Genomic DNA, 121,896 nt, shown 5'->3' on the forward strand with positions numbered 1-121,896 from the left:
ACAAAGGAGCTTGGTGAGCTACAGTACATAGGGTCACAAAGAGTCAGACATGACTGAAGCGACTTCATCTTAACTTGATCCTAGCAAAGATTCTATTTTCAGATACGGTCACATTCACGAGTACTGGGGGTTAGACCTTCAATATAATGATGTGTGTTTATTGAGGGAGGGGATTCAAGATATAAGAAGCATGACTTAGATGAGGCCATAGCTAATATTTTCACTAAATCTGCATGCAACCCAGATGTCAGCTGGTGCCTCGTAGCCTTTGAGCAGTGCATGGAGTTGGTAAGTCCTAAGCTCAGAATGACACCTGTGGATTCCTACTCACTTTTGTTCTTTTAGCTTTGCTAATCTCAGACCACTGTGTCCTTGTGGGCTGTACTGTGCCTCATTGACACAGATGTGAAACTCATCAGGTCCTCAAAAATGATCCACCAACATAAAAACTAGCAGTGAAGAATGATGGCTCCACTGAAAAATTTTTCAAGAGCAGGGAGAATTTTTAATACACAACATACAGTTCCCAGGACACAACTTGTGAAGATTTTACTAAAAGTTCTCTCCAAAGACTTCTTCAGACCCTGTTCAGTCAGTTCAGTTCAGTTGTTCAGTCATATCTGACTCTTTGCAACCCCATGAAGTGCAGCACGCCAGGTTTCCCAGTCCATCACCAACTCCCGGAGCCTACTCAGACTCATGTCCATGGAGTCAGTAATGCCATCAAGCTTCCTCATCCTCTGTCATCCTCTTCTCCTCCTGCCTTCAATCTTCCCCAGCATCAGATCTTGTACCTGAGGGAATTTTTTTCTTAGTCTATCCTCACTCCTAGATTTTCACCAATTCTATCCCCAAGTATCCAGCTCTTTTCTCCTCTTTTAGGCAGAAAATTTTACTTCTCTCTGATTCCTTGGTCCAAAATTTATGTACAACTACATCATATAAGATGTAGTTGGCAATGGCAACCCACTCCAGTACTCTTGCCTGGAAAATCCCATGGATGGAGGAGCCTGGTAGGCTGCGGTCCATGGGGTCGCTAAGATTTGGACACAACTGAGAGACTTCACTTTCACTTTTCCTTTCATGCATTGGAGAAGGAAATGGCAACCCACTCCAGTGTTCTTGCCTGGAGAATCCCAGGGATGGGGGAGCCTGGTGGGCTGCCATCTATGGGGTTGCACAGAGTTGGACACGACTGAAGCGACTTAGCAGTACATCATATAAACACCCCCTAGAAACTATGATATTTTCATTAATGAAAAGTTGGTGTAACATGTCATTTTATTCCACAGAGGGAGGTGAAAAATATGAAATAGATGGAAAAATCAGAAAAGAAAAAATATTCCATAAGAGAATGGAGTGGAAGAAGAGGAATGCTGGATTTGGAATTATAAGATTTACAGAGATATATAAAATAATAAGTAAATATATTTTATAGTTATTTTTATGTTTTAGTTACTCAGTGATTTTTCTTAAGTATGAGAAAAGTTTAGCCCCATCAGTTCTCACAAGAATCTTAACTTGCTCACAGTCGTACAGCTAGTAAGCAAGCTGGGATTTGCACCCAGTTACTAAGAATCCATAGACTGTTTAGCACCATAGGGTCCTAAAAAATACGAAGTGAAGGATCCTCAGCTCCTGAAAATAATATTAATTTTTATTGATGATTAGGTTTCTTTTGAATGAAAAATGTGATTTTGTTCTCAGAAAATGGGATCTTTTATTTTTTCAAGTAAATATAAACTAATTATCCCCTATAATGAAAAGACATCTTTTTTGGGTGTTAGTTCTGGAAGGTCTTGTAGGTCTTCATAGAACCATTCAACTTCAGCTTCTTCATCATTACTGCTTGGGGCATAGACTTGGATTACTGTGAAATTAAATGGTTTGCATTGGAAATGAACAGAGATCATTCTGGCGTTTTTGAGATTGCATCCAAGTACTGCACTTCGAACTCTTGTTGACTGTGAGGGCTACTCCATTTCTTCTAAGGGAATCTTGCCCACAGTAGTAGATATAATGGTCACCTGAATTAAATTCACCCATTCCAGTCCATTTTAGTTCACTGATTCCTAAAATGTCAATGTTCACTCTTGCCATCTCCTGTTTGACCATTTCCAATTTACCTTGATTCATGGACCTAGCATTCCAGGTTCCTATGCAATATTGTTGTTTACAGCATCGGACTTTATTTCCATCTCCAGTCACAACCACAACTGAGTGTTGTTTTCACTTTGGCTCCATCTCTTCTTTCTTTCTGGAGTTATTTCTCCACTCTTCTCCAACATATTGGGCACCTACTGACCTGGGGAGTTCATCTTTCAGTGTCCTATCTTTTTGCCTTTTCATACTGTTCATGGGGTTCTCAAGGCAAGAATACTGAAGTGGTTTGTCATTCCCTTCTCCAGTGGACCATGTTTTGTCAGAACTCTCCACAATGACCCATCTGTCTTGGGAGGCCCTACATGGCATGGCTCATAGTTTCACTGAGTTAGACAAGGCTGTAGTCCATGTGATCAGTTTGATTAGTTTTCTGTGATTGTGGTTTTCTTTCTGTCTGTCTTCTGACAGATAAGGATAAGAGGCTTATGGAAGCTTCCTGATGGGAGAGACTGACTGTGGGGGAAACTGGGTCTTGTTCAGATGAGCACCATATTCAGTAAATCTTCAATTCAATTTTCTGTTGGTGGGTGGGGCTGTGTTCCCTCCCTTTTGTTTGACCTGAGACCAAACTATGGTGGAAGTAATGAAGATACCTCCAAAAACAAGACCAAGAGCTGACTGTGTAGCAAAAACAAGACAGGGAACTGACTGTGGCTCAGATCATGAACTCCTTATTGCAAAATTCAGATTAAATTGAAGAAAGTAGGGAAAACCACTAGACCGTTCGGGTATGACCTAAATCAAAGCCCTCATGATTAAACAATGGAAATGATAAATAGATCCAAAGGTCTAGGTCTGATAGACAGAGTGCCTGAAAAACTATGAACAGAGGTTGTGACATTGTACAGGAGGTAGTGATCAAGACCATCCTCAAGAAAAAGAAATGCAAAAAGGCAAAATGGCTGTCTGAAGAGGCCTTACAAATAGCTGAGAAAAGAAGAGAAGCTAAATGCAAAGGAGAAAAGGCAAGATATACCCATTTGAATGAAGAGTTCCAAAGTATAGCAAGAAGAGATAAGAAAGCCTTTCTCAGTGATCAGTACAAAGAAATAGAGGAAAATAATAGACTGGAAAAGTCTAGAGATCTCTTCAAGAAAATTAGAGATACCAAGGCAACATTTCATGCAAAGATGGGCACAATAAAGGATAGAAATGGTATGGACCTAACAGAAGCAGAAGATATTAAGAAGAGGTGGCAAGAATACACAGAAGAACTTGACAAAAAAGATCTTCATGACCCAGATAACCTCGATGGTGTGATCACTCACTTAGAGCCAGACATTCTGCAATGCGAGGTCCAGTGGGCCTTAGGAAGCATCACTACAAACAAAGCTAGTGGAGGTGATGGAATTCCAGTTGAGTTATTTCATAAAAGATGATGCTGTGAAAGTGCTGTACTCAATATGCCAGCAAATTTGGCAAACTCAACAGTGGCAACAGGAAAGGAAAAGTCAGTTTTCATTCCAATCCCAAAGAAAGGCAATGCCAAAGAATGTTCAAACTACCACACAATTGCACTCGTCTCACACGCTAGTAAAGTAATGCTCAAAGTTCTCAAGCCAGGCTTCAACAGTATGTGGACCATGAACTTCCAGATGTTCAAGCTGGATGTAGAAAAGGCAGAGGAACCCGAGATAAAATTGGCAACATCTGTTGGATCATGGAAAAAGCAAGAGAAAACCAGGAAAACATCTACTTCAGCTTTATTGACTATGCCAAAGCCTTTGGCTGTGTAGATATCAACAAACTGTGGAAAAATTTTAAAGAGATGGGAATATAAGACCACCCTACCTGCCTCCTGAGAAATCTTGATCTCCTGCAGGTCAAAAGGCAACAGTTAGAATTGGACATGGAAAAACATATAGGTTCCAAATTGGGAAAGGAGTACATCAAGGCTGTATATTGTCACCCTGCTTATTAAACTTATATGCAGAGTACATCATGCAAAATGCCAGGCTGGATGAAGCACAAGCTGAAATCAAGATTGCTGGGAGAAATATCAATAACCTCAGATACTCAGATGACACCACCCTTATGGCAGAAAGTAAAGAAGAACTAAAGAGCCTCTTGATGAAGGTGAAAGAAGAGAGTGAAAAATCTGGCTTAAAATTCAACATTCATAAAACTGATATCATGGCATCTGGTCCTATCCCTTCATGGCAAATAGATGGGGAAACAATGGAAACAATGACAGATTTCGTATTTGGGGGCACCAAAATCACTGCAGGTGGTGACTGCAGCCACCATGAAATTAAAAGATGCTTGCTTGTTCGAAGAAAAGTTACGACCAACCTAGACAGCATATTAAAAAGCAGAGACTTTACTTTGCCAACAAAGGTCCCTCTAGTCAAAGCTATGGTGTTTACAGTAGTCATCTGTGGATATGAGAGTTGGACTGTAAAGAAAGTTGAGTGCTGAAGAATTGATGCTTTGAACTGTGGTGTTGGAGAAGACTCTTGAGAGTCCCTTGAACTGCAAGGAGATCCAACCAGTCCATCCTAAAGAAAATCAGTCCTGAATATTCACTGGAAGGACTGATGCTGAAGCTGAAACTCCAATACTGTGACCACCTGATGTGAAGATCTGACTCCTTGGAAAAGACCCTGATGCTGGGAAAGATTGAAGGCAAGAGGAGAGGAGACAACAGAGAATGAGGTGGTTGGATGGCATTACCGACTCGATGGACATGAATTTAAGAAAACTCTGGGAGTTGGTGATGGACTGGGAAGCCTGGCATGCTGCAGTCCATGGGGTCACAAAGAATTGAACATGACTGAATGACTGAACTGAACTGAGCTGAAACTAATTATCATTAAATACTTTTCAAAACATGCCTTGTTTTTACCTAAATAGTGATATGATCTATAATTTCTGAAATAGAATCAAATTGTTCTTTTTCTTTGAACATTATTTCTTTTTACTACTAGAAATGTGATATATTTGATTTTATTTTTAATTTTCAACAATTTATTTTATATTGGAGTATAGCTGATTAACAATGTTGTGAAGTTTCAGGTGTCCAGGAGTCTAATGGAATCTTAAATTAAAATATACTGGACTACAAAAATTTAGTCCTGCCCTAGTTCTATTCAGTCAGGTCAAGCCATGGTGATTCTATTCATTTCTTGGCACTTACTCTGGAAGGTTAGAATCTGGGGACTTAGGCCAGACTGGACCTAAATCCCAGATCCATCACTTATTGCCTGAATGGCTCTGGATAAGTTATGAACTCTGTCTGTCCTTGCTTTCCTCATTTGTGAAATGAGAAAAAAAAATATTACCTGCTTCATGAGAATGAGAAGATTAAAATGGCACATACTTCAGTGTCAGGCCTCCCAGATGGCTCTAGTGGTAAAGAACCCGCTGGCCAATGCAGGAGATGCAAGAGACGCTCGTTCGATCGCTGGGTGTGGAAGATTCTCTGGAGGAGGAAATGGCAACCCACTCCAGTATTCTTGCCTGGAGATCCCATGGACAGAGGAGCCTGACGGGCTACAGTCTATAGGATCGCAGAGTTGAACACGACTGAAGCTACTCACCATGCATTACTAAGTAGTGCCAGGCACTCTGTTATTCCACAGTAAGAGATATCTATAGATAGTAATCACTCTATTTGAATGAATTAGTTGATTAGAATTAGTCAATTTTATTGATATTAATCCAACATTGATATTTAGCTCTTCCATTCAGCTGAACTCAATTTTGAAGAAAGAATTCTTAACAATTTTTTTAATGCCTGAGGTTTTTATCCATTTAGCCTGATATTTATAACATCTAGTTAATGACACATCTGATGCCATTGGCCAGCAATATTTTGAGGGAAACCAGTGCAGTGGACAGCATTTCTCTTCAGGAGAGTTGTGCAGTAGAGTGGCCAGGAGTATGGACCTTCAAGTATGATTGCCTGTATTCAAACCATGACTCTGGCACCTGCTAGGGGAGAGAGTTGGACGAGTTAATTTATCCCCTCTGTGCCTCAGTGTTCACATCTACAAAATCAGAATGGCTGTGCTTGATGCAACATGAGACCCATATTTCCTACCATATCATTTATTTGATGTTTATTTATGTTTAAATATTTCTCTCCTGTGGATTTAGGGAATAAACTTTACATTTGCTTTTGAAGGACTGCTAAATTTTTTTATAATCACTGACATATTTGATATTTAAAATCTTAATTCATATATTAACAAAAAAGAAGTATTTTCATAGAGTATAATTAATTGCAATTTCAGATACATAATAATTATAACATGATAATGAAAGGTATAATACTGACTTTCAGGAGTAAATGCAGAGTAAACTGTTTACATTTTGTTTAATCCTTATAACAACCCTATGGTACAGGTTCTAGGGACTTGCCTGAGGCTATTAAGGACTGAGATTCAGGTCCATGTGGCTCCAGGCCAGGAAACCTCCCAGAGCAGGTGTTGGAAGGGGAGCAGAAGGATGAGATGAGAGAAGTCGCTTCCCCTCAGAGCCTTTCCCAAGGCCATCAAACTCAAGGTCTCACCACTACTTGGAGAAAGCTCAGCTCTCAACCCCTGTTTTGTGCTTCTTCCAGCCTTCCTTTCAGATCTGATTTGTTCTTATTTGAAATAACATTTGGAAAAGAAACATAAACATCTTTTACTTTCTCTGGGTAGGAAAAATATTTTTCACTCATAGGATTGTTGGGTTAGGATGAAGACCTACCAATATATGTTCACTTGTAAATAACAGGTTCATTCTGTTTTATAATTCCAACTTGAACGTAATTCTTCCCTGTTACCATAAAATATCACAATCTTGTGTACTCCTCACTCTTTCTTCACTGCTAGTCTCCAGAAGAGTTAAGGGACCAATGGGAGGCAGTATGCCAGCACTCTCCGGCTTCCTGAGCATCACGGTGGGGAGTGGCTATGTGCTGTTAATAGTGATGACTACTTTCCTGGGGAATTGTACTGCCCCAGCTGGGTTAAGTGTAGTGGCACCACTCACCGATGATGGAGGAGATCATTAGTCGTAAACTGCTCCCTTGTGCATTAATAGGAGGCTTAAGCACTTGGCATTCTACAAAGTTCATGAAAGATGCCCAGCTATGAATTATCTGGTTCTTTTTTTGTTGTTTTACAGTAGGAAGGGAAAGGAGATAAGGTGGATGGTAAAAATATCAGAGAGAATAGAGTTTGAATTCTGTCCCAGCTATGTATTATTTGCAAGTGATGTTAAAGTTACCTGCTCGGACCCCCTCTTATATTTAAATGAGGATAACAACTATGACCACTCACAGGATTGTTGGGAGGATTGTGTGAATTCCTGTGTTTCATTTGCACCTGGCCTATACTAAGATCATTGATATATGGGACAACTTTCCTAAGTCTAAATATGAATACTTGTAGGATTTGAGTGCTCATTCATTCTATTCTACTTGGCTGAATTCTGTGAGTTCAGATTTCCTGTTTTATACATGTGTTTATCACTGTGATCTAATGTGGCCAACTGAGGTTTATTAAGGTCTCAAAAAAGTGTATGTTGAATATGCATGCCCAGGAGTATGACCATTTAGGATGCAGTATCTCATAAAATAAAGAGCACAAGACTGGGTGTCAAAAGACTTGGATTGTGGTCATGACTCTACCATAAGCCAACTGTGAGAATCTGGGGACAGAGCAGGAGGCAAATCTGGGGAAACATTTTTCTTATTAGGATCTCAAATGTTCTCATATATAAATTAGAAATTTGTAGACACAAATGCTGATCCATGAGCCTGCAATCTGTGTCCATTAAGCGTACAAAATCCTGGGCTTCATCCTAGACCAACAGACTCTGAATATTAATGGTAGGGGCCAGGCTAACTTTATTTTAGTAAATGCTCTAGGATTGAGTGCAATGGGAATTGATGATCAGTTTCTTTCAAATTTTGGCATTCAATGGATCTAGACTGTCACACTTATTTTTTCAGAAGTTCCTAAAAAAATGATTTGTTGAAAGAAGGAAAAAAGAAAATTAACAATCTTCAGAATGACTGTGAAGCAAAATCTTCTCCCTATTTTCTAGAAATTAAACAGAATGAGACATCTAAGGACAGAAACCACATTTGAATGAACTTTCTGAGATAACAAATGTAAAACTCATGATGTGATGTTTGAGTATTTAAACTTGGGGCTCCTGAGTTCTGCAGATATTGGAAAATTGTGTTTAGAGAGACTATACGTATTTACTAAATCATTCACAGTATTTGAGGAAATATAATGATTTTCATTAGTAATTGAAGACGTTATAGTTCTGTGCTATTTTAAGTAAAGCCCATTAGGAGTCTCTAGTAATTGAATTTTTCCATTGTAGTAACCTTTAGATATATCCTTCCACATTGAAGTTGGAAGTGATTAGAACAAGTGTTTTCAATTTCCTCTTAGCTCTGTTGGTTTTAAAGTATTCTAAATTAATTTGTTAAATGTCATATCCCAAAGGGAGAAACAAAGATTCTTCTTGTGATTAGATTCCTAAACTTTCCCTCAGATTCTTGATTGTTAACTGAGACATGGTTTCCCTGAAGTACACATCTTGGGTAGTTTTCAAGGGTATAGCTTTTCCTTCTTTTTTCCTCCTTAATTAGATCTTCAATACATTATTAATCTCTCACACATTAGCATGGTGCTTCCTAGCATATAGAAAAATTTTACAAGTAGTTTTATTTTCATAAGACCATCTGTTTTACAGGGCATGCATTATTATAAATGTTCACTTTTTAATGAAAGAGTAAATTTAAGCAGAGAGAAGTTAGGTGATTTCTCCAAGGTTACCCATCATCTATTTACTCCACAAGAATTTATTCAGCACCTTCTATCCTACCACATACCAGGAACTTTGCTATACACTTGCAATTCAGATATAAATAAGACCTTGCCTGTGGAGAGCTCCAGTCTAACAGAAACACATATACACACATATGCACACATACTTCATGCATGCATACATACACACATACATTCAGACAGTGTGGGAAATGCTACAGTAGGAGTACATACAAGGCACAGCTGTAGAATACAGAAATGGTAATCCACTCTCCACGGGGGTTTGGATTTAGTAAGAGAAAAAGTTATAACATCTGTAGCAGCCTTAGCTTTTCAGTAAAGGTGGAGCTTAGTTGCTCTGCAATTTGTATAGATATGGATGCTGCATTTGTTCTTTGTCTTAAATCTGTTAGAAAAGAATTCCATGTAGGATTGAGGAAATATCAATTATCCAAATCACAGAATATGGAGAGTATGCTGATGCCACTAGACATCCTTTCTCACTGTCACTGTCAGAAGATGACTGTAAGATCCTGGCTTGAGTGACTGGTTGGATGGAAATGGCTTTCACCAATATAGAGTAATATAGCAAGGAAGTAATACCTTGTAGGTAATACAGGCAATACAGATAGGGTAATACAGAAAGCAAGGAATAAAAGGAGGAAGGGAGGAAGGAAAGACAGAATACTGCTGCATTCCTTCCCATAGAGGATACATAATCTCTCCATTGCATCATGTTGCTTCCAGCCAACATACTTTCCATTAGTATCATCCACAGTACAAATAAATTTCTCTAGAAGTAGCTCTATAAATGGGGTTATTAAGCAGACACTTAGGGTGTAGTAAGGCAGACACTTGCATGAAATGAAGTCAAAGGGATCATGTGCTTTTTAGAAGAGGTCAGATCAATAAGGAGAGTGCTTATTCAATTATTCTTTTCAACATTTGTTGTACTACCATTAATAATTAAGAGTAAAAATAGTGGCAACTGTATTGTCAACAAAGCAGCACCATAAGAATCTTCCCGTGTTGTCCTTGACAATGACACAATGCGATGAGACACTGTTATCTATCCAGGTTACTCATAAGGCTATTGCCACTAAAATGCTTCATCTAAAAAGGGTGATACTGTTAAGAAAATATGGAAGGGAGACTTGCTTAATCTTACAATAACTGTGCTGTGGATAATTGATAATTGGCCCTAGAGGAAAAACCAGAGGACCTTGGAATTCCATTAGTGTATATATGCTTCATCATCCTAATGGCGTAAAAGAAGAATCTGTATAAAATATTTATACATACAAGTTGCCTAGTAAAATAGTGACATTAAAGTGAAATACAATGAGGGCAGTGTCATGGTATGGCAATATGAATTGTTGAACTGAACTAAATAAGAAGAGCCTGCCTTAATTCTTCTTTCCTTGGTGTAGCCCTTTACAATATATTCATTTACTTAATTGTTCTTCAAGATGAAGAAAATATTTGAAATTATTAGAAAAGAGTATACAAAATTCATGTTTGTGATGAAGAGCTTCCAGCTTGAGTTTTGTTGCTGAATTTCTTAATTTGGAAAATGGGGTTAACAATCATTCTATCTAGGGAATTCCCCGGTGGTCCAGTGGTTTGGACTCAGAGCCTTCACTGCCAGAGCTGAAGTTCTATCCATGGCCAGGGAACTAAGATCCTGAAAGCTGCAGGTCATGGCCAAAAAATAATAATAATGATCATAATTCTATCTAACAGGTTGCCATGAGGTATATTGCATACTGAATGCTCAGCAAGGTATCTGACTCACAGAGAGCACTCAGAAATATTAGTTATTATCATAGTTTAGTGTTCTTTTTACATATGAATAAATAATAAAAGCCAAATTTAATACAGTATTTATAATATACCAGATACTGTTCTCAGTATTTTTCATATAATAACTCAATTACTCTTCCAGCAACCTATGCAGTGAGTATTACTGTTATCCTGAATTATACATGATGAAACAAAGGCACAGAAAGCTTAAGAAAAATGTCAGAAAGTATCTAGTTGGCAATGGAACTTAGCAGTCTGCTTTTGAGACTATGTGCCTGACCACTATATGATAACTGCCTCAAGATAAATTGCTACTAATTAAGTAATGCTATTTGACTAAGAAGAGGCATTTTTCATATTCTACAGTTAGCTAATGATGGTTCTTTAAAAAAGAGTAAAATAAGGCAAATGTATGGAGTGCTGGTGGAGAAAGAGCATGAACACTAAATATGCTCTGTGAGTGCTTCTAAGAGTTTTACCTCTCTGTCTCACCCTATCTTAAGAGCATTTTTAATTGCTAAATAATTTGCTTTCCCATTCTCAATAAATTACCGCCAAACTACGTGATAATTCTTTTCCGTTCCTGTTTTTATCAATAGTTTCTGTCCTGTTTTCTTTAATTGTGAGTCTTTTAGCAACCTGCTTCTTTATTTACAGAAAGATTTTATTTCTCCTATTGATCCTAGGCTTCCATAGATATTGCTTAAAAGCATCATACAGTGATCATGAAGCCAAGACCATTTACACGTTTATACCTCCTGCTTCTACCCCTTCTACCCCTATCAAAGACAAAAAGCCTCCTTCAAGTCTCTCCTTTTGGCTCCAAAAGTCCTTTAGACGATGTTAGTATAGCTGCTTCCAAGAACTATTTATAAGCACTGGCACCCTGAAAATCATAAATAACATGTGTTCAGAGTGTATCCTCTGAGATTCCGTGTCTCAAAGTATGAATCAGTGTTTTTGACTTACTACCGACAGCTTTTGCTTTGTCTAGATGGCAAGCTCAATATTTAGAAATAAAAAGCAATTCTTTCTTATCTGATGGTTTCCATTTTACCTGGAAAGACAAAAGTAGAATGGGAGCTCATCAAATGTCTCAGATTCATCTGATTTTTCAAAGCAAGAATGAAATGCTCTGCCATGAATCTCATAGACTAATGACTCTGAGCCATTAGTGTCTGGCTATGACTTCCTGACACTGTTGCTGAAAAAATAAATAAGCATAGTTTATGACCTCATGGGCTTCCTTGGTGGCTCAGTGGTAAAGAATTCACCTGCCAGTTCAGGAAATTCCTGAGTCAGGAAGATCCTCTGGAAGGAACTGACAACCCACTCCAGTTTTCTTGCCTGGGAAATCCCATTGACAGAGGAGCCTGGACCGGCAACAGTCCATGGGGTCACAAAAGAGTCAGATGTGACTTAGCAACTAAACAACAATAGGCAGAACTAAGGTGCATTTAATTTTTAGTTTCTCTTGCCAAACTCTTTCTTTTTAGGTCCCTTGCAAAACCAAGGATAATTCTGAAAGTTATGCAGCTGCTGCAGGTGGTACCTGATTTGAGCTTTGACTTCCAGGGTCCTAGTTCTTTCCAGGTGTCTTCTGTCTTTTTCTTTCCTCCAACTTTTGAGCCATCTATTTTCTCTTCCCTTCTTGAAAATTTCTAATTTAGTTTATTGTGATTCATGGCAACGTTCACCCAAGCCACCCTAAAAAAAAGAATGGGACTGAAGAAGTCACTGAAAAAGTTATAGATGGATACACTGGATTTGTCCAGAGGCAGTCCCCTAATTTTGTGAAATTTGTGATACCTAGTCAATCACCAAACCCTTTCTATCAGCTATACGAATTATCTTTGGATCAATATATCTTCCATCACTAGAAAACCATGTTTCACTTAGATCATTAAGTCTACCTTCTAAGATGTTTCTCCATCTTCTTCTTAGCAGCTTTCTAGTCCTCCTTCCTTACAATAGCCAATTTATGACTATACCACCTTTCTCTGTAAAACCACAGCCAGGCCCTTTAACAGAACATGCAAGTCCCCTGCTCATTATTAGCGACCCCATGGATTGTAGCCTACCAGGCTCCTCCGTCCATGGGATTTTCCAGGCGAGAGTTACTGAAGTGGGTTGCTATTGCCTTCTCCACTGAAATACTAGTAGGTTACTAATCAAGATAAAGTGCACCAGAACTGGGGCATTTGTAGACATTGTTTCTTTTGTTTGCCAGAACAGCATTTCTAGATACTGTTTCTCTTGCTTGGTAGACAGGATTCATCACCTTCTCCTCCCATTCCCTAAGACTATCTTTCTCATTTTTCACATCTTAGCTCTAGCCATGACTTTTTCCAGGAAGCTCTCCCTGACTACCAATCTCAAGACTTGACAAAGTGATTCTTGGTTGTCCTCCCATGGAACCCTAACCAGACTTTAACCATCTGTTTCCTATTCAGACTCCTCAACCACACTGTAAATCCCTTCAAGGCAAGTGTTACCATATCATACGCATTCTCTTCATTTGATGCTTTCCCATCCCCACTGCATGCCTAAAACACTGACAGGCATAAAACTGGTGTTAAGAAATTATTGATGAGTGAGTTGCTCCTTAGTTTAAATAGCCCACAAGCTCAACGACATTGTAAGAAACAGTCTTCTTGATGGAAGCAGAAGTCAACACATGTCTATAACTTTCTGTTCTCCCCTGCCTCCCTCAAGATAAAGTCAAGCTCATTAATTTAGAACTCTGTCAAGTGATCTATGTCTTCCAAATTAATTTTGTGGAACATTAATGGCTAATTAGTGAAAGGAAAGATAGTGGTATTTGTATTAAAGGAAGAAAAGGTTAGAAGGGAAAATGGCATCTCTATACAAGCATTCATAAACATTGAGAGCATTGTTTGATGTTAAAGGCCTCTGTTTCAGTTGGTCCCATTAAGAGATCAGTAAAACCTGTTTATGTGCAGCCAGAGACTCTGTTTTCATCTAAAAACATTACTATGCAAATAGTTATTTCAAAATACACAATAAGACTTGAATATTTATTCAGTTAGTTTAAGAAAACTCTGCAGTTGAAGTTTCAGAAAATGTAAATATAGAAAATTGATACATGAAAAGCCCAATTCATTAAAAGTGACCTTTTAAAATGTGTTGTGAAATTTAGTTGCAGGACTGTTGTGTTGTACACAGGCTACATGGTATTAAAATAACTCTAGTAGAGATCTTAAACATTCACCTTTTCCATTCAGGGCCTGAGATTAGCCAAAGATAGGGCATGACATTATCCTCATGAGAGAATTAAAAAGCAGCTTAATGCACTCTTCAATGAAAAACAAATTCAATTAAAAGTACACACACACACACAAATGAGAACTGCCACTCTGAATATTATTCTACCTAGGCAAATCCAATAATACAAAATTTTTGAGTTTGTTATATTTGGGAAGAAAATAACCAAACTTCAGCCAGTATTCATTATTTTCATCATCACTGTGTTATCTGATCTGTAATATCTAGCTGAACTAGACACTTTGCATATATTACCTCTTTTAATCTCATAACCTGTGTTACAGTAGCCATCATCCCCATTTTACAGATAAGGAAACTGAGGCTTAGAGAGACATGTGACTTTCTTAATATCTCACCAGTAGTAAGTGATAGAACTCGGATTTGAATTCCATCCTGGCTGATTCCACATCATCCAACTTGTCATAACTGTATTATGTCTCTTTCTCTTAACAAGCAACTGTTATCAGATGGTCAGTCTGGGTTACTCTTAATTTTTTTTTTTCAGTTGTTTGCTAGTTTGGCATAACTCATTTGTTAGTGTAAGTCAGATGCTGAGCCTTAACTGAAAAAAAATATTATTTGAAAACCAAGGAATAATGTATATAAAAAGAGACTGAAATAGGAAAAGCATTTTTTTTTGTTCACAGCATGCATTATTAAGTTTTATGCTTATTTCCCTAAAAAGGATGCCTAAGTTCAATACATATATGACAGAAGCTAACTCCACAAATGTAATCAATATGAACTCCCTAACCTTCAAAAATGTGAGTTCTCTGCCCTGCCACTTGATATTCCTATGACTTTCAACAAATATTTAAGTCTCTTTAAACCTCTATTTCTCATCTGTGAAATGGTACTCATAATACCTATCTTATTGAATTATTGAGAGGACTGAGATAATTTATGTAATTTGCTAGCATAGTGGAAATGACCAAGTGGTCATGAAATTCCTATTACAATGTTAGTGAAGTTATTCATCAATACTTACTTATAGACACTTTATACAGTTCCTCAGCCCTATAAAATATATAATGGTTTCTTCCATGTTCCAGGCAGCATAAAACATGATGGCTTATTCCAAGTGTTCAAAAGTCAGAAACAAATGGCATGTACTTAACTGCCCTTCCACCTATCAAATGGGTGAAGACTATTAGCTTTTAATATGGAGCATTGATTTCTCACTGCGAAGGTTATTTTACATTGAACTTCTGTCTCTTTGCCTCAGAGGTCAATATTTTCACTCAAAAAAAACTACTACAAGCTTGACCATCACAAGCAAAATTAGTTTGTCTTTTGCTATCATTTCCCAGAAATCAGTTCAATTCAGTTCAGTTGCTCAGTCGTGTCCGACTCTCTGCGACCCCATGAATCACAGCACACCAGGCCTCCCTGTCCATCACCAACTCCCGGAATTTACCCAAACTCAAGTCCATCGAGTCAGTGATGCTATCCAGCCATCTCACCTTCTGTTGTCCCCTTCTCCTCCTTCCCCCAACTCTTCCCAGCATCAGGGTCTTTTCCAATGAGTCAGCTCTTTGCATCCCAGAAATCACCTTTCCCATAATAATTTTTTTCAGCTCTTACCACTCTTGCCTGGCTCACTCTTGCAGGACAGTAAGTGGTTTCCATGTTCCCGGTTCCACTCAATAAAATCCATCCTCCACACTGTGGTCAGAGTGATCTTTGTAGACTACAAATCTGATCATGAAATTCTTGCTTAATGTTCTCTAAAAATACTTCATGAATGACATAAGTCAGAACTCCCTTTTTATCCTTTAAGGCTTTGATGGCTTGATTCCTCTTAATATTATTATATCTCACCACTCCTCTTTTCTTATTACCTGTTCAAACACACTCAGGTATATATCAGGTATATAACAAACAGCTTCTCATCTCCCAGACTTGGCCTGGGCTGTTCCTCTGCCTGTCTGCCCCCTTTTTCTTTCTTTCATTTCTTTCATTGGTGAATTCCAAATCATCGCTTAAGACTTACCTCACATTTTACATCTCTGTGATCCTTTTCTGGTCCTTGCAGCTTCACTCCAAGATGAGTTAAGAATTCCCTTCTGTATGCTTGTAATAGCTTGTATCTGTTTTATTCTAGCTCTTGTCTCTTTATTGAACAAACTTCAGTGGTGCTCACTGTGCGTCAGGCATTGTTCAAAGAAATTTAGAAATGCTAACTCATTGAATCTTCAAGAAAACGCTGAAGTAGATATAGCATTTTAATCCTCACTTTATACATGAAGAAACTCAGGCACAGAAAGATTAAAAAACATAGCTAATAAGTGCGACATAAAGCCATCATTTAAGTTCAGCAGTAAACCTAAGTATAAGCATTAACTTCTACATTACATTCGCAATCATCTCTATTGCTAACCATCTCTATTCCCATACTGGTGTTGGAAGGACTCTTTTTGGTTCCTATTTTGGTGTGTCTTTCTCATATTAAGTGCATACTAGCTATATGTACATGTTGGATACATAGAAGTAGTTGAATACATTAAATAATTCAATGCTACTCCTACATCATTCTCTAGGCTTTTCAATTCTTCCAGATTATCTCCTTGGACAAGATCAAACTTTATTTTGCGAAATGGTTCAACTTTACAACAGCTCTTCCAAAACTCCCCTCCACTCATACTCTTCCTCTCTAGGCTCTGGGTCTTTACCATTTTACTGAGGGCATAGAAAGCAAAGAAGTTCCCTATCTTTAATACCCCTTATCTTTGGCAGGAAATGGGCTATAATTTTGGGTTCAGACAATCCTATGCTAGAGTACTGGCTCTGCCGAGAGCAGAAAGTAGCAGTGGCATTTTAGGCATCAAGGCCATCTAGAGCTGAATAGTTGTTGGAATAAGTCATGACATTCTGGGATTTGGTGTCTACTCTGAAGGCCCAGAACCTCAGTCTTTTCACTTGATTAATACCCAACAAGATGGCTGAAGCTAAGCAAACCCCACAGAGACAGCATGATGAGAGTTAAGGGAATGTAATTTGCAGTCAACTTGGGTTCTAATGGGCTTCCCTTGTTACTCAGATGGTAAAGAATCTGCCTGCAATGCAGGAAGACACAGATTTGATCCCTGGGTCGGGAAGATCCCCTGGAGAATGGAATGGCTATCCACTCCAGTATTCTTGCCTGAAGAATTTCAAGGACAGAGGTGCCTGGTGGGTTACAGTCCATGGGGCTGCAGAATCGAACATGACTGAGTGACTGACACATCACGCTGGGTTCTAAAGCACCTTCACCACTGATGAGCTGGGTGACCTTGGGCACATTCTTTAGTTATGAACTTTAGTTTTCCCTTCTGAAACACATAGATAATGCATCTTCCTTACAAAGGTGTTTGCTAACATTTAATAAAATATGTCTCTACCTTAGTTCGACCTGGCACATCATAAATTCTTAAAAGATAATGGTATGTTATAACAACTAGAATTACCACAAAGAGTACTTATGTTAACAGGACTAAGACACGCTACCCTTTAGTCAAGCTCCATGAAAACGTGGAGCCTAATAAGAAGCTACTTGATGGAAGCTATGGAAACCAGAGATGAGACAGGTGTAATTCAGCCTGAATAAAGAGGAGCATTGGTAAAGGTTTGTTACTTATTCTTCATTAAAAATATTAATTAGGCAGCTAGAATGGGCCAAACTCCAGTATTCTTGCCTGGGAAATCCCATGGACAGAGGAGCTTGGTGAACTAAAGTTCACGGGGTCACAGTTGGATATGACTTAGTGACTAAACCACCACCACCATGAGCCAAACACTGTTCTAGGTGCTGGGGATATACTAGCTAAAGAGAGAGATACAGTCCTGCTTTCAATTTGTTCACAGTCCATCAGAGATAAAGATAATAAACAACTGAACAAGTGACTCAATCTATAATAATAGCTTTGACACATGCTACAAAGAAAATGAGTGAGGCACATTGTTGGAGAACAACTGGGTAAAAGTTGAGGTAGTCTCTTGGCTTTCTTTTCCTGAAGCAGATCTTCAGATTCAATTTTGTGTCAATGTGAAATATCAGAAGAAGCTTCCAGGGAAATGTGGTTGAGAAATGGAAATAGGTCCAGGAAAGGAAGGCAGCTATATGAAGCAAAGACTCTCAGAGGACAACTTTGGCTCAGTCCTGCAAGAGAGCTGTAATGGAATGGAAGTTCAGCTTCAAAGTTGGACCAGTCATGAATTGAGGGAGCTGGAGCATTTATACTCCTCATCCATCAGGCATTGGCTAAGGCTGTACTCCAGGGTGAAGAAGAATATAAATCAATAGGCATTTTCAGCTCTCCAAGTATAGCCAAAGCTATTTTGGCAGCCTGAAACTCATCCTCTGACAAAGAGACACAGGTGCCGGCATTTGGAAGTGAAAGCACACTGCGGCTCATGTCCATGAAGATAAAAGGGAGACCCAAGGTAATGTGGGAAGAGTACTAACAGACTCTGCTTCGGGGGGTGTTTTGTGCTAAGCAAATGCTTAAACCAAGACCAGAAAGATAAGACGAATTCAGCCTTGTGAAGAACAGAGGAAATGCATTTTCCAGAAAAAGGACTTGTTTGTGGAAAGACAATGAGATGGGGAAGAGAAAAGCATTTTTAATGAATTGAAAGGACTTGTATTCCAGCAGCACAATGAGTGAAAGGAAGATTACAAGATAAGACTGAGGAAAAATGCAAGGTCCAGAAATTTGCGGGCCACGTAAAGGGGTTAGGATTTATTGTGTTGATTTCCACTTGAAGGTTTCAAGGCTTGGAGTAGCATTATGTGGTTCTGGTGATAGGAAAATCTCCCTGACCACTTAGGGGATATAGACTGGAGCGGGGGAAGTGGAGCAGACGCAGGCTGCCATTCTGCAGTTTACTATTGTAGTTGACGTGAGAGGGGAGAGCAGCATGAACTAGGCTGGGAGGAGTGAAGACAAGGAGAGGTGGATGGAGGCAGCGTATGTTATGAACTTGAAGTCAGCAGGCCTTGCTCAGGCATGGGATGTGCAAGTGAGAACATGAAAGGGGTTAGCGTAATTCTTGGGTTTCTGGGTATAGTAACTGGGAGGATGAGGTGGTTGCTTACTGAGACTGCGAAGAATAAAAACCAATACAAGTCAGATGGAGATAATGCTAAGGTCGCTGAATGACCTTCAAGCTTTGTGACAATGCTGCATTAAATCTTAGTGATTTCATGACAAAGGAGTGTAATTGGTTCAGTGGAAGGTGGTAACTTGAACACAAGGGATTTCTTCTTTCTGTCTTCTCTAATCTGCCTCTGAAACGACACTGATGGAGCTCTTCTAAATCTCTATGTGATATGTAAGCAGATCCACATTAAACAGCATCTTGAACAAATCCTTTTTGAAAAATTCTTCTCTTTTCTCTCAGCAATGGGTCATATTTCAGTTTCTTTTAATGCAATATCATTTAATTCCCCCACTTAAATATAAGCATTGATTTAAAGCCAGAGTCCCTCAGGGTATTCATTGAAGCATTTTAACACTTTCTTTTCCTTTGTTTGATATTATAATCAAGTCTTATGTGGAAACAGAAGGAAAGAACAGTTTGCAAGGAAAGAAATAGGAGCAGACAATTTTAAACACAGGGAACTGCACAGTTGGCAGTTAAATTCTAGAATCACTGTGGGGGTGGGAAGGAGCTCTGTCAGTAGAAACCTGTTGATTTTAATGTTGATGAGAAGGCAACTGGGAACTCAATCAAAAATCATCCCCTTGCCTAACACAATCTCTATGCCAAGTAGTTGGGCTAATGAGTAGAGGTAGCGTGTAATCTTAGAAACAGAAGCAACTTGGCCACTGACCTGCTTGGCCTTGGATAAATCACAGCACTATTCTGAAAATCAGTCTTGCGTGTGTATGCATCCTAAGTCACTTCAGTAGGATCCGGCTCTCTGCAACCCTATGGACTGTAGTCCTCTGTAAATGAAAGAGCTTGATTTACAGTGGTATAGGCAAGTAGGTCCAATATCATGAGCCCACTCACACCCATTATCAGTGAATGCTTGAAGCACTGTGTAGAGAAGGATTCTTAGACCATTTCTGGATTCTGAAAAATAACATATCCTTGTAAATAAGCTCTATTTACCATGGGCATTCAGAAGAGCATGCGACAGCTAGAAGATTCTGAAGTTCATTTCAGTCCTTACGTCTAACGGTTTGCCTTTTCTCAGAAACTGAATATTGTACATGCTGTTCAAAAGTACTAAATGTTAAACTGGTGATAACTAAAATGTCTGGCCTAAATCAATGTATTATAGCATAAAGTAATCTGCACCATCTACTTTATCGATAGCTATATGTGGTCCTTTAGAGAAGACCTTGCCTCTCCAAACTGTCCTAAAAAAGTAAAAATGTAATCTTGATTTCATAGTTTTAAGATAGAGGCTTTTTGTTATAATTAAGCAATACTTTGAAACCCCAGAATATTTCAAATAGACCTTCTAAGAAAGCACAGTTAGGCACAGCTTCTTAAAACAAGAGAATCCTTGAACGGGAATGGGATCCACATAGGCTAACCCGTATTGAAGGCAAGGTCAAAATCTTAGCACTAAATTCATGGCCACCCTATCTTCTTGATTTAAATTATACATAATCACCATAGGCCTTTTTTCTGCTTCCTAAGCTTTAAATTGGCTGCTTATACTGAGGTCTAGTAGTTCAGTTCAGTTCAATTCAGTCGCTTAGTCATGTCCGACTCTTTGCGACCCCATGAATCGCAGCACGCCAGGCCTCCCTGTCCATCACTAACTCCTGGAGTTCACCCAAACCCATGTCCATCGAGTCGGTGATGCCATCTAACCATCTCATCCTCTGTTATCCCCTTCTCCTCCTGCCCCTAATCCTTCCCAGCATTAGGGTCTTTTCCAGTGAGTCAACTCTTCACATGAGGTGGCCAAAGTATTGGAGTTTCAGCTTCAACATCAGTCCTTCTAATGAACACCCAGGACTGATCTCCTTTAGGATGGACTGGTTGCAGTCCAAGGGACTCTCAAGAGTCTTCTCCAACAACAACAACAAAAAAAGCATCAATTCTTCGGTGCTTAGCTTTCTTCACCGTCCAACTCTCACATCCATACATGACCACTGGAAAAACCATAGCCTTGACTAGATGGACCTTTGTTGGCAAAGTAATGTCTCTGCTTTTAAATATGCTATCTAGGTTGGTCATAATGGGAAATAGATGGGGAAACAGTGGAAACAGTGTCAGACTTTATTTTTTTGAGCTCCAAAATCACTGCTGATGGTGATTGCAGCCATAAAATTAAAAGATGCTTACTCTTTGGAAGGAAGGTTATGACCAACCTAGATGTTTAAAAGCAGAGGTCTAGTAGGAAAGAAGCAATTCTACATAATTTACACACATGTGCATGCACACACACACACACACACACACACACACACGCACGTTTGTCTGTCTTCAAGCACTCTGCCAAATGTCTGATCATCAGGATGGTGTTCCCTTAACTAGAAGTAGAAGTAAGAGACTATTTTTTTTTTTTGGCCAGAAAGAACCACAGCAACTGACACCCTGGATGATAGCTAAGACAAGCTGCAAAGAACTGAGACCAAAATATAAAAAGAACAAATGTTTTATTTATTTACACGCTCCCTTCCCCACCTGACTGTAAGAAACTTTAGGGAAAGGACTGCTTTTGTTTGTCTCTGTATTTCTCATGCTTAAAATGGGCTTGCTGTGTAATAGGAGCCGAACACATGTGTTCTGAAATAACAAGAGTTCCAACATCAAAACCAGTAGCCAAAGACAGAAAATGGCATGGGGGGAAGAGAGCAGTGGTGAAAATTAGAGATGTGATTAAATGGTGTGAAAATTTGAGATTGTCAACACACTTTATGAAGAAGTGTGGCATGATTGTGACTATCTTTGGAACCAGGAAACTGAAGGAATTTTTTACTTTTCAACCAGGTGTATTTATGCCCTCGTGGCTCAACAAAGCATCAGTTTAATTCAGACAGACCCGTTGCATTTGACTATGTGAACTAAATGGGTTTTGTCATTACCCGAACGGTTAACTTTGAATACAGGCTTCAGGGTGTGGTGAAAATTGTGTTAAGGGGATGGGAGTGGAAAAGGGATTAATACCACAGGCTTTAGAGTCTGAAATTTCTGGGCTCAAATCTCAAACTACTAATTATGAGTGTGATTTGAGAGGTCATTTGTACTCTGAGCTATAGTTTGACTACCTGTAAAGTATGGACAGCAGTACCATTCATGCAGTGGATAAATGTTACCAGCCATGTTAATACATAGTCACGTGGTTGGAACACAGTAGACACTCAAAAAATGCTTGCTGTTACTAGTGGTATCATTAACAGCATCATTAATTTTCAGTAAATTACTCAATGGATGTACTGAATGAATATAACTATGAATGCAATAATGTTCCTTCTTAGGTTTAAAATATCTGTTAGGATAAAAACCAAACAATTGTGTCTAGAGTGTTCTAAACTAGGCTAAGTCAGACAATGTATTTTGAAAGCACATTCAAAATTCTACATCTTTATGCAAATATAAGAATTTTCATTATCATCATCTGTCTGGTAGACTGAAAGCATTCTAGTGAGAGAAGGGATGTGTTTTAGATTTAAAATAAAGAGAGAAGGGTGGTGTTGGCAAGAAGCAATCTCAGTGAGATGGAGATGTTGCCAGTTTTTTGCATTTCTCAAAATACAGGAATAATGAAACACTTCCAAATGCACAATTAACTGACAGTATGAGAAGAAAAAAGCATCAAAAATTATAAAATGTTAATATCAACTCTAGTCTTAAAGAGAAAAGGAAGAAAATGATAGTCAATGTCAAATTACAATTTATATCTCCTCCAAAATTCCCATGTTGTTGGATAGTGGGTCTGGATAGTGTTGCCAGATGTGAGTGAGTTGCCAGATGCTTAGTGAGTTTCCAATTAAAGGAAACAGGATTATATATTATTCTTGTGTGTGTTTGTGTACGTGTGTGTGTGTGTGTGTGTGTCTGGCTCGGTCTCTCTGTTTCTCTTATTCTCTCCTACTTAATTTTTTCTTGCTAAAGTTCGTCTACATTTTCTTGCAATGTACAGAATATTTCAAGAATTATTCATTTAGTCAATGAATATTTATTGAGCTTCTATGACATACTAGATAGTACCAGAATATTATGAGGAAAACTTGAAATTGAGGTTTATTCTCATATTTACCAAATAATACAGTCTCAGATCTGCCTAATTTCATCATGTGATCACCAATAAATCATGTAACATAACTTTGGCTAAATATGTCCATATGTGATATGAACTCTCATCTCTGCTGTTCCATAGCTCCTCTGAAGCTAAAATTAAATGCTTGATGAGAAAGTGATTTGAAACACTAGAATTATTTCTGGGAAGCTTTATTGTTGCTATTGCTATGTAATTTTTTTAAATAGGAAAACACTGGATTCTGTGGACAAATTAATTAAAGCAGCTAAGGAAGGCTGACTGATAAAAGGAGATTTGACAAGAGGCAAGAAAAAAAAAATCTGAAGTGTGCTAATTTGAACAGTCACCCCAAACTATCCATTTGCTGTTTAACTCTTCCTGGTGACTATATATCTAGTAGTGTTTTAGACCAGTGTTTCTCAAACCTGAGTGCATCGGAATCTGGGGGAAGGGTTGTTAAAATACAAATCACTGGACTCCCCCTAGAGCTTCTGATTCAGTTGGTCTGGGACCCAAGAATTGGCATTTCTAACAAGTCCAGGTTAAGTTGATACTGCTGGTCCCAGAGAGCACCCTTGGAGAACTGAAGGGAATACCTGCTCTTGCTGAGTTGTAAACCAAATGGGGAGATAAAACTTGAATGAATTAAAAAAAAAAAAAAATCCTATCCCTGAGCTCATAAAATGGAACTCTTACTTTCTACCCACAAACCTCTCTTTCTCCCAGTCCTTGGTTGAGAACACACTCTCAGCCCAAGTGCTCAAAGTGAAAACTTTGATGGGTTTATCTCAGCACCCACACCCAAGCTATTTACTCATTTATTCAAAAAATGATTACTTTTTTTTAGCACCTTCTGTATGTCAAGAAATGTTCTAGAGGCTGGAGGGTAGAACAATGCCTGAAACAACATCTGTGTGTTCAAAGAACTAAAATTCCGGTAGGTAAAATGTAAAACACCAAGTAAATAAATATTAGTATAAAGCATGTACTATACCCAAAATATGAGCATGTCACATCATCTTCATTGCCACTATGTATACCATCTCAACTAATCTCTTGCCTGATCTACTGAGATGAACTCATAACTACTTCTCCAGCTTCCACTGTTTCCCAAGCCCAATCAATTATTCTCACAGTTTTCACATGACTCTTTAAAATATTTATTAGATTATGGCATTGTCCTACCCAAAACCTCTTGGTGACTCTCTTTGGCATGTAGTGTTAAAATTAGATGCTTTAATTAACATGGCATATAAGACCTCTCCAAACTCTCTTCACCTTCATAAAGTCTCCTGACCTTCTTTATGCCCCTCTGGCATACTAAGTTCATTCAAATTTCAGCCCCTTTGTACTTACAGTACAATCTCCATATGCTGTTTCTAAATATCTGATTCTCCTTTCATCATTTAGGCTTTAGACCAAATGTTACTTCCACAAAGAAGTAGTTTCTGACCATGGTTTTAGCACACTTCACTGCCACAGTTATTTATTACTCATTTTTTCCTTCATATCTGTTACTTCTCACTGATACTATCTAGCTAGCTAGCTGTATGGCTGATTCCACCAAGCTTCATGAGGGCAGTGCTTAATCAGACTTGTTCATTGTTATGTCTCTAGTGCCTAGATAACTGCTTGACATATCATAGATACTCAGTTAAAATTAATTGAATAAACAAGTGAATGAATAAATGAAGCACTGTGATTAATTGTCAAGGTCATCACTTTGGTATTCCTTAACATTAGTGGCCATGTCAATTTCATCTTTACACTCCAGTGTTTAGTCATATACATGTAGTAGATGCTTAATAAATGTTTGTTGAATAAGTCAATAAATAAAATAGACATTTCACTTTCTTGTGCCTCTGTATGACATATTGAGTTCAATATATATATATATTTTTTCTGTTTTAGAGATAAAGATTCTGAAGTTAAAAAAATGTTTAAGAGACTTGTTTAAGTAGAGGCAAAGAACAAGAGAAATCAAAACAAAACAACAAAGACTGATCATCCCAGAGGCTGAGGGTGGGGAGAGTTAAAGAAGATTAAATGTCAGGTGAGCAGATGCTGAGTAGGAAACTGAACATTGACAAATGGATTTGGCCTGAAGGTGGATTTCAATAACTTCGAAGAGAGCCATATCAAGGGGAGAGTGAAGTTAAGGAGGAAAGTAGTAATGAGAAAACAGAGGAGAGGTGTAGGAGTGATTCTTCAGGAAAACAGAAAGAAAACTCTTTTCAAACTCACATACCTTTATTACTCAGAAATGGTGGAATTTAAACATATTTAAACAAAGATTAAATGTTTAAATTTAAACATATTTAAACAGAGATTAGAGCCAGTGGAGAGGGGGAGTCCAGGGTGGGGCTGAGTTTGGGCAGAAGAGATCTCAGGAAGTGGTAAGAGGTGGGGGTCCCAGCAAAGGCTGTCTCTCCCTCTACAGTTGTGGGAAAGATGGAGAGAGGCAGGCAGGAGAAGGTAATGTAGCCAATAGGGCAGAATTAGAGGAGCTCATCCAACAAGACTGACCTGATTTCAGTGAGATGTGATGAGCAAAGTTGAAGGGTCGTCAGAAGGCCTAGAACCTTCAGAAAAGAATCATTGAAAATAGTGTCTCATTTGTTGATGAGTCCAGAAACAAGTAAAGATGATCCTCTGATGAGTGTGATATGAGTGTTTGGCATATCAGAGACTATATTAAAAGGTAGAGCAATAGGGTAAGGAGAGGCCAGGACCTGATGACTGGATGGAATAACGTAAGTGTCAAGGATGAAGGTGTTACTGGGCTTTTGAGAAAAAATAAACATCAGTTTGGTTACTGCTTTTACCTGTTTCTAAGCATGAAATTTTGAGCAAGTCATTTCTCTCCTCTTGGCCTTAATTCCCTCTTCTCTGAGTAAGAATTGCTATCATTTGTGAAGATAAAAAGAGGTAATGTGCCTTAAACACTCAGCAGAGGATCTGGGTCCTGAGAAAGCTCAAAAAATGATAGATAGGTAAGGAAAGATCCAGAGAGAGTTTTAGTCCTTGTTTTAAAACTTAATATGTAAGGATCAATCACTTGAGAAAATGATTTTAAATGCCTAAACCTGCCCTATCTACCCCCTATAAGGTTCTGAGTCTGCAGTTCAGCGGTTGGGCCTCAGAATATGAATTTTTAACAAGCCATCACTCTAGTTGATACTGTTATAAGCCATCCATGAGTCAAGCTGAGAAGAGCCTTGAGAAATGCAGTGGTCATTGATGGAGTTGCACAGAACAGAGCCAGTACTTCACAGTTTTAGTGGCACTGCTATCCTAGCCATGTTTGACCCTCTAGATCAGGGTTCTTCCTCAGGAAATACCTGGAAAGCAATGTATTCATCCATTCATTCATTTACATTCATTTACACTTACAATGTATACTCACCAGTCTTAAAACATCTCTCTGCAGAGGCTTCAGCAGCAGCCTCGGAGATTCTAATTTAACTCATCTTGTTAAAATCATCCAGGTAATTTGAATGTGGGATCAGTACAGTACGGTGAACTACACTAGGTGTTGATTTGAAGAAAGATTTAAATTGCTGTGCAATTTCAGCACTATTTAGCAGGCAAATTCCTTTTCTAGGACTGATGTAACGTTTTTCTATTGGGCTCAGTTTACAAATGGTACTCAAGAATGCTGGAGAAAGAGCTGTGATTCTAGAACAGGTCAGTGTGAACAATCAGTATGAGTGAATTAACTCTGTCCTGCCTCAAATGTGGCTACAGCAGGTGGAGGCATAAATAACCTCCTGGAATGTATTCTACTTTTTTCCCCCCAGAAGACTACTTTCTAGCAATGCTTAAAGAGAGAGATAGAGGGTAGCATGTTTTATACCTGTCGGCTGAAAAATGCAGCTGAATGAGCCAAAAAAGAGCCTCAGAGACCCCTCACAGTGATCTGAGAAGGGATGTTGGGTTTTGTCAAGGCTGCACGTGAACAATGTCCATGTAAGAAAGAAAAGAAATTGCCATGGCAATTATTTTAATGAAAAGGAACATTCAGTGTCAGGCCTATACATTATCCTTTCCAGGAACTGCTCCCTATTGCCTCAGAAAGTAAGAACGAGTCCTTTGATGTGAGGCTTTGTACTTCTGTAAAAGCTTACTTCTGAGAAGTTCAAAGTGCTTTCCATGGACTCCCTCACAGTCCTTTCAACCCCTTTATGGGGTAGATGGCAAGTGTTATTCTCATCTCACAGAGGATAGGAAAGTTGAAATGCAGAGGTTAAATAGTGTGGTCAAGCTTGTCCTTCCATCTTCTAGGATGAAACTCAAGGCTCCTAGCTTCCAGAGTCCTCACAATTGTCCCTGTCACCTCCTTGCCTTTACATCACAAGGTTAACATGTAATAGTACTAAAGGAAAAAAAAATCTGCCAATGTAGAAGATGGATATTTTCAATTTAGTACCGTCAACTGCCTGAATTGAGTCTTCTATCAGGGTTGTGATATCATTATTGATTCACCATGTGGGCAAATTTTTCACATTCATTTATTACTATTACTATTTGTTGAAAATAATACAGTTGCATTATCATCATCAGTATGTCATCAGATCTCCGTCAGGTGTTATCTTTAAGTGGTGGTGTGAAATAGTACACTTTTTTTTTTCTTTTAATACTCTGGACACCTCTTTCCCCTGGCTTTATTTTTCCTTTTTTTTAAATTGAAGTATAGTTGGTTTACAATGATGTGCTGCTTTCAGGTGTACAGCAAAGTGATTATATATATATACATATATATATATATTTTCTTTTTCAAAATCTTTTCTGTTAGAAATTATTACAAGATATTGAATATAGTTCCCTGTGCTGTAGAGTAGGTCCCTCTTCATTATCTATTTTTATTTAATAGTGTATATATGTTAATCCTAAACTCCTAATTTATTCCTTCCCCTTTCCCCTTTCACAACCATAAGTTTGTTTTCTGTTTGTGAGTCTATTTCTGTTTTGTGAATAAGTACATTTATGTCATTTTGTTAGATTCTACATATAAGTGATATCATACGGCATTTGTCTTTCTCTGACTTACTTCATTTAATCTAATAATCTCTATATCCATTCATGTTGCTGAAAATGACATCATTTCATTCTTATTTTGGCTGAGTAATATTGCATACACACACACTCACACACACACATATGTTGTTTCCATGTCTTGGCAATTGTAAAGAGTGTTGCTATGAACATTGGGGTGAATGAGTCTTTTCTAATTAGTTTTCTCTGGATATATTGTTGCAACCACTATGGAGAACAGTAGAGATGTTCTTTAAAAACTAAAAATAACATTACCATGTGACCCATTGATTCCACTCCTGAGCATATATATCTGGTATATTTTATCATATTTCATTTCACTGTCACAGAAAGAGCATTATAAACCAACATCGCACATGTAGTCTATTTAAAGGATAACTGAGGTGTGATTATTTTTGAGTACAAAATAAATACTTTTCCCATAGGGCAAATTTTTAAATAATAATATTGATTTGATTGTTCATCACTCTAGTCATTAAAACTTATCCTAGGACATCAATATCATATGAGGACCAGAGTATTCTTAATACAGGACAAATATCAGAACATCAGAATTGTTGTGTGTATTCTTAATTTGTTTTATCATTTAAATTATAGAAGTAATACATGCAAATACGAAATGAAAAGAATTTTGCCTGTAGAGGTTTTTAGCTTAGAGAGAAGAACTTAAGATGAAAAGTCAACACCCTCTTCTCTTTAAAATTTTGCTAAATTTTCAGGATTATACTACAAATACACAATATTCTAACAGTATATCTTGGATAATTTATCATTAGTCAATTTCAACTGTGTAAATCTAACATTTGTTTCTATTTCATGGTATTCCATTGTATGGCTATGTAATAGTAATAATTTATTCAATCAAATCCCCTAGTGTTGTTAGGGTTTCCCTGGTGGCTCAGATGATGGCTCAGAGTCTGTCTGCAATGCAGGAGACCCAGGTTTGATCCCTGGGTTGGAAAGATCCCCTGGAGGAGGGCATCACAACTCACTCCAGTATTCTTGCCTGGAGAATCCCATGGACAGAGGAGCCTGGTGGGCTACAGTCCATGGGGTTGCAGAGTTGAACACAACTGGGTGACTAACACTTTTACCTTCACTTTCCTAGTGTGGACATTTAAGTTATCTCTGCTGCTGCTGCTGCTAAGTCGCTTCAGTCGTGTCCGACTCTGTGCGACCCCATAGACGGCAGCCCACCAGGCTCCGCCGTCCCTGGCATTCTCCAGGCAAGAACACTGGAGTGGGTTGCCATTTCCTTCTCCAATGCATGAAAGTGAAAAGTGAAAGTGAAGTCGCTCAGTCGTGTCCGACTCTTCTCGACCCCATGGACTGCTAGAGTTTATATTTGTATCTTTTAAAATGTGTACATATTCATAACATATAGATATAATATGACTATATCTTTAAGATGCACATTAGATATTCAATATAGTCATATACTTTAACATATGCTAGCTATATATTGCTTTTTTTTTTTTTTGCTGAGGACATTAAAAACACAAACACAGTCTTTTAAGCCACAGTATAAAGTAGCTACTAGATTAGAATCTCCCAGGGTGTTCCCTAAATATAATTTTTTTTTCTTTTTAAAACCAAATAATTAATTCTGAATTACAGATTAAAGTCTCCATCCTATAGGATTATCAGCCAAAATCATAAAGATCTCTTTCCAGTCTCTAATCAATGTAAAAGTCTAACTTTTAAAAATCATAAGAAACAGATCTATTTGTATATATTTGATACACTAAAGAGGTCAGTATGAAATTGTTTTGTCCTGCACACTGCTCCTGATAACCAGCAGTAAAATTCAGCAAAATAGTCAGTTTCTGCTTCATGGGACAGGCACGTTTTAGTGACTGTAACTTATTGGAAGGATTAGGTATTCACTCAAGCAGAACACTCAGCATTACTGCAGATGGAAGTTTCAAAGCTGAATATGCAAAGACAGTACTAAAACTATACAGAGGAATTTTCATGGGACTTTCCAAGTCTGTAGAATTTATTTTCATTATTTTTATTATCATCAGCAATTTTGTGTAGGTATGAATATTTCTTAACAGGTTTGGGATTTTGAGCAGGAGGTTGTCTGGATGCTTTTATGACTACCTGTGGTCTTGCAGAGAACTACCCCTAGAAAACAGAAATGTAAGAAAGAAATGAGATGCTTCAGCCTTTCTGAACAGTTTACTGCTCCCTTTATATCTTTAGAAAATGTATTGCTTGGAAAAGATCGCTCCTAAAAAGTCTTAAGGGATATCAAGAAATCACCACTCTGAACCCTTCCTTATTAAAAAAATATGTGGAAACCAGGTTTGTCACAAGATAGTGTTCTTGGTTCTCACAAAGCTATTATGCTTGCAAAGAATAATTAAACTGCTGACTATGAGCTTACTAAATACTTTGAAGAAAAAAATCATTTCATAGAAAAATATTGCACAAACCTTAACATAATTCATGCTACTGGCATATTTAGTTTTTCATTCCCCAAATGTTGCTACATTTTGGAGCACCATGAAGTTAAAGAGCATTCATATTTAAATAAAAACATGTGTGCATTTCCTAAATGAACATTTTCATATAATCTATTATATTAATATATTAACATATATTAAATTAAATATTATTTCATGAATATTATATTAAAGAAAAAATATTTAGGGGTGCAATATTGGAGCAAAGGGGAAAATAACTATCATCTGAGAAAGAATCCTGTATTATTTCATGTTTTACTGTCAAAAATAAGGACACAAAATCAGGAATTTATGGTAGAATTCTGTCTACTACAGGGTCCTACCATAAATCCTATGTAATCTCCTTTCCCCCAGATATGGATGAATTCTGTAATCATTATGGATGTCTTTCTCATGATCAGGTTATGTCCTATGCCACAAGTGAAGGGATTTTGCACATTGATCAAGATTTAGTCAGTTTGACATTGAGTTCTTTAAAACGGAAATTATTCAAGGTGAGCCTGACCTAATTAGTTGAGACTTTTTAAAAAGAACGTAGACCTTCCCTGAGTTCAGAGACCTTTTCCTAATGGTGTTGGAGAAGCAAGCTGCCATGAGCTGTATAGTTGCAAGAACCTGAATCCCATCAACAACCAGTGAGCTTGGAAGAGAACTCAAAGCCACAGATGAGACCACAACCCCAGTCAGTACTTTGATTGCTATTTTGTGAGACCCTGAGAAAAGAACCTAGCTATATCTGAACTTCTGACCCATGGAAATGGTGAGATAATAAATAAATGTGTATTCTTTTTTTTAAAAAGAATTTATGGTGCTTCTAGTTATTTTGACTGAGGTTAAGTGGCCAGCTACTGTTGTTTTTCATGACTGTGCCCAGCTTGGGGCTTCTTAGTACAGAAACAAGTTCATATTCAAATTCTACAATTTATTAGACAAGTTAATGTAAGTCCATTATGAGACTTGGCACAACGTCTAATACTAGGAAACAATCATCATTATTCTCATCAATTGGATTCATCCTTGGGCGCGATGTGGTTAGTTAACTCTAAGAGAATTGTCCCCAGCCCCTGTCTCTGAAACAAGGAAGAGAAACAATATGAGAAAACAAATAATAAAGGGAAAAGGTGGTGTTTATGGTTATCTGCTATGTTTCAAACACTCCACTAGGAACCTGATAAACATTTCATTTAATATTTTCACCTGACATTACAAGGCCAATAAAATAAGGCTTATAATAGGTTATTATTTGCCAAAGTTCACAAAGTTAACAGGGTATGGAGCAAGTATTTGAAACTTAGGCTGGCTGAAAGGTTGGAAGGAAAGTCAGTACTCACATACCATTGACTTTGCTCCAACCCAATGCATCTCCAACACCATCACTAATTGGTAGTGAAAGGAATTGTACTTCCATTTCAAACTATGGGATTTTTTTCCCTGTTAGTTTTTTCACTGTGCAGATCTGCTTTATATATATATATAAAGTAAGACCTTTATACATATATATGTGTGTGCATATATATATATATATATATATATATATAGAGAGAGAGAGAGAGAGAGAGAGAGAGAGAGTCTTAGTTTATACACTGGTCTTACTGGTGGCTCAGATGGTAAAGAATCCATCTGCAATGCAAGACACTTGAGTTCTATCCCTGGGTTGGGAAGATCTCCTGGAAAAGAGAATGGCAACCCACTCCAGTATTCTTGCCTGGAGAATCCCATGGACAGAGGAGCCTGGTGAGCTGCAGCTCCTGGGGTTGCAAAGAGTCGGACACTACTGAGTAAATAACACACTAACTCACACACACACACACACACACACACACACATATATATAAAACCATAATGGTGGGATACCCATTATAATAGTAATTACCCCAAGGAATTTATGGTGCCTATAAAGAAGCTGAAAACCCAGCCTCTTTCCTCTGTTGTGTTAACCTCTGCATACAGAGTATCATAAAATTAAACATTTCTACTCTAGACTCAAAAGAAAATATGATTTTGCAGTCTAAACTCAAAAGAAAATGTGTGCTCTAGATTGTTCACTGTTGTATAGAGGAAGAATTGGGTACTTACTAAGTTTTTCACTAGTTGACCACTTGTGTTGGCATCATAGGAAGATAAAATAGCAAAAGCATTGACTTTAAGATTATTATTATCCAGGTTCTAATCACACTGAACTACGGAACAGATGTGTGACTTTGAAAGTTATTTAACCTGTTTGAGCCTCAGTTTTGCAGATGAATTTCTACAGTAATAGTACCCATACCATAGAGTGCTTATTTGGATAAATCAGATACTCTATACAAAGCCCTTGCAACTGTATCTGACCTGCATTAAACCTGTTAAAATGGTACATGGCATCAAGAACTACTGAACATCCACCTGTAGAAATGAGCTCTTTTTTAACACCTGTAATAGGGATAGATTAATCCCAGAAGGTGTATTAGATACTCAAGCACTGCTATAAAAGGGAACGTAAGTTCACATTTACCATATCCATGGCATTTGACTGGATTAAAAAACATGCAGCAGTTGGAAATTCCTCAGTTTTCAAGGCTTTGAGCAGTGTAGACCATCACTAGTGAACAACCAGATATTCTGAAAAAAACTAAGTTAACAAGACTATACAAAGATCTCGAGGGGAAAGGAGTGAATTAAAGCACAAATCATTTTAAAGATGTTCTTCAAATCTTATATGTTTGCTAATTGGCTGGACAATTTATTTTAGCTCTGCTCCAATGAGGCCAGCAGCCAAGTTAGGAGCTTTAGGAAATTTCACAAAATCTATGCTGTGATGTCTTTGAGGAAAAAACAACAAAAAAAGAGTGAATCTAGCATCACTGGGCTCACATAAACACAAGGAATATTGAAGCAGGTCTGAGTATGGCTTCCCCTTTTAAGTGGGACCCAACCTCCAGAGATCACAGCCCTCACCACTCACAATGTTGCATGTGTACCCACACCATGCTGCTCTCACCCTTTTGTTGGAAATTCTCAGCCCTTGCAGGCATTTGTGTGTTGAACCCCCTTAGAGTTTATGTGCACATGGTGTCAGTTCAGTCTCTCAGTTGTGTCTGACTCTGCTAGCCCATGGACTGTAACCCACCATGCTCCTCTGTCCATGGAATTGTCCAGGCAAGAATACTAGAGTGGGTTGATATTGCCTTCTCCAGGAGATCTGCCTAACCCAGGGATCGGACCTGTGTCTCCTGCATTAGCAGGCTGATTCTTTACCACTGAGCCCTGCTGTAAATGTCTTTTGGCCCATATCTTTGCTCTCCATGCATGTTGGGAATGATTTCTAGAGAACACCAAAATTATACCAAACCTCCTTTAGCACCTGTAGGTCCCCTCACTTCTGTTTCAGCATCTTTAACCCTTTAGTGCACCCCCTAATAGACCAAAGAGTCCTAATGAGCAAGAACCACAGCTCTGGCTCACAGAATCACAGCATTTTGCCTGGTACTTAGTTAGGGCATAATTGGTATGGAATGGCTAAGTGAAGGAATGGGAAATAGAGTGCAGGTGGTTTAGAAATTGGACCTGTTGGGTGATAGCTGTGAGATCTTACAGCAAGTCATTCATCCCCCCCGGTCTCACTTTATATATAGTATAAAGTTGGATTAGGCATCTTCCAATTCTTCAATTCTTGGATCCAATGAAATACCTAATCTCCCTTGTTCATTTTGTCTCTATTTTAAGCTTAATTTTACTGATTTGGGGTAAGCTACTGAAGTCTGTACTACTGGGATGTTAGTAATATTACCCTTGTCTCTTGGGATTACTGCAAGAACTAATTAATAAATAATGTGGAGAAGATTAGATAAAAGATAAAAAAGAAACGGGAACTTATTATATTTTCATAATTGCATTTTAAATGGTGATAATTGTGGACCTGTGTTTCACTTAATAACAGAATTAAGCAATTAGTGCTTATAAAAAATTAGTTCTAGTTTTACATTCCCTTTTCCCTGAAGAAGTAACTTTCCTTTCTTTTAATTTGTTCAACTTTTACAATAATTTTTTTATAACCAATGGATCTGTTGCAGTCAATCTCTGAACTCTGCATTCTTATTACATGAAAATAAAGGGTATGTAATATTCTTATCCCTCATAGTTTCCCAAAGGCTAACCATACCTGACGAGGAGTTGGGCTTCCTAGGTGGTGCATTGGTAAAGAACCTGCCTGCCAGTGCAGGAGAGATAAGAGATGCGGGTTTGTTCCCTGGTTTGGGAAGATCCCCTGGAGTAGGAAATGGCAGCCCACTCCAGTATTCTCGCCTGGAGAACCCCAGGGCCAGAGGAGCCTGGCGGCCTACAGTCCATGGGGTCACAAAGAGTTGGACACGACTGAAGTGACTTAGCATGCACAGGTGCATCAAAGTTACCTGCCATTTGAGCGAAAGAAGAAAGGCAAAGATAGTATCAACAGAAGAAAACTCATGGCAACTATGTGGCCTAAATTGATGACAGACCTCTTATAATTTTAGGTATTATGTCTTCACACATTTTGATTTAGCTCTTGTAAGAATTTTACAGGATGTCTCAAATGACAAATGCTCCAAAACTAAACTCTAGTTAATAGAATTCGCTTCAGCTTGGAAGTATTTGGAGGAAGGGGTATTCATTTCTTCCACTTTGGACCAAGATGGTGGAAGCTAAGATCAAAGCTGCCAGGCAGCCTGCCTTCTGGACCTTTTGGGAGAGAAGACACTAGGATGTTTGAAAACTGAGAACTTCTAGAAAGTCAGGGCTACAAATTCATGCCACCTGTGTATAGGGTAGGGTCTCCCTGAGCCGTTGCTCTAATTCTGCAGCTCTGGTTGAAAGATGACTACAAGGGTGACTGTGACCTGCATATAGACTGGAAGAATCAAAATCCCTGGTCTGTCTCACATGTAGTAGAATTAGGCATTGTGTCCTACAGAGCTGCAACTCCCTAAGCTAGAATCAATCCTTCTACTTTAAATGATACCTTCATGTAGGTATGAGATTTCTGCCATATGTAAACACCCTTCCTCTTCATTAAGAAAACTCCTCAAGATATTTGAGAAACCTCTATCCTTGTATCCCTTTTATGGATTTTATGTAATAATTCACAACATGAGTAGAGAAAATACTCTCACTTGCTTATGACATCCAAGCTATGTATTATTTTTAGATCTCAAAGTGATGTTATACGTGTTATAACGTTTGTCATTAGTGATGAAGGATTTGCACTAATTTTTGCTCACCTCTTGTGATCAAATATGTATTTTAATACATTTGTTTGGAGCAATGAGTACAATGCTGTGATTCTGAAACTGAATCATGTTATGTGGTTCACAATAAGATTGCAGTTGCTCTTGTGCTAATGTTACATATGGCCCCTAGGTCTGGCCTCTTTGAGACAAGTGGGAGCTGATCTTATGAAGACATCACTTCATGAATATTTTATGGCTTAAGAAAAATCTGACATGAATGTTGTTTTCTGTACCTACACATCTTTGAAACTTTAGTTTTGTTTCTTCTTTCCTTCTATATCTTAACCTTATTAGTTTTCTATGTGAACTGTGAACTTCCAGATGTTCAAGCTGGTTTTAGAAAAGGCAGAGGAACCAGAGATCAAATTGCCAATATCCGCTGGATCATCGAAAAAGCAAGAGAGTACCAGAAAAACATCTATTTCTGCTTTATTGACGATGCCAAAGCCTTTGACTGTGTGGATCACAATAAACTGTGGAAAATTATGAAAGAGATGAGAATATCAGACCGTTTGACAAGTCTGTTGAGAAACCTGTATGCAGGTCAGGAAGCAACAGTTAGAACTGGACATGGAACAACAGACTGGTTCCAAATAGGAAAAGGAGTACATCAAGGCTGTATATTGTCACCCTGCTTATTTAACTTCTATGCAGAGTACATAATGAGAAACGCTGGGCTGGAAGAAACACAAGCTGGAATCAAGATTGCCAGGAGAAATATCAATAACCTCAGATATGCAGATGACACCACCCTTATGCCAGAAAGTGAAGAGGAACTAAAGAGCCTCTTGATGAAAGTGAAAGAGGAGAGTGAAAAAGTTGGCTTAAAGCTCAACGTTCAGAAAACTAAGATCATGGCATCTGGTCCCATCACTTCATGGGAAATAGATGGGGAAACAGTGGAAACAGTGTCAGACTTTATTTTTGGGGGCTCCAAAATCACTGCTGATGGTGATTGCAGCCATGAAATTAAAAGACGCTTACTCCTTGGAAGGAAGGTTATGGCCAACCTAGATAGCATATTTAAAAGCAGAGACATTACTTTGCCAACAAAAATCCATCTAGTCAAGGCTATGGTTTTTCCAGTAGTCATGTATGGATGTGAGAGATGGAGGTGAAGAAAGATGAACGCCGCAGAATTGATGCTTTTGAACTGTGGTGTTGGAGAAGACTCTTGAGTGTCCCTTGGACTGCAAGAAGAGCCAATCAATCCATCCTGGAGAAGATCAATCCTGGGTGTTCATTGGAAGGACTGATGTTGAAGCTGAAACTCCAATACTTTGGCCACCTCATGCGAAGAGTTGACTCACTGGAAAAGACCCTAAGGCTGGGTAGGATTGGGGGCAGGAGGAGAAGGGGATGACAGAGGATGAGATGGTTGGATGGCATCACTGACTCGATGGACATAGGTTTGGGTAGACTCCGGGAGTTGGTGATGGACAGAGAGGCCTGGCGTGCTGCAGTTCATGGGGTTGCAAAGAGTCGGACACGACTGAGCGACTGAACTGAACTGAACTGAACTGGACTGAATGCTGTATAATGAAGTAACACAAACTTGCTGACTTAAACCAATGCACATTTATTATGACACAGTTTTTGTGGGTGAGGAATCTGGGCACAGTTTGAAGGGTCCTATGCTTGGGTTCTCACAAGGTAGGAACCAAAATGTTGGCTAGGAAGGATTCTCATTTGGAGATTTGATGAGGAAGAATCTGTTTCACTGCTTATATGGTTGTTGGCAGCATTCAGTTCCTATTAACTATAGAATTCATGGCAGCTGGCTTCTTCAAAACTAGTGAGAGAAAGAGAGACATACTCTAGCAACACAGATATTGCAGTCTTATATAATGGAATCATGTGCATTGCATCACCTTTGTCATATTCTTTGGTAGAATCAAAAAAGGCGTCCTGCCTAAGCTCAGGGGAGAGGATTACATGAAGACATGAACTTTAGCAGGTGGGAGTCGTGGATAGCCGCCACCTGATGCAAGTGTCTGCCACATCGTTACTTCATGTGCTGTCATTCTTTGTGTGGCCTTAGTTATTCTCCTTGGGCTTCCCAGGTGGCACTAGTGGTAAAGAACCCACCTGCCAATGCAGGAGACATAAGAAATGCAGGTTTGATCCCTGGGTCAGAAAGATCCCCTGGAAGAGGGCATGGCAACCTACTCCAGTATTCTTGCCTGGAGAATCCTATGGACAGAGGAGTCTGGTGAGCTACGATTCAGAGGGTCACAAAGAGTTGGACACAACTGAAGCCACTTAGCACGCAGAACTTACTCTTCTTGAATTTCCGGTTCCAAGTCTGACATATTCTACTTTTTCTCATCTGACCCTGGTTATTAGTTTTAAATAGTATTCCTCACTCAAAACCTTATCATACATGTTATATAGGAATTTTATGTTTGTTTACTCAACATGTGTTTATTAAGCACCTACTATGTGAAAGTTATAGCAAAAACATGGAATATACAGAAATGAGCAAAAATAATACAACAAAGCAAAGACAAAAGCTATGAAAAGACTACATTCATAGAGCTCACATTCGGAGCTTCTTTAATTTGGGATACCTATCTGCTTATCCCAGAGAAGGCAATGGCACCCCACTTCAGTACTCTTGCCAGGAAAATCCCATAGATGGAGGATTTTCCGTCCATGGGGTCGCTAAGAGTCGGACATGACTGAGTGACTTCACTTTCACTTTTCACCTTCATGCATTGGAGAAGGAAATGGCAACCCACTCCAGTGTTCTTGCCTGGAGAATCCCAGGGGCGGGGGAGCCTGGTAGGCTGCTGTCTATGGGGTCGCACAGAGTTGGACACGACTGAAGTGACTTAGCAGCAGCAGCAGCAGCAGAATCTGCTTATCCAACTAATAAATGAATAGAATCAAAAGAGCAAATATAATTCTTTCTGGTTCTATAACATGTGTACAATAAAGAGATGTGTGATGTAGTCAGGGCAGTTAGTTGAGACCTGGGAGCAGGATGAATCTCCGGAAAACCAGTCCACCCCTCATTCCCTAGAAAAGGCAAGGGAAAGACATTTGTCTTCTCATTGTAACTGCCAGAAAACTAATAAGGTAGTATTCATGGCCACATTTAATAAAGAAAGGAAACTGAGTTAAATAAAGCAGTCATAGGTCAAATAGCTTGTAAGCCATAAATGTAAGATTTGTGACCAGATCTTTACCCCACACATAGCAGTGCTATAGAATGTTATTCATACAGGATAGAAAGGAATTTGTTACTTTGTCTATTTTCTTTTTATTTTGGAAATAAATGTAATAGATGAAATAGATTTAAGTAAAGTGTCAATCTGTGTTGACTTTTGATTCAGTAACATTCAAGATTTTTTCAAAAATAAATCTTAATTTTAGTAGTGCATAAACAATATTCAATTTGTCATTTTATTAGAAATGAGATGGAAGCTTTAATTATTGTTATTGAGGACTTAGCAACTTAAGGAATCAGGTCTCAGATTAATTGTGTCTCATTTAAATGTGCATTTTAATAAAGCATTTATTCTAAAATTTGAAAAATATTCTAATAGTTTCAACTAACCTCAAACTTAAGTATTTGGCAATGCATTAAAAGGAATATTTTTAGAATTAGAACTCATCAACACTGGTGCAGAATTAGCATTCTATGTCTCAGTTTGATAGAGAATTCAACTGGAAAGACATTTTCCTCTCTGTGGGATTTGTGTGTTTATATTCAATATTATAAATAGAATAGATCCATAGCCAATTGCAAATGGCTTTTTCCAAAATTATATTTTTCTACTGGTATAAACTTAGGATATCTGTCATTGTGGTATAGCATTATGGCTAGTAAACATTTGTCTATTCAAAAAGCAAAAATTAAGTATTGAAATCACTGAACAATTTATGAGGAAGCTATTTCAGGAATGACTTTGATCTGTAGCTATCCACAGCCTGGTTTTGGTAGAAAGTGGTATAGAGGGAAACTATTCACCAGCATTTGTTGATCTTCCATACTTAAAGAAAATGAATTAAAATTAAAATGAACTGTTTATTAAAATAATTAAGCTAACTAAATGGGCCAGTATTGTTTTTCCCTTGTCTGGAAAGCCATTTCAGCAAATGGTTGCCTCAGTAACAATTTGTCCGTGTTTGCTACAATTCGCTAAAGCTCTCCCTAACTCAATGAATTTAGTGATCCTGCAGGAAAAGTTACACTTCTTGCCTGTGGGGCTTGGCACATGTTATTTTCTCCAATAAACTGACCACTGATATTCTCCAACCAATAAGGCCTCTAGCAATTCACACAATAAGCACACTAAAGAACAGTGTTTTGATTTTGATTTTGTAATCATCAGTGATTCCATGTTCAGACAGTAACAAAATAATGGACAGGTTTATTAAACCAGTTACTGAAGGACCAGAATAAGTAAGGGGTTTCATTGTTTTTGCTTGTGTGTTATTTCTCATATTGCAGAAAATATTTAAGGCTAATAATTACAGGTGGAGAGTTCCTAGTTCTTGCAATAATTCCATACACAGCTCTTATAAGCTTGCAGATGACTTCCATGGCCCACTCTCACCCTGAGACTTGCAGGTTCTGACCATTCCGTGATGTGTTGGGACAGACCCCATTACAGGATGCCAACCTACATTCTTCACTGGTTTGTTTGCAGCTTTAATGTATAATGTCTTTTGCTTAGTAATCGTAATTAAAGACATTTCCACATAAATATAAATTTCTTTCATTGTTTCTGTCTCTGTTTTTACACATTTTGTTCTGTAAAAATATCCGTTTGGTCCATATGCAAAGCTATTCTATAGGTCCTGAAATGAAAGGTCCTGACATGACTAAGGGCTCTCTATTTTTAAATCATCATTGTACTTTGGATTGTCATCATAAATTAGTAAAACTATCGTATAAAGAGTGGTCTCTATTATGAAGTAGTTTTTTTTTGTTCAGAGAATAAATACACTGAGGGAGTAAATATAGTTCTATGAATCACCCTGAGAAAAGTGAAAAAGGCATAGAGTAACATCTATAATATTGATGTTGATAACAGTGATGTGTGCTGTGCTTAGTCGCTCAGTCATGTCTGCCTCTTGGCCACCCTTTCAACTGTTGCCTACCAGGCTCCTCTGTCTGTGAGATTTTCCAGGCAAGAATACTGGAGTGGATTGCCATTTCCTCCTCCAGGAGATCTTCCCAACCCAGGGATTGAATCCGCATCGCTGTGTCTTCTGCACTGCCAGTGGAATTCTTATCGCTGAGCCATCAAGGAAGCCTGATAACAGTAATACTGCTACTACTAATAATGACTAACCATAAGTGCTAACATATACTAGACACTCTGCTTAGTGTTTTATATACATAGACACATTCAATCATTGTACCAATCTGTGAAGCGGTGACTATTATCCTCATTTTACAGATAATACCACAGAGTCTCCAAAACAGTATAATATTGGCTCAAGTTCTCACCCAAGTGAAATATTTACAAGTTGCAAAGATTTTTCCTTACCCAGGGTTGTGATATTAGTTGTTTGTTTGTGTTTGTGATGTATGATATAGATTGAGAAGAGCGCTTCACGTTTCTCTGTCCCTTCCAACAACCATAATAGACTGGAGGGGAGCCACCCCTACACCCTGCCCATGATACCAACTGACACACTGCAGTTTTAGTGGCTAGATGCACAGCACCACATCTTGTATTGTATCCATGGTAGGAAACCTAGAGCTCAGTACATGCCGCTCTAGTTGGTACCTCGAGGCCTACTGTGGAGCTTAAACCAAACCAATGCAAAACATACATAAAGCCTCAGTCCATCTCAGAGACGGACACATGCTGCACAGTGAATTTCCTCACAATATAATAAAAGCCCCATTGGCTGGTTTCCAAGGTCGCTGTGATTCATCCCTGTTATTTCTTAACAGAGACCCTCACACAACATCTGGATCAAAGTTTGCTATAAGCTCCATTCTTTGCTCTGCCTTTAGTCTGTACCCTTTTCACCTATAGACCCAGCCGTAACCTCTGACTTGACTCCAACATCCTGGAAGCGTCAGAGGATGTACCTGTGGCCTCTTCAAGAGATATTCACCACTCAGAAGGAGAGGCTTTGACAAAAGAACATGTTTTCCTGATTATAAAACTAACTCATGTTGGTTTTAGAAAATTTTGAAAAATCTTTGGGAAAGCATAATTCGATTTTTGAAAATTATCCGATTTATTAAGAGCTTCCCTGATGGCTCAGACAGTAAAGAATCCTCCTGCAATGTAGACCTGGGTTCCAACCCAGGGTCGGGAAAATCCCCTGGAGGAGGAAATTGCAACCGACTCCAGTATTCTTGCCTGGAAATCCAATGGACAAAGGAGCCTGGGGGTTTCAATATTTGTATCCTGCAAATACTGAGTTCAAAATAATACTATCTGCTGGGCTTGGTGCTAAACATATAAAGGGAACAAGTTAGACAAGTTTATCTTCTTGGCAGTAGACAATGAATAAGGAGATAATGACAAGCTCACAAAATCAGTGAGTTCAGATACTTACAAGTGTTATGAAGACAATAAGATAGATAACAGGATTTCTATAGATAGATTTTCAAAGTCCCTTAGAGTAAAGGTAATCTAATCTAATTCTTGGCCCTACCAAGCCTTCATACTTCTAAAGTAGCTTCCCAGGGAAGCAAGGAGAATTCCTACATTTCTTTACATATTCAGGCCATCTGTAGCAGACAACAGATCCCATGGAGCAAACATTACTTTCTGAAACCCAATCTCTACCAGGAAGTTACTCATGCCAATAACATTCTGTGGGGTCTCAGAGAATCAGACACACTGAGCAACTAAGATCCATGCATGCACTACTATTAACTTTTGGTGATACATATGCTAAGTAATTTTTCTGTGAACACATATACGATGTGGATAGCACTATATATGCTGTATGTAAATTGCTCTTATGTGCACCTACTCTCATTAAATATTCTGCAATATCATTTGTAATAGCTCTGGAGGATTTCACCCACACAAATATGTAAGTATATGCAGTAATTTGTCTAACCAGTTCCTTATTTTGACCTATTTAGATCTTTACTTTCAATTTTGAATACTATAAATAACAATGAATTGAACATCCCCTGAATAAATATTTGATTGCATCTCTTGTTCTATCCTTAGGGTAGACTTTGACAAGAAAAATTGCTACATTAAAACAAATGTGTATTTTTAAGGGAAAAGGGTCTCAGTAATGTTCCAAGGGATGGCTATCTATAAAGTGGCATTCTTGCACTGTGAGGAATAATGGGGAAGGTAGTTTGGAAGCGGCAACCACTTGGAAGTGATTTTTCATTCACTCACTTCCCTTTCATTCCCTCCGTTCTTCCCTTTCAGTTATACTATTCTCCAGTGTCATTAACCAGTACCTTCTTGACTTACATGGAAGCCAGGAAGCTTTTTCTAACAGATCATATCACACCTGGTATCTCTAAGTAAATAGACAGGGCTTGAGACTAGGTATTGGGGAGCAATAGCAACAGACAAAAGGGGATGAATGACTTTGGGAAATCCTGCTTGTGAGGAATGTTATTGGCATGAGTAACTTCCTGGTAGAGATTGGGTTTCAGAAAGTAATGTTTGCTCCATGGGATCTGTTGTCTGCTACAGATGGCCTGAATATGTAAAGAAATGTAGGAATTCTCCTTGCTTCCCTGGGAAGCTACTTTAGAAGTATGAAGGCTTGGTAGGGCCAAGAATTAGATTAGATTACCTTTACTCTAAGGGACTTTGAAAATCTATGTATACGAAATCCTGTTATCTATCTTATTGTCTTCATAACACTTGTAAGTATCTGAACTCACTGATTTTGTGAGCTTGTCATTATCTCCTTATTCATTGTCTACTGCCAAGAAGATAAACTTGTCTAACTTGTTCCCTTTATATGTTTAGCACCAAGCCCAGCAGATAGTATTATTTTGAACTCAATATTTGCAGGATAAATGAGTGAAAGAATTTTTCTGACCCTTTGAGTGTTCTTATTTTTAGTATGTAATACATTAATTACTAATTATTTTTTGTTTCGCATATGGCATCAGGTAATTTCACCACCTATGTATATTTTCTCTATAGCTTTATAGGATGCTCTTGAAGGACAAAGAGACATAATGTAGAGGGGAATTTGCACCAACTGAAGGCTTATCTTAAAGGGCAAACTAAATGACATTTATCAAATATTTGTTCACTAAACTGGAGGCTAATTAAAAGTATGTTGGACTTCCATGGTGGTCCAGTGTTTAGGACTCTGTTTCCTTTTATATTTTATTTTATTTATTTAATTTTTTGACCAGGCTGTGCAGCAGACTGGAAGGTGGAAGGTGGGATCTTAGCTCCCCAACCAGGGATGCCCTTGTTCCCTCTGTAGCCGAAGCACAGAATCTTAACTGCTGGACCACCAGGAATAGATTCCACAAGCTGGGTGATGCAGCCAAAAACAAAACAAACAAAAATACCTCTGCACTTCCACAGCAGGGGACACAGGTTTGATCCCTAGTCAGGGAACTAAGATCCAGGATGCTGCACAGCAGGGCCAAAAAAAAGGTCAATTTCTGATTTCAGTATCAGATACTATAACTTACTGGATCTGGCATTTTCAGATAAGACTTGCTGACATTTTATCTTGAAATGCTGTTTCAATCATCATAAAATCATGCCTATCTCACGCCTGGTTAATATAAAAATTTGAATGAGGAGAAAAAACATTTGAATAAGGAAAAAGTCAGTAAAATCAATGAGTGGCAGGCTAAGACAAATGTCACATTTCCCTCTTGATGGATTTAAATCATTGTACTATATTTAATAAAAAATTAATCTTCCTTATGGAAAGTAACGTGGTTATATCAATACAAATGCTATGCCGATCCTACCTGCCCCATTCTTTGTTAATGGAACTCATCTTTCCAAACCCTTGCATGATATTTACCTTGCCATCTGTGTTATTTCTATAAGCCTACTTTGAGTTGCTTCTTACTCAAATCCTTAATTAATGCAGAGCTTTGAGAGTAAAGGGAAAATGCAAAAAAGAGTCTTGAAAGTCAAGGCCACTAATATATGACTGAAAAGCTAATTTATTTTCAGTAAACCTGATTTCAGACTATCTAGATAGAAACCTAAACATTTCTCCAACTTAAGTGCTTGATTTTCTCCTTTCCTCCAGTCTTTGATGACATCGACTATAACCAGACAACACCTCTCCCTGGGAGACTTCTCTCCTCTTGGAGCCCCCCGCACATTGGATATGCCTGATATTGAAGCACCTATCAGCCTATTGGGATGATTTTTTTCAACAAGTATTAACTGAGCCCTTGCCACATGGCAGACACTGTGATGTGGTTAAACCAAAGAAATTCCTGCTGATGGTGAAAGTTGCACAGCAGTGTGTATGTATTTGGTGCCAGTGAACTGTACAGTTAAATATGGTCAAAATAGTATGCTTCATAGTATGTGAATTTTACCACCACACAAAAAAATTAAAAAAAAAAAAATAGAGAGAAATCCTTGCATCAGAGAACTTACAGAGAGGAGTCACTAACCAAAGAGTTCTATGATACACTGCTAAATGAATGAATACTGTAAAGAAAAATAAAACAGGGTAAAGGAATATAGAATTGATGGGGTGAGGGCACTATTCTAGGGCCTTCAGTCAGGGTGAGATCTCTGAGGAGGTCAGAGATCAGAGACCTGAGATGAAGAACACAAGGCAGAACATTATAGATAAAGGCATGTATGTGTGCATGCGCAGTTATGTGTGCATGCGCAGTTGTGTCCGACTCTTTGCGACCCCATGGGCTGTAGCCCACCAGGCTCTTCTGTCAGTGTAATTTTCCAGGCAAGAATACTGGAGTAGATAGTCATTTCTTACTCCAGGACATCTTCCCTACCCAGAAATCAAACCTGCGTCTCTTGTGTCTCCTGAATTGGCAGGTGGGTTTTTTACCACTGCGCCACCTGGGAAGCCCAGAGGAGGCCACAGCAAATGCAAAGGCCCTGAGGCCAAAGCATGCCCTATGAGCCTAACGAAAGGTGAGGAGACTGATATGACTAAGAGCAGAGTATGTGAGCGTAAGAGTGTAGGAAGTGATGCAGAGAACCAGGAGCCAGGGCTCAAACCACTATTAGCACAAAGATCTTAACCCGGGGTAGGTGGGCCAGAACATTCGGGGGGTCTCTGAAACTGGATACAAAGAACATTTCATCTGTATTTTCATTAATCCTAAGAGAAATTAGCATTTTGTTTAGTTCTAAGTGGAAACAACAAAGTCATTATTAGTAGCTTTTATGATTCATAACCAATAGACTTTAAAATATTTCCATATCACATAATTGTAGATATCTTAAGTACTCTCTGTGTTCTTCATTACTTTGAAATTATAGTAAATAGACCCATTGTTAATGTCATTTTAATGATTTGATAACTGCATTGAGATAGAATTGATTTTCTTTGTAACCACACGTGTTTTATTTTATATAACAAAAAAAATTCTTCTGAGTTGTCCGCAGGCTCAACCAGACTATCAAAGATGTCCAGAGTACAAAAAAAGTTAAGAATTCTTACAGCAGTGAAATAGGTATTGTAGTCATAACCAGAAATTTTTTAAATAAAATGGAATAAAATGCAATCTATCTCAGGGCATGACACATAATATAAACACGTTAGGAAGAAGTTTTGTGAAACTTTCGTATAAGATATCTATGTTTGTGTGTATGAGTGTTTTGGGAGTCATAGCATAAGATCTGTTTCTTTCTGTGGATCATAATAAAAAATGTTGAAGGTTAACAGATTAGATGGAAGAATGTTGACAAAAGGTAAGATGATTCTGGATACATTTGTGAAACTCTAGTCCCCACAACATAGCAGTGCCCCATACAGGTTTCTTGATGAACTGACTGACCTAAGAGGAAATGTGTTCTTTCTACTTCAAGGCTTACCCTCTCCAGTGGGTCTGATTCCTTCTGTCTCCCCTTCTTCCACTGGGCTTTTTTCTCTGGTATTCATCTCTCTCTCTTCTGAATCTTGAGTCTCTGCTTCTTCCCTGTCAATGAGTCTATAAATACACTTATGATTCTCCCTCGAATCATGACGCTCTTTCCCGAAGCCTTGTTCTCTTTCCTTTCTTGTATTCACATTAAAATATTATGAATGTATCCATTCAATAGTCAGGAAATATTTACTAGGCACCACCTGTGTTCAGGCATCATGAGCTAACCCCTGGCCTCCTGGGACAGTCTTACAACTAATTATAATCCAGCATCATTGTCCTCATTTCACAGAAATAGCTTTTATCATGTCACCAGTGACTTTCTAAATCCCAAACTCAAGGACCATTTTTAGTCTTCAATTTACTTGACTCTTCTCTCTCTTTCTCTCTCTCTGTTTTCCACCCCTGTTAGGCTCATACCTTCCTATCAGGGGTAACACACTACAATTTCTGTTTCCTTTTCCTCTTTCACTTCACACATCCCCTCACCCCTCACCGGAATGCCTTTTCTCTCAGATGTTCTAGCAAAAATCTAATCAACTTTCAAAGTCTGGATGAAGTGCTTCCTCCTCAGTGAGCTCTCTGCCTCACCTGCCCCTTTCACTTATCCCTACATCGTTCCTCCTAAGCTAAGTAACCACCTCATTATCTCTATCACCAAACCTCATGTATTCATATATATACATATATGCAACATATATATATGCAACATGTATTATATATCTATATATAAGTATATACAATATATAATACATATATATATATAAGTATATATATATTACATGTTGCATTTCAAGCAATTATTTTTTTATCCACCTTCTGTACTAGAATGGGGAGTTTTCATGAAGACAAGTAATAACTCTTAACACAGTGCTTTGCAGAGGATGTGTACTCTTGAGAATATTCATGAGTGAATGTATGGATGAGTGAATACATAAATGAATGAATGAATTAAATTCTACTATTCCTATGCCTAAGACATAGTAAGCTCTCAATAATAACTTAATGAATAAAATATCTTTAATTCAAATACTATGCATACATACTAAGTCGCTTCAGTCATGTACGACTCTGCAACCCTATGGACTGCGGCTTACCAGGCTCCCCTGTCCAAGGAATTCTCCAGGCAAGAATACTGGAGTGGGCTGCCATTTCCTTCTCCAATTATTAATTCAAATTATTAATTCAAATAAATAGACATAAAAACTATTGAATGATATATAGGAAATAATTTTTAAGTTTATATATACATTGCCTGTTAGACATATGCCCAGTAGCAAGTTGTTATAACCAATTCTTGTTATCCAATTCTTTTTTATTAAATTCTTCCTTATTTATCTATAATATAGTCACTGATAAAGAACTGTTTTATAAACAGGTTAAAATGAGTCTTAATCAAAGCATTATATGCATAAGCCCAAATTTGTAATTCAACAAGTATATCTCATTGCTCTTCTGTGCACACAGTACTGTCCTCAGAGTGACACTGATGCTTTACACCACTGAAGTTGCTGGAGAATTTGTACCTTAGCTTACCAGGAGAAAGAACAAAAACTGTATCTCCAACAGACAACAGGGTCTGAGCACAGAGGTATTCATGCTACCAAGCAATTTATCAGCAGCTGTGAATCAAGGTCCCCTTGTCAAATGCAAGCATTGGGGTAAAGAACAGGTAATTTCCTCTCATTGAGGGAAGCATTATTAACCTGCTCATATTCTTTATGTGTGCCCTTGTCTATCAGCAGCTTCCTTCCTTCCTTTGATTGAGTGCACACGCTTATCTGTGTCTTGACATTGACCACAATTGGGAAAGTCAGGCATCTGTGCACAAGGTTTGGACATTAGAGATAAATAGACCTGAGATTCCACAAATTATTGATGTTATTGCAGCTTCAAGTGCCATGCCATGCTTTCTCTCACCTCCCAACAAATGACTTCCCATCTTTGTCAAACAAAATGAATGCTCAAGTGGCACTCTCAAGTCTGGGCAGAGACATCCAAGGAGAAGTATAATCATTGCAAATCTTCCTGTAAATACACATGGTTAGCCCTTTAAGTAGAACTCAGTGGCTGCCTGTCATTATCAGAAAGAGGAGTAATGACAGTCTGTTTTTTACCAAAGAGCCAACTCAATATTGAGATACCCTTCCAAGACATGTCGGAACCCTAGAGCCTTCATCTTTATCAAAGCTTACACACTAGTAAAATGCATATCATACCTATTCACAGACTTGGATGTTTTTCCTACATAAGTAGCATTCCTTGATTAGGTAAATGATACACCTTGGGAAATAGTACTTTAGGAACCATTTAACAAATACGCTTTGAACCTGGAGTGACTTTATATGAGAAAGATACAACTATACAAGGAAATTAAAAGTTTTGTACATGGAAAAATATGAGGAAGTTAAAGTTTATTTAAAATTAAATGAGATTCATTTAGCAAATTTTAGTGCATTAAGAGAGCAAGAATAAATTCATAGACCTTTAAGAGAATCTGGTCATGCATCAGTTTGTGAAATTCAGCATAACACTGTGTGGAAATGAAATTTTCTAGGACAGTAAGGGAGAAGACATTTCTGAGATGATTAGGCCAAACTAAGAAAGAGTGTGTATGTCTCATCTATTTAGATTGCTATATCAGTTTCCTAGGGCTATTGCAATAAATGACCACAAACTGGGTGGCCTAAAACAATAAAAATATGCTATTTCAGAGTTCTGTAAGCTAGAAGTCTGAAATCAAGGTGTCAGCAGCGTGTTCTCTGAACACGCCCAGGTAGAGTTCTCCCATTGCTTCCTATCTTCTGGTAGTTGTTGGAAATCCTTGGCATTTCTTTGCTTGTGGCTGCATCACCCCAGTTTCTGCTTCCATTTTCACATGGCCATCTTCTCTCTCTCTCTGTGTTCATCTCTGCCTTCAAATTTTCTCCTTGTAAGGACACCAGATGGATTTGGGGTCAATTCCAATCCAGCATGAGCTCGTGTGTAAATGCATGCATGCTCAGTCACTAAGTCATGTCTGATTCTTTTGTGACCCCATGGACAGGTAACCTGCCAGACTCCTCTGTCTGGAATTTCCCAGGGAAGAATACTAGAGTAGTTTGCCATTTCCCTCTCCAGGGGATCTTCCCGACCCAGGGATCAAACTTTCATCTCCTGCATTGGCAGGCCAATTCTTTACCACTGGAGCTACCATGGAAGCTCCAGTATGAGCTCATCTTAGCTGATTTCATCTGAAAAGACCCTGTTTCCAAATAGAATCACATTCTGAGGTCCAGGTGGGCGTGAATTTTGGTAGGTTAAGTAATTCATTCTGGTACAGTTGCTAGACTGTTTTATTTGAAATAATGGTTGGTTAAATGATTCTTAACCATGCACAACAAGTAGCCCTCAGCTGCCCAAGAGAAGAAGCCACAGTTCCACTCTTGGAGCTGTGTCAAGTAGCAGAATCAAAAGGGAAAAACAATCAGATAGGTGTAAAGTGCATGTGTGCATGCTAAGTTGCTTCAGTCATGTCTGACTCTTTGTGACCCCAAGGACTATAGACTACCAGACTCCTCTGTCCATGGGATTCTCCAGGCAAAAATAATGGAGTGGATTGCCATGCCCTCCTTCAGGGGATCTTCCCGACCCAGAGAGGTGTAAAGTATCAGTACATTAAATTGATCTTTTAAATATTAGCATTATAGATCATTCATCATTTACTTTTTAATATTGTTAGTGTTTATGTTGGCTTATCAAACAATTTTGTTTGCAGGAAGTCTTTTGCTTCTTTACACTTGTAAATTTATGTGCCCCCTTCCTGAGGAGCCCCACCTCTTAAACTTCATTCTCTATAGATTTGCTTCTTTTTACCTCCTATGTACAACATATAGCTGTTTCCTGCCTTAGAACCTTTGTCCAGGCTGTCCCTTCAGACTGGATACTTCCCTCTGGGCCCATTCCTGCATGCCTCATTTGGGCTTTTTATTCTCATCTCACATGGCACTTCCTAAAGAACGATTCCCCAGACACTGTTCTTATCTTTATCCTGAGCTGGATATCCACTCTCCGTCTACTATATTGCTCAGTGCAAAACATTCTCTTTGCACTTAGCAAATAATATGGTAATTACCTGTTAATGTATCTGCTATCTCCCGATACACTGTACATTCATGGAAGGCTGGGATGGTTCAGAAAATGTAGACAAGTGAATAAGTAAATAATTGACACAGGGACAAGCAAAGTCACAGTTGTAGGTCCCTATTTGAGAGTGAGCAAGGTATCAATTCTGCCCTCAGCAAGCTTGCATGGATGATGGGTGATGTGCCTGCATATCACCATATTTTGAGAAGGTAGTCTCTAGTACCAGAAAGGAAGCAAAATGGAATACATAAGAAAATGAGCAAATTGGGCCTTTATTCTAACTAACTGTAGTACAGTCTCTGGAAATTTCAGGATAGGTGTGGGAATCAACTTGAGCCTTGAGGAATAGCTCTTTCTTGTGGAGATGGTCTGGTGGGGTAGGTGGGGTTACTGGGAATCATGAAGGATGAGAGAACTTAGAGGCTGAAGGGAAAAGAAAACATGATTGAGGGCATGAAGATGTATGCATCTAGGATCCATTGAAAACCAGTAAATAATTCAGCTGTGACGCAGGATTGCAAACATAATTAGATAGTTGTGATGAAAACAACTGGAAATTAGATGAGAGCTAGATCACAGAGGCCTTACGTGATAGTACAGAGAGATGTTACAGGAGCATAAGAGAAGAAGGGTGTGTTCAGAGCTCTGTCTGCTTTTGTGCGGGGAACGCTGACTGCCCCAATCTGTAGGCATGTACAGAAGAAGCACGTGAGGGAGTCAATGTAGAGTGTAAAGATGGCTCACTGCTGAGGAATAGGATGCTTCTGGATAAGGGGCAGGGGAAAAATTTTTATAAATGAAAGAGCAGAAAAGTGATTTGAAAGGTAGAGGTTACCAGATCTAGAAAAAAGTAAAGGGAAACTGGACTTGTAAGATGGATGTACTCATTGGCCTTTAAAAAGCAAAGATGGAGGAAGAAGAGAACTAAAATGTGGATCCCAGTGATTCTGCGAGACTGTTCCCCTGCCATAGCCAGGATGAACTGCACACTCATCTGCATTCCAACTGCATTTTCTTTTAGCTTTTCTAACTAAATGCTACACAAACTGTAGTCTGTAGGAGAAGGCTATTTTGCAAACTATTAGCTGCCCATTTGCAAGGATAAAATACAGAAATTGAGCACAAAATTTTAGAAACTGGTGGCAATCTGGTATTGTCACAACATCCATAACTACTGTTTTGTATTTTAATATTGTATCTGTATACTATGGACTGGGGAAAACAAAACAAACACTGATCCTTTGCCATAGGCTGTTTGAGAATCTCTTGTTTTGTAAAACCAGTCTATTTCCCTGAAATAAAGCATAATTTATCTGTCCATTTTCCAGTAGCTTGCCAGTTCAATGGAGGAGAAACAATATGTGTGCATCCTTTGTAAACCTCAGTTTTCAAGCATGAGTCAAAGCAAACACATGTGATCAATAAATAGAATGGAATTGATCTTGATATCTAGTTGATCATTTTTTCCTGTTGAGAGAGCAGGTCCAGGTTGATTATGTGGGATAGAAGTTATAGAAATGAAACTTAGGAGACACAAATAGACACAAACAGTTGTTGTTGTTCAGCTGCTAAGTTGTGTCTGACTCTTTGTGACCCCATGAACTGCAGCATGCCACGTTTCCCTGTCCTTCACTATCTCACAGAGTTTGTTCAAACTCATGTCCACTGCGTTAGTGATGCTCTCCAACCATCTCATCCTCTATGGCCCCCTTCTCCTCCCGCCCTCAACCTTTCCCAGACTCAGGGTCTTTTCCAATGAGTCAGCTCTTCAGATCAGGTGTTTGAAGCATTGGACCTTCAGCTTCAGTATCAGTCCTTCCAATGAATATTTAGGGTTGATTTCCTTTAGGACTATGACTGCTTTGATCTCCCTGCAGTCCATGAGACTCTCAAGTGTATTTGCCACAGCTTGAAAGCATCAGTTATTCAACAATCGACATTCTTTATGATCCAGTTCACACATCCATACAAGACTACTGGAAAAACCATAGCTTCGACTATATGGACCTTTGCCAGCAAAGTGATGTCTCTGCTTTTTAATACACTGTCTAGGTTTGTCATAGCTTTCCTTCCAAGGAGCAAGTGTCTTTTAATTTTATCAAAACATAAGTAGTGATAAATTCAAATACATAAACATAAGTAAGCAAGAGACAGTTCTCATAAGATGCCACAAAAGGAAAAAGAGCAGTGAAAAGGAGATAGAAAAGTTTGACCAGTTGTGTATGCTTCAAACTTTGGGGAAGAAACCCTTGGAAAAGAATGGGCCAAAGATGGGAACAGAGAGGAGAGGCTAAAACTGAAACTGTCCTCAGAATTGCAGGGCACAGTGGGATCTGACTGATGAACACAGTTTCCTTCTGAGACTGTTGCTTCTGCTCTGGATCAAGTTAAACACCTATTAGTGCAGAATGGGAAAAGTGCTTTCAGTTTCCAAGGTTCTGAACATGATCCATCCCAAAATAAGCAGCCTAGTGTCCTTGACCCAACAAAACTCTGCTTTTGGTGATGACTTTCCCGAAGAAAGACAGCTGATTACTCATCGCACAGCAGCATGTGTGGTGCTCTGGACAGACTGAAGTCATTCTGGTCTCAGGGTCTGCTACAGGTGTCTATGCACGCTTTTGTTGTTATGCTTCATCTACCTACATAATTTCAATTAGTTTCCAAATGTGAAATACAAAATCGAATCCTTCTGAATGCCATGACCTCTTTCTAAGCACCAGGCTGTGTTGCCAAAGTGACAGTTTGCATGGAATCTAAGACATATTTCAGAGAATCTGGCCTGACCAGAGAACCTGATCAGACTTGAAAGGATGTTAGTGACAGTCTAGCCAAGCTTCCATTTTGTAGAAAGGTAATTAAGTCACAAAGTAATAAAATAACTAGTTCAAGCTCACATAATGAGTTATTTCAGATCAAGCAGAATGAAGTTTTCCTATCTGCAAGACCCTGAACCATTTCTAGTATGCTTCAGTGCTTCTCTGTCAACTATTCAATTATCACATTATGACTTTACCATTGGTTAAAACAACAACAAAACTCCCAAACGTTGAAATCAGTTGATTATTGGGAAAAAAATTCTGTGTGATTTTTGCTACTCCCCAGGAACTGTGGAGTCCCTCACTGTGTTTCAAGATACTATAGCACTCCATGATGGTTAAGGACAGAACTACTAACAAATAGGAATTAACATTTGCAGAATAAAGTTCATAAGATAAAGCTACCTTTACAATGAAGAAACACCTGTAAATTACTTAGAAATTTTTGACATTTTGAACTCTCTGCTTCCCAGATGCAAATTTTAGGTTTTTAATCGTTTCACCAAAAGTCTACATGGCCACCAAAAGTACATTAGGAGGCAAGAGACTGGATTTTGACTACATGAATATGCAAATCTCATCTTTACAGGGAGTTGTTCATAGTATCTACCTCCTAGGGTTCTTTTTTTTTTTTTTTCTCCTAGGATTCTTATAAAGATCATTCAAGGTAACAATTGTAAGGTGGCTGGCATGATGTTCTAGACGTGGTATGAAATCTACAAATGTTAACCACTGACATTAATAATTAACAGATAGCCCTGCAAGGAGGTTTCAGTATATAAGAGGGGAGATTAGACTTGATGATGAATAAGATCTTTTCTGTTTCTGAATTTTTATTTTATTTTGGTGGTCCTTCATTGCATTAGGTCATGGGCAAGTTGACTAAGCCTGTGTCTCCATCTCCAGCAAAATGCTACTTTTAAATACCTTCTTCCAAACCTAATTAATCAGTGGACCCCGATCTGATTGCATTTCTTGCCTTGGTTTTAAAAGGTGCTCAGTCATTATTGAAAAGGAAAGAAACTAACCCACTGGGAGTATGTATTGTATGCCATGATCATCAGTCATGTTACATGATCTATCCGGCAGGCTATGAGAGGGAATAGTGGGGATAGTGTCATTGTGTTTTATAGATGAGGAATAAATCATCAGAGATATTGACTCATCAAAAGACCCAGTCAGAGTGAGCATGAAATTTATTGTACAAACCAGGACAATCTCAAGAGTAAAAAGGGGGCATTGTTATGAATTATTCTGGCAGGGGAAACTTCATGGCAGTTCAGTGGTTAAGACTTCACCTTCCAGTGCAGAGGTTATGGGTTTGATTCCAGGTCAGGGAGCTAAGATTCCACATGCCTCACAGCCATTAAACTGAAACTTAAAAAAAAAAAAAAAATATTATTCTGGATCAATAGTTATAAATTAGAACTGTCCCAGATAAAGGGGGGGGGGCATATGGCCACTCTCCTTGTGGACAAAAAGAAGGTATGGGGCCAGATCCCAAACACAAGACAACCCCTAAATCCTGTTTAACCACAATGATGGGGAAAAAGATCTTCCCTGTTATGATTGTATTATGCTGGACTGGCAGTTAGAACCCAAATACAAGTGAGAACTGGGATGCTACTATGAGAACCTAGTAACCTGAAGAGGATACAGAGGTCAGGACATCGATATTCTCTGGAGCTGCTACAGAAGCAAGAAAGCTGCTGTATGCTGAATGTTGCTTGTGTCCCCCAAATGCATATGTTGAAGCCCTGGCGCCCTCTGTAATGGCAGTTGGAGGTGATGCTTTGGGGAGGTAATTAGGTTCATACTAGATTGTGAGGGTAGGATCCTCATGGTGGGGTAAATGTCCTTACAAAAGAGGAGGAGATATGACACCTCTCCCTCTATCTTCCTGCAAGCACCACAAGCAGGTCATGTGAGCCACAGGGAGAAGGTGAGTCTCCACAAGAAGCAGTCTTTCCAAAAGACACTCAAACTTTCTGCACCTTGATCTTGGATTTCCTCACCTCCAGAACTGTCAGAAATAAATTTCTATTGATTCATCCATCTAGTCTATGGCATTTTGTTATGGCAGCACAAACTAAGACAAGACCAATTACTAAGGCATGACTGTAAAGGCCTAGGTAGATCTTTAAAACTGAGGACAAGGCAACTGAAAGGCAAGTCTGAGAGAGAGAGAGAGAGAGAGAGAGAAAGAGAGAAGTGAGGGGAGATATAAATAACCTAACGGGCACCTAAATATAAACCAGAGAATAAAGATGACTAGGGACTGTCCCTTCTCCCAGCAAGTAAGCTAACCCAACAGCAAAATTGAAAACTATTATAAAAAGAAAGGACATATTCATATCTGATTTTGGCCAACTAAGTAATTCTGGGAAATGTATCACCAATAGATTGTATTTGCAAATGGAAAAATAAGAAAGGGATCAGTAATATTCATTGCATTTGCTTGGTCATTTGTACTTTCAATTCAGTTCAGTCGCTCAGTCGTGTCCAACTCTTTGCCACCCCATGAATTGCAGCATGCCAGGCCTCCCTATCCATCACCAACTCCCGGAGTTTACCCAAACTCATGCCCATCGAGTGGATTTTGCCATCCAGCCATCTCATCCTCTGTTGTTCCCTTCTCCTCCTGCCCCCAATCCTTCGCAGCATCAGGGTCTTTTCCAATGAGTCAACTCTCCGGATGAGGTGGCCAAAGTATTGGAGTTTCAGCTTCAACATCAGTCCTTCCAATGAACACCCAGGACTGATCTCCTTTAGGATGAACTGGTTGGATCTCCTTGAAGTCCAAGGGACTCTCAAGAGTCTTCTCCAACACCACAGTTCAAAAGTATCAATTCTTTGGCGCTCAGCTTTCTTCACAGTCCATCTCTCACATCCATACATGACTACTGGAAAAACCATAGCCTTGACTAGACAGACATTTGTTGGCAAAGTAATGTCTCTGCTTTTTAATATGCTATCTAGGTTGGTCATAACTTTCCTTCCAAGGAGTAAGCATCTTTTAATTTCATGGCTGCAATCACCATCTGCAGTGATTTTGGAGCCCCCCAAAATAAAGTCTGACACTGTTTCTACTGTTTCCCCATCTATTTCCCATGAAGTGATGGGACCAAACGGCATGATATTAGTTTCCTGAATGTTGAGCTTTAAGCCAACTTTTTCACTCTCCTCTTTCACTTTCATCAAGAAGCTTTTTAGTTCCTCTTCACTTTCTGGCATAAGGGTGGTGTCATCTGCATATCTGAGGTTACTGATATTTCTCCTGGCAATCTTGATTCCAGCTTGTGCTTTTTCCAGCCCAGCGTTTCTCATGATGCACTCTGCATATAAGTTAAATAAGCAGGGTGACAATATACAGCCTTGATATACTCCTTTTCCTATTTGGAACCCGTCTGTTGTTCCATGTCCAGTTTTAACTGTTGCTTCCTGACCTGCATAGAGGTCAAGTGGCAGGTCAGGTGGTCTTGTATTCCTATCTCTTTCAGCATTTTCCACAGTTTATTGTGATCCACACAGTCAAAGGCTTTGGCATAGTCAATAAAGCTGAAATAGGTGTTTTTGTGCAACTCTCTTACCAGCAGTTAATATTTGCTGAAGCCATAGGACATGCCAAGTACTGCTCTCCGTGTTCTGTATGTATCTACAGAATTAAACTATTCTGTGAAGCAGGTACTGCTTTGTTTTCCATTTTACAGACTAGGAAAGTGAGGTCTAGAGACGATGATTAACTTGCCTGAGACTTTTTCTTTTCCCTGCAGAGTGGGGAGATTGGTTTCCCACAGCTGGTGGATCAAATGACCATAAAAAAGAGTGACTTAAGGCGGCACTGGTGGTAAAGAACCCCTCTGCCAATGCAGGAGACATAAAAGATGCAAGTTTGATCCCTGGGTCAGGAAGTTCCCCTGGAGGAGGGCATGGCAACTCACTCCACTATTCTTGCCTGGAGAATCCCCATGGACAGAGGAGCCCGGCAGGGTACAGTCCATAGGATCACAAAGAATCAGACACAACTGAAGCAACTTAGCAGGCACATGCAAAGCAAATTTATTCTCTTATATATAGTTGTGGAGATCAGACATCTAAGATGTCTTATTATTATTATTATTTTTTCATCTAAGATGTCTTAGATGTCTCGCAGGGCTGTTTCCTTATGGAGGCTCCAGGATGAATATGTTTCCTTGTCCTTTCTAGATTTTAGAGGCCACCTACGATCCTTGGCTCATGGTTTTATTCTCCAACTTCAAAGCCAGTAGTAGCATAGCACGCTCCAATCTCTCTCTCTTTGGGTTTCTGTCATCACGTCACCTCCTGCTGCTGTTGCTTCCATTGGGCCTACTGAATAATCCAGGATAATTATCCCATCTCATGATAAGTAATTTAGTCATACCTGTAAACTTCCTTTCACTGTGTAAAGTGACATATAGTATTCTACCTTCCACAGCAGTGTCCATGCCTAAGTGTGGCTGCAGAACATACTGCTGTAAACTACTGAACCCTAGTGCCTGAAAACATTTCAACATATATTTATCTGAGTGTGTGCTATATGTCAAGACTTTGCCTCATGTTGGGCATATGATACTGAACAAAACATCTATGATCCTAACCTCATGGGCAATACTGGTACTGACATATACATAATCACAAAGCAAAGAACAGTGCATTATGGAAAAGAATAGAAGAGACAGAGAAGAAGAAAATTACAAATTAGAGGTCAAGGAGGACTTCTCTAAGGAAGTAGCATTTAAACAAAAACCCAAATGATGAAAAAAAGTATATAGTGTGTTCATCCAATACTTGACATGATTTTAAAAGGGTATTGGTAGTGGTTCTGTTAAGAGATTAAATCATGGAGTAGTTCCATCATTCTTTCTGTTTCTTCTCTTAATTTTCCAAATGATGAAATATTACCTTTAAATTACAAAAATGAAAGAAACAAGTGTTTTATGAAAGGGGTGGTGTGTGTGTTGCCCTTTAAGATTGAATCTGTAGAAAATTTCCTCAATCGGCTGTGAAATGGATGCCAGATCTGTTTCTGAAGTTTGTTCTAGAAGACAGTGTCTCTCATTCAAATGCATTAAAGTTTTCTCTACAACCAATACTTCCTTAGATTACAAATTCCTCTTATTACTCAGCATCATGCTACCATGTCAGAAAGTGGAAAGTCAACACACTAAAATACAAAAATTGGAAAATACTTGGAATGTTCTAAATACTCCTTTTCAGATTATACTGGTTAATTTCAAGCTTGCTTATATTTCGTGTATGGGAAGGACACTGCCTTATTGGAATCGAGTTATAGCCACTGCTATTGCTCTGAGAAACATGTCTAGTCTATATTTAGAACAATTGACTGGATAGAAAAAGGAAACAGCCTCTTTCATCAATGTTTGATCTGATAGATGCCTCCAAATGCCAGTCAGTTCTCCACTGAATGTTACCATGGGCAACGGTTTTAAGAACTTTATATGAATAAAAGAGAACAGGATAAAAAATACTGAACATTTGTCTGTGTGGCTTTGTCCATTTTATTCATGTGGCTGTCTAGACTTAGATCTTAACATTTTGATGATTTATTGCCTGGAGCCCTTATGCATTCTCCCCTGGCATACTGAAATGCATACCTAATTGGGCTCCCTCTCTGTTCCTCCTTAACCCATCCCAGTCTTTTCAACCCACTGCTGCCAAAGTAATCTGCCAAATAATGCTCTCACCACACCCCTCCCTGCTCAAGAAGTCAACATAATGCTATCTATAAGTATTTACTGTGTGATAGGCATTCAGCAAGGGCTGGAAAGTTTCCTTTTACAAATCTAGTCGAAAAAAAGAAACATTTGAATAATGAGCTCTAATACAGGGTTGGATGACATCAGTGTCAACTGGAGTCAAAGAAACCAGCTTCTAGAGCACAGAGGAATAAAGAATTAATTATTTAAGAGCCCAAGCTCTAGCTAAATAAAGTACCTCTAAAGAGCCTTTGTTTCCTGTTTCAGTCTTTCTAGATTTAGCCCATTCTTTGCATTCATGAACTTTCATCTCTGCCTTTTTTTTACAAGCTACTAGAAACTTCTCCATTAGGACTTCTTTGAAAGGCAAGTTTATAAAATTCACATGATTCTAGTAAAAATAGTAATGGGAATATATTAATTCATTTAGAAATACTTCTAAACTTTTAGAAACTATCTAAAAGTAAAGCTTCAGGTGAGGCTTAGTCTACCAATTAAGATGTTATCACACCTGAGTCCTGATTTCCTTCTTTTCTATGCCTTCCAGTCTGATTTATTCTATAACCAGTCTGCCTTCCTGGTTATTCTAGGTTTAGTCTCAAGTAGTAGCAAGAGGGCTTAGTTAGGACCTCACCTATTACTGTCATCTGCAAAAAAGAAAATAATTCCCTAGGAGTCTAACACAATTCCTGAACATTATTTTCATTGACTTGAGTTGAGCCATACCCTGCTTCATGAATCAGTTATTGTCACTGGAACATTATATCAATTGTCCTAATTTAATTTGGACCCATACCTAGAGCTGATGGTGGTGTCATCTATTAGCTGATAGTGAAAATAGGGGAAGAGTACTTACTTAAAGGGAGAACTTCTTACTGTTTTACCAAAAGAAGAGTGAATATACTGGACAATAAGAAATGAATGAATTAATTAAAAACCAGATAAATAATTAATAACTTGTTTTAGCCTCATCATTCTTGGACAGTATTTTTTCATAATATCTTCTTAGGCAGTTGAAAGAATCTCCAACTCAAACATTGTTTAAACTCAAAAAGTCTGTCAAATATTGTGTTTTTTCCAACAAAACCTTTTGAGTTTATTGCATAACATTTTGCATAAAACAAACATTCAGTAAGTTTTTATCATTACTTATTCCAAAAATTTCCACTTTACCATTCTGTTTTTGTTTTTTTTTCTTGAAAGTCACCAGTGTTCTAATTTTAAAACCAAAGTTTTTCCCTTGTCTTTTCATGGCTTTACTTCTTTTCAGCATAGCTCACTTCTTTTCAGCACTGAATAACACTCCATTGTATGGATATACCATGTATGTTTATCCATTCATGTGCTGAAGGACATCTTAGTTGCTTCCAAGTTCTGACAATTATGAATAAAGCAGCTATAAACATCTGGGTGCAGGTTTTCATATATACATAAAACTTTCAGTTCCTTTAGGTAAATACCAAGGAACATGATTGCTGACATATGGAAAGAGTAAGTTTAATTTTGCAAGAAACTACTGGACACTTTTGCAAAATGTCTGTGCCCTTTTGCATTCCTACCAGCAGTGAATGAAAATTCCCAGTTGCTCCACATTTTACCAGCATTTGCTGGTGTCAATCCAACTACAATTTTTGAAACCAATTTATCATGTCAGTGAAAAAAGTGTTTCCAGGATAGGACTCCTAAAAACACTGTCAAGATATGCAATGGCTATCTCTGGAATTTGAACTCTTGATTTGGGTACTTCAAACATTAACCTCTCTAGGGTGTAAATCAGAGTTAGCTGTCACACATATATATGAGATATTTTATTGAGATATTTAAAAGTCAATTATAAAAAATATAGCAGAAACCCTAAATTTGCAGTGAGAAAAACACTGACAGAGTACACAGAATTTTATCCCAGATTTCATGGAGTCTAATCCATGGCCCTCAGGGCATCTGTGAATTCTTCATAGCTGTATGAAACATTGCAGTGTGTGTGCCTCTTTCTAAGCAGATAATTCACAAATTTCCTCATTTTCCTAGAAGTGTCAGTGCCCTATTAAAGAACAAGTTTTTCAATATGGATATAAAAACTGAGACACTTTTCTTCATTAATGCATTCATTCATATGAGCAATATGCATTGAGTGCCTTCTACATGCTGTGCATTACTCTGAAACCTAGGAAGACAGCAATGAACCAGTTGAACAAATTCCCCATAGTCATGGAGTGAAGGGTATAGGTAATCAAGATAAAGATGACTGTACATGGCATACATAATTTCACTTACTGAAAATTCCACCATCACACAATCAATCTATACAAAGTTGTAGTAGCCAGAAGCTACTTTAGATACAGTGAGTAAACATTAAGTGATTTTGTATTATGCAATTCTGGATCATTCCACAATCTTTATTATTTATTAATCCCACCTTTTCCTCTGAAGGGCTAGGCTCAGGGACACAAATTTCCAAGTCAATTACTTTCCAAGTCTAGCTCAATGATCTCTCATTACAAAACATGAATTTTAAATGTGCATTTTAAAAGTTGAGTTGTGATTAGGTTATTGGTCTGCTACAAAAGTTTTATTGTTTCATGATCACTTCTTAAATCAAGGTCAGACTCCTTCTGACCTTGATATGTGCACACTTAGTGCTCACAACTTTCCTGTGCATATATACCTCCAACCACAGCAACACTAAGCACCATGAAGACTTCCCTAAAGTCGTTCTTGGTAGTCTCACTTTGTGTCTTTGGGAGTAAGCTGACTGATAAGTGATAGCAGCCTGTATAATTATTATTGAGCATTTATTGTGGTTCTGGGACTGGGTTAAGCACTTTCCAATTATGAATGGCAGATCATGCAACACAGCACTAGGAGTGTGTGTTTTGAATGTCAGCTCTGCAACCTATTTAGCTGTGAGACTTGGGCAAGTTATTTAAATTCTACACCTTAGTTTTCTGGGATATTGAATGAGATACAATAAACTCACTTCATAGGTTGTAGTGAGGAGTATATAAGGTAATGTATCTTCTTGCACTGCCTGATGTGTAGAAATTACTCAGTGAATGTTGATTGTTAATATTATCATTAAAATTCATAACAGGTATTCAAAATAGTTATTATTATCTGTATTTCTGTCTGAGACTTACCAGAACGATAGATACTATCCTTCTGTTAGATAGTCTGCATCTCACGTCATCATGTCAGAAATTATGACGATTCCTTGGAACCTTCTCCAGGAAGTCTTTAATTGATTCCCCCCTTTAAATATCATTTTTCTTGTTTATTCTTGATCCTAGGATATTTTTCACATAATAGGGATATTAAAAATGGACTTTATCTTCTTGAATTGGATAGTTTTGGAAATAATGTATTATAGACAGGAAAAAAAGCAAGACATAGGGTAAAAAGACTTGGTTTTGAACACTGATTATCAGCTGTGTGACATGGAGCAAATTGTTCAACCTCTCTGGTCCTCAGTTTCCTAATCTCTAAAATGGGAACAATAATACTTTTCTTCTGGATTGTTGATGAAAATTTGATACTCTGGCATAGAAAGAGCACCTAATAACAGTACCTGGCATGTAGGCAGGGTCTAGAGGCAGAATAAATTTCTCCTCTTCACTCTCTCCAGTAAGACAGATATACTCTACTATGTATTCTTCACAGGAGTTAGCACACTCTGTTACAAATATGCAGTGCTTAGAAAGTATTGAGTCAAATTAAATTGCTGCTACATCCAGTGGTAGCAAATGGCCATATAAACAGCAAGGACACATTGCAATATAAATTTATTAGCTGCATTTGTGGTTGTTATAGTATTATTTTTATCATGAATTAATAACTGCATATCAGAATTATACCTGGGGTTATCTCTTACAATATCACTTAAAAACAGCTAGTGTGGATAATTGATCTTTGTGAATCCTTCACCACTGTGAAGTGATTTCTCACTAGTCTGTATCCCTCATACTTTGGAGATACCCTGGTCATAGACTTTAACCCTTGAGTTATAATTATTAGTTTACTTTTCCACATTTCCAACTAAATGCAATCCCCTCAAGGAGAGACTCCTCTCTTGTTCATCTTCTACCCCTAGTCTCTGACACAGCAACTTGCCTGCAGAAATGTGCCAAGCAATAGGCCTTGGTCCTCCAAGAACTGAGGAGATGGAAGATCATGGTGACTTGTAATGACCAGAGTGTGTGTGGAGTTCAGGTGAGCAGAGGAGGAGCCCCCCTCCCCCCAACAGATGTAAGGAGCCCCCTACAGATGTAAGGAGCCCAGAGAGGCTTTCTGATGAATTGATGCATGCACCGAATTTCAAAAGATAAAGGAGAAGAAAGTGTTACTAAGAAAAGAACACTCATTAGGTTGCATCAATGAATGTGTCTTTTAGTTAAGTCTCAAAGAAATGTAGATGATAGCATCCGCTATTGAACTTAACCATAAAAAAGCTCGTATTTTTCATGACAACAAAGACGCCCCACTTGCTAATTGAAGTACATACCTTAATTGAAAAAAAATACACCAAGGGAATGAAGATGCTTTATAAGCCAGGCTTTATCAATCAGATCCTTTTAAACAACTCCAAGAAGCTCCTTTGTTTCAAGCTCATCCTTGAAATGATCAAAGAGGTCTCCCTGAAGATCTCCAAAAACATGTCAAAGTAAAGATAATACATTCTGTTATCACTTCAGTTAATTTGTGAATGTGAGTAATTAGATGAATTGGCTGTCAATATGTGCTTATAAGATTAAGGACTATTACACTTCTGTAGATAAGGGCCACCAGGCACACTGCATGGCTATCAGTGCATATTATTCTCACTGATATTTGGATGCTGGTGCTCTTGGGACTCTTAATACAAGGTTACAAGATAAACACTATCAATCTTTTCAAAAAGCCTGCCCAGGACATTTGCTAAAAATTAGCCCTGGAGCACTGGAAAGACTATGTAAATGCATCACCTCCTGCTTGACTGTCCCAAGAGCTCAGTCTCAGTGTGTGAGAAAGGCTGATAACAAATGAGAAAATAGCATGAAAAAAAGCAACAATGTAGACTGTGGAAAACGGAGTCAAGCATAGGTTTTTAATTTTTAAGGTAGATTTCATATCAAAATGTTTGCAGGGCATTCAAGTTTAAATGAATAAAGATGAATTTGTCTACAATAGTAAGGATTTATGTCTTAGCTTCCAGATATGTGGATACAATGCTGTATTTCTTTTCATATAAAGATGGGAAAATGGGCTATATTCATACAACACAAGTAATTGAACTTGTAGATATTATGTATACTCATTGTTTAACAGAAATTTATCAAAAATCTTTGTATAAATAGCACAACAAAAGAAGCATGAACCAGGGACAGAGTTAGATGAGAAAAGGAAGGGTACAGCTGGTGCTTTTGCAGGAGATGACATCTGAGCTGTGATTCATGATTTTTATTGGGCACATACTATGTAATATCACAAATCTAAGGAAAGATTGAGTTAGTTGTTGAAAGTATTAACTATTCTCATCAAGTAAATATTTCTGCCAGCCTGGCACAGTGCTAAATATCTTAAATATTTTCTCCTCCTGGCTGTAAGGTGGGTACACAACTGTATTCTCATTTTACAGATGGAAAAACTGAGGCACACAAAGAGGGTAAGTCAGTTGTACCCAGTCATAAGTTGCAGGGTCTGGATTCCAATCTGAATCTTTGTAAATGCAGCATCTGGGTTGTAAGGCACCCTACACAGGAACGTTAGACCATCCCTGAGGAGAAAGAAGATGTAACCTGGATAAGGCAAAGATTTCTTGGAAGAGTGGTGCTGGGACTGACTTCTGGAAGATGGATAGAGGGCAGGACTCCAGAGGATGATGGTAGGAAACTTTTCGTGGAGAGGTGAGCACATCAAAGACATGATTTGCTCTCATGTCTCCCTCTGATTCTCTGATTGTCTAGAATCATGGTGGTTTGATCTTGCTGATTCTTCTGGACTTTTATTGTGCTGGATGTCATTTCAGCACTCCAGTCCAGAGGTTGAAAAGTACACCTACTCTATTCCATGTATTCTAGAATAATATATAATGATACATTCAGATCCATGGTTGAAGCAACTGAGAAATGATTTTGACCTGGTTCTGACTGTGACAAGAACCAAAGCCAGTGTAAATATAATATTGTCCTCCTAAGTAGCCTTTTTTATTTCCTAATCACCATTGATGAAATTTTAATACTCCAGATATGTTGTATATTTGTTTATATACTATACATGTATCTTTGCTTTACACATAAAAAGAATAAATCTTTTCACCATGAACCAGTGTACAGTCCCAATGACAGTGAAGAGCTTAAGTTACACCACACTCTCTATTTTTTTCTATTGTAAAAGGAAAATGGGGAACTGTGGAAACAGACACTTTGGAACCAAACTAGCTTCTAAGACAAGTTACCTAACCTTACTGCATGCAAATTCATTCTGTTAAAGAAATGGTGATAATAATATATACCTAAGGAAGTCTTAGCAGCAGCAGCAGCAAGGAAGTCTTATTAACAGATAACCTAGAAGCAAAGACATAATAGGAACTTGAAGAATATGACTTGATCCTGTTTCTGTGGTGTAGTTTCTTTCAAACTCAGCCTTTATAGTTTGTTTTTCATCTCCTCATTTGCTCCCTTGTCTGAGAAGATGGAAGGAAGGAGGCAGAGTAACCACAGAAAAGATTGAATACATGGTAAAATAGCAATACATTGTGTTGGGAAAACTTATGGAATGGGTATACTGCCTGGGTTGTCTAACGAGTCAGCATCCTCTATCCTTTGTCTACACTGATAGGCAGGAAACATCCAAATCTTTATCATGGGGGTAGATGCCAACCAGAAGTGGACTCTCACTTTTATCAGTCCTCAGTGGAAGAGATCTTCAATGCCCAGTGGAGGAGAAGAGGATAGTATTTGGAGAGAATCTAGGGTCAGGCTAACTCTACTACTTATGCTCTGACCTAGACAAGTATTTAACCCATCTGAGCTATGTTTCCTCATCTGTAAACTGGATTTAAAACAAACATACATTAGAGGCTTATTTTGAAGATTAAATCAGTGTCTGTATAAATGTCTAGCACATTGTATCCAATTTAAGTTACTATAGTTTCTCTTTAAACAGCTTTTTTCTCTGATAAGTCACAGAGTACAATTATTCCATACACATGAAGGATTAAAACATGCATACTTTGCATAGCAGAAAATATGAGGGTATAATAACTTATATTTCAGGAGTATTTCATAATCATGAAGTATTTTCACATTCCTATTCTGAAAGACCACTGGTGAAATAAGTAGGAATGACATTATTATCTGTGTGTGTGTATGTGTGTGTGTTAGTTGCTCAGTTGGATCTAACTCTGTGACCCCATAAACTGTAACCCACCAGGCTCCTCTGTTCATGTTATTATCCATACAAGAATACTGGAATGGGTAGCCATTCCCTCCTCCAGGGAATCTTCCCCACCCAGGGATCGAACCTGGGTCTAGCTGCATAGCAGGCAGATTGTTTATTGCTGAGCCACTAGGGAAGCCCATTATTATCCCTATTTTATATAAAAGTCAGAAAACTCAGGTATCACATGACCAACCCAAGGTCACATAGCAATAGATTGGGTAGCTGGAATTCAAATCCAATTTCTCTGATTCTAAATCTAGAGCTAAACTCCACAATTGCTTAATATTGCTTATAAATCCTCACTTTTCAAGCATAACATCTACTGAATTTTTAAGGTTCTTAAAAATATGTAAGTAGGATTCATTTTGTTTCAATTTTGTTAATTTTCCATCGGTAAAGTTTAAATCTTGTGCATTTTATTTTGCTGTACCTAACTTTCATTGAGATCTCTTTAAGTCTTTGAATAATGCTTGAAATTCAGTTTAATTCTACATTGAATAAAGGATCGAAGAAAATGGTATTTTTTTTCTATTAGCTTAAGATGGAAAGATTGAAAATTGTAGCTTTTATGGCAGATACTTGGAAGGAATACTGCAAGAAACTTTTTATAGTAATACAAAGTTTTGCACATAAGATGCAATATTGGGCAATAATGATAAAATTGATTTTTTTTTGTTTTTATAACCTAAGTTATTAGATAAAGCCTACCTCTAGCCATTTTCTGCAAATGCCATTTTAAAATAATTTTACTTTAAAGGATAATGCTAATGGGAATATAACTAGTCATTATATAGAGTGTCTTCATTTTTATGCCTGGATTTCTGCAAATAATAGACTTTTAGCTTTTGATAGCATTCAGAGCTTATTTTTAATCTGCATGTTAATTCTCGAGATTATATTGATGGTAAAAAACCTCAGAAAGAGAGGATGCAGATCAGAATACTAAATTACAAAAGCACGACCCCGCCTTCCATATTGGATTCAGCAGCTTAATAAGAATAGCAGCTAAGTACAAAACTTCCCAGAAATAGTTAGAGCACTAAAAGAAAAAAAGGGCAATGATTCTTTATGAGTCCACAATCTCTAGCAGGCAGTTAGTCTACTTAAGATAACTCTCCCATTATTCACTGAGTCTTGGAGGGCACCACAATATAGGTTCCTTTATTAATAGCTCCCTTGTCATCCATTATTTAGGCTTCACTCCATATTAAATCACCAATGTGTCAGTCTCCTAAAGCAACACACCTCAGAGTTTTAAATAACCACTTGACAGGAAGTTGTCAGAGGAAGAGCTCCTTTCAACTAGTTAAGCACTTGAGCATGAGCAGTGCTCCATTTAGAGATAAAAACATAAAATAGATGAAACATTAATTATTAAAGTTTGTTTAATTAGAAAAGTCTTGTGCTTAAAATTTGATTTACAAATGATGAGATTGCATTTATTTGGTGGAAGTTTCAATTCAATTAGTTATCATGAACCTAAATATAATTTAGAGAAATTTTGTCAAGTATCTGCTATATTCTCAACACTGTACAAAATACTGATAGTGATATAAAGGAAATACAGAGATTTCTTCCTTTCAAAATCTTATACTCCTATTGAGGAACTATATATATATATATATCCTACAGAATAATTTTAAAAGTCTTCTAAGTGACAAAATAGGTGCTAAGGATTTGCATTATTAAAAGATAATTAAAAATAGTGAGTTCAATATGCATGGTAATTGGAGAAGGTATTAGAAAGAGATCCCACTAGAAAGAAGATAAGCAGAAGAGTAGAAGGAGACTGTCAAGGACCAGAAAAAGATAAGAATCAAAGCACAAGACCAGAGACTGAGCAAGGCATGAACATGGGGCCGAAAGTCTGGGGAAGGCTCCAAGGAAATGTGGTTTGATGTGAAAGTAAAAGAACCAGATAGGAGAAGAGATTATTTTGTAACTATCTTGGAAAGACCCTATAGGTAACAGGGAAATTGCTGTATGTTATCAAAACTGAGGGACTAGTCTGGTAGCATTAAGTCTATGACTAAAAATCATAAGAAGAAAGAAGGAAAACTGAGAAGCTGTAATAAATCAGAAATGTGGAAAGTCTAGGCATCCAGAATGGAGGACAAAATAGGAATAATAAAGGAGGATGCATTTATGAATTGCATGTTTTTAAATGATCTATTTTAATTGATAGGAAGTAAATACAGTTTTTAAAAATGGAAATAATTAACATTGAAATAGTCTCTTCCTCTGAACACTTCCTGTCATATAGTTACTTAGGAGTTACATTACTTTAGGAAACGTCACAGTGATGATTTAATGTGAAATGAGGCCAAAAATAATGAACAATATCAGAGATATTAACAAAGGGACATATATTTTTTTGATGCCATCACTGCCTGGGAAGTTAGCCTAGTTTAGAAATTTGCCCCAAAGTAAATTGTTATCTACCGGCTTCCCAGGTGGTGCTAGTGGTAAAGAACCTGCCTGCCAATGCAGGAGACATAAGATATGCAGGTTTCATCCCTGAGTCCGGAAGATGCCCTGCAGGAGGGAATGGCAACCCACTCCAGTATTCTTGTCTGGAGAATCCCATAGACAGTGTAGCCTGGTGGGCTATAGTCCATAGGGTTGCAAAGAGTCGGACGCAACTGAAGTGACTCAGCACACTCGCACACAAATTACTATCTAGGATGTTAGCTAGCCTAAGATTACTTGATGATTTGTGATTTGCTTGCTATAGGTCTATATGTATCTTCCCTGATAGCTCAGTTGGTAAAGAATCTGCCTGCAATGCAGGAGATCCTGGTTCAATTCCTGGGTCAGGAAGATCCCCTGGAAAAGGGATAGGCTACCCACTTTAGTGTTCTTGGGCTTCCCTGGTGGCTCAGCTGGTAAAGAATCCACCTGCAATGCAGGAGACCTGGTTTCGATTCTTGGGTTGGGAAGATCCCCTGGAGAAGGGAAAGGCTACCCACTCCAGTATTCTGGTCTGGAGAATTCCATGGACTGTATAGTCCATGGGGTCACAAAGAGTTGGAACAGAACTGAGTGACTCACTTTCACTTCCCTTTCAGCTCTATATATTGTTGCTGTTGTTCAGTCGCTAAGTCATGTCTGACTCTTTGGGACACCATGGACTGGAGCATGCTAGGCTTCCCTGACCTTCACAATTTCCCAGAGTTTGCTCTGTGTATGTATTAATTTTTTAGTATACTGATAATGAATATTTATTTGGAAAAAACTAACAAAGTTTCAAAAGAAATGAGAAATTCTGCAATCCCACCATCCATGAATAGTGTTAGCATTTTGAAGTATTTTGTTCTTCTAGATCCTCAAGCTATATAATTACTTGTTATAAGAAGCATTTCTAACGGTTATCTTCTTTCTACCATCTCTCCCTCCCCTGGCTTATTTTTAACTCTTGTTTTCTCTTTGCATCTCTTTTATTTTTAAATACACTTATTCCAATACATCATAACCCCTAAAAATAAAATCATGACATTTCACTGAGTTCCACAGTATGAAAACATAGAGAATTCCCTACTTTCTACAAAAATTCAAGAGATGCTTATAGACACAGCCACACAATGTGGCTAACCAGGAATATGTCTAATTTCCAGAGTTTGGGAAAGCAAGTGTTGTCTGAGAAAGAGTCACTCAGGTTGCAATGGGCTGCCAAAAACCATGCCCGCTTGACATGTTTAGGAGATAAATGGGAAATGTAGCAGCACAAAATGAACGAGGTGGAAAGGAACAATGAGTACAGTATTAAAGTGCAGAGCTGAACAGCGGTGGAAGGAATCCAGAATGGTTAAGGATACAGCTTTCCCAAATGGATTGCCCCCAGTCTGACTTACTGTGTCATGAGTTTCAGCATGTTACTTAGCCTCTCTAAGGATCAGGTTTCTCTTCTCTAAAATGTAAATAAAAACATAGACTTCAGAAATTTGTTTTCAAGAGTAAATCAGATAATTTATATAAAGTACCTGTCACAACATCATCCTTCATTCCTATCAGAACAGTAATGCCATGTTAATGCATGGCAACCCTTAAAACAATAAAGCAACCGAGCTTCTGAGAGCATAAGAGACTTGCTCAAGGTCACGTAATGCATCAGTGCAAAAATGAGACTTGAATCAAGGCCTGGTTCTCAGTCCAGTATCCTCCCAGTTTGGCAAGAAACCATTCCATTCCCAGTAGATGAATTTTTCAGGAAAACAGTCATACAATCTCCTTATGCCATTCCCCCAAATCAATGAACTGTGAGTATCTAAATCCCAGCCAGGACCCCTCTCTATAATGTACTCAAAAATATTTTAAGAAGAAACAAACACACTCGGTTTGACTCTTAGGAAGGGTCACAGCTACTTAGTCTCACTAATTTGAACTCAAATCTTTTCATTATCACAGTATTCAGAAATAATTTATTATTTTAACATTATGTAAAAGAAGTAAGTGCAAAACAAACATTCAAACTGCTGTTTTAAAATATGTCAGTGGAGCGGATCAGAGCTCCCATTCTTTACTTTTTATCACAATGACCTCTTTGGTTCCTGTTCCTGAGTGAAGCTTATCTAGATGCCACAGGAAGCAAAGGTTATCTTTAATACAATGGAAAAGGGCAAATGAATGTTAACATTTAATTAAAGACACAGGAAAAGAATGGCAAAGTGTATGTGGACAGTGGAAAGAAGGGTGTATTGGTGCTTTAAGAAATTTGGGTGAGCACAAAAGGGCAAAGTATATATATAAACAGTTGAATTATCAGCTCTTGGTGTCAGGGAAATTGTATTACAGCTATTGGTCCTCAGAAGAGAGCAAAATGAGGAAGAGGCCATTCAGTGCAGTGGTAACTGTAAGGACTCTGATGTCAGATCTAGCTGGACTTGAGAAGCAGCTCATGGACTGGTCATCATCTGGGAAGCAGACTGCCTGGCTTGAAACACAGCTATGTACAGTTTACTAAAAGTATGCCTTCAGACAAGGCACTGGGCCTCTGTATCTTTCCTTCGGTAAAGGGGGAGTGATACTAGTATCTATTCATATAGTAGTTAGGAAGATGGAACAAAGGAGTTACTATTTGTGAAACACATGTTAAGTGTTGTTTAAGTATTTGTTAACTGTAGTCCTGCCTCCCAGAGGTACCACTTACTTGCTACACTCCTAATAGGAGTTACTTAGCCTCTTAAGCCTTGGGCTCCTTATCTGAGAAATGGGTCTAAACATGGGACTGCTTTACAAAATTGTGAAAGTTAAATGGGATGATGCAAGCAAAGCATCTGGCAGTTGGATAAGTCATATCTTGGTATTTACTTCATCAACCAGACCAGAAACTCCCTGAAGTAAACACTCTATGTTGTTCTCTGGGTCCACCTCAGGACTTTCTGTATTAATGTGTGTAAAAGAGCAAAAAGATAGAAAGACATTGATAAAATACTCTATATACATGTAGCACAGAGTCATTCATGCTCAAACTTAGAACATGTCCTCAGAAAAGAATCACATGGACATCTGCTAAGACATACAAGATATGTCAAATTAGACTCAGAAAATTGTGAAAAAATGAAGTCCAATTTAGTAGTTCCCCAACACAGTAATATCTCTTTTGCATCCTTGACAGATGGTCATTAGCTTCTCATTGAAACTTCCAACAATCCACAATGAAGTCTTTCTTGAATTAAATATATTCCTTTTTCTCTTACATTCCAGTGGAACTTTTAAGAATAGATGTCACATTAAATAGATCACTTTTAAAATAGGTAATACTACTAAAAATCCCACTACTGTGGTTGTTCTTGAGCCTGTCTCCATTACTGAATGGTAAGTCAGTAATAGGTAAAGAATCACTAACTTACTCATATTTGTATCTCCCAAATCCATGTGGAGTATATCTATGCTCCTAGCAGATGCTTGGTAAGGATTTATTGAGCAAATGAATTAAATGATTAGCGATCTCCTAAATGATAAGCTACATTTCCTTCCTGAGAATGTAGCTTATTTTAAATAAAACATCCCCTCCCTTCAATTTTTCCTTCTATTTACATATAAATTATTATGTCTTAAATTTTAAAATCTAAAGAGATCAGTTTTCATTTCCTGGCTCGGAGTTGAACTTAGATTGTTTTTAAATACTTGACATTTTAATTTAATGGACCTCTAAAGAAAGTAAAAATTGTCTAGTCATTTTACATATTGGGAATCCAAAACCAATCATCAGCACAGCCTGTCTTAAGGCTGGGTCTGCTTGACTTAATTAATCTCACATTACTTCCACTGCCCCATTCTGCAAGCCCTTTACAATTTACAAAGCTCTCTTTTGGGCTGTGCTGCATGGCTTGTAGGATTTTAGTTCCCTGACCAGAGATCCAGAAATTGAACCCAGGCCACAACAATGAAAGCACCAAGTCCTAACCACCAGACAGACAAGAGAATTACCTACAAAGCTCCTGTAAGTTACAAAAGACAGAGTTTTTTGATCATTAAATATTTATTGTAAGAATAAGCATCATGTTGTCATGAGAGAGAAACAAAGGCTCAAAGAAGCCCAGGGACATCCTGCATCAGGAGAATGATAAAGTTGAAAGAGAATCCAGGGCTTCAGATTCAATCCACTTCTTTTTTTCCTTCCAGTGGGCCGACTAAGAAAAGGTACATGAAAATGGAGACACCTTAAAAAATGGGAAGAATGAAATGTATCCCAACCAAGTGAGTGGTGATAGTCAGAGTCAAAAGGATTTCCTATGGTCTCCCCTTATCAAACAGCAACTGGACCATTCTGAGAATTAGAATAACTGAGCTCTGCAAAGGGAACTAACTCAAGGATGAGCACAAAGCAAGTTTCCCCTGCACTTAATTCATGAGAAAAATAACATCTCCCTCTATCTAGGGGGCATTTGGGGTGAAGAATAGGACAAAGAGAACCAGATATTGCAGGAAATTGAACTTTGGATAAATTTTCCTACCAAAAAGAGAAAACTGAGATCTATCTTAGAAAATTTACATCAGTACACCATTTTTCATCTCCTACTATCTTCATCTCACTTGCATTATTAAAACACAGAAAAATTCTTTAGGAAATTCAGAAGGAAGACATACGAGGTTGATTCATGGATAGAATATCTGACATAAGGTTCTTAGAAGGAGGCATGATTACTTACCTTTCTTCCCTGTAGAAGTAGGGCCTGCTCCCCACAGAGTGAGAGCCAGCAGGGGTGTGAACAGGGCAGTAGTCTGCCTTTCACAGTCAGGAGCTCTCGGGCTGGTACTCAGGTTCAGCAAGCTGGAGAAGTGTGTCTACCCAGGCAGAAAGAAATCACAATATTCTTAATGAGGCATTGCAACTTGGCTGTTCTCAGTTGGAATCACAGTAGAGTAAGCTAAAGTTGTCTTGTAGATGGTGAATAATTAGCAACTCCAAAGAGAAAAATAAAAATGATGATTATAGCTCTTTCTTCAATTCCTGAAATGATCCCACTTATTGCAATGCTCCTCTTTCCTGCCAGCAATCCAGTCAAAACCCACTTTCTGAAGACTCATGGGTAATAGGATTTTGAGAGGTTTATTATGAATCTATTCCAGCCACACCCCTACCCATAGGGCTAAGGGGACCTGACCACTTGTCCTCCATGCTCTACCCTTTTATTCCACATTCTAAGTACCCAGGGTCCCAGAATCTCTTACCCCAGTGGCCCAAGTCAGCTTTCAGGGCCTGCAGTAACCACTTTCCCAAGTCTAACTTCTGAATAGTCGACTGCACACAAGTATGTGTAATTCTAGTCTGGAAGAATAGCCAAGTGTTGTTTGTGGAAGATATGGAGTGAGCTTGCCCATTACTACCTGGAGTGTCCCTACCTATGCACACAAAGCCCCTTATTGTGCAGAACTGAGAACAGTGAGAACAGAGTATAGGTCATCCTCCGAGAGCTTCAGTGTACCTTCTTGTCATGGTTCACAAACGTAAAGAGAGGGCCCAGCAGCTTCTTGAGTTGTTGCCCTTTTGTTTTCTATTTAGTGAAGTAGCAAGCAGGGCGCTTACCTGGCTCACTATATTTATCAGCAAATGCATAGAAATCTATTAAAATCCTGGAGTATGAATAAATATGATAGAAGAAGCAATGTAAACAGGTGGGAAGAGCAGCGGTTGAATGAGACATATCTAGCACCAGACCTCGACCTGACACTTCTTAGATTTGCGAACTTGTACAAATAACTGAACCTCTCTAAAATCATGCCTCTAAAATAAGACTTAAATTCTTACCTGCCTTGCAGAATTATAGTGCAAAGGTATAGATGTGAGTAGCATGCACAAAAGGCAAGGGAGAAAGGGAGTGATACACCCAATTGAATGCAGAGTTTCAGAAAATAGCAAGGAGAGATAAGAAAGCGTTCTTAGGTGAACCATGCAAAGAAACAGAGGAAAACAATAGAGTGGGAAAGACTAGAGACTCTTCAGGAAAATTGGAGATATCAAGGAACATTTCATGCAAGGCTGGGCACAATAAAGAACAGAAATGGTAAGGGCCTAACAGAAGCAGGGAAGATTAAGAAGAGGTGTCAAGAATACACAGAATAACTATAAAAGAAAGGTCTTAATGAATTGGATAACCATCATGGTGTGGTCATTCACCTAGAGCCAGACATTCCGGAGTATGAAGTCATGTGGGCTTTAGAAGCATTACTACAAACAAAGCTGCTGCTGCTGCTGCTGCTAAGTTGCTTCCATTGCATCTGTGCGACCCCATAGACGGCAGCCCACCAGGCTCCCCCGTCCCTGGGATTCTCCAGGCAAGAACACTGGAATGGGTTGCCATTTCCTTCTTCAATTCATGAAAGTGAAAAGTGAAAGTGAAGTCGCTCAGTCGTGTCCGACTCTTAGCCACCCCATGGACTGTAGCCTACCAGGTTCCTCTATCCATGGGATTTTCCAGGCAAGAGTACTGGGGTGGGTTGCCATTGCCTTCTCCACAAACAAAGCTAGTGGAGGTGATGGAATTCCAGCTGAGCTATTTAAAACCTTAAAAGATGATGCTGTTAAAGTGCTACATTCGATATGTCAGCAAATTTGGAAAACTCAGCAGTGGCCACAGGACTGGAAAAGGTTAGCTTTCATTTCAATCACAAAAAAGGGCAATGCCAAACAATGTTCAAAGTACCCTACAGTTGTGTTCATTTCACATGCTAGCAAGGTAATGCTCAAAATCCTTCAAACTAGGTTTCAACAATATGTGAACCAAGAACTTCCAGATGTACAAGCTGAATTCCTAAGAGTCAGAGAAACCAGAGATCAAATGCCAATGATTGTTGGATCATAGAGAAGGCAAGGGAAATTCCAGAAAAACATCTATTTCTGCTTCCTTGATTATGGTAAAGCTTTTGAATGTGTGGATCACAACAAACTGGAAAATTCTTAAAGAGATGGGAGGACCAGACCTCCTTACCTGTCTCCTGAGAGACCTATATGCAGGTCAAGAAGCAATAGTTAGAACCAGACATAGAACATCTGAGTGGTTCAAAAATTGGGAAAGAAGTACAAGGCTGTGTATTGTCAGCCTGCTTATTTAACTTCTATGCAGAGAATATCATGCAAAATACCAGACTGGATGAATCACAAGCTGGAATCAGGATTGACTGGGAAAATATCAACAACCTCAGATACACAGATATCACTCTAATGGCAGAAAGCGAAAAGGAACCAAAGAGCCTCTTGATGAGAGTGAAAGAGGAGAATGAAAAAGCTAGCTTGAAACTCAACATTGAAAAAAAACTCAGATCATGGCATTTGGTCCTACCACTTCATGGCAAATAGAAGGGGTAAAGTGCAAGCAGTTTGATTTTCTTTTCTTGGGCTCCAAATTTACTGTGCACAAGTGACAACAGCCATGAAATAAAAAGATGCCTTCTCCTTAGAAGGAAAGCTATGACAAATCTAGATGACATATTAAAAAGCAGAGACATCACATTGCTGACAAAGATCTGTATAGTTAAAGCTATGGTTTTTACAATAGTTGTGTATGGATGACTGAGTACCAAAGAATTGATGCTATCAAATTGTGGTGCTGGAGAAGACTCTCGAGAGTCCCTTGGACAGCAAGGAGGTCAAACTGGTCAATCCTAAAGGAAACTAACTATATCTATTCATTGGAAGGACTGATGCTGAAACTGAAGCTCCAATACTTTGGCCATCTGATGCGAAGAGCCAACTCATTGGAAAATATCCTGATGCTGGGAAAGATTGAAGGCAAAATAAGAGGGCGGTGGAGGATGAGATGGTTAGATGGCATCAATGACTCAATGGATGTGAATCTGTGAAAACTTCAGGAGATAGTGGAGGACCGAGGAGCCTGGTGTGCCACAGTCCTTGGGGTTGCAAAGAGTCAGACACAACTGAGCGACTTAACCACAATAGCAACAACATGCACTGAGATACTTCACCCCCACAGTAGGCATTTTATAAAGGTAGTTATTTTACCAATGTTCAGGATAATGAGGAAGTATTAATAGAAGTTACAATATAGAAATGAACCTAGGATGAAGTGGGGACTATTGACCTCGGAAAGGTCAAGATTAATTGGAAGGTGATGTCCACTGAATGTCTAACAGAGTAGATATTTCTGTTTTGAGAAACTAATTTGCTTAATTTCTTAATGCAACTAAAAAGCAGTTTTCTCTTTTTAAAAAGACTATAATAAATGAGCAGTAGATGCTCACAATTCACAACATTGGGCAGCTGTATAATTAATGAAAATTTGTGAGCACTTAGGAGTCCTATAGATGCCACTTTTGAATCTTTCCTGAATTTTAATCATGTTTTAGTTCGTATTTTCATATTTTTCTCTTTCATTATCCCTTACTTGTGCTTTTAACATGAAGGTTTTCAAAGCCTGTCAACCTCTGTTCCACAATAATTAAAAAATTTGAGTTAGCTTTATACTACATTAGTGCCTCAGTTTAAAAGCACTTGGTCAATAACAGATAATTGCTAAAAAGGAGGGTTGCACCAAGGATTGTGCAACCTCATATTGGATACTGTTGCATCAGCATCTGCAATCTCCAATAAATCCTCAAAGTGCATTCTCTAGTAAAATGATATTATGTAACAGAATTTTATAGGAGAAGAGTATGGGGAAAAACCCAGATTTGGAACGAGAAAGATCTAACATATTGTGTATGAGCCCTCTCTCACTAGTGATCTTGGACAAGTTGCTTAACCGCTTTTTGACTCAGTTTTCTCTTTTGTAAAGTGGGCACATAGATGTGTTGTGAAGATTAATTTTTTTAAATGTTTATAAAGTGCTAAACATCATATCTGGAACAGTGAGAAAGCCCTCAATATGGTTACCCTGAATAAATAAGCCTTCATATATCCCCAAATATTACTCTGCAATTCCACTTGCCTGTATTCTTTTTTTTTTTTGATGTATAGTTGATTCACAATGTCATGATAGTTACGAGTGCATAGCAAAGTGATTCAATTCATATATATATGAATATTCAATTCATATATATATATATATATAGGATTACACACATGCTAAGTTGCTTCAGTCGTGTCTGACTCTTTGTGACCCCATGGACTATAGCCCACCAGGCTCCTCTGTCCATGGGATTCTCCAGGCAAGAATACTGGAGTGGGCTCCCATTTCCTTCTCCAGGGGATCTTTCCAAGTCAGGTATCCAAGTCAACCTGCATCTCTTATGTCTCCTGCATTGGCCAGTGGGTTCTTTACAACTAGAGCCACTTGGGAAGCCCATGTATATATTCAATATATATGTATATATGTACTTTTATGTACTATATATGTATGCATATGTATATATGTACTTTTCAGATTATTTTCATTTTCCCTTATGAATTATTATAAAATATTGAATATAGTTCCCCATGCTATACAGTAGGTCCTTGGTTATTTATTTTATGTATAGTAGTGTATATATGTTAATCCCATCCTCCTAATTTATCCCTCCTCACCTCTTTCCATTTGGTAACCATAAGTTTGTTTTCTATGTCTGTGGGTCAATGTTTGTTTTGTAAATAAGATCATCTTTAGTTTTTCTTCTTCAGATACCACATATGTGTGATATCATATGATATTTGTCTTTGTCTAATTTACCTTAGTAAGATAATCCCTAGTTTCCTCCATGTTTCTACGAATGGCATTATTTCATTATTTTTATGGGTGAGTCATATTTCATTGTATATATGTATGACCTCTTCTTTATCTGTCAATGAGCATTTAGGTTGTTTCCATGTCCTGGCTATTGTAAATAGTGCTGCAATGAAGATTGGGGTGCATGCAACCTTTCAAATGATAGTTTCCTTTGGATATATGCCCAGGAGTGGGGTTGCTGGATCATATGTTAGCTATATTTTTAGTTTTTTTAAGGAACCTCCATACTGTTCTCCATAGTAGCTATATCAATTTATTTATTTTACATATTAGTTTACATTTCCAGTAACCCTCTTTCCAGTTCAAGAGTGTTCCCTTTTCCCCATACCCTCTATAACATTTATTACTTACACTTTTAGTTGGTGGCCATTCTGACGGGAGTGAATTGATACCTCACTGTCGTTTTAATTAGTATTTCTCTAATAATTAGTAATTTGGGGAATTTTTTCTGATTAAGTTTGAGCTCTATGTTCTCATCAGTTGTGGACAGAAAGGAGTGTTGATAATAGCAGTGGCTGTTCAGGTTAAAGCCTTCAGGGATTATTTCCTTCTGTTAATCACATGAGGGAGGACTCTGGGGGGTGGTGAAGAAACTTGCCAACCTGAAATTACTTTGAAAAGTAAGAACAATATTATTGGAAAATTTTACTCTTGAAATGCTAAATGTCTCCTTTACGCAGTAATTTGACCTTAATATGCTTACTTGCCTACTTTCCTGGTGGCTCAGATGGTAAAGAATCTTTCTCCAATGCAGGAGATGCGGGTTTGATCCCTCGGTCAGAAAGATCCCCCGGAGAAGGAAATGGCAACCCACTCCAGTATTCTTGCCAGAGAAATCCCATGGACAGAGGAGCCTAGGGGTCTACCATCCACGGGGTCACAAACAGTCAGACACAACACAACCGAGTGATTTTCACATGCTTACTTAGATTTTCTGGAGAAAAGAAAAAAGTATATATATATATACACACATATATATGTGTGTGTGTGTGTGTGTGTGTATGAAAAGTAAAATAAAGTACTATTTAGATGATGATATGTGTTAATCACTCAGTTCTATCTGACTCTTTGCAGCCCCATGGACTGTAGCCTGCCAGGCTCGTCTGTTCATGGAATCCTCCAGGCAAGAATACTGGAATGGGTTGCTATTTGTTTCTCCAGGGAATCTTCCCGACCCAGGGATCGAACCTGGGTTTCCTGCACTGCAGGCAGATTCTTAACCTGTGAGTGACCGGGGAAGCATGCAAGTATTCGTGCTAAATTGCTTTAGTCATGTCTGACTCTTTGCGACCTTATGGACTCTTTGTGATCCCATGGACTGTAGCCTGCCAGGCTCCTCTGTCCATGTAATTCTCCAGCAAGAGTACTAGAGTGGGTAGCCATATACATATGAGCGCACACACACACACACACACACACATACATATATTTATGTATGCATATGTATGTATACATATATAGGAGAGAGAGGTCTCTGTAGAGTTCCATATATCATTTTTATTTATTTATTTATTTATTTATTTATTTATTTTTTAAAGAGTTTATTTAGAAAGTATCATAGTGTAAACAAATTGTACCACTTGATTTTCTTTTTAAAACAAGACTCATAATGCAAAGCTGAAGCCACTCATGAGGACTGTGCTTCTCTAGAAAGTTGTGTTTTTTTTTTAAAAAAGAACATCTGTGAACCATACACGATTAATAAAGATTTCCTTTAAGGCAGAAGCTGGCCGGGGTCCTGCTGTTCTCGTCTGCCGCAGGCAGTGGACCGGGTCTTGTTTCTCAGGTTCTTACCACCGGGCACTCTGCTAAGCGGCCACGTCGCCTGAGCAAGGGCGGTGGGGTGTAAGGGTGTTTTCCCGAGGACTAACTGATGGTGAAGGACGTACAGGTACATACCGTAAGAGAGCTTATGGCGGCGGATTTCCAAGGGTGACTTGCTCTTGGCGAAATCGAAATGGTTTCCATATATCATTTTTAATGCTTCTTTTAAAAATGTCTTACAAAAGTATCTTGACTTTTTAAATGAAGTTGTTGAAATTGTGTTTTCTCACTAATATTTGAAGCAATATATTTATAACTATGTTTTCTTTACTTACTAGTGAAACTCAAGCATATTTGTGCTCCTGGGATGATGATTCTAACTGAATCCAAAGCTTTTCTTGGAACAATAAATAATAAATAACTTTAATAAAAATGTTTAGAAAAATATAGGTTGCTAGGTAGGTTTTTTGTTTCTAACTGATAGAATACTCACAGTTCAATATATATTTATGGAATATTTATTAAACAATTAGTATATGCCAGACGTTTGGATCAATGTTCTATTGAACCTTTTATGACTTCTGTTCCATGACTGCTCTTTAGTATGTAAGTTCAACAAACACAGATAGGTTGCATATCAACAGAAACTAAACTAGTATCAGAACTAGATTCAATGCCATTTACTAACTCTGAGACCTTGGTCTGTTTGTAAATTCTCTAAATCACAATATGAGAAAATATATGTAAAAATGGAGAGTTATGTATTAACTCAAAAGGTTGTGAGATTGAAAAAGACAAAGGACAAACAATAAATCCCAAGCACATTAAACTACTTTATGTGTGATTCCATTAATATGATGTTCAAAAGCAAGCAAAACTAATCTTTGGTTATACGTCAGAATAGTGATTACCTTTGATATGGGCAGATATTAACTAGGAAATAGTATGAGGTAGTCATACAATGGGTTGAAAATCTTCATTAGTTTGAAATAAGTGGTAGTTGTGTGTGTGTGTGTGTGTGTGTATAAAAATTCATCAAGATACCTACTTAACCTTTGCATTCTTTATATCTTTTCTGCCTCAATATTAAATTAAACACAGACAAGACTATATCTATTTTCTATGAATAATGAGCATAATGTAAAATTTGGGCCTGTGTCTTTGCTTTGCATTAAGTATCAATATTTGCATAGAGATATAGCCTGGTGTAAAACAAAAATATAATTCCTTTATTGAAATATTATTAAGAATTTCATGATGGCAAGAGCAGAACATTAAGCCAAGTATAGGAATCATCTAAGTTTGAGCCATAATGCATGCCCATGAGGCCAGTCCAGCACAGAGTTAACTCAGAAATTATCCTGAAATGCAAGAAAAGCTTGCTAAGATCTGGCATCTGCATGGGATAAAATGAATGTTAGAGATTACTCATTTTTCCAGGAAAGCATAGTTTTGAGTTAAAAGGGTCTTGTCTTAATTGGGCTGGATGACAAAGGTGTTGTTCTACTCTATTGAAAAGACAGTAGGATAAATATTTACTATGGAAAATACACTAAAACTGAGGTTACATAGGCTGCCTTAAGAGGGAAACATTTACGTGAAGCTTCTGAATAGAAAACATGTGTTCTATTAAAATGAAAAGTGTAGTGCTCTCCATGCCAGGGAAGAAACATTGAAATGGTACAGTGATAATAAGATAGAATAGCATGTGTATTGTTGTTGTTCAGTCTCTCAGTCGTGTCTGACTCTTTATGACCTCATGGACTACAGCATCCCAGGCTTCCAGTCTTTCACTGTCTCCCAGAGTTTGCTCACATTCATGTTCATTGAGTTGGTGATGCTATCTAACCATCTCATCCTCTGCCACCCCCTTCAACTTTTGCCTTCAATCTTTCCCAGCATTAGGGACTTTTCCATTGAGTCAGCTCTTCACATCAAGTGGCCAAAATATTTGAGCTTCAGCTTCAGCATTAGTCCTTCCAATGAATATGCAGGGTTTATTTCCTTTAGGACTGAGTGGTTTGACCTCCTTGCCATCCAAGAAAATCTCAAGAGTCTTCTCCAGCACCTCAATTCAAAAGCATCAATTTTTCCACTCTCAGTCTTCTTTATAGTCCAACTCTCACATCCATACATGACTACTGGAAAAGCAATAGCTTTGACTAGCATGTATATTAGTAATAACTATTGTTCTCTGAAAAATTTTATTACTGTATTTATATTACTTTAATCATTAAATATGGGCTTCCCTCATGGCTCAGTGGTAAAGAATCTGCCTGCCAATGCAGAAGATGCAGGTTCAATCCCTGGGTGAGGAATATCACCTGGAGAAAGAAATGTCAACCCGCTCCAGTATTCTTGCCTGGAAAATCCCATGGACAGAGGAGCCTGGCAGGCTTCAGTCCATGGGGTTGCAAAGAGTCAGACATGACTTAGCAACTAAACAGCAATAACAATCATTAAATATACTGAAATTCTTTGAAAAATTCACGCCTCCAAGGTGAAGTATGTGACATTAGACAGTGAGATTAAGAGATCGTGAAAATGGAGTACAGGAAGCAGAGAGGCTTGGGAATGCCAGGTGGCCAGTTACTGACTTGTTTCCTTATAGGAGTGATGCTTACTCCCCACTGAATGAGAGCCCACCAGCAGGCATGATGATGCAGTTCCCTGCCTTTCAGAAACAGGTACCCAGGAGTATAGGGAGTTCAGAGAACGAGAGAGAATTAGAGTCTGTTGTTGTTGTTCAGTTGCCCAGTCGTGTCTGACTCTTTGCGACCCCATGGACTTCAACATGCCAGACCTCCCTGTCCCTCACCATCTCCCAAAGTTTGCCCAAGTTTATGTCCATTGCACCGGTGATGCCATCCAGCCATCTCATCTTCTGATGCTCTCTTCTTCTGCTTTCAGTCTTTCCCAGCATCAGGGACTTTTCCAAAGAGTCAGCTGTTCACCTCTGATAACCAAAATACTGAAGTTTCAGCTTCAGTATCAGTCCTTCCAACAGGTATTCAGGGTTGATTCCCTTAAGATTGACTGATTTGATCTCCTTGCTGTCCAAGGGACTCTCAGAAGTCTTCTCCAGCACCACAATTCAAAGGCATCAATTCTTCAGCACTCTGCCTTCTTTATGGTCCAGCTCTCACAACCATACATGACCACTGGGAAGATCATAGCCTTGACTGTATGGACCTTGGTCAGTACAGTAACATCTCTGCTTTTCAACACACTGTCTAGGTTTGTCAAAGCTTTCCTGCCAATAAGCAAACGTGTTCTGATTTCATGGCTGTAGTCAGCATCTGCAGTGATTTTAGAGCCCAAGAAGAGGAAATCAATCACTACTTCCACCTTTTCCCCTTTCAATTTGCCATGAAGTAATGGGGCCATATGCCATGATGTTAGGGTTTTTTTTGAATATTTAGTTTTAAGCCAGCTCTTTCACTCTCATCCTTCACCCTCATCAAGAAGCTCTTTAGTTCCTCTACACTTTGTGCCAGTAAAGTGGTATAGATGATACCACATCTATCTGCATATCTGAGGTTGTTGATGTTTCTCCCACCTATCTTGAGTCCGGGTTGTAACTCATCCAAGTCTGGTATTTCTCATGATGTGCTCAGTATATAGATTAAAACACATGGAGTGACAGCAGACAACCCTGTTATACCCCCTTTTCAATCCTGAACCAATCAGCTGTCCCATACAGGGTTCTAACTGTTACTGCTTGACCCACATACCAGTTTCTCAGTAGACAGGTATTCCCATCTCTTTAAGAACTTTCCACAATTTATTATGATCCGCACAGTCAAACACTTTGGTGTAGTTGATGAAACAGAGTTAGATGCTTTTCTGGAATTCCCTAGTTTTCTCTGTGATCCAGTGAATATTGGCAATTTGATCTCTGGCTGCTCTTCATTTTCTAAACCCAGCTTGTACATCTGGAAGTTCTTGGTTCACATAATGCTGAAGCCTAGCATGCAAGATTTTAAGCATTACCTTACTAGTATGGGAGATGAGTGCAACTGTCTGATGGTTAGCACATTCTTTAGTACTACCCTTATTGTGAATTGGGTTGAGGATTGACCATTTCCAGTCCTGGGGCCACTGCTTCTGATCTTCCAGATTTGCTGACATATTAAATGCAGCACCTTGGTGGCATCATCCTTCAGAGTTTTGAATAGTTCTACTGGAATTCCGTCATATCCACTAGCTTTGTTAGCAGCAGCAGCAGTGCTTCCTAAGGCCCACTGGACTTTACTCTCCAGAATGTCTGGCTCTGGGTGGCTGACCACACCATCATTGTCATCCAGTTCATTGGTATCTTTTTTGTACTGTTCTTCCGTGTATTCTTTCCATCTCTTCTTGATCTCTTTAGCGTCTACTAGGTCTCTACTATTTATGTCCTTTATTGTTCCCATCTTTGGGCAAAATCTTCCCTCGATATCTCCAATTTTCCTGAAGAGATCTCTAGTCTTTCCCCTTCTGTTGTTTTCTTCTGGTTTTATGCATTGTTCACTGAAGAAAGCCTTCTTGTCTCACTGTGCTGTTCTTTGGAAATCTCTGTTTAGTTGGATATATCTTTCCCTTTCTCCCTTGCTTTCCTCTTCTCTTCTTTCTTTAGCTATTTGTAAGGGCGCCTCAGATAACCACTTTGTCTTCTTGCTTTTCTTTTTCTTTGGGATGGTTTTGTTCACTGTTTCCTGTACAGTGTTACAGATCTCTGCCCATTGTTCTTCAGGCACACTGTTTTCAAGTTCTAACGCCTTGAATCTATTCATTACCTTCACTGAATATTCACAGGGGATTTAATTTAAATTGTACCTGGCTGGCCTAGTGATTTTCCCCACTTTCTTTAGTTTAAGCCTGAATTTTGCTATGAGAAGCTGATGATCTGAGCCACAATCAGCTCCAGGTCTTGCTTCTGCTGACTGTATATGGCTTCTCCATCTTTGGCTACAAAGACTGTAATCAGTTGATTTTGGCATTGGCCATTTGGTGATGTTCATGTGTAAAGTCATCTCTTGTGTTGTTGAAGAAGGGTATTTGCTATGACCCATGCATTCTCTTGGCAGAATTCAGTTAGCCTTTGCCCTACTTCATTTTGTTCTCCAAGGCCAAACTTGCCTGTCACTCCAGATATCTCTTGACTTCCTACTTTTGCATTCCAATCACCAGTGATGAACAGAACATCTTTTTTTTTTTTTTGGGGTGTTAGTTCTAGGAGGTCTTCTAGGTCTTCATAGTACTGATCAACTTCAGTATCTTCTTCGGTATCAGTGGAAGTGACATAGACCAGGATTACTATGATGTTGAATCGCTTGTCTTGGAAGTGAACATTGTGTCATTTTTGAGGTTGCACCCAAGTACTGCATTTTGGACTCTTTTGTTGATTAGGAGGGCTACTCTCTTTCTGCTATGGGACTCTTGCCCACAGTAGTGGATATAATGGTTATCTGTATTAAATTTGCCCATTCCCATCCATTTTAGTTCACTAATTCCTAAGATGTCAGTGTTTATTCTTACCATCTCCTGCTTGACCACATCCAATTTGCCTTGATTCATAGACCTAACATTCCAGGTTCCTATACAATACTTTGCAGCATCGGATTTTACTTTCATCACCAGACACATCCACAACTTAGTGTCATATCTGCTTTGGCCCAACCTCTTCATTCATTCTGGGGCTATTGGTAATTCTCCTTCACTCTTCCCCAGTAGCATATTGGACATCTTTAGGCTTGGGGGACTCATCTTTCAGTGTCTTATCCCTTTGTCCTTTTATACAGTTCATGAGGTTCTCACAGCAAATACACTGGGGTGGTTTGCCATTCCCTCCTCCAGTGGGAGAGAATGAGAGTATACCTGTGCTGAAGAAAGTCACATCATTCTTAAAGAGGCATTGAAAGCTGGCTATTCTCTGTTGGAATCCAAGTGAAGGAAATTGACTTGTAGATGATGAAGGACTATTAGCTTTGAGAAAGAAAGCATAACAAAACTAAACTAATCAAATCTAAACTAAAAACTATTATTAGTTTATTACTTTGGAATCTTGAATGGTAGCTAATATTTGCATGTATATCAATGCCTCTTTTTTCTGCACAGTTGATCCATAAGAACTTTTTGAAGATCCAGTAGCACAAAGCAAACACACTGCTAAAATTAAAGTGTGATGACTCTGAGCTGCTTGGATACAGAAGTGAATGCGGACCTTAAGATTTTTAGTAAAACTCTTCACTGTTCCTTAATGGTTGGCTGTAGTGACAGTAAAGTCTTCCATTCAGCAAACATTTGTAGCATGAACTTTCCAAGGAATTAGAAGGCTGCTAACATAAACGAGGCTTTATATGTATTAACATTTGAATTTATCCTCACCTGCATTGTACTGGCAATCATCTCCCGCAGTTATCTCTGGGTGTCCTAAGACATATTCTTGGGCTTCTCAGGTAGTGCTAGTAGTAAAGAATCTGCCTGCCAATGTAGGAGATCTAAGAGATGCGGGTTCCATCCCCGAGTCAGAAAAATTCCCTGGAGGAAGGCATGGCAACCCACTTCAATATTCTTGCCTCGAGAATCTCATGGACAGAGGAGCCTGGCAGGTTACAGTCTGTAGGGTTTTAGAGTCAGACATGACTGAAGCAACTGAGCATGTCCTCAGACACATACTCACCTGCCTTTCTGCCCTGGCCCCTGGCTGTATGCCCACAGATCCTGAGGCCAGGCCTGAAGTCTGTGTCCTGTCAGTGACCTTGGGGAAGGAGACACTGTGTTATTGAAAATTCCCTGGACAAGTGCAAAATGGGAGAGCCACAAACTAAGAAGAGTGTAGAAGAGATATGCTCCAGGCAGAGAGGGAAAAATATCCCCTTAAGAAGTGACACTTACAGTGAGATCTAAAGGATATGTGGAAATTAACAAGGTGACATCAGAACAAAAGGAGAGAAACCCTTTCATGGAAGAGAGGTTGGTGTGGACAGGTGAATATGTTAAAGAAAACAAGATGGCTGTGTAACAGCAGAAAACAAAACAACCCCCCTGAAATATCAGTATCTTTAATATAATAGCTGCTTATTTTTCACTTCCACGGTTCAAAACTGCAACAGGGGGCGCTGCATCACATAGTCATTCAGGAACCTCAGTCACTCAGGCTGAATGAGGTTCCACGATCATCAGTGCTTGAGCTTTGATGTCCGTTTGCCCTTGATAGTCAAGCTGCAGAGGGAAGAGAAAGAGCAAGGGGGATAGTATGGGGAGCTCTTTGAAGCCAGGTCTGGAAAGGGAATATAACTCTCCCACTCATATCACAGGAATGTGACCACAAGTTCAGTTCAGTCACTCACTTGTGTCTGACTCTGCAACCCCATGGACTGCAGCACGCCAGGCCTCTCTGTCCGTCACCAACTCCCGGATTTTACTCAAACTCATGTCCATTAAGTCGGTGATGCCATCCAACCATCTCATCCTCTGTCATCCTCTTCTCGCACCTTCAATCTTTTCCAGCATCAGGGTCTTTTCAAATGAGTCAGTTCTTTGCATTAGGTGGCCAAAGTATTGGAGTTTCAGCTTCAATATCAGTCCTTCCAATGAATATTCAGGACTGATTTCTTTCAGGATGGACTGGTTGAATCTCCTTGAAGTCCAAGGGACTCTCAATATTCTTCTCCAACACCACAGTTCAAAAGGATCAATTCTTCTGTGCTCAGCTTTCTTTATAGTCCAACTCTCACATCCATACATGACTACTGGAAAAAACATAGCTTTGAATAGACGGACCTTTGTTGGCCAAGTAATGTCTCTGCTTTTTAATATGTTGTCTAGATTGGTCATTACTTTGCTTCCAAGGAGGAAGTGTCTTTTAATTTCATGTCTGCAGTCACCATCTGCAGTGATGTTGGAGCCCCAAAAAATAAAGTCTGCCACTTCCATTGTTTCCCCTTCTATTTGCCATGAAGTGATGGGACCAGATGCCATAATCTTAGTTTTCTGAATGTTGAGTTTTAAGCCAACTTTTTCACTTTCCTATTTCACTTTCATCAAAAGGCTCTTTAGTTCCTCTTCACTTTCTGCCATAAGGGTGGTGTCATGTGCATATCTGAGGTTATTGATATTTCTCCCAGCAAGCTTGATTCCAGCTTGTGCTTCATCCAGTCCAGCGTTTCTCATGATGTACTCTGCATATAAGTTAAATAAGCAGGGTGACAATATACAGTCTTGACGTACTCCTTTTCCTATTTGGAACCAGTCTGTTGTTCCATGTCCAGTTCTAACTGTTGCTTCCTGACCTGCATACAGATTTCTCAGGAGGCAAGTCAGGTGGTCTGGGATTCCCATCTCTTTAAGAATTTTCCACAGTTTTTTGTGATCCACACAGTCAAAGGCTTTGGCATACTCAATAAAGTAAAAGTAGATGTTTTTCTGCAACTCTCTTGCTTTTTCAGTGATCCAACGGATATTGACAATTTGATCTCTGGTTCCTCTGCCTTTTCTAAATCCAGCTTGAACATCTGGAAGTTCAAGGTTCATGTACTGTTGAAGTATGGCTTAGACAATTTTGAGCATTACTTTGCTTGAGTGTGAGATGAGTGCAATTGTGCAGCAGTTTGAACATTCTTTGGCATTGCCTTTCTTTGGGCTTGGAATGAAAATTGCCCAAAAAGGATGGCCAAATCTACAGAGGAACTGCAATTTTAAGAATATAATGCAGAGTTTAGTAACTTTTTATAGATTATAACTGAGACCATTAGAATTCAAATGGTTTATCACTTGTGGCTGAGCTGAAATATCTGCTCATTCCTTTACTTATTTATTCACTCTTTTTTTTTTTTTTTTTTTTAGTGCTCAAAACAGAATATATTTTTTAAAAAAGAATATAACAAGAAATTCAAATGTGCCTCCTCACGTCTGCTTTCACTGAGGCATCTGGGTGACAGGTATTGATGTCAAGGAGACTGTGAGGCTGAATTCAGAAATTATAAAGAGAAGCACAATGAATTGGCTACACAACTCTTTTTTTTTTTTGGATAGGCCTGAAGTTTTATGGTTTTTTTTGTTTTGTTTTTTTTTTGTTGTTGTTTGTTTATTTTATAAATTTATTTATTTTAGTTGGGGGCTAATTACTTTACAATATTGTAATAGTTTTTGCCATACATTGACATGAATCAGCCATGGGTTTACATGTGTTCACCTTCCTGGACCCCCCACCCACCTCCCTCCCCATCCCATCCCTCTGGGTCATCCCATTGCCCCGGCCCTGAGCCCTTGTCTCATGCATCGAACATGGAATGGTGTTCTGTTTCACATATGATAATATACATGTTTCAATGCTATTCTCCCAGAACGTCCCACCCTCACCTTCTCCCTCAGAGTCCATAAAATTGTTCCATGCATCTGTGTCTCTTATTCTGTCTCGCATATAGGGTTATTCACTCTTTTATCCGTTTATTTTTGGGACATTTATCATGTACATATGCTGTGCCACACCAAGTAGTCAGTAAACCTTATTTTCACACAGAAATTAATAGTGTGAACAAGGTTCCGAAAAGAATATCAAAATAAAACATGGGAAAACTTTTAATTTCATATTTTCAGTTATCATTTAAGGAGAAAAATGTGATTGGTCATTTGTGCTTAAATTCTTATCAATGCAGAATGGGTAGAGTTAGGGAGAAAGTTTATAGTAGGGAGTTTATTATTATTCTTGAAAGAGGCACTTATCAACTAAAATTTGTAAAAATGTCTTTAGTGCCTTTCCATTGCTCCATTCTTTTAATTTTTTCTGAGCTACTAGATGTCCCAGGAATAGTCATTCAAATTACTGTACATAAACCACCCCTTTTATGTTCTGAAAAGCTCAAAAGTTAACTAAAATTGCTAAAGAAGGTGTTAAGAAATGTGTAATAATTTTGCTTGTCCTTTCTTATAGTTTTGAAATAAATATTTAAGCTGCAGTATATGACCAGTATTGAATGTCTACTAGAGAGGGATTTGCAGATTCACAAGTTACCCAAGTAGAGGGAAATGTGAGATTTTCCTCCATATTTTCTTGATTATTTGGAGTCAGTTGGCTGATAACACACTTTTCTAAGTATGAGCAGGACCCTTTCTAAACACCAAGTGGAAGTGTTAGTCACTCAGTAATAGCCGACTCTTTGCAATCCCATGGACTTCAGCCTGCCAGGCTCCTCTGTCCATGGAATTCTCCAGGCAAGAATACTGGAGCGGGTAGCCATTTCTTTCTCCATAGGATCTTCCCAACCCAGAGATCGAACCTGGATCTCCTGCATTGCAGGCATATTCTTTACCTTCTGAGCCCCCAAGACAGGAGTCGAACCTGGAATCTTCTGATTCATAGTCAGAAACGCTATTGAGCCATTGAGCCACTGGCCCCCACACTGTTAAACACCACATCAATTATCAAATAAACTCATTAGCTTAGTTTCCATCCACATTTGAAGAATATCTCTGTTTTACTTTCTTCTTGGCTTTAGCTGTGACACATAAATATAGTTTTAAAAAGAGAGTGAATAATTAAAGCAACAAGCAATTAACTAATTGGTCCTAAATATATATATATATATATATATATATATATATATATATATATATATACCCAACACCAATAGCATAATTGCAGCCATTTTTGGAGCAATGCTGTAATCATTTATGGGTCTTTATTGTTACTCTTTGTTACAAACAACTAGACAAAAAACAAATTTGAAAATTTTCATTGGTACTTTGAACATTTGGACCTTCTTTAAGCTATTATATCTTACCTATGTCCCTTTTCTTGTTCCATCTACCTGGACCTGCTCCTCTCTGCAGTCCTCCCATATCAATAAACAGATTACCCATTACTCCCTCGTTATGAAAAATATTCCCATACCACCTCTTCTGCCTTTCAGAGAATCCATTTAGACCCTTGTTCTGGGCTTCTATAGCCTCCCACTATTCCCCTATCATAGCTAGGACCAGTTAAATCATCTGTGTGCCCATTGAAAAATGAAAATGCAGAACCTGTGTTAAAAAAAAAAACAACTGTTGAGAATCTAAAAATAGCAACTTTGGAGCAGTATATTAAGCCTGGAGGCCTACTGAGCATGGGACCCTGAACAACTGAACAGATTGCCTGCCCATGAAGCCAGCCCTGTTCGCAGTCCCGTCATTTTTACCACCGTTGTTGTTCATTTGCTCAGTGTGTCCGACTCTGTGACCCAATGGACTGCAGCACGCCAGGCTTCCCTGTCCTTCACCATCTCCCAGAGCTTGCTCAAACTCATGTCCATTGAGTCAGTGATGCCATACAACCATCTCATCCTCTGTCATCCCCTTCTCCTCCTGCCTTCAATTTTTTCCAGCATCAGGGTATTTTCCAAGGAGTCAGTTCTTTGCATCAGAACTGGCCGATATATTGGAGCTTCAGGTTTAGCATCAGTTCTTCCAATGAATATTCAGAGTTGATTTCCTTAGAACTTGAGACAAATGTTTATGGAGAAGCAGAGGTCACATTTGATGTAAAACATAGGACTGGTGAGTGATAAAACTGGATATTAAGTGGGAAGATTTCTAAGCAAAGTGTTGAAGGAATGGCTTAGTTCCTTCTGACTGCTTATAGCAAAATGCAGTATGAGAGAAATAAATTGAAGACGAAATTGTTAAGTGAAAGGAAACAGAACTTAAAGATCTCAGTCTGTCCACATTACAAAAAAATGAGAAAGTGTGTTCAGAAGACAAAACCCAAGGTATGGAAGACTGACCTTTTGATAAGGATATTCATGGGGGTGCGAACCACAGAACTAATCAGCCACTCCAGCAGGACACTTCTGGTATGAACTGAAAGGGAGGGTGATGGGACCTGAAGAAGGGAGGCTGGAACATGTGCTGTCAATCCTTCAAGGAAAGAAAAGAAGGACCTTTAAGGTAATCCAGAGATCATCAGGGTCATAGCCTAGGTTTCAACAGGTCAAGCTGGCTGCAACAGTAGTGTTGGGGGAAGAGTCACTGAGAACCATCAGGGCATCATTCCTACCAGGAAGAGAGCAGCAGCATCCTTCCAAGCTGTAAGGGTGGCATTGCCACCCCAGTGAGTCTAGAAGGCAGAGAATCAAGTCAAAGAGGATTATTTTCCAACTGCAATGCTGCTGCTACTGCTAAGTAGCTTCAGTCGTGTCCGACTCTGTGCAACCCCATAAATGGCAGCCCACCAGGCTCCGCCGTCCCTGGGATTCTCCAGGCAAGAATACTGGAGTGGGTTGCCATTTCCTTCTCCAGTGCATGAAAGGGAAAAGTGAAAGTGAAGTTGCTCAGTCGTATCCGACTCTTAGCAACCCCATGGACTGCAGCCTACCAGGTTCCTCCATCCATGGGATTTTCCAGGCAAGAGTACTGCAATAGCTCATGGAATTTTAGACTTTCTTGAGGCCTGTCTTTACTATTCCTTCTTTCCTGTCTCCTTTCTTCTTTCCTATGTCTACCTTTTGAAATGGATCTCAATCCTGTGCTGTCCCTGTCAGTGTGTTTTGGGAGCATGTAATTTGTTTGATTTCATAGGCTAACAGCTAGAGAAGAATTCTGCCTGAGATCAATTGTACCTTCAGTCTCACCTATATCTGATTTAGATGATACTGAAGTAAGACTGTGGACCTTATACTTAGGGTTGATGCTGGAAAAAGTTAAGATTTGGGGACTATTAGGTTGGAATGAATATTACATGTGATAAAGACATGGGTTTTCGGGGAGTAAGGGGTATCCACAGCATTTCACCAGAATGCTATGGATAAAATTTTTGTACCCCCACCCTGCCCCCTCCACACAAATTCATATGTTGAAGTGCTAATGTGATGGTAATTGGAGGTGGAACATTTGGGAGGTAATTAGGTCAAGAGGGTGGGGTCCCCATGGTGAAATTAGTGTCCTTTTAAAGGAGGAAAAGAACTGGCCCTTCTTCTCTCTTTGTAATGTAAATGAGAAGACCATCACTATAAATCAGGAAGAGGTCTTGACCAAGAATCCAGCAATATTGGCATCCTGATTTTGGACTTTCAACCTCCAGACCTCAAAGGAAGAAATGTTAATTGTTTATGACACCCAGGGTATGTTTTGTTACAGGAACTTGAACAGACCAAGAGACAACTGGAGGTTGAACAAGATGAGAGATGTCATTAATAAAATAGATATAATTAGGCTTAGTGTTAATTTTTCTTTTGTACTATAATTTTAAGTTACATGAACAGAACATAAAAGTATGTAAGGTTCTATATATTTCATTGCTGCTCACAAGTTACTATCATTTTCCTCAGTGGAAAAGAAGTAATTTATTGTCTTAGAATGTTTCTAAAATCAAAGTGTTATTTATAATTAATCTGTATATTCATTGGCATGTTTTTCTCAGAAGAGAAAAAAGTTGAGACTAAAGCAATGATATGATCAGAACTTACATCATCATAGAATTAAAGCAATATAACATTTTGATGAAACTATTCACTGGTAAGAAAATGCTGACATTATATACTGGTGGAATGTTGTTGTTGTTTAGTCACTAAGTCGTATGTGACTCTTCTTACCCCATGGACTGTAGCCCACCAGGCTCCTCTGTCCATAGGATTTCCCAGGCAAGAATACTGGAGTGGGTTGCCATTTCCTTGTCCATGGGGTCTTCCCAACCAAGGGATTGAACCCACATCTCCTGCATTGACAGGTGGATTCTTTACCACTGAGCCACCTGAAAAGCCCACACTGGGGGGATACCTTCCAGTTAAATTCCTCTCCTGAATTATGATAAGTTTTACCTCTGAATATAATTGGATGGCTGCTGGTAAGTTGTAAGTATAGAAAAAAGGATTCAAAATCAATTCATGTCCTTAAGAATAACATAAAAGTGTGTAATGGATTAATGTTAGGAAGAGTTATAATTAAGATCTCTATACAAAAGTATAAAATTAATTGTGTTTAAGCCATGTCGTTCTAGTAAGAAAAATGATCATAACAGTAACAGAAGTGAGAATTTCTACTATTTATTGTATTCCTACTGTGTGCCAGGCTGTGTACACTCTGCTTTACAAGTGCCCAAATAGTCAAGGTGGAGGGTGTAAAGAAACTGATAAATCAGGAATAAGAACATTGCTTCCTTTTAAATATTTAAAGCTTTATTATTTGAGACTAAGTCTGCCACTCTTAAATTGGTTCCATTCATCATTTAAAAACCTTAACTGATCTCTGGGAAAATCTGTCTCCTATCCATGAGGGATTGTTCATCTTCCAAGAGTGATACAGCTGTGTTTCATTATGGGGTGCACTGGCCGTGGCAATGTGGATCCCTGATCTTCATTTCCTAGTTAACTAGCATCCTGTTATCACACATGTGACCATCTTTCAGCACTAGAAAACATTTCCCCGAGTGCTCAGAGATTATATGGCACCAGTAAAACAAATCAGCCTATGCCAGCCCCCAGTACATGGTTTCCTGATAGTTTAAAAAGCTCTTGAAGACCTGTGTCCACCTTCTATCATTAAGCTGTATATAACTGATCATTTATGAATTCTTTCCAAGCTTCCTGTGTAGGAACATAAGATCTCTTTAAAATATCAAGTGCACCTTATCACATATTTTAACATTCGATAAACATGATTACTTCTTCCTCTGCTGTCAAATACACAAAGCTCTCTGATGAGAAGGTGACTAAGCATGCCAGATAAGTAAAGTGTTATTTTCCCCCCATGTTTCTGCCTGATATCAAATTCTATCTTTGTTCAGAATATCTCTGTGCTTACTGCAAGCAATTCTCTTTTGAATCATTTTGCTTCTTACTGTAATAAATGACAAAAAATTGAATGTATAGAGGGATTGCTTGGAAAAATGATACTAGCAGATTGAATTTCAGGGTAACGCTATTACTTTTGAAAGCCACAATTCTCTGATTTACTAGGATTGGCCTTTCTTTCCCTACCCAGGGAAGGATTACTGCTGACAAATTGGAACACCTTTTCAAAATATTTACTTTTTTCCTTTCAAGGTTTCCTTATGAAACCTTTGAAATGCACAAATAAATGCTGTGAGGAAAGAGGCCCAGAGCAGCTGTGCCATCTAAATGTAACCACATATTTAATTTGCATGAGACTTGGTAGGTGGAAGAATATGTAAATAGATTCACAACTCCATCGGCCAGTAGGATTTCTTTTCTCTAGTCTTTTTACCAAATAAGGTACAAATGTGCCTAGGTTTACTTATAAAGCCTGTGAAGTTTAGGACGTTGCTTGTAAATATTTGCTAACCTTTCTCTTTTGATTACTGTTCATCTTTCTTGGTTTATCACTGAATTTCGAACACCTGCTCCCATGTCTGAAACATAGGAATTGTCTACCTGACTGCAAGTCCCCTAAAAAAGAAACAAAGAGAAACTGTACTTAACTTACAATGGTAAGATAAGTGTCACAAAGACCACATTCTGGTTGGGCAATGCCTTCGCATAGACCTGAAGTCATGTTTCCAATGTTGCAAAAGGGCTAAAGAGAGATTAGCTACTTGAAGAATAGCTCATGAGGTCTGTTGTTGACAGGCCCCAAGGTTGTTTAGTAGATGGTTCTTAGTAAAAGAAACTGCAACAATATAACCAATTTAAAGTACTACAAAAAAGCCCTAGAATTGAAAAGTGTGAAACTGACATGGAAATTTTGAAATCTTCTTTGACACTCTTCTCATACTTCTTGAGAATCATGTTTCCTCACACAGATCATATTGGACTTTTTTTTTTCCCTTCTTCCTCAGTATTTAACAATAGGAATTACACAATTATAGATCCTCAGGCACATCAACAGTTTGGTGATGAACATGTTTGAATCATCATTGGTATAGCTGAGGGCAGAAAACTCAAAAAGAAATGCAAATTTTAGAAAGAAAATGAAGGGGAAAATGAAATCTCTGAATTTTGTGTTTTATTAAACTTCTGGTATTTGAATAAACTTTTTATAAACCTAAATAATTTCTAAAAAGCATAACTTCTGTGAACATAATATTTCTCTCTCAAGTGGTTAAAAAAAACAAACTAAAGAGAATGGAAGAGCTGAATTAATTGGCCTTCTGAAGGAACATTTTCACTTTACACAGCAAGTATTTGTGTGCTTTGCTTTCCTATATAACTATTAGATGACAACTTCTTATTGAGGACAGGGCTGTCCTTGGTGAATTATCATTGGGCTTTTAAAACATAAGTACATTGTGCACACAATATTATGAAAAGCATTTTTATGTTACTAATGGACATGAACTGCTACAAGCAACAGTATATTCTGTTCATCAAAATATTAATTGATAACAGGGGTGTAGTCTTAAACAAACAGACTTAGCAATATTGTATTTCATTGACATTATGTTGGTGCTACTTTCTGTTGAAGGGTAAAAGGGACCAGGAAGCTGGATATACATTTAAAAAAGGCATATGGATGGAGTTGTAAAAGGGGCTTGTGGGGAGGGGGTGATACCTTTGAAAGCCAGGTCCTCATCATTACATTAAATAATTGCTTTTACATGTATTAACTATGTAATAGTCATGATATTGACAGCAATTATTTATGAAACACTTGGGTAAAGAAGTGGCCTGCAATGAGGAGACCAGGGTTCGATCCCTGGGTCGGGAAGATCCCCTAGAGAAGGGAATGGCAACCCACTCTAGTGTTGTTGCCTGGAGAATTCCATGGACTGAGGAGCTTGACAGACTGCAGTCTATGGGGTCGCAAAGAGTCAGACACGACTGAGAGACTAACACATGCACACTGACATGTATCAAGTATAATCCAGTGTGTTTGATGCATGTTTCCTTTACTCTTTACAATAGCTCTACAGCATAAGCATTATTCTCTTCATTTTATTGAATAGGAATTGATTAGGGAACTTAACAATTTTCCCCAAATATGCAGAGGGTAGGGTTTTATCCAAATTCAAATCTAGATCTTTCTAAGTCTAAAGCTGTCTCCTCAACCCCTGGCCCGTTCTGCCTCTCCAAATTTTCTTGAGGGTCTACTGCATGCTCAATTTCTTTCCAGATTCCAGGGACGAAGTAGTGAAGAGGTATGACTCCTGGTTTTAACGATATTCCTCTTTAGTTAGTGAGTTAGATATTAAACAAATTATATTAGCACTTTACCCATTACCAATGGTTAATGCTATGAAGGGAAAGTCCAGGCTGCTATTACAGGCAGGGAGATGGTGCTCAAAAGAAAGAACTCCTAATATACATATGGAGGGATGAGCATTATATATGTCAGAAAAAATTTTTTAAAACTTAATTTCAAAAATCATCAATTCAAAATATTCTTTCAATATTGTATGTTTGACTTGCCAAGGACAGAATTAAATTTCTTAGCAGTTTTTGACAGATAATATAGTCATGATTTTTAGAAATAATAACATAAGAACTGTTTAATATGAAATATTATTATTTTTATCACCTTCAACATATTTCCATACCAATTGAGAAGAGAGAAAAGAGCCATCCTGTGACCCAGTGTCTTAATTGAGTCAAATGCTTGTTTGGAATCTCTGGCTTGTGGTTGCTTTCTGCTATGGATTTAGCAGTTCGAGTGAGTAAAAGCAGGATCAGTTAGTCAAAAAGATTTTGCTTGGAAGATTTGCTTTTCCCCTGCTGATTTTTCCTTCTATACAACAAAAACTGCCCCCTGTTAAAAACTGAGTCTATAAGGCAGTTGCAGCAGGAATTCTTTGAAACAGTGTTGTTGCCACTCAAAATTCATCATGAAGATAAACACCTGACAGAACTGTTAAATATGACAATCGTTTCCTCCATCTAGAGTGGTAATGTTAATATTTCATGGCTGTTAACCAAGTGCTAGGTGCCACATGATTTGTAATATTTTCTCATATTACTGTCACACCAACCTGATGAACCAAAATCAGTGCCATTGACTGTTGCTGATATTGTTAGACCAATTTGACAGAAAAGAATACCGAAACTAAGAAGAACTGAGTGAAATTCCCAAAGTCGAAGGTTAGAAGGTGCACAGTCAGGTTTTGCTTCTGGGGCTGTTGGCTATCAGTTCAGTTCAGTTGCTCAGTCGTGTCTGACTCTTTGGAACTCCATGAACCACAGCACGCTAGGCCTCCCTGTCCATCACCAACTCCCAGAGTCCACCCAAACCCATGTCCATTGAGTCGATGATACCATCCAACCATCTCATGCTCTGTTGTCCCCTTCTCCTCCTGCCCTCAATCTTTCCCAGCATCAGGGTCTTTTCAAATGAGTCAGCTCTTCGCAGCACATGGCCCAAGTATTGGAGTTTCAGCTTCAACATCAGTCCTTCCAATGAACACCTAGGACTGATCTCCTTTAGGATGGACTGGTTGGATCTTCTTGCAGTCCAAGGGACTCTCAAGAGTCTTCTCCAACACCAAAGTTCAAAAGCATCAATTCTTCAGCGCTCAGCTTTCTTTATAGTCCAACTTTCACATCCATACATGACCACTGGAAAAACCATAGCCTTGACTAGACGGACCTTTGTTGGCAAAGTAATGTCTCTGCTTTTTAATATGCTGTCTAGGTTGGTCATAACTTTCCTCCCAAGGAGTAAGCGTCTTTTAATTTCATTGCCACAATCAACATCTGCAGTGATTTTGGATCCCAGAAAAATAAAGTCAGCCACTGTTTCCACTGTTTGCCCATCTATCTGCCATGAAGTGATGGGACTGGATGCCATGATCTAAGTTTTCTGAATGTTGAGCTTTAAGCCAACATTTTCACTCTTCTCTTTCACTTTCATCAAGAGGCTCTTTAGTTCTTCTTCACTTTCTGCCATAAGGGTGATGGCATCTGCATATTGGCTATAGAACCTATCTCATTTTGCCCTGTGCTGTGCTGTGCTTAGTTGTTCAGTCATGTCTGACTCTTTGTGACCCCTGGACTGTAGCCTGCCAGTCTCCTCTGTTTTACCCTAGTTAGGAGGTTATTCCATATTTGTTGTCGTTTTGTCTCAGGGCAATTAAAATAGAGGCAGTATGTCATCAGGATGTATCAAGCATAGAGAGTGCATGATCTGAAAGCAGAGCTAAAAACCTGAAGAAGAAGGAAACGCTAGAGAAAGAGTAAGGAAGATCTACCTGTCGTAATGTTAGGGTCATCAGTTTGCTGATAGACTGACCTGCAGGCAATGTGTTCCTGAAAAATGATTCTCCTTTGTTCTTTAAGTAATCGATACCCTATAACATTTCTCACTCTTGTTTCCTCTGTCCCTAGCAGTGGACAAGCACACATACTTAAACAAAAAATGCATTTCAATAAAATAGGTATCTTCCCAATGAGGATGAATGAGTAGGTCTTGCTCTTCAGAGGTTATGCCCTTTGCAACTCGCAACAGTCTCTTGGTTGTTTATTTGCCCTTAATAAATATCAATGATCTTATTATATACTTACTACCTCTGCCGTTAGAAGATCCACTTGAATTCTACTGTCTGCAGCCACACATGGTTATCTTTCCTGGAATTTCATATTTGCTTAGTTTGGAATGAGAAATTTGAATGTTTACATAAATAAATATATAAGATCACTGTTTGAAAATTAAACAAATATAATACTATGGTTGAAGATTGTCAGAAATGGACCATACACCCATGTAAATGATAACTTTGATTTTATTGGCTCCAGCTGAGCTATCCCTTAGAGATATAACAAAAGAAATGAACTATTTATTGCCATATTGCCTAGAAGAAACTGAAATGAGAAAATACCTATGTTGCCTTAAGTCAAACATATGGAGTCTGGAAAGAAAATTAAAAGCCCATGCTACCATAAAATATGATGCTTGGTGGCTGTTTTTTCCAAAACCTGAGTTGGGCTATTAAAAAAAAAATGGGTTAAGAAAGGCAGGAAGGAAAATTATATGTTTCATCTAAGTGGCTCAAGTGGTGCTGGTTTGAATATTATCTAAATCTTGCTTTAATAAGTGAATGTTTAAGAAAGATTAGGATTTGAGCTAATTTTATTTAGAGATGTTTGGTAGGTGATGTGTGTTCTTCAAGAGAATCAATTTTATATACATTATCTCTGCCTGCCAATGCAGGAGACGTAGGAGATGAGGGTTCAATTCCTGGGTCGGGAAGATCTCCTGGAATAGGGAATGGCAACCCACTCCAGTATTCTTGCCTGGAGAATTCTATGGACAGAGGAGCCTGGTTGGCTACAGTCCATGGGGTCACAAAGAGTTGAACACGACTGAGCCCAGACTCATGCATCTCTCCCCTACCTCTACCTTGGGCCCATTACCCACTTCCCCAGAGTGATGGATATTAAATATCTGCCGATATACTGCAGTGGTTCTCTGACCACAGTAGGAAGCTTTGCTGGAAATAGTAATATTTGTAGATATTGCTAGGTCTATTTCAGTGTGAGCTGGGTTAGGCATATTCTTCCTTCATAAAAACCATTGATTCTTTATAATAATGTGGCTGTCATCTTTAGGATAATGAAAGTTCAGAGCAGAAAATTATTAAAAGGATAAGGAAATGGCAACCCACTCCAGTACTCTTGCCTGGAAAATCCCATGGATTGAGGAGCCTGGCAGTCCTTGGGGTCACAAAGAGTTGGACGTGACTGAGTGACTTCACTTTTCAAGAGAATAACAGAGAGAAAGGAAAGAGGAAATAAATATTTTTCAAAAAGTATTAAGGTTATACTTGATAAAATGGACATGTGAGCAGGAAAGCAAGTAGTGACAGATAGTTATGAATTTGGAAATAAGAGTCAGGCTATTTTTGTTTGAAATCAAGGGGGAAAGGCATATCTTAGTACTCTAGACAAGAAATAAAATCTATATTTTGAGCCTGCATTCAAAGATCTACTGAGCTCTAAGCAATTAGCAGTGCAGTTAAAGGATCAGAAATAAAGACAGTGAAGAAAAGTGACAAAGAGTTTGTATTCCACCTGTAGATATTATTCTTTCTATGATGCTTCTCATTGCTGTCTGCTGGTATCACAGATGGCTAGCGTGAACCCATTTGCCTTGAGAAAATGAAGAGAAAAAATAAACTCCTGTCAGATAGTAAAAATGGACTGGAAGTATTTTGCCACTAAGGATTAGTTGGGAAGGTCTGCGAGGGTGTTCATGATCATGATTACCTACCTTTTACTCAGAAATTTGACAAGCTTTCACGTTTGTAGAAATTGGTAATGTATGTATTTCTATCCCCTTTTTCACTGATGTTGAGTAAACTGAGGCAGGCAAAAGCATGATGCTATGAATCAGGGAGGAAAAGCCAGGTAAATGTCCAAGGGAAAATGTAAAGACTTTTTGGGAGCCCAGAAATCTGTGTGACTTATAGAGGAAAACAGAAGCTTTCTTGAAATGAGAGTCTGAGTCATAGGAAGATGAAGTTTTTCTCTGAAATCTGAGTACAGTTTGAATTTTAGAGAAAACCAAACCAAACATTGTTTTAAAAGTCCAAACCAGGGATAATGTGTACTCTGATTTACACAAAATTTATGTTTCTAGACACTATTCTAAAGAAAAACAATTTTTTACAACTCCTGGCAATTTTGTATATAATAAAATTGCATTTTTCTATTTGGATGTGCTTACCTAGTACCACCTGGTGGCAGCTAAAAATATTTCAGGAAAGAAAACTAATTCCCAGTTTTTCAAATTCCAATTGCAGTCTCAGGAGGGAGATGCTAAGTCCTAGAAATATTACTTGTATGGGGAAATGTGTGCTCAGTGGTTTTAACTCACTGGAGAGTTAGCACTAAAGTGTTTTGTCATGTTGCCAATGCCAAGAGTCTCCCCACTGTTTATAAAGAAGTGTTTTCTGATGAATTTTCTTTAGCCATAATACATAGATGTTTACTTTTTCATTCCCTTTCTCTTTGATTTCAGGCACTGATGCATCAGACAATAGACTAGCAGTAAGAATGCCAAGTGAATGAGCATAGCAGAGAATCAACCAAAGCAGAACATGCAAAGGTGTCAAACTTATCACCTTGGCCTCGTTAATACCAGGTTACAGTTAATCGTGCTAACAACACTTTCTAGTCTCTCCCCCATCGTTATGTAACAATGACTTTCTTTTTTTCATTACTGGCTTAAATTGGTTTTTAGATCTAGTTCCATGAAAATTTCTTATCTTCCTCAAGGCACCCTCCTATAAAACCTTTATTCAACTTTTATTGAGTGAGTATCCACTATTGCCAAATGCTATTCTAGATTCTAGGGATATAACACTGAACTAAAGGGCTAAATTTCAACTCTTTTTGTTCTAATGGAAGGAGAAAACTACTTTCACTAATATTACTACTTCTACTATTACTACTACTATTGCTACTACTACTAATATTAATTTATTTAGCACTGTTTTACACCAGGCTCTGTTCCCAGTGATTTATTTGATTGATTCATTTAATTCTCACAACAACCCTATGAGGGAGTACTATTTTTATCCCAACTTATTAATGAAGGAATTGAAGCACAGGGAAATTAAGTAACTTGCCCATGATCATCCAAACAATAAGTGATAGAGATGAGATTCAAAACCCAAGCCCACTCCAGAGTCTGCTCTTCACCACTGCTTTCCACCACTTCTCAAAAAACAAGAAAACAAACAATAAACAAGCCTACTAATAAATAGATTTATAGCAATTTACAATAAAAAATAATTACTTTCCAATTTACTATTATTGTAAAATAGTTTACAGTAGCAAAACGAGCCATGCTGCTGTTCTCGATAATTCGGTCATGTCCAAATCTTTGCCACCCCATGGACTGTAGCCTGCCAGGCTCCTCTGTCCATGGAATTTTCCAGGCAAGAATACTAGAGTGGGTTGCCATTTCCTCCTCCAGGAGATATTCCCAACCCAGGGAATTGAACCCACAACTCCTGGATCTCCTGCACTGACAGGTATATTCCTTACCACTGTGCCAACTGGGAAGCCCAAAAAGCTGAACTAAGCAAAGGATGGTTTCAATTCATCAGCCTCTGGGGTATGGGTCCAGCATGCTTCTGCTGCATCACTCTACTCTACAAAATGAGCCATAAGGAAAGTCAAATATAACAGTATGGATAGGGTGTAGTGGTCTGGGAGGAGAGAAAGGAGGATGATAGAGGGGCTTCTATAGACTGGGTGGTCAGAGAGGTCTCTGAGGAGCTGAGATCTGAAGAATATGAAAGAATCCATTCTACAGATATCAGCAGGGAAGAGCCTACCAGGTAGAAGGAATAGCAAGTGCAAAAGCAAGAGGGATGCTTGAGAAGGTTCAGGGAGAAGAAAGATAGCTCTTGCAGTTGGAGTGTAGAGAAAAAGACGTAGAGGGGAAGAAGCTGAAGAGGTAGCAGGCCCCTGATCCTGCAGAGTCTTAAATCTGAAGGCAGAAAGTAAGAAAATGTGTCATCTGGTACTGCCACGACTCTGCCAGGCCCTCTGAAATTCTAATAACAACGAGAAGTCACTGGGTGGTTTGGAGCAAAGAAATGATACAAACACTTCCATTATCCAGATCATTTCTGCTAAAAATGTTTTCTCTATTCATAGCTTCTACCTGGATATCTCACCAGGTACGTAGGTGACCTATGTCTAATATTCCAACTGTCCTTGGCTTATTTTCTTGTTGAAAGACCAACAGCTATTTCTCTCTTGAGTATTATTTTCCAGACATTCTTCTTTCTAATTGGTCTAAATGTCCACTTACAGTATCCAATATCAGTGAAGGCATAGCCATAATTGTATCTCCTCTAACTAAGAACTACACTAGATGCATTCTAGCAGTGCTGAAAGCAAATGAAATCATGTTTTATTGCTAGAAACTGGAGACTGTTTGGCATTTAGCAAAGCAAATGTTTGACCCAAGGGCACTAGTGTGCCACTGTTAGTCATGAATCTCTTCTATGTTTGTTTTATTAAGTTTCAGGACTTTACTATCTAATGAGTAATGTTCCCACAATGAATGTTAAAGGCCCAAAGAAAAGAATTATGTTGTACGTAGTAATGTATATAATGAATGCAGTGATAACAGAAGCAAACTGCCTAGTTTTCAGAAGGAGGTAAGGCACAAGCTTCTTCAAATGCATGGAGTCTGAACTTCCTCAGCATTCTGCCTGTACCTGTATCTTAGGCTTACCTATTAGACTGAAAACTCCCTAAACAGAGTAGCTTTACAGCTTTTTATTACCACCACATCAAGCTTGATGACTTGTAATTTATAAGATATATATGGTTGGTTTGGACGGATGGGTGGGTGAATAGATAAATGAGAATTCAAAGATCTTGAGAGTCAGAGTGCAGTCTTAGTACTGCTTCCTGTACAAACAAGGGAAACTTGGTAATGATCAAACTGAATGAGATAACATATAACCTGAAATATTACCAATTATCAGTTTTAGAGAAGTATCAACTTTAATATCTAGAGAATGGCTGATTTTTACCACTATTGTTTCCAAGAGTGGAGCCAGGCAAGTCAAGAACATTTAATCAAATGATATTGACAAAACTTGAAATCTATCCTAATTCTCTGTTAGACTGGCTAACTCTTTCTGTCTCAGCTAAGATTTCTTTAGGTCATGTTTTTCAGCAATATATTCCTAACCTCCAAAACATTTTGCATACTTATCCAAGTGCCTGTATGGTACAGGAATATACTGTAATTTCTATGTAAATGTTACATCACATTATTTCAAATTATAACCTCAGTGGTTGAAACCTAGTGTATGCTAAAGTTAGCAAAGAGATTGCTTCTTAGTGGAAGAAGTCCGTTCAGTTGTAATTCAAACATAAAATATATCCCTTTATTCCAGCATAAACCTTTAAATGTACCCCTGTAATCAGGAGATTAAACTGTTGCTGTAATCACTTTCTGGTCAGCATTGTATTCACTACATAAGATACTATAAACAGATGGATAAATAGATAGATAGATAGACATTTGCATCTTTAATTGACAGAGGATATCTGTGAAGATATAGTATAGCCATTCTTTTTTGTATTTGCCTAGAAGTAGTCATAGTGTGGGGCTTCCCAGGTGATGTTAGTGGTAAAGAACCTGCCTGCCAATGCAGGAGACATAAGAAATGAGGTTTCAACCCCATGCATCAGGAAGATCCCCTGGAGAAGGGCATGACAACCCGCTCCAGTATTCTTGCCCGGAGAATCCCATGGACAGAGAAGCCTGTGGGCTATGGTCCATTGAGCTGCAAAGAGTCAGACATGAATGAAGCAACATAGCATGCTTGTACACATTCAGAGTGGGAGCAATATGGGAGAGCACTTGAAGGAGAGAAACCACTGCAACTTGCAACATTAGAAAGAATTATATTTTAATATTTCTAAAGTAGAACTCTAAGTACACAGCTGTCTTACTATTTGCTATTATTGCATATCAATCAGATTTGCTTCTTTTTAAGCAACATAAATTTGAAAATATGGTGTTGGAATTCTAGTCATAAACTCTGGAACTGCAAGTCTTATTCACATAATTAATCTGGAATTACTTTCAGAGCATTTTAGGTATTTGTTTATGGATTCTGGAAGGATGTAGAAGACAGATTTATAAGACCTTAGGCAATTGTGCTTTTAGGCACTTATTAAAAACAGTGTCATCGTAAACATTTCAGTGTATTTGTGTTCTTTGTGGACTTCCTGCTTGAGTAATTAGGTGTAATAGAAAGAGTACTTGGTGTCTTAGCAGCCTGTTACAAGTCCTTGATGGAAAAAAGCTATTTATTGTCTGAATTGTATCCTCAGCCACCAACATCATTATCACTTCAGTGACCTGCTCTGTACTGTGAACAGTGTGTGACTCAAGTGGGGGCTTCATGAATCGGCATTGGCATGAATATTAAATGAGCTGGAAGAAGTGAAGGTAGATGTTGTAGACTCTACTTTAAGGAGTGTGTGTGTGAGTGCTAAGTTGCTTAAATCATGGCCTACTCTTTGCAACCCTATGGACTGTAGCCAGCCAGGCTCCTCTGTCCAGCAGACTCTCCAGGCAAGAATACTGGAGTGGGTTGCCATGCCCTCCTCCAAGGGATCTTTGGGACCCAGGGATCCAACCTCGTCTCTTAAGTCTCCTGCACTGGCAGGCAAGCTCTTTAGCACTAGCGCCACCTGGGAAGCCCTTACTTCAAGGAGGTGGATAGCTAAAAGGAAAAAAAAAAAAAAAGAGAGAGATGTCATTTAGAAGACATGGTCCCAAAAAATAGAAAGCATTTATAAGTACCATTGTTTCCTCATCTATTATTAAAGCAGGATGAATTTGTTATAGAAAATTCAGAGAAACTCACAGAAAAGAGAAACTCACAGAAAATTAAAGCACCCCTGATCTCTCAAGCCAGAAATGATAATTCTAATCTTTTCTTGTTGTATATACCCACATGCCCACACACACACATACTAATTTATGATTCTTAAAAACAAATTTGAGATATTTACTCATGATTCAACATTTTCCCATGTCATTAGTTATCTATCTAAAACATTACATTATTCCCTCCCCCATCCTATCTCTTTATCTCCTAATTTATTTAACCAACCTGTATTCTTGGCCATTTAGGCATTTTTCAGTGTTTGTTACTATATTTCCACAATGACTATCCTTGAGCAAAAAAAATATTTAGACACATCTCTATTATTTCCTTAGGGTAGATTTAATGCAAGTATGATTTGTGCATTGAATAAAACTAAAACTACTTTCAGGGTTGAAGGAAATGAACTAGGATGAACAGAAACTTAGAAATTTCACTAAAAGAACAGAGTAAATAACGGAGCAAGGTCTGGTGGAAGATCAAATGAAATGGGTAAACCTTGACATGAAAAATGAGTCTTTAAAAGGATCCATGATCTACTTGCTCTAAGATAGAAAAGAAGAGGGGAAATGGTAGAAAATATAGATGTTTGATGTTGGAAGAAGGAAAAGTGGAGAAAGTCCTCTTCTACTACTCTTTTCATAATCCCTCTTTTCAGTGACACAGGAAATATGCTCATATTATGAGAATGAGAAGTTGGAAATTCAAAGAATTAAAGAAAATTTTAGAATAATCCAAGTTTTAAAGGGAAAGTAAGCAAAGCAGTACAAATACTGACACTTTCTGAATACCAATCGTGTGGCAGGAATGGGGCTTGGACTTTGATTGTATTGTTATTTAATTGCCTCACCAACTCCCCCAAATAGGACAGCTCATAGAACTTGAGTAACTATAAAAGACAAATGGTTACTATACCTGAAAATAAACTTAGATCTGTGAATCTACTGCCCTCATACAAATGCTAGTAGCAATAATGGAACTGACACCAGATGACACTAGGTGACATGCGGAGGTGACATCATCAAGTTTGAAAAACACTGCTCTGGACAAGAGGTAAAGCTGCAACAATAAATCTTCATTCTGTCATATTTATTTTTCAACTAGAGAAAATGACGAAAAACTTACACTGACTTTCAAACATATTTTCTAACTTATAATTGCATATATAATCGAAAGTAAGTCTTGAAACTGGCTTATGCCCTTTGCAGCCCCCAGACTAACAACATTCATTAAGAGGTAGGACCTTATTTCTAAGGAAGATAATTAAAATATGTTGTAATGAAGATAGAAATGATAGTATCTTATGCTAAGTAAGTCCACATGGATTTGTAGCTGAACTAGATTGAAGCTTTAATAGTGAAAAAATGTTTTTGATAAACCTGCCTGGATTGCTAATAGACAGGATTTGTTCGAGCTAAGGTTAACAGTTGAATGCTGAATTTAATTTGAAAAACTGTGATAACTTATGAAATATGGCAGAATTATTGGAAACTTTGTTTAAAGTTTGCTTTTTAGATGTGATATAATGCTAAAGCAGGAAGTAGTTTTAAAATATTCACTCATACATTTAATAGCCATGTTTTAAACCCTAATATGTTCAAGGTGCCTGTAAGGTGGAGGGTCAGAGAAAAGAGATATAAAGTTGAGTGATAGCTCCCCTGACCTTGGGAATCCCATAATCACAAGTTACCCATAACATATGATGTGATAAGAGACCATGCACATACTTTATGCTTAAAGCATTCTTAATGAACTAGAACGCCAAGAAACCCAACCAGCAGTTCTGCATTTTAAAATTTAGAATTCTAAGGATGCTGAGGAATGGCAAATATCTTCTACTAGCTTGTATTCTTTTTTAAAATTTTGTTGGAGTATAGTTGCTTTATAATATTGTGTTAGTTTCTGCTGTACAGCAAAGTGAATCAGCTATACATATACATATATCCTCTTTTGTGGATTTCCTTCCCATTTAGATCACCAGAGACATTGAGTAAACTTCCCTGCACTATATAGTAGATTCTTATTGTTATCTATTTTATGCATAATAGTATATAAACTGGAGAAGACAATGGCACCCCACTCCAGTACTCTTGCCTGGAAAATCCCATGGACGGAGGAGCCTGGTAGGCTACAGTCCATGGGGTCACTAAGAGTTGGACACGACTGAGCAACTTCACTTTCACTTTTCCCTTTCATGCACTGGAGAAGGAAATGGCAACCCACTCCAGTATTCTTGCCTGGAGAATCCCAGGGATGGTAGAGCCTGGTGGGCTGCCGTCTATGGGGTCGCACAGAGTCGGACACGACTGAAGCAACTTAGCAGCAGCAGCAGTATATAAACATCAATCCAAGCCTCTCAATTCATCTTTTCCTCTTCTTCTCCCATCCCAGTATCCATATATCCATTCTCTAGGTCTGTGTCTCTATTTCTGCTTCACAAATAAGTTCACCTGTATTATTTTTCTAGATTCCACATAAAAGCAATATTATACAATATTTGTTTTTCTCATTTTGTTTTACTTCACCCTGTATGACAGTCTCTAGGTCCATTCAAGTCTCTGCAAATGGCGCAATTCCATTCCTTTTTATGGCTAACGTTCCGTTGTATATATGTATCATATCTTCTTCATCCAGTCTCCTGTTGATGGACATTTAGGTTGCTTCCATGCCCTAGCTATTGTAAGTAGTGCTGCAGTGAACATTGGGGGTGCATGTATTTTTTTGGAATTACAATTTTCTCTAGGTATAAGCCTAGGAGATCAAGGGTTACTTTATTTTTACTGTGCACTGAAATGCTTACACAGTATCTGCATATAGTAGGCACTCAATAACTTGAATAAAAAAGTTAATTGCACTAGTCATTCTGGTCCAGGGATCTGTAATTATCACCACGAAATCATTTTCTTTTATAGACTTGAAAATTATATCCAAAGTGGAGTCTATTAAAATGTAACTATGTATTGTCTTAGGGTACCTGCTCACTGGATAACTGTTTATCAGCTATACTATTAGATTAATATATAAGATAGTGAAGTTTTGAAAGCAGACCCTGAGAGAAAGAGAGAAATGCTGAATTTAATATCCTAGAAGGGGGTTTGAAATTTAGAGAGAACCTCAAAATATTAGAACTGAAAGCTCTTAAAAATGTCAGAATGCAGTAATTTCACTTGTTTTTAGTTGCAGCAGTACCTATCTCTTTCTAGTAAGATCAGAACAGAACTCCACTGTTTTATGTGTTAAATATAGATGACCTTGAAACCCCCATGTAGGCTCCTCATGGACCTCCTTTCTCTTGTGCTTGGAGGCTTGTGAGACATCTGCCATCTTCACAGCTGTTCATCTGTGAAGCCAGGAATGTAGTCCAATTTTCTCAGTTTTTAGAAAAGCAAAATTCAAAGCCATCTGAGTTAGATTATGTTTGCAACATAGTGCTCTTCTTAGGATAAGACTTCAGGCTACCATCTTAGACTTGAATCCTCTCTCAAGTCCATATGAAAGGAGCACAAATGATTCGATATAAATCCCAGCTTTGCCTTGTCTAGTTGGGTGACTCTGGGCCAGTGTAAAAGAGAAATTTCACCAGACAAATTAAACAGTCAAGGTAAGTTTTATCCAAGAGTATTACAACAAGGGTCAAGACTACTGCAACAGAGGAGAGAGATTAAACTCAATTCCTCTGAGATAAAAGGCGGAAGGATTTTTAAAAGTTGGAGTGAGCTAATGGAAAATTACTGGAGGATATTAGAGGGAGTAGTTGGTCAGTGTTATTAGGCCATCTGTGTTTGGTAATTGTTGCTGATGGAAGTCAGGCTCCTCCTCTCCCACAGAGATTGGAAATAGAAGCCTTCTCTTTGTTGCTGATTACATTTCAGAGAAAATATAATCAAGTCTTTGAGAAAGACATTTCTGGATTGTAGAAGATTTACATCTCAAAGAGTGAAAGAGAAAATTTATAATCTTAAGTTTTGTATAGTATCAGTACTCGAAGAAAAGGGAGGTCAAGCCTGTTGTCAGGAAGACATTGGTCTAAAGTTTAGTATAACTGAGGAGATGCTCATTGCAAAGAGAAGGTAACAAAGCTATCTCTTAAGAAAGTTTTTGAAAATTACATGGATTAATATTACTAATGCATTTTACACATAGAATTTAATACCACACAAATAAATACCAGGGAGCAAATGAGAGTTTATTAGAGGAGACCAGCTTTGGTTACAAGACTAAATGAAAAAGGGTAAAATGGATCATTTCTCATATATAACTAGTCTCTAATAAATGTCAACTACCTACATTTTTCTAATCTCCTACAAATTTATCATTATTTTAATTTTGCAGAGAAACAAATTAAGTCTCAGAGACTCTAAGTCTTTTGTTCAAGGTCACATAGCTGCAGCGGCAGAGCTGTGATCCGACCACAGTACTGTCTAAACGCCAAGCCTTTGTTTTCTTCTAAACGACCAAACTTCTCAGGAACTTCATCATGCCTAAGGCCAGAGAAGACACACCTATTATATAGTCACCCTGTCGAGAAAACAGAATGGTCAACCTTTCCATTATTTTGTTCCCAAGTTTGTTGACTGTGTGTGTGTGTTAAAATGAGAGGCAAAAAATTGAGTGGACCCATTGACCAGACAATGGAGCTATTCAACTGCCAACTAAGAGTTCTAAGGGTACAATCTGACATTTTCTGGGACAGGCCATGTGGGCACTCAAGGACATCAGTGCCCCATTAAGTAGACATCAGGTGATCTTTTCTTTCCCTGCCTTCTTTATTTGGCATTAGCAGGAAAGAAGTGGAGAGTGCAGACACAAGGACACTTCTTTGTCATAAGCAAGAACTTTTTACCTTCTAATGCACAGTTGGGAAAGAAGTATTCTCTGAGGAGACACAAACAAAATAGAAGTTTTTCTTTCTTTCTTTCTTTTTTTGCTAAGATCACAGCATATGACTTTCTCTTTTCTCCCACTCTGCCTATCAATTCAAGGAAAGGTTATTCAACAATTCTGCTGGAGATGTGACTTAGCAAGTGAACTCACCCAGCTGAGGTCAGCAGCTCACTGAGGACAGTACTGAATGTACTGTCACAGGATTGGATTTTAAGTTACTTTCAGTAAGAACTTATGACCATGGACAGAAAAATTTCCACACACACACCCCCCCCCGCCCCAAGCCTCAGTTTCCTCCTTCATTGAAGAATGTAAACTAAATCATTCCTAAAACTGTTTTCTTACTATTTTGTAATTAGGGTTCTAGAAAGCTGTCCAAATGATGTTTCTTTCCAGGAGTCTTTTGGGATCACCCTATCTGGAAGACCTAGGTTTGATCCCTGGGTCAGGAAGATCCCCTGGAGAGGCGAATGGCAACCCACTCCAGTATTCTTGCCTGGAGAATCCCCACGGAAAGAGGAGCCTGGTGAGCTACAGTCCATGGGGTCGCAAAGAGTTGGACACTTCTGAGCAACTAATACTCGTTAGCTGGAAGAGAGCCTTCCTTCTCTGAAGCCCCACCCTGCTGACTGTTTAGACCTCTCAGATATACAGTTAGTTCTTTGTTTGTGTGGGAGACAGCCTGGTGCAGTGGAACAACAGTCAGAGACAGGCAGATCTACACTTGTATGCTCAGTCTGCTGCTTGCTATGTGTGTGATGTGGAATAAATGGTCTAACTTCCACCACAGTCTCCTCCTCATCTATAAAATGGAGGTGTAGTGGATATTTTCCATGTGCTTTTTCCCCTTGCCTATCACTTTTTAAAATACTGTTCCAGTAATTGGAAAACCCCCACATTCCCTCTCCAAATTTAAACCACAAACTCACTTTTCAGCTTCCCTTGCAGCTAGGGCTCAGACATCCAATCTAATACTCTGGCCATCAATCATGCACCATCACAAGGCTTTGATTTGAATGTGAGGGGACAGGGGCTGCCAAGAGTGCCTTTATGTTAAGGGAGGTGGTAGCGTCACTTAAGTTACAAGGAGAGAAGTGTTGGGTTTTTAGATGCCCAGTGTTAGCTGAGCAAGCTGTCCTGCTGCTCACATCAACAGTCCTGGAGGTGTGGATGGGCATTGAGTCTGACCAACAATCACTCTAGAATGATGTTTCTACTTTCGGAAATTCTCAGAGCTAATGAATATCTTTTAAGGAATTCCATTTTTGCTCTAACTCAGTATGAGGACAGGGTCTATGTTTACTACTAAAAACACTGAGTGTTATATGTTAGCACACCTTTGGTGTAAAGTCAGTTGAAGTGTAAACAAGGTCAGCATTGCACTGAACCTAATACCTGCATCAAAGTGGGGTCTTTATGAATGGTATGTGCTGTGTGTTGTGCTTAGTTGCTCGGTCATGTCCGACTCTTTGCGACCCCATGGTCTGCAGTCTGCCAGGCTCCTCTGTTTATGGAATTCTCCAGGCAAGAATACTGGAGTGGGTTGCCATGCCCTCCTCCTGGGGATCTTCCTGATCCAGGGATCAAATCCAGGTCCCCCACATTGCAGGTGGATTCTTTACCTACTGAGCCACCTGGGAAACTCTTATGAATGGTATTATGCTTTATTATCTTTGGATATTCAATCTCCTCAAAGAAATGGAGAGCTTCTTGAAGACCAATATGTATGCTATACCAGCATACCATGTTGAGTGCTTAGGGGGCTTCAAAGAAACATTACAATAATCTTTCCCTTAAGGACCTAACATCTCAGTAGGAGAGATAGTAGAACATGTGCTCCTGTGTTAGATTATCTTATCCCAATCCCATCTTTTGCAGCTCTTGGATCTCCCACTAGTTTTGCAATACAAGGCAATTCTATACCTGTGTTGTTTTTCTCTGTAAAATGAGTGTCAGTTCCATCCTTATAATGGTTAATGTGACTATTAAATGAGTTAATTAAAACATTCTCAATAGAGCCTGGTACATGGTAAGTGCTCACAAGATATTTGCTCTTAGGAAAGTTATATAGTAATTCTAAGTGAAGTTATGTTGACTACACGATCAAAGTTTGCAGAGAACAAGTGCCCAGTTGCCCAAAGAACTGAGACAAGACCTTGTAGGAATTCAGCTAGTTCCTGGGTTCTCAGAAACTTGTGAGTGCTATCACTGAGCATGTACAGAAAGTCAAACACTCTAAGCACTTTGCACATGCATTAGCACATTTATTCCTCCCGGGAATCATGGAGCTCACCCTGGCTGTTCCTACTCTACAAATAAGCCATTGCTGGTAACCTGGCTGAAGGTGCCAAGCTAGAAAGATGAAGGGTCAGGACTCAATTTCTGGCTTTCTGACCTTAAACCCATGTTCTTAATCACTACGCTGAAATTTTGTGAGGGTCCTGGATACTCCTTATAAGTGGTTCTGAGTGAATTTTGATCTTCTCAACCCTTCTAAAAATGCATTTAGCTTTATATAGTATATGGACACATGTTCATACTAATTATTTTAGAAAGTTTAATGGTTTGGAAACTGCCCACTAAGAGGATTCCTGCTTGGCTATTCAAGAGCATTCCAGCTTGATGGCTCTCTAAGTGTCTCTAACAAAGAGAAAGAATCCTTTGTCAGCACAGAGCACTGTGCTGTTTTGCAAAATTTGCTTTTATTGAGTCTACATAGGTCACCATTTGTCTAGGAGCTTGTTAAGAAATTGTTTTAGGAAAACAATGACTATTTCCTCAGATAGGTCTCCTTTACCCCAGTGGTTTAGCAAAACTCACTTTGTGGTGCTTGCAATTGGATTTGGTCCGTTAGCTACCTGAAAGCATAATTAAAAGTTTGCAAAAAGAATCAATAAATGATAGGGAAGCATTTATGTAGATTTATGTGTAACTTAAATCTAGACTACTTATTACCTCTATTGCTAAGGGCAATTGAATTGAAAAATATTACCATCTCTCAGAATTCCAAGCTAAAGGTAAAGAAAGCAAAATAGTTGGCATATTAAATCAAAACTTGTTTCTACTTCAACCCATTTTTCCACTTACATATAAAATCTACTCTCAATTAAATATAGCAGTTGGAGATTCAGGAAATATCTGACAAAGGGAGTTTAAGAATTAGAATGAAAAATCAAATTTTCCTATGCATAAAAGGAAAAATTTATCTTTTAAGTATCGAAAATGTATTTCAGCTGATATATAAGCCATAGATGTATTATCATAAACATTACAAATATATTTTAAATTATATTTTTGTGTTTTATTTTTCATATGTGAAATGAGATCTTGGCAATTAAGTTTAAGACACACATAGCTACAATACAGACCAAGTGATCATAATGAAGTTAATTTCAGATTTCATTAGATGTCTAAACTGCACTTATTATAATATTGTTTTATAACAATAATAGTGCAGCCTGTTTAGTCTTTTAAACTGATGCTCTTCCTTTCCCCTGCTCCAACTCTGCCTTGAGTCCCAGGGTTTAATGTTTAAAAATTAAAATATAGAAAATTTATATTTAGGTAAAATGCTTTTATGCTTATTGACAGTCCCAAATATGACATTTTCATGCTTATCTAAACTTTCCAGAGAGGCCTGGGGGCTTATACTAATGACTGACCACACATGCAAAATATCTTCAAAGATATCTCAAGCAAATTATGTATTTTATTTCATGGTATACTCATGGTTATATTTATTAAAAACAAAACAAAATGAAACAAAAATTTTCCCTTTATCCTGCCAGAAGTAGCTGATAAATTGCTGCTAAAGACAAACTTACCATGTTTAACCTATGATTGTAGGTGTCTCCACATAGAACTCCATGAATGGGCAAACAGGGCAGTTTGTAAAAATAAATCTCAGTGGTAAAGCCCTCCTAAATATAATTTACTGTTTCCTTGAAGGTGTTTAAATCTCAAGATTCCTTCTTTCCCTACAAATATTCTATTTGAACTCCTAGTCACTTAGACCCTAAATAAAGACAAGTTCTATTTTTCTCTCTATAGAAATATGGTAGGTATATTCTTCTCTGGTATGTGGAGGAATATTTGCTGGCATTATGGAATAAGCCTACCTGTCTAATTCCTTAAGACAACAAGGATTCTTCTAGAAAATAACTCTTAAATTAAGAAAACATACAGATATACAAGAAACTTTGAATCTGAAAAATCAGGGCCAGAGGCTGAGAGTGTTTGAGTTCACATGGAGCCAGCCATTCTGGTCTTTCGGTTTAGAACTAAGTTCCTGTATCAGAATCCAATGAAGAGAAAACTGCAGTTAAAAAGCAAGTATAAGACATAATACTATGAAAAATAAATAGAACCAAACAAAAACCTTTCAAGTCTGTGACCAAATTTGGTAGCATTGTGCAAAGTCACTTTAGTTATGTCCAACTCATGCAACCCCAAGAATGACAGCCCACCAGGCTCCTCTGTCCATGGAATTCTCAGCCAAGAATACTGGAGTGGATTGCCATTTACTTCTCTAGGGGATCTTCCCAACCCAGGGATCAAACACGTGTATCTTAAGTCTCCTGCATTGACAGGTGGATTCTTTACCACTAGGGCCACCTGGGAAGCCCTTGGTAGCATTAAGCTAGCATATATGGAATGGAAAATTTTTCTAATATCTATTTTGCCCACAAACCATCTGGTATAGAGTTTGATAACAGTATATGAAGAGCTTAAGTCATTACCTCTGGGGTTTTTAACTCCTGATTAGAGTTCCATAGGTGTTCAAAGCTATAAGTTTGAACTTAAACTGAAAGTCAAAGTTTGAATTACACATCCATACATACTTTATGTAAAGAAGAACTTTTACATAAACTTATTTGTGCATCCAACATTCCTGATGCTATTGGCAGGATAGAAGTGGTTTAGTTGTGTTTCCTGTCACCAGTTCTAATAACAGTCATGTTTTAAAGGGAACCTGAGCTACAAGTAAGAAACAGTCAGGTGCTTCCTGGCATCTGAGAGGATTATATTTGTGAGCATATGTGATACACCAGAAAACTTTGAGTGATGACACCATCGTGGTTATCTAGGTCATTAAAATCTCTTTTGTATAGTTCTTAGAAAACTCCCAGAATACTGGCAGTTCAGTTCATTTCAGTCACTGAGTCATGTCTGACTCTTTGCGACTCCATGGACTGCAGCACCCCAGGCTTCCCACTCTATCACCGACTCCCAGAGCTTGCTCAGAATCATGTCCACCGAGTCAGTGATACCATCCAACCATCTCATCCTCTGTTGTCTCCTTCTCCTCCTGCTCTCAATCTTTTCCAGCATCAAGGTCTTTTCTAAAGAGTCAACTCTTCCCATCAGGTAGCCAAAGTATTGGAGTTTCAGCTTCAACATCAGTCCTTCCAATGAATATTCAGAACTGATTTCCTTTAGGATTGACTGATCTTGCAGTCCAAGTGACTCTTAAGAGTCTTCTCCAACACCACAATTCAAAAGCATCAATTCTTCTGTCCTCAGCTTTCTTTATAGTCCAACTCTCACATCCATACATGACTACTGGAAAAACCATAGCTTTGACTAGACAGACTTTTGTCAGCAAAGTAATGTCTCTGCTTTTCAATGTGCTGTCTAGGTTGGTCGTAGATTTTCTTCCAAGGAGAAAGTGTCTTTATTTTATGGCTGCAGTCACCATCTGCAGTGATTTTGGAACCCAAGAAAATAAAGTTCTCTCACAGTTTACATTATTTCCCCATCTATTTGCCGTGAAGTGATGGGATCGGATGCCATGATCGTAATGTTCTGAATGATGAGTTTTAAGCCACTTTTTCACTCTCCTCTTTCACTTTCATCAAGAGGCTCTTTAGTTCTTCTTCACTTTCTGCCATAAGGTTGGTGTCATCTGCATATCTGAGGTTATTGATATCTCTCCTGGCAATCTTGATTCCAGCTTGTGCTTCATCCAGCCTGGCATTTCACGTGATGTACTCTACATAGAAGTTAAATAAGCAGGGTGACAATATACAGCCTTGACATACTCCTTTTCCTGATTTGGAATCAGTCTGTTGTTCCATGTCCAGTTCTAACTGTTGCTTCTTGACCTGCATACAGATTTCTCAGGAGGCAAGTCAGGTGGTCTGGTATTCCTATCATTTTAAGAATTTTCCACAGTTTGTTGTGATCCACACAATCAAACGTATTAGCATAGCCAATAAAGCAGAAGTAGGTGTTTTTCTGGAACTCTCTCACTTTTTTGATGATCCAATGGATGTTGGCAATTTGATCTTTGGTTCCTCTGCCTTTTCTAAATCCAGCTTGAACATCTGGAAGTTCACAGTTCACGTACTGCTGAAGCCTGGCTTGGAGAATTTTGAGCATTACTTTGCTAGCGTGTGAGATGAGTGCAATTATGTGGTAGTTTGAGCATTCTTTGACATTGCCTTTCTTTGGGCTTGGAATGAAAACTGACCTTTTCCAGTCCTGTGGCCACTGCTGAGTTTTCCAGATTTGCTGGCATATTGAGTGAAGCACTTTCACAGCATTATCTTTCAGGATTTGAAATATCTCAACTGGAATTCCATCACCTCCATTAGTTTTGTTCGTAGTGATGCTTCCTAAGGCCCATTGGACTTCGCATTCCAGGATGCCTGGCTCTAGGTGGTTGATCACACCATCGAGGTTATCTGGGTCATGAAGATCTTTTTTGTATAGTTCTTCTGGGTTTTCTTGCCACCTCTTCTTAATATCTTCTGCTTCTGTTAGGTCCATACCATTTCTGTCCTTTATTGTGCCCACCTTTGCATGAAATGTTTCTTTGGTATCTCTAATTTTCTTGAAGATATCTCTAGTCTTTCTCATTCTATTGATTTCCTCTGTTTCTTTTCATTGATCACTGAGGAAGACTTTCTTATATCTCCTTGCTATTGTTTGGAACTCTGCATTCAGATGGGTATATCTTTCCTTTTCTCCTTTGCCTTTAGCTTCTCTTCTTTTCTCAGCTGTTTGTAAGGCCTCCTCAGACAACCATTTTTCCTCTTTACTTTTCTTTTTCTTGGGGATGGTCTTGATCACTGCCTTCTGTACAATGTCACGAATACTGGAAAGTCATATTTAAAAGTGGTGGTGTTGAGTTCCTACAAAAGACCATGAAGGCTGTGGCAGATATGCTATTTGATAATTCTTGTCTAGACTCCACTTTCTTTCCTTTTCTTTTCAGGTTAATGTGGTCCTGAGATATAATGCTTACAAATATAAACTTCCTAACTGTTTTGGAATTAGGGATTTTAGACAGTGGGAACTAGGGGAAATAGATAATGGAAACTCAATAAATACTATTATCTTTATAATCTATCAGAAGCTGTTCAGTTATTTTTTTTGCAAATGTTGGAAATTAAGCCTCCATCTCTTTTAGGACAATAGGCCTCAGGATATAGGAGAAAAATTGAGATGGTTTCTGTGAAGCTGACTTTCCTCTACTTGCATATCCATTTCTGTAGCCTGCCCAGCCTAGAGACCCTGCCTACCTTTGCATAGTCTTTTCTGGGTATGGGCATCTCTCTCTGGTGCACCTGAGACTGAGAGTCCAGCACAGCCATCAACCTTCAGGAGGTGTTGGATAGAATTCAACACTCTTCCTGGAGGGCCACTAAGGCCTGAAACTCTTGATTCTTTGACACTGCTTCTAAGACTCTCTTTATAGTCATTGTCCCCAAAGATAAAGGATTCCCAGTGTGTACCATTCCATTAGCAGACATGACTGGGATAAAGGCATGCTTAAAAGCAAACTGCTCTAGTATGTGAAGCTAGTGTTCTTCCTTCCTCTTTCTTTCTTCCTTCCTCCCTCTCTCCTTTTCTTTCTTTTATTCTTTCTCTCCCTTTCTTCATTCTTTCCTCCCTTTCTCTCTCTCTCTCTTTATTCTTTCTCTTTTTCTGGAAGAAAATTATGTTCTTCTGATCAAGCAAATGGCCAAAGAATCACTTAGAAGAACACATTTTGTTAAAACAAAACAAAACAAAATGAGCATTTACTTCCTGAAAGGCAAAGTGGTCTAAAGCAGCCCAGCTTTGTGATGATAATAGCTACACAGTGACAGGACACTGATTTCCTGAGGATGAAGAGGTGGCCTCATCAAAGCAACAGCAGTCTTCCATAGTACCATCAATCACTGCATAATTTCCATCTAAGTACTTTCCTGTTCACAAAAGAAAATAAGTGAATGCAATTGTCAGTAAGAAATGGCGGGTCATCATCTTTGTCACCCTTGGCCTCACTGTGAATATTAAAGAAGTACTTAGAAGTAGGAGGTAAGCAAGAGGATTTTCATTTTGCATTCTGTACTCTTGGGTATAATTTGAGTTTTTCTTACTCATGAGCATGTGATCAACTTATAATTTTGTAAATATGCTTGAACAAAAGTGATTACTGATGGGTAGTGATGCACTAATCTTTGAGGGGCATTAATTCTTTGAATGTCAACATGGAAGAAAAAAATCAGCAAATAAACATTTAACATATCTGTTTATGTTAAAAAGAGAATTTTTAGCACTGGGAAGTAGAGGGGCCCTGCCTGTTACTCACATCAAGGTGATCTCTAGCCCTCATGCAAGTGGTTGGGTGAATGGTGGGAAGCAAGGAATTTGATGAATCTGTGATACATTTTGAATCAGGAAAATATCCTAAATAATAATTGTTTTTGTTTTATACTTTTACATTAAAGCATATTGACATACAATAAATTGAACATCTTCAAAGTTTATAATATGATACATTTTCTTATATGCAAATACCCATGAAATAATTTTGATCAAAATAGTGAATGTGTACATCTATCACCACAAATGATTTTTCATATATGTTTGTAATTTCTCACTCCCGGCCTCCCTACCACCTTCCCTAAGCAACTACAGGTCAGTTTTCCATATAAACTATACTAGTTCATTTTTTTCTAATGTTAAATAAATGGCATTATGAAGTATGTACAATTATCTGCTTCTTATATTCTATATGATTATTTTGAGATTCCTTGTTGTATGTGTCAGTTGCTCATTCCTTTTTAATGCTGTTAAAAGATGCTTACTCCTTGGAAGGAAGGTTATGACCAACCTAGATAGCATATTGAAAAGCAGAGACATTACTTTGCCAACAAAGGTCTGTCTAGTCAAGGCTATGGTTTTTCCAGGGGTCATGTATGGATGTGAGAGTTGGACGGTGAAGAAAGCTGAGCACTGCAGAACTGATGCTTTTGAACTGTCGTGTTGGAGAAGACTCTTGAGAATTCCTTACACTGCAAGGATATCCAACCAGTCCATCCTACAGGAGATCAGTCTAGGGTGTTCATTGGAAGGACTGATGTTGAAGCTGAAGCTCCAATACTTTGGCCACCTCATGCAAAGAATTGACTCATTGGAAAAGACCCTGATGCTGGGAAGGTTTGGGGGGGGGAGAAGAAGGGGACGACAGAGGATGAGATGGCTGGATGGCATCACTAACTCGATGGACATGGGTTTAGGTAGACTCCGGGAGTTGGTGATGGACAGGGAGGCCTGGCGTGCTGCAATTCATGGGGTCGCAAAGAGTCGGACATGACTGAGCGACTGAACTGAACTGATAGATATACAACATTTTATCCCTTCACTTCCTGTTGAATATTTGGATTGTTCTGATTTGGTGCTGTAAGGAATAAT

At 38.4% G+C, this 121,896-nt stretch overlaps 1 long non-coding RNA gene across 1 annotated transcript; it reads left to right on the forward strand.

Annotated features, from left to right (window-relative positions):
* The first annotated feature begins 70,207 nt into the window (after positions 1-70,207).
* Positions 70,208-107,183, forward strand: LOC145529045 (uncharacterized). Its single transcript, XR_014070878.1, has 3 exons — positions 70,208-70,306; positions 102,912-106,018; positions 107,137-107,183. It is a non-coding gene; the product is annotated as an uncharacterized LOC145529045 (long non-coding RNA).
* The last annotated feature ends 14,713 nt before the right edge of the window (positions 107,184-121,896 follow it).

This window comes from Giraffa tippelskirchi, chromosome 1, assembly GCF_054371585.1.
Source record: "Giraffa tippelskirchi isolate mGirTip1 chromosome 1, T2T-mGirTip1v1.2.pri, whole genome shotgun sequence".
Lineage (NCBI taxonomy): Eukaryota > Metazoa > Chordata > Mammalia > Artiodactyla > Giraffidae > Giraffa > Giraffa tippelskirchi.